General features: G+C 39.2%; 2 protein-coding genes across 8 annotated transcripts in view; both read right to left on the bottom strand.

Moving 5' to 3' along the window:
- Positions 1 to 18,042, bottom strand: part of ZYG11A (zyg-11 family member A, cell cycle regulator) — a 100,292-nt gene extending 82,250 nt beyond the window's left edge. For 6 of the 7 annotated variants that reach the window (XR_004623079.1, XR_004623080.1, XM_034652806.1 and 3 more), the window contains exons 1-2: positions 17,750 to 18,042; positions 2,598 to 2,763 (exon numbers count right to left, since the gene is read on the bottom strand). Coding sequence is in view for 4 of the 7 variants with exons in the window: in XM_034652806.1 (XP_034508697.1) it covers positions 2,598 to 2,763; positions 17,750 to 17,839 (256 nt within the window). In the remaining 3 variants the exon portion in view is untranslated. Of the gene's footprint in view, positions 1 to 2,597; positions 2,764 to 17,749 lie in introns of those variants that run through there. The other variant, XM_034652812.1, reaches the window with a different exon arrangement.
- A 9,423-nt stretch (positions 18,043 to 27,465) lies between these two features.
- ZYG11B (zyg-11 family member B, cell cycle regulator) lies at positions 27,466 to 109,487 on the bottom strand. The gene is made up of 14 exons (XM_011220388.3): positions 109,259 to 109,487; positions 85,732 to 85,897; positions 73,659 to 74,413; positions 64,213 to 64,353; positions 62,043 to 62,219; positions 60,631 to 60,695; positions 56,607 to 56,706; positions 56,076 to 56,126; positions 53,436 to 53,597; positions 53,281 to 53,328; positions 46,470 to 46,667; positions 46,285 to 46,337; positions 44,820 to 44,917; positions 27,466 to 32,406 (listed from the first exon to the last, which is right to left on the bottom strand). Exons 1-14 carry the CDS (start codon positions 109,286 to 109,288, stop codon positions 32,216 to 32,218), a joined length of 2,235 nt encoding a protein of 744 aa, XP_011218690.1. The 5' UTR covers positions 109,289 to 109,487; the 3' UTR covers positions 27,466 to 32,215.
- Positions 109,488 to 134,024: the final 24,537 nt, after the last annotated feature.

Genomic DNA, 134,024 nt, shown 5'->3' with positions numbered 1-134,024 from the left:
AAGATTTTATTTATTTATTTGACAGAGACAGCCAGCGAGAGAGGGAACACAAGCAGGGGGAATGGGAGAGGAAGAAGCAGGCTCACAGCAGAAGAGCCTGATGTGGGGCTCGATCCCACAACGCTGGGATCACGCCCTGAGCCAAAGGCAGACGCTTAACTGCTGTGCCACCCAGGCGCCCCTGGCAATGGATTTTTAGATAGGATACCAAAAGCATAAGTCTAAAAAAAAAAAACTCAATAACTGGGCTTCATCAGAGTCGAAGGACGCTATCAGCAAAGTGAAAAGAGAATTCATAGAATGGAAGAAAATAACTGCAAGCCAGTAACTGATCAGGGACTCGTACCTAGAATATTTAAAGAAAACAGACATGCAGACATAATGTATAGCATAGGGAATATAGTCAGAAATAGTGTAAAAGCTTTGTATGGTGACAGATGGTAGCTAGATTTACCACGCTGATCATTTTGTAACATATGCAATGAATCACTGTGTTGTACACCTAATGATGTCAAGTATACTTCAATTAAAAAAAAACAAAACCTCTTGGGGTGCCTGAGTGCCTCAGTTGGTTAAGCAACCGACTCCTGATTTTGGTTCAGGTCATGATCATGGAGTCATGGGATGGATCCCCATGATGGGCTCCACACCCAGCATGGAATCTGCTTGAGATTCTCTCTCTTCCTCTGCCCCTCCCCCCACTCACATTCTAAATAAATTTTAAAAATCTTAAAAAAAAAAAAAGCCCCTCTTACAACTCAATAATAGAGGACAACCTAATTAAGAAATGGGAAGGATATGAATAGACATTTCTCTAAAGAAGATATACAAATGGCCAAAAGCACATAAAAATATGCTCAACATGATTACTCATTAGGGAAATGCAAATGAAAACCACAATAAATACTTCACAACCATCATGATGGCTATAATCAAAAAGTCAAACAGCAACTTTTGGTGAGGTTGTGGAGAAATTAGAACTCTTGCATGCTGCTGAAGGAACATAAAATGGTGCAGCCACTTTGGGAAACAATTTGGAAACTCCTCAAAAAGTTAAACACAGAGTTGCTGTTTGACCCAGCAATTCTACTCCCAGGTATACATCCAAGAGAAATGGAAACGTATGTCCGTACAGAAATTTGTACACCAATGTTTATAAGCAGCATTATTCATAATAGCCAGAAAGTAGAAACAACTAAATGTCCATCAGTTGATAAATGAATAAAATGTGGTACAGTCACAAAATGGAATATTACACAGCCATAAGAATGAAGTAGTGACTGATGCTACAACATGGATGAACCTTGACAATAGTATGCTGAGTAAAAAAAGCCAGACATAATATGGTCACATATTGTATGATTTGATTTGTATTAAATGTTTAGAAAAGACAAACTCATAGAGACAGAAAGTAGATGAGTAGTTTTTTAGGGCTGGGGGGACAAGTTAGCAGTTTCTTTTTAAGATGATGAAAATGTTCTAAAATTGATTGTGATGATGGCTGCCCAAATCTGTGATTTAAAAAAAAAAAAAAACCCACTGAACTGTACACTTTAAATGCGTGAATTATATGGTACGTGAAATACATCTCAATAATTTGTTACAAAAAAACCTTCTTATTAAGAAAAAACTGTAGAGGAGCCTGGGTGGCTCAGTCAGTTAAGCATCATGTCTCGGAGTCCTGTGATGGAGTCCCGTGTCGGGCTCCCCATTCAGCAGGGAGTCTGCTTGTCCCTCTGCCCCTCTCCTGGCTCATGCTTGCTCACTTGCTCTCTCTCAAATAAATAAAATCTTAAGAAAAAAGAAAAAACTGTAACATGGTAAATTAAACATAGCCCTTGAAAGCCCAACTACAATGGGAAGTAAAGGAAAAAAATTTTAAGGTTTTTTTTTTTTTTAGATTTATTTATTTAACAGAGCAAGTGAGCACAAGAGAGAGGAGCAGAAGGAGAGGGAAAGAATCTCAAGTAGACTCCTCACCAAGTGCAGAGCCAGACAAGGGGCTTAATCCCACGACCCTGAGATCAGGACCTGAGCCGAAATCAAGAATCAGTTGCTTAACTGACTGGACCACCCAGGTGCCCCGGAAAACTTTTTTTGAAGTTTCATATTCAAAATGAAAAGAGTAAGAGGGGTACCTGGTTGGCTCAGTCAGAAAAGCATGTGACTCTTGATCTCAGGGTCATCAGTTAGATGCCCCATGTTGGGTGTAGAGATTACTTAGGTAAAACTTAAAAAAAAAAAAAAGAGTAGGAGACAAGACTACAGCAGCAGCATTTCAGAAGCTAAAGAGCAGATGGAGGAGTGGGAACTTCATTTAGTTCCCCACCGTTTTCACTCTGCTAAGCCAACAGGAAGATAAGCCTAGAAGCAAGATGAATTTCCATCAAGGGATCCCAAAAATACTCGGAGATTCAAATCTCCACACAAATAAAATGGGAATAATTTCCATATTTCCCACCCACTTGTTGTGAGGAGCAAAGGAATTGTACATGAAAGTGCTTTTCAAATAGTAAAGTGCTGTAAGTGTACAACATAAAGGAGACTTATTGAAAAAAAAATTAAATAAAATAAAAATAAAGGAGCTTTATCTTTACCTTGCCATGTCATTACCCCAAGGAATCGATCAGCTACTTCCTGAGGGAAACTCCAATGCTCCGGAAGACACAAGGTTCCGTCAGATCTTTCAGAACACAATTTCTCTAGGTTAGCGATCAGGACGTTCAGGCAGATGTTGACCAAAGAGTAGGGAGATGCCTCCTCCTAGAAAACAAACTTTGTTAGAATACATCTACAAAAATTCACCATAAAAGTGGTCACGCAGGGGCGCCTGGGTGGCGCAGTCGTTAAGCATCTGCCTTCGGCTCAGGGCGTGATCCCAGCATTCTCGGATAGCGCCCCACATCAGGCTCCTCCGCTATTAGCCTGCTTCTTCCTCTCCCACTCCCCCTGCTTGTGTTCCCTCTCTTGCTGGCTGTCTCTCTCTCTCTCTGTGTCAAATAAATAAATAAAATCTTAAAAAAAAAAAAAAAGTGGTCACACAAAATACATCAAACTACTTGATGAGGATATCTGAAGATCTTTACCCTAACAGTGTTTTATATGATTTATATGTAATGAAACCACCTTATTCCAACTGTTAACTGAATGGAAAATTTTATCTATTACACTTTCTGTTCTATCTTGAAAAAAATTAAGTTCTCTCAATCCTTCACTCATCACCTGTTCTGTTCCAGCCGCTGAAAATACAGGATGAGCAAAACACAGTTCTAATCCTTTTGGAGCTAACAGTTTATTGGGGAATAAAACCAAGAAATCTGACAATTTCAATAAAACACAAGGGACAACTCAAGCAGAGATCANAAAACACAAGGGACAACTCAAGCAGAGATCACATGGTCATTCAGTCAACAAATAGTTATTCAGTGATTATTATGTCCCAGAGGATAAGAAGGCCTGCCTATTGGGGCGCGTGGGTGGCACANTGAAAATACAGGATGAGCAAAACACAGTTCTAATCCTTTTGGAGCTAACAGTTTATTGGGGAATAAAACCAAGAAATCTGACAATTTCAATAAAACACAAGGGACAACTCAAGCAGAGATCACATGGTCATTCAGTCAACAAATAGTTATTCAGTGATTATTATGTCCCAGAGGATAAGAAGGCCTGCCTATTATTACCCTCAAGTGTTCACAATGTAAAAGGCTGCTATACCCAGGGTGCTGTAGAAGGATAAGAACCGAAAGAGAGGTGAGACTATAAAGGCATACTAAGAGACACTGGTATTTGTTCATTCAACAAACATTTGAAAGGCATGGCACTGTGTTAGACATGACTGTATTAAACATAGGCCAAACTGAGGTTGTACCTTTGTCAAAGGCTTCAACGTGGAATAATTCTTTGACCTCCAAGGTCCAAAGTTAAATTATTCCTTTGCAAATACCTCAACTGCTTGTTCCCTCTCCAGACAAAACCCCATTCCTGGAAGAACTTCACTATCCAGTTTTTTATAGCAACACGCAGCAGCTAATCGTCTACAGTGGGGGGAAAGACTCACATAACATAGTATGTGAGTCCTCAGTAGCTCTGAGACAGTAGCTCTGTCCACAAGATCTCTTCCAGAGAGGGTACTCTCCCAACATCAAGCAAGAATTATTCTTTGCCTTCCACTTGTTCCTCAAACACATGTTATGCTGTTAACAGACTCTGACTCACTGCACTGAGAAAAAGGAAGCCATCTCACCATTACACTAAGCTGGAAAACACACGTATCTTTTCTTTATTCTCCTCTTACATGGAGAACATGTACCTCCTTGAAAAGACCAACATTTCCCCATGTGCTGACTGGATTTCATCCCTCCTTGCCTTGGTCCCTCCTGACATTTCTTCATTCATACATACATCTTTCAAACTCTCCTCAAATGGATTATTCTTAACATATAATTTATGCTCTACTATATACCTTAAAAACAAAAAACCTTCTGTTGATTCCCATATTCTCTTCAGTTACTCCTCTTCATAACTACATTTCTCCAGTAAGTTGACATGCTATAGAGTAGTCCCCCCTTATCTGCAGAGGATATGTACTAAGACCCCAGTGAATGTCCTGAAACTGCCAACAGCACCAAACCCTATACACACTATTTTTCCCTATACATACATACAATAAAGTTTAATTTATAAATTAGGCACTGTAACGGATTAACATACTGTATTAAGCCTTATGAATGTGGTCTCTCTCAAAATATCTTACTGTACTATAACCCACCTTTCTTGTGATGATATGAAATGATAAATGCCTATGTGATGAGACCTCGTTAGGTAAATGACACTAAAGACCTTCTGACAATACATCAGGAGAAAGATCACCTGCTTCTGGACCACAGTTGATAGATACATGAAACCACAGAAAGTGAAACCTCAGATAAAGGGGGACTACTGTAATCACTTTCTTCCTATTTGTTTTTGTTTTTTTAAAGATTTTATTATTTATTCGACAGAGATAGAGACAGCCAGCGAGAGAGGGAACACAAGCAGGGGGAGTGGGAGAGGAAGAAGCAGGCTCATAGAGGAGGAGCCTGATGTGGGGCTCGATCCCACAACGCCGGGATCAAGCCCTGAGCCGAAGGCGGACGCTTAACCGCTGTGCCACCCAGGCGTTTTTGTTTTTTAAATTGAGGTGTAATTTACATCTAGCAAAAAAATTACTTTTTGTTGTATCCTTAGCTCTATAAGTTTTAACAAATGCAGTCTGTACCACCACCATAATAAAGATAGAGAACAGTTCTATCACCTAAAAATTCCCTACTGTCCCTCTGTAGATATTCCCTCCCACCATCCCCATACAACCAGTTATCTGTGTTCTGTCCCCAGAGTTTGGCCTTTTCCAAAATGTCATATAAATAGAACCATATAGTATGTAGGCCTTTTGAATCTGATTTCTTTCACTTCCCATAACGCATTCGAGATTCAGCCATGTTGTTGTGTTTTTGAAATTAGTTCCTCTTTATCGCTGAGAAGTATTACACTGCATGAATTTTCCACAGTTTTATTCACCAGCTTAAGAGCATTTGGATTGGGGCCTGTGGGTGGCTCAGTTGGTTAAGCGTCTGCCTTTGGCTCAAGTCTTGATCCTGGAGTACCAGGATCGAGCCCCACCTTGGGCTCCCTGCTCAGTAGGGAGTCTGCTTCTCCCTGTGCCCCTCACCCAGCTCATGCTCTCTCTCTCTCAAATAAATAAATAAAATCTTAAAAAAAAAAAGAGGATTTGGATTATTTAAAGCTTTAGATAAATATTCATGGAAAGGTTTCCAGGAACGTAGTTTTCATTTGTCTTGGGTAGTTACCTAGGAATGGGATTCCCGGGTCCCAGTAATTCCACACTTTCTACTCACGTATGTATTTAACTTTACAATAAGCAACTAATAACCTGTTCTTCCAAAGTGGATCTATCATTTTGCATTCCCAAAAGAATCTAATTTCAGTTGTTCCAAATCCCCATGCCGGAATTCATGTTCAAAAAGAAACAGGGAAGCAAAAAAAATTTCCTGAAACAGTCTCAGCAGACTTCTACTTAGGTCTCAAAAGCCTGAATTGGTTCACGTGCCCATGGGAAAATGGAGATTATACTTCATGTGGTTAATTTCTATAGATCTATCTTCCCAGTCACTATCTATTTAGTGGTGTTTAGTTCTTCCCAGTGTAACTGTATATGGCTCTTTTTTCATGTTTTACTTCATCTTTTATTTCTTTACTTTTAAATATAGTATTTAGAAATTCCATTTTCTGAAGTCTCCTGGTATATAACCCTTTTAGTCACTGATTCTTACTCATGGAGACTCATGCTTTATAAATAAAATTGTGAGTGCATCTTTAGTGGGATTTTATTTGTAGGACTCCCATGAGGCCTGGGTAGAATACATGTCACATCAGAGAGATTCTGCTAAACGCCATTTATCCCAGGGGCATTACCAGGGATCACTTTGATAATTTCTCAGGGACAGATTTCCTGAACCAAGCAAGAAATGTCATTTAAGACCCTGAATTTGTGTGAAGACAGGACTGCGATAGCAAATTTTTAGGAGATATGTTTCCACTCAAAATCCAAACCAAAACTGACAAGATTTCCCCATTTCCATTTCCCATAAGCAGATTTTTTTTAGATCACACTTCACTAAAGTAAAGCCAGCCTCTGTTAGCCCATATTAGTTATATTATATATATAGTTATAGTTTACAGTCTGCACTCAAATTCCCTACCTGGTTTTGACAAAAGCCTAGCCTCCAATCCCTGGTTATCAACATTGGTAAATGTCAAAGCTTCAGGGTCTGCTTACAGCTCTGTTTTCCAGTTTCTCTGAATTAGGCAGGAATGCTGGAGATTTCTCTTACTTTGAGAGTGTTTTATCCCGAATATTTAGTTTTAAGACTTTCTAACATTATTTGCCATATTAATGAACATGACAGCCCCATTTAAAAAATACCATAAAGACTAAATCCAAGTACAAGATACTAAACATTCAAATATAAAAATATAATAAAACGTAAAATATATTTTTATACTTTTATATTTACCCCATAGCTTAAACTGTATATACCAATATGTTTAGAGTCCCTTATTGTGTCCCTCCCTGATGCTATTTCCCATCCCTTCACCCAGAGGCTATCATTATTTTGAATACTGTTTAGTTTTCCATGTTTGTGAACTTTATGTAAACAGAATTATACTATAGTATTCTGCTACTGGTTTTTGTTTTATAAATCAGTATATGTTGTAGAAAAACATCCTATGCCATTCATTCTTCAAATCACTCTATCGGGTTTCCATCCCCCACCAAGACCAATAATGACTAATGCCTCCACCTCTGTATTATTTGACTACTGATTACATGACTCTAAATATTAATCTATAGGGGCACCTGGCTGGCTCAGTTAGTGGAACATGCAACTCCTGACCTCGGGGTCGTGAGTTTGAGCCCCATGTTGGAGTAGACTTTACTTTAAAATAGATAGATAGGGGGCGCCTGGGTGGCTCAGTCGTTAAGCGTCTGCCTTCAGCTCAGGGCGTGATCCCAGTGTTCTGGGATCAAGCCCCATATCAGGCTCCTCCGCTAAGAGCCTGCTTCTTCCTCTCCCTCTCCCCCTGCTTGTGTTCCCTCTCTCGCTGGCTGTCTCTATCTCTTTCAAATAAATAAATAAAATCTTTAAAAAAAATAGATAAATATTAATCTATAAACCCAATGAATTCCAGATTATCTCCAGCTCGTATCTCTCATTAAGCTAGTCTTAGGTACCCAGTTGCCTTCCTGACATGTCTACTTAACTGTCACAAATTCTTCAAATTCACCATGTAGAAAACTGAATTTCCCCAGTCTTCTATTGCTCAATAAAATGGCATCACATCTATTTAGCTGCTTAATCTTTACTGATACTTTCTTTTTTTTCCCTTGCTTAGGCTTTAATTTTTGATCAACAACAGCAGATATTTACTTACCAGTATCCCCTGTAATTTTATATTAAGAACCTCTTAGGGGCACCTGGGTAGCTCAGTCAGTCAAGCATCTAACTCTTGGTCTCAACTCAGGTCTTGATCTCAGGGTTGTAATTTCAAGCCCTGCACTGGGCTCCACGCTAGGCACGGAGCCTACTTTAAAAAGGGGGGGGGCACCTGGGTCGCTCAGTCGGTTAGGTACCTGCCTTTGGCTCAGGTCATGCTCTCAGGGTCCTAGGATTGAGCCCCATGTCGGGCTCTCTGCTCAGCAGGGAGTCTGCTTCTCCCTCTCACTCTCCCTCTGTGCTCACTCTCAAATAAATAAATAAAAACTTAAAAAAAATTAAAAAGAACCTCTTAAACTATTGCCATGGCTAATAATTTAGAAAATACATTAAAATGCTGAATCAAATAATAACCAAGTTGTCGGGCCATCATGCTGCAGCTCTACCTTTGGCATTTCACTTATGTAGGGCATTATAGTTTTGATCTCCACAATGTGTTGAGAGCACACAGGAAACAAGACCATTTCTTTAAAAAAGCATCATTTACCAAACCCTTTCTTACAATCAATTCTAAATCTTCCAAGTTAAGAGACAAGTAATATAAACTCACATTGCAACCTGGATCCATCTAGTTTTAATCACATCTCCCCTTTCTCTAGAAATTAGTGTGCTAAAAATAGCATGTTTTCAAATAAACTAACATAATGGCTAACTGTATTCCTTCTACTGTTTTGGATGGATATAAACTAACAAGAAAAATTTGCACTCAAAAACACTATTTTTAATTCCCTGAAATACAGATAGTAGAGAATTTTTAACAGTGTTTCTACAAGATACACCAATGTAAGATCAATAATTGTTTTTGTGGTTAACTCTATTTATCAGCTGTCATAAAGCATGTACTGGAACTAGTTGCTGTGCTCAACTACCATTTCTTGAAAACCAGAATATGAGAACAAATTCTGACCCCCCAACAGGCCATCAACGACCTTTCACTCAGATATTAAATTTCCCCAACCCTGAAATTAGAATAAAAAGCAACCACGTATTTATGCGACTTTTCCCCAGAGCAATAGTACAACTAGGGACACATAGCAGAGGCTCAATGAACATACATTAAAAGAATAAACAATAAAAATAATGTCAAGATTCAAGAGTTTACACTACCAAAAAGTAAGAAGTATTTGCAGACACTTTACTTTTGGCAACAGATCAAGCTGCAAAAAAAGTTACACATCTGGATCTTTATAAAATACTTCATTTCAGGACGCCTGGGTGGCTCAGTCTGTTAAGCGGCTGCCTTCCACTCGGGTCATGATCCTGGAGTCCTAGGATCGAGCCCCATGTCAAGCCCTGCATTGAGCTCCCTGCTCAGGGGGAGTCTGCTTTTCCTTCTGCCCTTCACCCCCTGCTCGTGCCCACTCTCTCTTTCTCTCTCTCTCTCAAATAAATAAATAAAATAAATTATTTCATTACCAATCTACCTAGTTATATGAATTGCTATCTGGATGACCTTGCACTACTGCATCCTATAAGGAAAAGTTTGGTGGCTTTTTGTTAGAATGTGAATAATTTCCTAATTTATCTATTTTGTAACTTTGATGATACTGGATTTGTTGTTGTTGTTTCCTCCTTTCTAAAAGTAGAATATGAAGATACCTCAAGTTCATTTTGGAAGTATGAAGAGGATAAATATAAATAACTAACAAGTGAAGTATCTGTACTTGCAAATGATTATTTTTAACCCCTCCTTTATACAGACATTTTGGGGAATGGAACAGTATTGAAAGAGGATTTTTCAGATCAATAACATAATTTGATAAAGAGTAGAACATCTAAACAGAACTGGGGAGAACAGGCAGCATCAACCTATCAAAATCCATTGTTCTCTATTTCTTTTGTTTTACATGACAGTGGTTTATATGGAAGGTACCCAGTAAATTCAAATTAATTTAAAACAAAATCCTATCCATATATACATTTTTTAAAGTTGGCTCTACGCCCAAGATGGGGCTTGAACTCATGACACCAAGATCAAGACTGCTCTACTGACTAAACCCAGGCGCCCCTCCTATCCACATATTCTAGTGTATGTGCTGCCAAAGCGAGCACTTCTATCCATATATTCTAAATACACAATTTTACAAAGTACTCTTGTGAATTTGGAACATACTCCTTGTAGTATGTGACTACTAGAAGATCACATCCAAAGCCCATGGTATGCCAATGGTGAATGTGAAATTCTATTTAAGCGTAAAATAGATTCCATTATTTCTCACTTTAAAGACCTATACTTTCCATTAGTAAGAATAAATCAATTCCCTGTCCAGGATAACCACCAAGTCAAACTCCACTGTCACAAACTTTTTCATTTAGAGTCAGCAGCTGTGTGACACATGAAGTTTTATATTGATGTGGATGGATTATCACTAACCTCCACAATTCCTAAAACAGAATTTTAATCTAAGGTTACAGAGGCAATGCACATACACTCTGTGTGCTAAGAGGTCTAGGTCCTTCTACTGACAGAGAAATTACTGATACTTTCGTGTTCTTAATCAACACCCCACACAAACACATATCCAATACATTAGCAAAATCCTACCAGTTTTACCTGTGTCAGGTAGCTTCAACTGGCCACCTACCTCCCACCCAGATTCATCCCCTTAATCTTCTCCACCCTGCTCTGTACTCCTGGAGGTAAAGTGGATCCCATGAATGGATGCCCTTGCCCTGCTATCAGTTTAGTTCTGACAACATGAAACTTTCAAAGATAGGAGGGAGGTGAATGATGTTACAACATGTATTCATATCCTAGTGTGGCTATACAGATTGCCACAAAAAATGGTATGGCTAAAAACAACAGAAATTTATTCTCTCACAGCTCTGGAGGACAGAAGTCCCAAAATCAAGTCCCTGTGAGCAGGGCCATTCTCCTCTGAACATACCAGGGAAAAACTGTTCCTTTATCAGCTTATGGTAGCTCCCGGCTTTCCCTGGCTGAGGGAAACTCTGATCTAGGTCTCCATCTTCCCATGACCTTGCTCCCTGTGTCTCTAGGTCTCAAATCTCCCTCCCTTTTCTCATAAAGATCCCACCAGTCACTGGATTTAGGTGGACCCTAAATCCAGATAATTTTTTTTTAAGATTTTATTTATTTATTTGACAGAGATAGAGACAGCCAGCGAGAGAGGGAACACAAGCAGGGGGAGTGGGAAAGGAAGAAGCAGGCTCATAGCAGAGGAGCCTGATGTGGGGCTCGATCCCATAACGCCGGGATCACGCCCTGAGCCGAAGGCAGACGCTTAACCGCTGTGCCATCCAGGCGCCCCTAAATCCAGATAATTTCAGCAAGATTCTCAACTTAGGAATGCCTGAGTGGCACAGTCAGTTGAATGTCCAACTCATGATTTCAGCTCAGGTTGTGATCTCAGGGTCATGGGATCCAGCTGTGTGGGGCTCCATCCTTGGTGCGGAGTCTGCTTGAGAGTCTCTCTCCCTCTCCCTCTCCCCTCCCGCTTGTGCTCTATCCCTCTTTAGGATAAATAAATCTTAAAAAAAAAAAAATTCTCAACTTAACTGCATTTGCAAAGACCCTATCTCCAAATAAGGTCAAATTTACAGGTTCCAGGAGTTAGGACTTGAACATGTTTTGGGGGACACAGTTCAACCCACTACAGATTATTTCCCCAGCTTTCTCTCTTTAAGGTTGCCTTGAGCTGGCTGTGTTCCCCCAATCACTGCTTTAAAGTTAACCCTCTCTCCTTGCTATAGACTGAATTTTCCTCGAAAATTCTTTATGTTGAAATCTAACTCCCAATGTGATGGTATTTGGAGGTAGGAGACTTTGGGAAGTGATTAGGTCATGAGTTCTCATGACTGGAATTAGTGCCCTTATAAAGAGGCTCCAGAAGGCTCCCTTCCCCTTTCTGCCATGTAAGAACACAGCAAATAGTGTCTATGAAGGAAGAAGTGGGTTCCCAGCAGATATGGACTTGATCTTGGACTTCCTAGCCTCCGAAACTATGAGAAAGAAATTTCTGTTGTGTATAAGTCACCTAGTCTATGGTATTTTTGTTATGGCAGCCTGAAGACTAAGACCCTCCTTCTGGGAGGTCATCTGGGCCTAAGGATGGCAATAGTTACTTAGTGGACATGGAGTAATACATTACCGTGCTTTTCCATAATTCACCCTTATTATCTTTGGAAACAGTCCTTTAATTAAATTCTCATTGAATTATCCCTATTCTGAGTGTATCATCTATTTCCTGCTGTGCATATGACTATTAAACCTCCCAAATAAATTTCTAGTCCATCCCCTTCTTTCTAGCTACACTACCAATTTCTAATTCAAGTTGCTACCATATCTTACCTAGAATGCTAAGAAATTACAAATTAATTTCTCTACTTTTGCTCCTAATCCTTTTCTAATCTATCTCTACCTGCAGTCTAGACTCATCATTTCTTTCTTTTTTTTTTTTTTAAAGATTTTATTTATCTATGTAACAGAGAGACAGACAGCGAGAGAGGGAACACAGCAGGGGAGAGGGAGAGGAAGAAGCAGGCTCCCAGCCAAGTAGCCGGACATGGGACTCGATCCCATGGGACTCAATCCCGGAACGCCGGGACCACGCCCTGAGCCGAAGGCAGACGCTTAATGGCTGCGCTACCCAGGTGCCCCTAGACTCATCATTTCTAAAATATAAACTGCAGCAAGTAACTCTCCTAATAAACATGTTTTATTTCTTAAGATTTTATTTATTTAGGGCGCCTGGGTGGCTTATCGTTAAGCATCTGCCTTCCGCTCAGGTCATGATCCCAGGGTCCTGGGATGGAGCCCTACATCGGGATCCCTTCTCAGTGGGGAGCCTGCTTCTCCCTCTCCCTCTCCCTGTGCCTGTGTTCTCTCTCTCGCTGTGTCTCTGTCAAATAAATAAAATTCTTTAAAAAAATTTTTTAAATTTATTTATTAGAGAAAGAGCATGAGCAAGCAGGGGGAGGAGCAGACGTAGAGGGACAAGCAGGCCTCAATCTCACAACCCTAAGATCATGACCTGGGCTGAAATCAAGAGTCAGACTGCTTAGCAGATTGAGCCACCCAGCGCCCTCCCCACCCCCCTTTTAAGAACAGTTTTTAAAAAAGAACAATTTTAAAAAATATTTTTAAAAGCAATTTTTTTTAAAGTTTAGTGATAACAGAACACTGTTTTACATTTTGCAAATTTCACTAGTGTGTAGCTTAAGAAAATGGAATCTAAGGGACACCTGGGTGGCTCAGTCGGTTAAGCCTCAGCCTTTGGCCCAGGGTCCAGAGATGGAATCCAGGATCAGGCTCCTTGCTCTGCAGGGAGCCAGCCTCTCCCTCTGCCTACCACACTCCCTGCTCGCAAATAAATAAAATCTTAAAAAAAAAAAAAAGTCAGGGAAGGAAGAAACAAAACAACAAACAACAGGACAAATAGAACACAAAGAGCAACATAGTAATCTTAAACCCAACAATTCTGAATAATTACATTTACTCTAATTTAAAAGGCACACACTGTCAGACTGGATAAAAAAGACCTTTGTTTACAAGAGATGTGCTTTAAACATAAACAACACAGGATTGTTAAACACTAATCATAAGAAAAATGGAGTTAACTAGATTAGTGTCAAAAGAAGAAGCCTTCAGGGCAAGAATATTATGAGAAATCATAAAAATAAAAGGATTACTTCATCAAGAAGACATAATCCCTAAATGTATATGCACTTACTAACAGCTTTAAAATTTATGAAGCAAAAACTGAAAGAATAAAAAAGAGAAATCCACAATTACAGGTAGAAAAGAACACTCATCTTCAGAATTGATAAAAAAAAATAAGTAGCTGGAAAATAAGCAAGAATATAGAAATTAATATTATCAACCAACTTGACCTGACATTCATAGAATATTATATCCTCATATATTCCTTAAGTGCACATGAACATGCACCAAGATAGATCATATCTGAGCCATAAAACAAATCTCAATAAATATAAATGGATTAAAATCAGAGTATGTTCTCTGACAACAATTATGTTAGAGGTCAATTAAAAAAATGTGAAATATCTCCAACTATTTGGTAATGAAGCAATATATTTCTTTTTTTTTTTTTTTAAAGATTTTATTTATTTATTCGACAGAGATAGAGACAGCTAGCGAGAGAGGGAACACAAGCAGGGGGAGTGGGAGAGGTAGAAGCAGGCTCATAGCGGAGGAGCTTGATGTGGGGCTCGATCCCCTGAGCCAAAGGCAGACGCTCAACCGCTGTGCCACCCAGGCGCCCCTGAAGCAATATATTTCTAAATATCCCATGGCTCAAATAAGATCTCGTAATGGAAATCAGAAAATATTTCTAACAATATATCAGAATTTTCGGTATTAACCAAAGCTGTGTTAAAGGAAATGTATAGCTCTAAATGTTTCTATTATAAACAAGAAAGATATAAAATTAATGACCTAAGTTCCCACCTTAAAAAGATTTAAAAAAGAGAGTAAGCTAAAACCAGAATAAACGTAAGAAATTATAAAGATAGGAGCAAAAATAAGAAAAAACAGATGTACAATGGATATAAGTCAAAGCCAAAAGTCAGTTCTTCAAAAAGACTAATAATATTACCAAATCCCTAAGTACAAAGACTAAGAGAAAGAAAAAAAAAAAAAGAAAACACCAATACCAGGAACAAAAAACTGAACGTCATGACTGATCCTACATGCATTAAAAGGATAATAAAGGAACTGTATGAACAATTTGGCCGATAAATTTGATAACTCAGATGAAATACAGAAATTACTAGAATAACAAACTACAAAAACTGACCATCTATTAGACAATTACATTTCTAAATGTGTGTGCACTTACTTCTTGACAAACTGACCCTTTTATAAACATGAAATAAAAGTATATGACTAACTCTCCCAAAGAAATTCAAGTCTCAATGGCTTCACTGGTGAGTTAGTTCTATTAAACACTGAAGGAAGAAATAATCTCGGGGTTTTAAGTTCAAGCCCCACAGTGGGGGTAGAGTTTACTTAAAAGAAATAAATAGGGGGTGCCTGGGTGGCGATGTCGGTTAAGCATCTGACTGTTGGTTTTGGTTCAGGTCATGATCTCGGGGTTCTGAGACTGAGCCCCACACTGGGCTCCAAGCTCAGCTCAGAGTCTGCTTAAGGCCCTCTCTCCCTTTGCCCCTCCACCTTGCTCTCTCTGACTCTCTCTCTCTCTCAAATAAAATCTTAAAAAAAAAAAAAGAATTAAAAATAAAAAATAAGAAATACTCCCAAACTTAAAAAAATTGAATAGGAAAAAGAATCTGAATAGGTGACATTTTTTTTTAATTTTTTTTTTAAAGATTTTTTAATTTATTTATTCGACAGAGATAGAGACAGCCAGCGTGAGAGGGAACACAAGAAGGGGGAGTGGGAGAGGAAGAAGCAGGCTCATAGAGGAAGAGCCTGATGTGGGGCTCGATCCCATAACGCCGGGACCACGCCCTGAGCCGAAGGCAGACGCTTAACCGCTGTGCCACCCAGGCGCCCCGGTGACATTTCCCAATTCATTTTTTGAGGCCAGCATTATCTCGATACTAAAACTGATAAAATATTTCTGGAGAGCAATTTTCCTCATAAACACAGACATAAAAATACTTAACAAAATATCAGCAAATAGAATCCTGCGATATATAAAAATATATGACCAGGTGGGGATTATTCCTAGAATGCAAAGTTAAATTCACAATAAAATCCACCACATTAACAGAATAAACAACAAAAATATATAGTCTTAAATGCTGAAGCATTTGACAAAATTCAACACACAGTCATAACTTAAAAAATACTCCTGGCAAACTAGGAATAGAAGAAAACTTCCTTAATTTGACAAAAGGCATCTGTGAAAAACCTATAGTCAGTATTATACTTAAAGGTGAAAGATCTAGAACACAAAGATGTCTACTCTCACCACTTCAACATTCTACAAAGGTCCTAGAAAGTGCAATTTAGAAAAAGGAAATAAAGGGGTGCCTCGTTGGCTCAGTCAGTTGCGCTTCTGCCTTCAGCTCAGATTATGATCTCTGAGTCCTGGGATGGAGCCCTACAACAGGCTCTCTGCTTGATGGGGAGTCTGCTTCTCTCACTGTCCCTCTGTGCTCTCCCCACACCCTCAAATAAATAAATAAAATCTTAAAAAAAACAAAGCTGAACTAAAAGGGAATAAAGTAAAGCTGTCTTTATTTGCAGATGACATGATTGTGAAGAAAATCTTAAGAAATCTTAAAAAAAAAAAGGCTAGAGAAAAGTGAATCTAGCAAGGTTGTAGAACACAAGATCAATAGCGGGGGAAAAATTGTATTTTTTTAAAAAATATTTACAGTATCGAAAAGAGGGATCAATTTAACAAAATATGTGAAAGACCTTTACATCAGAAACTACAACACATAAAGGCAACATATACAAATGGAGAAATAGATATAAGCAAAAATGTATTTGTGCACTGTAATTTTTAAAATAAAATCTTATAAATAAAACGAATGTATACCGTACACTATGTTATCATAGAGAAAATGGGCTGATCACTTTTCTAAGGAAATTTGTTTTAATTCCAGTCAGCGGCAACAAAAAATGTGCCTGAGATACTGTGCTAGTACATGCTTAAAAACCCAGCTTTTCCATTAGCTACAAACAAATTTACAAATTATATAGAAACATTTAAGAGTGAGTCCAGAGAGTACAGGAGCACAGGCCAGATCTTTTTGCAGGGCACAAAAGCCTTCCAACGAGGCGCTGTAAGTAAAACCTCAATGAATATTTCCTTCCCTCCATATTTTAGGTTCTCTAGAACCTTCTCTAGATATTGAGTTCTAAGAGGGTGGCCCTTGGGGCGTTGTAGAATGTGGAGTCCGACTTCAGAACACCTGATGTCAGGTTCAGGTTCTCGAGCAAACCAACTTTCAGAGCTCTCAACTTCTCCACACACACCAGTAAAACGGAGACTATCAATGCTTACAAAAGACGGGAGATAACCAAATTACTCTAAAAACGCGACACTTACAGAGTAAGCAGCAAATACACTCTTTTGGTTTGCATTTTGGTTAAGTTCATTTTAACAGGAATTCCGTGGGGGAGGAGGGAGAACACGTGAACTGAAGGAATTTCAGTCTTGGGGTTCCAGTTTCCCCCGCCGGGCTCAGGAGGGCTTCCAGTTAGAGTTGCCGGGCCCAAGGCCTCGGGTAGTAGGAACTGCTGGGTCACAGCCTCTGTGGGGTACCACGTCCACAACGCACATGGCAGTACGGTCGAGGTTTGGGGCATTGGGCTCCTTTTTGACAGTAATAAGCGCCACCGTCTACTGCCGGCCAAGCCTAGTGCCATGACCAGAGCTTTCGTCCGGACTTATCCCACGCTGCAAAATACCGGCCGCAAAGTCGGAGACTGGAGGAGAGGACTACCCCCTCCCCAAGGTCAGCCGGGGGGCGGGCGACACTCTCCCGCGCCGCGCCTTCAGACTGCCGCGCGAGGTCAGCGCGCTCTGCCCTGAGGCTGGGACGCCCCGGGCAGAAAACTCCCTTCCAGCAAGCACTTCCCCAGCGACAACCGGGCCCAGCCGCGGCTCAGCCCTTCAGACTTTACCCCCGCGTCGGCCAAACGAACCAGTAAGTGCCTCCGCACAGTTCCCGACGACTCCTCGACGAGCGTAGCGTCCCGCCTAGGTCCGCGTCCCCGCGCCCGTGCTCACCTGCACCACACAGCAACCCAGCGCATCCTTCTGTGCGTCAGGAGGGACGATGGTCCGGGGCGACAGGCCCGGGTGCAAGAAGTGAACCATGGCGACCCCCGCCGGTGGGGCGTCAGGTCTCCCGGGCGTGGAGCCGGGACCCGGATCCCGCGAGAGGAGGAGTCCACTCCAGCCGACAGACAGCTTGACCGTCGCCGGCTCCCAAGAAGCTCACGCAGCCCTCACGCCGCTCCGTCCGGGCCCCAGGAGTTTTGAAACGCCCGGCGTGGCGACGCGCACGCGCCCGCCGCAGCCTCGCCCCCTCCCGCGGAGGCCGGACCGCCGCAGACCCCGCCCCTAGGCTGGGCTCTCCCCTGGCCTATTCTCCCCTCTCCCCTCCAGCCGACCACTACCCCACCCTATCTGAGGCCAACAGTCTCGTTCTGGCGGCCTCATACCTGCTGTGCCACTCACCCAACTCCTACTCACCCCTCTGAGTCCATCTTCCCTCAAACCCACACCTCAGAGATTGACACCGCATTCCTCTCGCCCCTGTAGAGCCTGCCCACAGACCACTTCGATGAAGTTGGGAAATAGAATATTTATATATTTAGTTTTAGTAATCTCTGTACGCATCGTGGGGCTCGAACTCACGACCCAAGATCAAGCGTCACATGCTGTACCCACTGAGCCAGCCAGACACCTGTAGGATATATATATACATATATAATTAATATATAATACATATTTTTAATACTTAAAAATATATGTATTTTAAAGACCTTTCTCCTAAAACTCCGGCACAGGCACCTCTATTATATCAGCCTTCTCTGTTTCAACTTCTACTGACATTGGATGAATCAAATACCAAAACCACTTCTGACCTAGTAAGTCCACAAAATGAACTAGTCTGCTTTCTTCTAACCTACAACGTATCAAGAAGAGCCTTATAACCTGCTCCAAGAAAGAAACCCTCAAAGAGCAGTAAATTCATACACTTCAGCTAATTTAAGAAAAAATATGTCTTGGAAATGGTAGTTCTAAACGAGTATGAGCCTTGGATTTGAATCCTGGATTGAAATTCCTGCTCAGCCCTATCTACTAAATTGTAAACCTTGGGCAAGATTCTTAATTTCTCTGAAACTCAACATCCCCATCGGTAAAGTAGGATAAGAATGTGTTAGCATACAGGGTTGATATAAAGGTTAAACAAGATAATTTACATGAAAAACATAATTATGCTTGACACATAGCAAGTCCTTGATAAGTACATTCAAAAGTTAAAGTTATTTTTCAAGTACAAATACTTTGCAAAATGCCTTCCCTTCACAATTATTCTTTTATTTAATCCTCATACTAAAAAAAAAAAAAAATTCTTGTCAGTAGTTATCTCCATTTTACCCACAGAGAAACTGAACACCTGAGAGGTAGAATAGACAAATTAAATTGTACCCACCTGATGAGTGGAAAACCTAACAGTCAAAATCCAGTTTTCTAACTCCCAGTCCAGTCAATGTTTTGGGTTTTTTCCCAGTGGACTATTTCATAATTTCTCCTCTATGCTCAAACTTCCAACACCTCCTCCCCCAACCATATTCTCAGCTGCCTGTTTTACTGAAAAAAGAAAAGCAATTAAAGAAAAGAAAAAAAAAAAAAGAACGTCCCAAACTCCAGCCATCACATCTACTCACCTATCTCTATTGGCTCTCTGTCTTTGCCTTACCATCTATCACTATCAACTATTTTGCTTTTTCCTAAAGCCAACTGCTGCACTTGGACTTGTCCACTAGATCTCATCCCCTCTTGCTTACTCAAAGATACCATCCAGCAACGTCCTTTCCTTCTCCTGCATTATCATTTTTTCCCTCTTTTATGGCTCATTGCCACTAGCGTACAAACAAGCTGAGGGGTGCCTGGCTGGCTCTTGATCTCCGTTGCAAGTGCCAGTCCCACGTTGAGTGCAGAGACTGCTTTAAAATAAAATTTAAAAAAAAAAATTGGGGGGGCGCCTGGGTGGCTCAGTCGTTAAGCATCTGTCTTTGGCTCAGGGCATGAACCCAGAGTCCTGGGATCGAGCCCCCCATCAGGCTCCCTGCTCTGCTGGGAGCCTGCTTCTTCCTCTCCCACTCCGCCTGCTTGTGTTCCCTCTCTCACTGGTTGTTTCTCTAATAAATAAATAAAAATCTTAAAAAAAAAAAAACACCAAAAATTAAAAAAAAAATTGGGGCTCCTGGGTGGCTCAGTCAGTGAAAGCATCTGCCTTGGGCTCAGGTCATGATCCCAGGTTCCTGGGATGGAGCCCGCATTGGGCTCCCTGCTCAGCAGGGAGTCTGCTTCTCCCTCTGCCCCTCTCCCCACCCCTTCTTGTGCTCACTCTCTCTTTCTCTCTCAAATACATAAATATCTTCCAAAAATAAATAATAAGTCAAACTGATACTTTTCCTGTAATTAAAACCAAAAAATACTTCTTTTGACTTAATTTCTCTATTCAGGTTGTTAAAAAAAAAAAATGGAGACCACCCTTGAAAATTCCCTGAACAGAAAAAAAAAAAGTTTAATTTAGCTTATTTTGCAAAGCTAACTTAACCTGGGTCATTTCTTGTCTATACCTCTGAAAATCATAAGCAAAACTTAAAGTTGGGGCTCCTGGGTGGCTCAGTTGGTTAAGCATCTGTCTTCACCTCAGGTCGTGATTCCAGGGTCCTGGAATCGAGCCCTACATCGGGCTCCTTGCTCGGCGGGGAGTCTGCTTCTCCCTCTCCCTCTCCCTCTGCCACTCCCCCTGCTTGTGATCTCTCTCTCTCAGTCAAATAAATAAATAAAATCTTAGAAAGAAAAAAAAAACTGTTTCCCAGGTTTCCTATGTGATAACCACTGACCCATTCCCTATCATTTAAGAAAACCCAATATGGTAACCAACCACTGTGAAGGATACAATCACTGCTTTCTCACTATGTAAGCCACTTTATAACCCTTGAAACTCTATCCATATTTTGGTTTTCAGTGCTCTTGGTTTGCAAAGTTTTGGTGTGCACAATAAAATTTTAGTAATCACTACTTTGGTGATTGATTAGTTTTACTTCTATTATGTCTGAGCTTTGACGACGTATTACCCCCATATCTCTTCTATGCTTTACAGCAAAGCTTCTCCAAAGTATGGTCTTTATTCACTGTCTCCTACCATTTTCTTTCACCCTGGCCACTCCATTAAACAGTTCTTGTCAATTTCCAAGTTGCTAAATTCAGGGGTCACTTTTCATCCTTTGTCTTGACTGTTCAGCAGCATTTGACCCAAGTGATTTCTTCCCCTTTAAAATACTTGAATTTGGCTTCCAGAACACATCTCTTCCTCCTCCCCCACCCCTACCTCTTTCTTCTTTCTTTCTCTCTTCCTCCTACCTCATTGGCTGCTCCTTCTCATCCTCTTGATTCCACAGTTCTACATCCTTATGTATGCCCGGACTTGGTACTTGTATACCTCTCCTCTATCCATTCTCTTTCACTCTTGAGGATTTTATCTAGTTTCATAATTTTAAAAGCAATCTATATGCTGATGTATCCCTATTTTAATATGTCTACCCTATGCCTCACTTTTAAACTTCAGACTCATATTCAGCTATCTATTCAACATATCCACCTGGTTATGTAAACAGCCTTAATGTGTCCAAAAGTAAACTCTTGATATCCTTCCCTAACTTGCTTTTCTTGTCAGCCTTTCCTACTTCAGTAAAAGGCAATTTCTTCATTTCAGTTCCTTATAAAAACTTGGAAATCATTTTTAACCCCTCTTTTATTCTTTTTTTTTCTTAATTTTTAAAAAGAGTTTATTTATTTGTTTGAGAGAGAGAGCATGAGCAGTGGGAAGGGGCAGAGAGGGAGAGAGAAGCAGACTCATGCTGAGCAGGAAGCCTGATGTGGGACTCAATCCCAGGACCCTGGGATCATGACCTGAGCTGAAAGCAGACACTTAACCAACTGAGCCACCCAGGTGCCCCCCGCCTTTTTAAAATAGGTGCTATGCCCAACATGGGGCTTGAGCTCACAACTTCGAGATCAAGGGTGCCATGCTCTCCCAATTGAGCCAGCCAGGTACCCTGTCCTCTTTGATTCTTATATCCCCTATCCTATCTGTTAAGAAATTCTGTTGGTTCTATCTTTAAAATGTATCTAGAGACTGTCTATGTCTTCTCACCTCTTCCCTGGGCCAAGCGCCTGTCATTGCCTACTTGGATTTTTACAATATCCTCCTATCTGGTTTCCCAGCTTCCACCGTTGTTCCATTGAAGTCTACTCTTAGGGCACCTGGGTGGCTCAGTTGACTGAGAGACTGTCTTTGCCTCAGGTCATGATCCCAGGGGCCTGGGGTTGAGCCCGGCATTGGGCTCCCTGCTTGGCGGGGAGCTTGCTTCTCCCTCTCCCTCTGCCACTCCCCCTTTTTGTGCTCTCCTGCTCTCTGTCAAATAAATAAATAAATAAATAAAATCTTTAAAAAAAAATCTATTCTCAACATAGCTGCAGGAGCGATTATTTATTTATTTATTTATGAAAGAGAGCAAGAGAGCACGTGTGTACATGCATAAGGGAAAGTGGGGCAGAGGCAAAGGGAGAGACAGAATCTCAAGCAGACTCTGAGCTGAGCTCAGAGCCCAACTGGGGCTCAGTCTCAAGATCCTGAGATCACGACCTGAGCCGAAACCAAGAGTCAGATTCTTAACCGACTGAGCCACCCAGGTGCTCCTAGAGTGATCATTTTAAATGGTCATGTCACCCTTCTGCACAAAACTCTCTAGTAACTTCCTATATCAGGAAGAATAAAAAAATTATTAGGGATGGTGTTCTATAAGATTCTACATAGTCTTGTTCTTTTCATGCCCTTCTCTCCCTTCACCTTCCTGCCATGCTCCCCTGTGCTTATTCCACCCCAGGACTGTTGGACTTCTTGCTATTCTCATGGATGGCTCTCTTACCTCCAAGTTTTTGCTCAAATACTGCCTTATCAGTAAGGGCTTCCCTTACTGTGATACATTAAATAGCAATCCTCACAACAATCACCACACCATCCCCATACTGCTTATCCCTTTTGCTCTGCTTTCGTACTTAACATTATTTGTTGGGGCACCTGAGTGTCTCAGATGGTTGAGTGTCTGCTTTCAGCTCAGGTCATGATCTCCAGGTCCTGAGATTGAGTCCCATGTCGGGCTCCCCGCTCAGCAGGGAGTCTGCTTCTCCCTCTCCTCTCTGCCTCTCCCCCGTTTGTGCTCTCTCTCAAATGAATAAATAAAATCTTTAAAAAAAAAAAAACTCCACTATTTGTCATGCTATTTATTTTATTTCTTATAATTTTCTGACTGCTCCTCTCTAAGGACCAGTCTAAAAATGTAAGCTACTTGAGGACAAAGACTTTGTTTTGTTGTATCCCCAGGCCTAAAACGGTGCCTAACTTTTAAAAGGTGGTCAGTAATATTTGTTGAAAAAATACATGGCTTACCTGGAAAAAATGAATTGTAGCTCTAGAGGAAACTTTCCCTCTGAGATCAGAGACAAGTTTGCATCTATTTAAGGAGGGATAAATTTTGTGATAACCTGGTTCCTCTATCCCTTCCTCCCCTAATCTCCTCTATGCTGATCCCCCACCTATTTGTCAGTTGTCAGTTTTTCAATTCAGTTTAACCCGTTTTTCAAGATTTAGTCCATGATCCTAATTGATCTGTTACCAGACTTCTCCCTTCTAATTCTTCACCCACTTTCAGTGTGTGCTCTACCTAAAACATAAACCGATCACCTTTCTTCCCAGTTTAAAACACTTCCATGTCCCCTTTGTCCTCAGAATGAAATCCTAACTTCTTAGGATAGTTTTCAATGGCCCTTCATGATCGGGCTCCTGGTTACCTCTCTAGTTTAAACCATGAGTACTCTCATTATAACCTTTCCTTTGGCCATTGTGTACTGAAATTTTTTCACTTCCAGAAATGTGCTCTTGCACACGTGTTGTTGTCTGCTCTACCTCCCCTACTAATTCCTATTGATCCTTTAGATCTCACTTAGATGTCACTTCACCGACATACCCCACCCTCTTCCTACCAACTCTGAAGGAAGGGTGGGGAAAGGATAGTGAAGATGCAGACGAACTGAGTAGTTTAAAGAAATTAAACTTCTGAAATGAAATTAGAAAACCCTAGTCAAGATCTCTTTAAATTATGGTCGAATTTCTTTAAGAACTTTATAAAATCTCTTAAGCTTTGTTGCCCTGAAGCATAGGGAAAAGATCACGAGCTTTGATGTCAAAAAGGCCTGAATTCAAATTCCACTTCACTTCTCCTTTGGGCAGTTACTTAACCTATGAACTCCAGTTTCCTTTTCTGGAAAATGAGATTAATAATAATACCAAACTTGCAGAATTTAAAAAACTAATAGAACATCTACCCCATGTTTTATTTTTGGCTTCTCAAATAGAAAGGATGCTTTCTAAGGGAAAGGGTCATGTGATGCTCTATAACTTTGAGCAAGTCTTTGTGTCTTTCTGGGCATCAAAGAAACACATAAAAATGAGCTTTGGTTTATTTCTCCCATTGTAGTGATCAGCAACAAAACCTTTATTATGGAAAAAGCATGCCTAGGAAATAAAGAAAGGAATGGGAACCACAGAGGAGTACAAAGTGTCAGCAGCCCTGAACAGGAAAGGTTTAAATTGGATTTGAGATTGGCCTTAAGGGTTAAATTAGATTTTCCCTCTTCACAGCACAGTGATTAAGAGCATAGATTTCAGAGCCTGACAGACCTGAGTCTATGTGTGACTCTGACACCTAATAGCTTGTGCCTTCAGCAAAATTATTTAATACCTCGCAATTTCTGTATCTATAAAAGGGAAATAATTATCATCTTTACAAGGTTGTCGCAAGGCTTAGCTGAGAAAATAGACATTAAAAGCTTAGCATGGTGTTTGCCTTAATATACTTTCTGGTTATATTGGATTTCCAAGTTAACCATTGGAATCTATCAAATAACTAATAGTATTTGAAATTATAGACCCCCTACAATAGTACTTGCCACATAGTCCTAATTGATTGACCCCCAAATCCTAAACTATGGTTGATTTATTCCCACAGATCTTTAAAGGGGAAAAGTCTTTAAATCCATTGCTAATATCCACAAACAATGTGATTTATTTCATGAACTGTTTCAGAGGGCTTTTGATTATAATAATACCTTTGCCTTCACATTGAAAGACATCAGTACTAATATTTTACAAAGTAGCCAAGGTTCTACCAATAATGGGGACACTAGTGTCAAAACGGTGTCTAGGTTTAATTTACAAGTTCCTCTATGTACTGTCTTATGATTTGAGGCAAGTCATCTGACCTCTTTAGGCTTCCCTTCATCTGTAAGATAGGGGATAATTACCTTCTCTTACGTGATGTTTGAGGGTTAAACATAGTACTTGGCTCATTATTCATAATATCTGCAGTTTTGAAGTGTTTTGTTTAAGGCTGAATTGATGAGAGGGAGAATTGGGTAGAAAATGTGTTTGGTAACTCCTTAATTTCCATATTCAAATGTGACAATCACAATTTGTAGGTAATTGAAAATGGTTCCTTTTATAATGTGTATTAATGGGAAGTGACAGGAGATCTAAGATTTTTTTGTTTTAAATGATTTCTATGCCCCATGTAGGGCTCAAACCCTTTTATTTTTTAAGATTTTTGTTTGTTTGTTTATTTGACAGAGAGAGACAGCCAGCGAGAGAGGGAACACAAGCAGGGGGAGTGGGAGAGGAAGAAGCAGGCTCCTAGTGGAGAAGCCTGATGTGGGGCTCGATCCCAGAACACTGGAATCATGCCCTGACCCGAAAGCAGACGCTTAACAACTGCACCACCCAGGCGCCCAAAGTAGGGCTCAAACTCTTGATCAAGAGTCCCTTGCTCCACTGTCTGAGCCAGCCAGGCGCCTCAGCAAACGTTTCTTTCATTTTTGGCTCTTAGATTCACATCCCTATCTAGGAGGGATACTCACTAGAGATGGTCTTTGACTGAGTCAATACAAGATGATTTTAAACAGCTGTCCTACTGAATGCATGGGAAGAAGCCATTCATTTGCAGCATCTGGCTCCTACTGCCATTTCCCCAAACCCGTTCCAAAGACTTATTTCTGAAAGCTAAGAGCTCACTGTGGATACTCCTACCCTAGGATTTGCTCTTTCATAGGCTGGAGCCTGTGTAAAGGCTGAATTTTGAGACTGCATTAGAATGGAAAGTTATGAGACAAAAATGATTAATGTGAATGCTCACAGTTTCTACCATTCACCCCCCTCCTCTCAATTTGAGGAGTTAGGCAGTTAGATCAGTTCACTAGACTCCTAAAATACAGATTAAGAATGGAGAATGGGAGATGGAAGGGTAATGGGGTGGAAAGGAAGAATTTAGTCAAGAAAGATTGGGTCTATCTACATAATAAAAACTGTGACAAAGGGTGAGGGAGGAGGAAGAGTGGAGGACTTTTAAATTTTTCCTTTTTGGAGTGTTGGCTATACATCACAGCTCATCCACTTATTTGGTTAAATATTAGCCAAAAGTATTTCTTTTCCTCAATATGTATGGCCCATAGTGATACCATCTACTAATGAGTGAATTACTGGATAGATAACCAGTTAAAACTAGTAATTATTGGGGAGACTGGGTGGCGCAGTCGTTAAGCGTCTGCCTTCGGCTCAGGGTGTGATCCCAGCGTTCTGGGATCGAGCCCCACATCAGGCTCTTCTGCTGGGAGCCTGCTTCTTCCTCTCCCACTCCCCCTGCTTGTGTTCCCTCTCTTGCTGGCTGTCTCTCTCTGTTAAATAAATAAATAAAATCTTAAAAAAAAACAACTAGTAATTATTATAAAAATTATAGTAACACTTAAAAACAAACCCTGTCACCCTGACACAGCTAACCTCATGTTTGTGTATTAGTGAAGCAATACTGTTTGTAGTGACCGTTCATTAACAATTCTATAGCATTTAAACACTAATACTGCCTTAGAACACCTCAGGGACAATCTCCACTTCTCTGACCATTTGGTGTACATTGTTTTCAGTACCATTCATTTGATGCTTACTCACATAATGCCTAAGATCTAAGAAATCTCATGCTATTATGTAACAATATGGTAGGGAAGAGAGGCCCACAAGATTGGAAGTTGGAAATAAGAACTATAGGGCAGAGTCTGTCACTGACGTGCTGTGCGACAGACAAGCTCATTTTATCTAAGACTACATTTCTTCAACTACAAAATGAGTTTCTGGATTCTTCCTGGCTATGTGGTTCTTATACTTTGTTGTTTGGTAATCCCCCTCATTAAACGTACTTAATATACATAATATCAGTTAATTATCTCAATAGTTGTGTGAATGGATGTCAACCCAGATATTATGCTCTCTAGGAAGCTCTCTAGGAAGGCTGTGTAATGGGTGCCCACTCTGGATTAAGTGTGATCTCCCTGCCTCTATAACAAGCACTTTGGACTGGTCTGTGATACAATGTTAAATAATATTTATATGCTTAATATTTCTTCTCCAAAAAACTATAAGTCCCCTGAGGGACTTATAAATTACATAAGTTCCAACACTTTAACAATGAATGGAGTTCTAATACTAGAAACTCCTGCAGTAAAACCACTGGTAAGCAATTGTTACAAGTGAATAACCACTAAATCTTGAATTAAATTTAAGGCAAATGTCTAGAAATAAAGTAGACAAGGCACACTTTACATAAAATTTATAACATTTATTTAGGCAAAAAAAAAATTCCCAAAACAAAACTCTGTACACACACAACATTAATACCTAAGTGATGTCCTGATTTAAAATATAGCATGATTCATGTACAGAACACTCCCATTCATCTGGCCACAGTGAGAACAGTGCCTTCGTTCCAGATAACTGAGAGCCTTTGAAATGAACACATTACGCTTCCCAATGAATTTTTCATATCCTTTGAAAGGAGCTAAACTCTTCCATCAGAATCCAAGCAAAAGATAGCTTTTCTCTCACAAGTCCCCGGGAATCTGACAGTGGGAATTCTACAAAAGTCAAGGATTTAAAATTTTTATTCTTGCAGATTATCTGAGTATAAATCTTGACATTAACATCATCCCATTTTTAAAGAAAAAAATGCTCTCAAGAATTTCTTGCTTTTATGAAAGTGTATCTCAGCTTTCATTAGCTAAGCAGCTTGCTTTTAAACGGATTAAAATAATCTTAAAAGAACCCATTTGAACAGCTTTTCCAAAAGTAAGTTCAAAATTAAGCATATACTATTAATGAACTAGATTTATGATTTCCCAGAATAATTTTGATCAATGTGGATTTTCGAAATATTCTTAATAGCCATTCTATCTAGCTCTAAAGGTTGGTTGTGCCGAACAAACAAACTTTGCTTCATCCAGAGAAATGAGAAACAGCATTGATTTTCCCATAATTTCCCCCCAAAATTGGGTGATGGGAGAAACAGGCAGAGAAAGCTCTTTCTCAGACTACCAATCAGTTAACATAGAATGTCTTAGGTTAATTTGGAAACTAGGGGCGCCTGGGCGGCACAGCGGTTAAGCGTCTGCCTTTGGCTCAGGGCGTGATCCTGGCGTTCCGGGATCGAGCCCCACATCAGGCTTCTCTGCTATGAGCCTGCTTCTTCCTCTCCCACTCCCCCTGCTTGTGTTCCCTCTCTCGCTGGCTGTCTCTATCTCTGTCCAATAAATAAAATCTTAAAAAAAAAAAAAAGATTTGGAAACTAAAGAATGCATAATTAGGACTGTACCGTGTCATGCAAAGTCTGTGAGATACTAAAAAAGATGAAGCAATTACTCGTTTAAAGCACATTCAGCAAATTCCTATTATACTGCTATTCTCATCACTGGATGAAGGCTAGATTTGCATTATTACTCAAATAGTGCATGAGTTAACACTAAAAATGAAAAATGTGTCAATACAAAGCAAATGGTAAAGATTAAACATACAACATCCACACAATCATTTGAAACTGCTACAGTGGATTTGAGAGGGAAATCATAAGTTTTGCCAACTGCTCTGTAAGCTGTCTTGGTACACTACTCTGAAGCCCTGTCCATATAAAGTTCCCAAACGAGTAACATACAGATAAAACTGCCCACACCAGCTGATACTATGATACTGCCTTTAACGTAGACTTTCAGTTTAATAATACTGTTTATTCCATAATAAAAGTTGCACAATGACCAAATAGTGTAAACATACCAGTAGAGGGCAGAAGAGGGGTGGGTTTCAACATAAACAAAACTAAGTTTGTTTTCCCCGCCACTCATGACCTCTTTTCAACCTTGGGTAATGCTGCCTCACGTTGTTCTATGGGTGGTCATGCATTTTAAAACACTAAGCCAAAATCATCATTCATTAATCTAATCTATCATAATTTAGCACATGAAATATGTTTTCATGAAGATGTGCTCCAAAGGGCTAGAAGATGGCCCAATGCTCTCTTGACACATAGCATAATTAAAACATACAGCTAAATAAAAGTGACGAGGGAGAAAAAGGGCCAATTCAAAAGGTCTCAATAGTAAGAACAACTTTCTAGGCTGATGTTTTTAAACATGAATCTTTGATTCTTTGGAAGTTTGCAAACAAGAGCGATCATGAAATTAAAGCCCCGTAGCACCCTTTTATGGTGACTCACCTCCACTTTGGGTAATTAAGTTGACTATTGCTACCAAATGGCATTTCCGTCCAGGGCTAAAGAGCAGCAATATTTAAGGTCAATTCCTGGAACTGTGGGTCTGATAATTTTAAAAAGCCTCAACTAAGATCAGTAGCCACTAAGTCCTTGGCCAGAGGGTAAATTAACCCCTTATTATTACTTGATTTATGTTTCTTTTCAATAGCCAATGGGAAAAATGATTTTTTAGAATATAAAGACCACAAGCAAAACTTACTTGATGAAAAGAATGAGATATCTTATTTTTGCTTTAATTTCAGACCATTCTTGTTTTACTCAATGATACCAACATGCATCATTATACTCTAAAAAGTCTAATTCCATTTCCTTTGGTAGACCTAAAGCTTGCTGCTGCTTGTGGACTGTTGGAGTGACATTTTGCAATATCTGAGTGCACCAATGATTTAAGCAATGAGTGGTTCAACCCTAGTCTAAATTGTGCTTGAAACAGCACCTCTAAGCCACTGAAGAGGTAACCCTTGAAGGCACCAAGTACTGTTACATTCCAGTATACACATGTAAAAGGGAAGCCTACCAGATTCTAACTGTAGACACAGGCCAGTTATGCCTCATAATTTCAATATGTACATCTACTACATTTTAGCCAGATTCAAGACCTTACAGACACTTCTGTGCCTTAGTTAGATACACAATTTTAAGAACCATCCCAACCACGAAGGCACTACAATTTTTATATATGGGATGTGATCAATTATTTTGCTTTTAAGACTCAGAAATATCCCACCATTACCAATGCTCAAAGTAGTAAGTTTAGAATTAATTTTAAATATTTTTGAGTCTTCATCAATCAAGTTATTCTGAATAATGAAGGGAGTTATTGTTTTCTGTACATTTTTAGCTTTTCTGAAAACAATTTATAAAGATAAAAACCTAAGATTAGTCTATAAGGAACATGCACTTTTGTCTTGAACAAGACATAAGAGAAACTTGAAGCCAAACTTGTCAAACAGGCTTTCCCTTAACTATGCAAGCTAAGAGACCTGGAGATAGTCAACATAGATAGCAACTTTCAAGCCAGTGTAGGCCATCCTATTTTTTACATTTTGCCTTAGACATTAAAATCTGGGAAAAAGGGGGAAAGTTAAAAGAATTTTCCACTTCCTCTGAAATAGACAATCTGTGAAAATTTTTCTTGAGCCTATAAAAATTCCTTAAACCAATTAAGTCAGAAGTAACCCAGAATATAATATGGTTCTTAATAGTTCTAAATACCTATTTTCTTTTAAGTTTTCATCCCTGCGAAGGAGTCACAAAATAATTCAAGTATGATTTTTGTGATAGTGGTTTGAAATACATATGTCAAAAATGTTATCAGCATACTAATAAGCCAGCTCCTTTCTAAATAAAAATGCTTCTAAATAAATCACCATAATTTAAACATACCATTTAAATCTCTACTGAAAACATTTTGGCCATCTACAAAAACACAGTGACCTGAAATTGTCATTAACCTTATTCACAAACTAAAATTTAAAATGGAAATTAAGTTTCTTGGTGACTTGCTGCCTCCCAACTTTCATTACCGACATAATGATAACTGATTCTTTACTATGCTGTAACAGTATCATAAAGGAAAGGTAATTGTCTAAAAAATAAACCATCAAAAATATTTCCTTTTATGCACCACAACTAGAATCATTACATTTAATAATAGCCTAGTGCTTCTCATTAATTTTTGGCAGTGAAATGTGGACATCTTTCTCCAACATGAAAACATTAAGATACATGTATTTTGAAACAAATGAAAATTTAACTTATTGTGACAAAATTTACTGTTGTTAACTGTATTTTAACCAAGCAGGTAATACCATGTGTAGTCTCTATTTCATTGAACAAGATGACTTTGAAATAGAGGGAAAAGAACGGTCAGTTTTAACAAGAGACAATTTTATAAAAATTCACATTTTCACAACAGTATGACATATAGAGATTCAGAGAGTTAATCTTTAACACAGAATGCTGTAATGTATATCAATGTGATGCCTGGGGAAATATTCCTAGAGAGTAACCAGCAGTCTGTGTAGGGAGCAGCAGCCCATGCTCCCAGGAATAAATATGAACAACAAGCTACTGCTCACTGCCTCAGGAGAGATGGGTTCCAGAAGGATAGCTTGTTCCAGTTTAAAAACCGTACTATAAGAGTAGACCTTTCTCCAGTTCCTAATCTCTTTTCTCCTTTACTAGTTTTCTTTCTAATATACTTTTTCTGCCAACCACCCAGGCTCCAGTCAGTGAGTAGCTTTCCAAGAGGACTCGGATTTCCGTTCTTTCACACTAAGAAGGACATCTTATAAAAGGTACACAGACAGAGAATAAAGGCATTTTATACAGAAGCAGTATAAAACTTACAACTGAAGCAGTGCCAGAAATCAGGTTAACAGCTTATCTGAAGCTGCAAATTGATTGGAAGGGACTTTAAGATCAGAAAAGTCTGGCCTAAGGGTTCGTGCAAACTTTTTCATAAAACTGTAGAATTTCAAGCACAGGTAAGTTCAAACACAGAAAGATGTGGAAAATTTCCTAAAAGGCAATGATGAAGGAAGAGACCCTTCTTGCCTCAGAAGTTAAAAATCACAAGACAAATTAGAGACTGTTCACATGGGCAGTACTGTACACCATCAATCCCAAACTGATCTTATGACTCTCGTCATAGAAACCCCTAAAACATCACAGAGGATAAGATATTCCAAATGAACCTATCACAAAAAGGATTCCTGTGATTCAATTATCCAATTACCTATGGCTATCAATTCAGTCTAGCCTGCGGCTGCTTTTTACAGGGAGGTGGTCTGCCATGGCGCACAATGTGTTTTTCTAAGCTGTCCAAAATGGCCACCGCGATCTGTTGGACATGGGGATCAGTCTGCTCATGTTCTTTGATGTTGTATAAATGCTGCAATCCTCCTTCCTCAATCAGCATGCTGCAATACCTTGAGGCTGAAAAAGAAGAGAGCGAGCTTTTTGCACAACACTTGAAAATTATCCCACACACAAAAAAGTTCTTTTTTCACTAAATATTAGCTATTTTGTTATTGACCACTAACATATGCTACACCTTGATAAATACCTCAATGATGTTATGTTTACACTGCAAGGCCCCACAAATAATAATGATTCTCTCATATATATATATATATAAAATTCCCATATTCATATATATATGGTTCCCTTACCAAGGTTTCCATAGCTGGGGGGGGGGTCAGTGTTGTTCCCTCATATCCACCCTCTATTTGGAAAGAAGGGACAGCAGAAAACTGCTTAGAGGGATGTTTTAACCAATCCTACTCCTCCCTGTCCTTGTACAATAACTGGGATGGAAGATCAATGAAGGTATGTGGAAATTTTAAAAGTTATGTGGAAAAGCACAGACAATTACTTTAGACATGGTAAAAGAAACATCTGTATGTTCTTAAACTCAAGGTTTGATAAAAGTACCCTTCCATGGGGCAGGTTGTATGCGCTTTATCAGACATGTGATTTGCAAATATTTTGATCCAGTATGTGTATTGGCTTTTTATTCTCTTTAACAGTGCCTTTCAAAGAACAGAAGTCCTTAAGTTTGATCAAGTGCAATTTAGCAGTTTTTTCTTTTGTAGGTCATGCTTTTGTGCATTTTTAAGAAATTTGTGGGGCACCTGGCTGGTTCAGTTGGTAGAGTATGCAACTCTTGAAATCAGGGTTGTAATTTTAGCTCCATGTTGGATGTAAAGATTACTAAAAACATAAAATTTTAGGGAAGCCTGGGTGGCTCAGTCGGTTAAGTGTCTGCCTTCAGCTCAGGTCATGGTCCTGGGATCGAGTCCCACGTTGGGCTCCCTGCTCAATGGGGAGTGTGGTTCTCCCTCTCCCTCTGCCCTACCCAGCCATCCCCCTGCTCATGCTCTCTCTCTCTCTCAAAACAACAAAAACTTTAAAAAGATTTAAAATTTAAAATCTTTAAAAAGAGGGGCGCCTGGGTGGCACAGCGGTTAAGCGTCTGCCTTCGGCTCAGGGCGTGATCTCGGCGTTGTGATCGAGCCCCACGTCAGACTCCTCCGCTATGAGCCTGCTTCTTCCTCTCCCACTCCCCCTGCTTGTGTTCCCTCTCTCGCTGGCTGTCTCTGTCTCTGTCGAATAAATAAAATCTTTAAAAAAAAAAAAATCTTTAAAAAGAAACATCTTTTAAAAATTTTGCCTAACACAAGGTCTCAAAGATTTTCTACTGTCTTCTTCTAGAATTTTTTATTTATTTATTTATTTATTTATTTATTTATTTATTTATTTATTTATTTTTATTTGACAGAGACAGACACAGCGAGGGAGGGAACACAAGCAGGGGGAGTGGGAGAGGGAGAAGCAGGCTCATAGCGGAAGAGCCTGATGTGGGGCTCGATCCCATAACGCCGGGATCACGCCCTGAGCTGAAGGCAGACGCTTAACCGCTGTGCCACCCAGGCGCCCCTCTAGAATTTTTAAATCGTTTTTTGTTTTATATGTATGACCAATTAAGAGTTAATTTTTGGGGGTGCTTGGCTGGCTCCATTGGAAGAACATGCAACTCTTGATCTCAGAGTCATGAGTTCAAGTCCCATGTTGGATGTAGAGATCACAATCAACCAATCAATCAATAAGTAAATATGAGTTAATTTTTGTATGTTGTCCAAGGTATGAAAAAGGTCACTTTTAAAAGTAGGTTTTTCTTTTAATTTTTTTAGTAAGCTCTATACGCAATGTGGGACTTGGACTCATGACTCCAAGAACAAGAGCTGGTCTTCCGACTGAGCCAGCCAGGCACCCTGCACTTTTTAGCATACAGAGATCCAGTTGCTGTGGCACCATTTGTTGAAAAGATTATCATTTCTTTATTGCATTTGCTTTGAACTTATGTCAAAAATTAATCAGCCACATATGTATAGGTCTATTTTTGTATTTTCTATCCTGGTCCATTGAACCATCTTTGTCTATTTCTATGCCTGGACTTGCAATTGATGTCTAAAGTGACGACAGTCACTTTTTAAGGGACTGGCCCTTAACCTATGGGATCTGACACTCTCCAGGTAAATAATGTCAGAATTGAATTCAATTTGTAGAACACCCAGTCAGCGTCTGCTAAGAACTGGGGTGTAGAAAAAACACACATTAGAACTAGTGTCAGAAGTGGAATTTGTTATAATGGCCCTGGCTCATAAAAACATGTAGTTTGGGAAGAGAAAAGATGAAAGATGGGATGAAAAACCTGATTCCTGGGTGGCCAGGTATTCACCACGGTATAGAATAACAGCTGTGTGTTGCAATCAGTTACTAAAGATGTAAGTTGCCAAGAGAATTTAGAAATGGATCTAAACCTCACCAGCAATTGCTTGTGGCAATGGTTAGGCCAAATAATCAAGATAAAGATTCACAAAAGGGCCAGGGTTCCTTGGCATGATCCCTCACTGGGGACTCAAGTCTTGCAGGTAAGGCTGGGTAAATTGGCCAGGGAATGCAGAAGTTACCAAAACCGACTGGTGAAGCCCCGATATGGGCTATAATTAGACTGAGAGAAAATAAAAATGTAAGGGTTGATGGAATTATGAAAGTTGGAATGTTTAAACAGGCTTTACATAAAAAAGTTGTGTTCCCTTTACCTGAATGTTTTATGGGAATGAGTCTGGCTAGGGAACAATTCACCTACCTAGTAATATGAAATCAAAATCTGTGGATGAAGTCCTAACGGAGGCCACAGTTAAGAACAGAAGCATTAAAAAAGGGGGGACGGTAAGCATTGGTGGAATTAAACTAAAAGTTTGTAGGAGAACTGGTATGGTTAAACAGGCTTTATGTAAAGTGGTTGCATTTCTTTTACCTGACTGTATTATAAGGCTGGACAGTTTATTTGAACAGGGAATGTTTCTCCTACCTAACACTGTAAAACAGAAAGCATGCAAATCCTCCCTTTAAGCAATGTTAATTAGACATGCTTAATAGGTACCAGAAGATTGATAAAAACCTGTACAGTGTAGAATACAAGCTGAAGTGCTGGGAGGGACAATTTCTCTATGCCCTACATGAAGGACAGACTGGGACTTCTGGCAAAATCCTGTAAGTGCCTCCCAGGGATGACTACTGGGACTTTGGACTACAGAACTTCCATCTAAGGGGCATTTACTACCTTGCTATTTGACATTAATTGAAACTACCCTTATGACTGAAGAACAAAAAATGATCTTAAAACCTGAAATACGCCTGGGGTTCTGGGTGATGTCAGAGAAACACTCTAATGGGGACAGTAGTGCTAGGAGAGTGCTATAGTGAAATGGAAATGGTTTACATAGGATCATGCTACCTGGGGAATGCAAGGAGGATATTATCACGAGCCAGGAGCCTCTTTCTCCCTAGGACCAACTTTGAAACCGCACAAGGAGCTGCTGGATTCTATCATCATTTGGATAGTGCCCTATAGACATTTTCCACTAGCCAACAAAGAGCTGCTCAGTTTGTGAACAGTAGTTCCAAGGTGAAGAGATAACATCTTGTTTGAAAGGCCAGCACTCTGACTGAAAAAGGGAAAAAACAAATCAGCGCCGTGGGCTGAATTGCATGCTGTTTTCCCAGCAGTGATTAAAAAATTGGAAAAGTGATAAAAAGGCTGTCTGGGTTTTTACTGACTCAAGGTCAGTGGCCAGTGGCCTGGACATACAGTTGGACACAAGGGCAACAGAAACGGGACTATTAAAGGGACGCTCATATGGGACATGGCCCTATGAGAATCACTGTGGGAATCTGAGAAGTATATTAAAATAGGACATTTCTAACCCCATCAGAAGAACTCCCTTTCAGGTTCAGAAGACAGTTGGAATAGACAAGCAGATATCCCTGTGAACTTGCTCAGGGTAGCCATGTGGGTCCATGAAATAAATGGATATGGAGATACGACAACAATGCAGATATGGGCTGAATTTAGAAATATTCCCCTTGCAATCCCTGAGGCACACAATTGCCAGTAAGAGCTGTTCTATCTACCAGCAAAAGAGACAGAGACTGCAGTTGGCAATGTGGTAAATTCCCGGGGGCGGAGTGGCGGCTGGGGGGGTGGGGGCCCTGATCATAGCTGGCAAGTCAGACTAATGCTGGTAGCCCTGGGGGGGGGCAGGGAGCTATAAATGGGTCTTGACAGAAATAGATGTTGACTCTGGACTGGGCTTCGCTCAGCCAGTGATAGATGTTAACACTCAGAATGCTATAAAGGAACCAAAACATAAGATACTGCACCAATTTGGACAGCCAACTGTCATTTCTTCAGATCAAGGAACATGCTTTACAGTGTTTACTACTGATGATATTCAGGACACACTGCCCCAAAATATGGGCCCTTGGCATATTGACTATCTTAAGCTAAAATAGTTTGAGAAAACAGCAGAAGCAGGAGGGTCACTCTGACTTCCCTCCATCACCCTTCTTCCCTGAAACAGGTCATAAAACTACTCTGTGCCTCCCTGGTGCCTGGGTGGTGTACTTGGCTGAGTGTCTAACTCTTCATTTCAGCTCATGTTGTGATCTCAGGGTCGTGGGATCGAGCCCTGAGTAGGACTCTGAGCTCAGCGTGGAGTTTGCTTGAGAGTCTCTCTCCCTCTCCCTCTGCCCTCCTGCTTGTGCTCTCCCTAAAATAAATAAATAAATCTTAAAAAAAAAAAAAAGAAAGAAAAGAAAAAGAAAAAGTACGCTTCCTGTACTAGAAAGAAGGAAGATATTCTTACCACCAGAGACCCTGAATTCAGGGGCTAAGGAATCTGTACAAACAAACCTTGTTAAATAACCCTTCTTTAAGTCACTCTTCACCATTCACTACTCCTAGCCCAAACATCTGTCTTGTCAATTTTTCACAAATTCGTCTCTTTATCTAAAAGGTATAAAATCTTCCTGTTCTGTTCACTTCTGGGCTTCATTCTTTTTTGAAGATTCCCATATACATTTAAAGTTTTAATAAAATTGGGGCACCTGGGTGGCTCAGTAGGTTAAGCATCTCCCTTTGGCTGAGGTTGTGATCCCAGGGTCCTGAGATCGAGCCCTGAGTGGGACTCCCTGCTCAGTAGGGAGTCTGCTTCTCCCTCTGCCATTCCCCCTACCTCTGCTCTCTTTCTCTATCTCAAATAAATAAATAAAATCTTTAAAAAATAATAAAGTTTTAATAAAATGTGTATGCTAGGGGTGCCTGGGTGGCTCAGTCGGTTAAGCGTCCAACCCTTGATTACAACTCAGGTCATGCTCTCAGGATCCTGGGATCCAGCCCCACCTGGGCTCCACGCTCAGGGGGGAGTCTGCTTGAGATTCTCTCTCTCCCTCTGCCCCTCCTCCTGCTCACATCCTCTCTAAAATAAATCATCTTAAAAAAATTTTTTTTTAATGTGTACGCTTTTCTTTGTAAATTTGTCTTTGTCAGTTTAATTTTTTCTTTCTTTCTTTCTTTCAAGTGGGCCTTTTTTATTTATTTATTTATTTATTTATTTATTTATTTATTTATTTGACAGAGTGAGAGAGACAGTGAGAGAGGGAACACAAGCAGGGGGAGCTGGAGAGGGAGAAGCAGGCTCCCCATGAGGGGCTCAATCCCAGGATCCTGGGATCATCACCTGAGCCGAAGACAGATGCTTAACGATTGAGCCACCCAGGTGTTCCTGTCAGTTTAATTTTCAGACCCATGTGCTTCCTTGAGGTAGCCACCTGGGTCCATGAAATGAGTGGACCTGGGGTACTGCAGCAATGAAGAGACAGACTGAATCTAAACATATTCTTCTTGTAACCTCTGAGCCACAAATTGCCAGAGAGTTGAATAAAACTTTTCCCCCCTTCCAATGTCCAACAATGGGCAGAGAGAGATCTTCCTCAAGGTAACAGTTTCAAAGGATTGGAATGGGCAATTCATTATTGGTTGTTTTAAAAAGCAAGTGGGGGCAGAGGTGAGATATAGGCCTGAAGAGCTGGATTTCATGCCTTTGTGAGAGTATGCTCATGCTCAATATGAGTGGGGCTAAAGGAGTGTCCCCCCTAGATACTAGATATTCTTCTGTTTTTCTCATAGATCTAGAGAAGAGGCAGTGGAAAGGATGCCATAATGACTATGTAATTCTTGTTAAGGGAGGATACTGGTAAAATGACTATAGAATATATATATATATATACACATATATATATATTCCCCTTCTTCTTCTTCTTCCCATACCACTTAAACTTTAAAAAATTCCCAACCTGATGCAGTGGTCATAGGACCAGGGCTGCAACTACAAATGGTGGAAGCAGGAATGATTCCTAAGCAAGAAACTGTAACTATGTTTTAAAATATTTTTGTCAGAATTCCCCAGGGTGTAATGGGGATGGATGAGTTGTGCCTTCACTCCATCTGACAGAACTGGGATAAACAGTGAACGCAATTATACTGTCTGGAGGTAAAACCACCCACGAGTTCTGTACTTACATAACCTTACCTTCTCTGAATGAGAGCTGACTCAGTGGGAGACACGTGCTAGACTAGTATTACTGCTTGCAATCCAGCACAGTAGCCAAAACTTATGTCCCTTCCAGAGGTGGAAAAGTTTGGGTATAAATGAAGAGAAAGAGAAATAGTAGCTAAGGGCTGAAATGAACAAATGAGTCATGTCATGAGAAAAATCCAATATAACACTAACACTTTGAAAGAAGCTCAGAGCCAAGAGATATCTCTTAGCTCAATTTTAGCAGCTGCCTGATAACAATATATGGCTTCACCTTAAGACCACTTCTGCCTTTGGAAACTTACACGATCCAATGGAAGCCTGCAAACCTGACTGGCCTTGCCCTGGCAAAAATTTTCATATGATTTGAGTATTAATGACTGAATGGGACTCTCATAATGTACTAGTATCTGTTAACTGTTATGATTCTTTTGTTATAAAGGATCTGTGGTCAAAGATCGGGGTGGCCTGTGGTAGAATAAGAAATGTATTTGGTCTTTGTCTCAGGTTCGTGGCAGACCCCTCAAACCCCTGGAATTTCCCAATAGGAATATCTTGTCATTACCAGGAGTCCCTTTTGAGTACATGCTAATAAGTGACAGAGTAGAGTCCCTAGACAGCCTCAGAACAGAACTGGTCACCAGAAAGACCAAATGATTAGAGGGTTGGACCTTTTAGCCTCACCCTTGGATCCTAGGAAGGGTAAGTGGGAAGGGCACAGGTTAAGCTCTATAAAAACTCTTGAACAAGAAGATATGATAAACTCTCATGTTGGTGAATACATCCACATGCCTGGAGGATGGTGCACCCCAGTTCTGCGGAGACAGAAGCTCCTGTACTCAGGACACGGACCCCGCCCTATGTACTACTTCTTTTTTTTTTTTTAAGATTTTATTTATTTATGTGACAGAGAGACAGCCAGCGAGAGAGGGAACACAGCAGGGGAGTGGGAGAGGAAGAAGCAGGCTCATAGGCTATCAGAATCCTGGAGGAAACCCAGGCAGCAACCCAGGCTGTAGCAACTTCTCATTAGACGTGTCACTGGAGGCAAGGGAAACAAAAGCAAAAATGAACTACATCAAGATAAAAGCTTCCACACAACAAAGGAAACAGTCGACAAAACTAAAAGGCAGCCTATGGAATGGGAGAAGATATTTGCAAATGGTTATATTTGATGAAGGGTTAGTATCCAAAATCTGTAAAGAACTTATCAAACTAAACACCCAAAAACCAAATAATCCAGTTAAGCAATGGGCAGAAGACATGACTAGACATCAGGGAAATACAAATCAAAACCATGATGAGATAATACCTCACATCTGTCAGAATGGCTAAAATTAACAACACAGGAAGTAAGAGATGTTGAGAATGTGGAGAAAGAGGAGCCCTCTTACGCTATTGGTGAGAATGCAAACTGGTACAGCCACTCTAGAAAACAGTATTGAGGTTCCTCCAAAGGTTAAAAATAGAACTACCCTACTATGGAGCAATTGCACTACTAGGTATGTACCTGAAGGATACAAAAATACATTTCAAAGGGGTACATACACCCCAATGTTTACAGCAGCATTATTAACAATAGCCGAACTGTGGAAAGAGCCCAAGCGTCCATCAACTGATGAATGGATAAAGAAGATGCGATATATACATACAATGGAATGTTACTCAGCCATCCACAGAATGAAATCTTGCCATTTGCAACGATGTGGATGGAGCTACAGTGTATTATACTAGGCAAACTAAGAAAAGAAAAGAAAAAAGACAGGTGAAAGAGTGACCACCAAAGCTACTGAAATGTTTTAAGCAGCAACCTTCAAATGGGGGACCCCACACCCCTGAAGGTTCATGAAGACTTTCCAAGGGGATACAAAGCATGAGCAATTTCTACATCTCCCAACTTTTTTTTTAAAGATTTTATTTATTTATTCGACAGAGACAAAGACAGCCAGCGAGAGAGGGAACACAAGCAGGGGGAGTGGGAGAGGAAGAAGCAGGCTCATAGCGGAGGCCTGATGTGGGGCTCGATCCCACAACGCCGGGATCACGCCCTGAGCCGAAGGCAGACGCTTAACCGCTGTGCCACCCAGGCGCCCCAGAGTTATTTGCTATTTTAAATAACGGTGTGATGAATATCTCTCACTTAAACAAGTGTTTGGATATAATTTTAAAATTAAAACTTCTTAAATGTTCATCAATAGGGAAGTGGCTATATAAATTACTGTTAAGTTCATTTATTATTAAGTATAGAGGCATATATTAAGGGTTGAACTATGTCCCCCAAAAAGGTAGGTTAAAGCCCTAATCTCCAGTACTTCAGGATGTGACCCTTGTTCCTAATGTAGTTAAGATGAAGTTATTAGGGTGGACCTTCATCCAATATTACTGGTGTTCTATGATGAAAAGTGGAGATTTAGACATAGAAATAGATACACACAGAAAACAATATGAAAACACCCAAGGAGAAGGTGGTCATCTGACAGGAGTGATGCATCTACAAGCCAAGGAATGTCAAGGACTGGCAGCACACACCAGAAGCTAGAAGCAAGGAAAAATTCTCCCCTAGAGCTGTCAGAGAAAAGATGGCCCTAATGACACCTTGATTTTAGATTTCTAGTCTCCAGAACTGAGAGACAAACATTCCTATTTTTTTTTAAGATTTTATTTATTTTATTTGAGAGAGAGAGAGAGCGTGCACAAGCAGGCAGAGTGGGAGAGGGAGAAGCAGACTTCCTGTTGAGCAGGGAGCCCAATGTGGGGCTCAATCCCAAGACCCTGGGATCATGACCTGACCCAAAGGCAGATGTTTAACCGACTGAGCCACCCAGGCACCCCAAACATTCCTGTTGTTTTAAGTCACCCACACGTGGAACTTTGTTATGAGTACTAGGAAACTAATATGCCATACAATAAAGATTATGTGATGATTAAAAATCATGTTGTTAAACTTTCTAAAATATGGGGAAATGCTCATTATAATGTGTGAAATATTATTCCCATTTAACAAATGTGGAAACTAAGATCCCAGGCTTAATAATTTGCTCAAGCTGGCATACATAGTAAGTGCGGAACATGATTTGAATCCAGGTAGATTCATGTGTGCCCTTAACTACTTTGCCATACTATCTCTTAATTATTTAAAGCTGTAAGCAACATTAGAACTTTTAATGCAAACTGTGAAGTTAACTCCATTTAAACATAAACAAAATAGGCGTGGGAAGTAAGAATGCAGAAACCTGAACTACTTGAGTTGGAGATAAAATACCTAACATTCCCCAATTACAGTGCATTTTATTTATTGTCTTTTTTTTTTTTAAGTAATCCGTATACCCATTGGGGGGCTCAAACTCACAATCCCCAGATCAAGAGTCTCATGCTCTACTGACTGAGCCAGCCAGGTGCCCCTATAGTACATTTTATTTTCATTTCATTTCAGATTTTATTTTTAAGTAATCTCCATACCCATTGGGGGGCTCGAACTTCCAACCCCAAGATCAAAAGTTGCATCCTCTACCAACTAAGACAGCAAGGCACCCCCCAACCTACAGTGCATTTTCGAATAAATTTTTCAGGGTGGTCACTCCACAGAGTAAACTTAAAAGAACACCTACACCTAAAAGTAGTCCTTAGGGGCGCCTGGGTGGCACAGCGGTTAAGCATCTGCCTTCGGCTCAGGGCGTGATCCTGGCGTTCCGGGATCGAGCCCCACATCAGGCTCTTCTGCTATGAGCCTGCTTCTTCCTCTCCCACTCCCCCTGCTTGTGTTCCCTCTCTCGCTGGCTGTCTCTATCTCTGTTGAATAAATAAATTAAAAAAAAAAATCTAAAAAATAAAAAAAATAAAAAAAATAAAAGTAGTCATTAAAAAAAAACACACCTACATGAAAATACACTATTCTTTGTTACGCTTTATTTTCTCTTATAAAACCATGAAAAGCCCATTCCTTGAGTAATGAGGAAAGAAGCCTAGAGATTAGAGGTTGGGTATAACATAGGATAGGCTGTTAAGAAACTAATATTGTAGGGACAATAAAAAGAGGAAATTTTTGGATCAGAGGCAGCTTATGGTTATGAATAAACTGGGAATTTAGTAGGAAGGGTCTGAAAAGTTTCCAGGTAGAAATTTAGTTGGGTACAAGTTTTGTCTGTCACATCCCATTCCTTAAACCCTCCTCCCCTGACTATCTGACATAAAAGAGTTTTTGCCTTTTTGCAGTATGCACTGAGTTTTCATCAAAGAATAAGAAAGTATCTGATAAAAAGTTACTGCTATCTCCTATAAGACTATTGTTAAAAACAATGCTCACGTTTCCTATATGAGGCCAATTATAATATCACCCCTATTGAGGTCCTATAAAAGAAATTTAATTTGTAGTTAATTGCTCAGAAAAGCTTTCGCAATGAGGATATGGAACAGTTTTTCCTCCTTATATGGAAAAAGAATCATGTAGTTAATTATTTGCAGCCCTGTCACAAAAAGAACATGAATCACCATGTATAGTCTTTTATTTTCCCTACAGTCTTTAATTTCTTTTCAAATCATTTTTCCTTGATCCTGATTTCTAATTTCAAATATTCTCATTTATACTTAAAGTGTTTCTACTATTAAAGTGTTTCTTGTGTAATTTTTCAAATCATTTATGAAATGAGTTTTTATTAATAAATGAACAACAAAGAGTTATACCACAACCCTCAAAAAAGAGTAATACAGAATCTGATCTAAAGTCTTGCTTCTCCTTTGGGGTGCCTGGGTGGCTCAGTCATTAGGCGTCTGCCTTCGGCTCAGGGCGTGATCCCGGAGTCCTGGGATCGAGCCCCACATCAGGCTCCTCTGCTGGGAGCCTGCTTCTTCCTCTCCCACTCCCCCTGCCTGTGTTCCCTCTCTCGCTGGCTGCCTCTCTCTCCATCAAATCAATCAATCAATCAATCAATCAATCTAAAAAAATAAAAAAATAAAGTCTTGCTTCTCCAGAGACCATGGGTGCTAAGAGGAACTTCTTATTAAATAATGGAATTTTGGGGCACCTGTGTGGCTCAGTCGTTGGGCGTCTGCCTTTGGCTCAGGGCGTGATCCCAGCATTATGGGATCGAGCCCCACATCAGGCTCCTCTGCTATGAGCCTGCTTCTTCCTCTCCCACTCCCCCTGCTTGTGTTCCCTCGCTGGCTGTCTTTCTCTCTGTCAAATCAATAAATAAAATCTTAAAAAAAAAAATGGAATTTTGCGTGGATGAGGATTGGGCACTGGAATGAACAATAAACACTGGATTGCCTTAAAACTTTTGCTTTTTGCATATGGACTCACTGTAGGCTCCTAATCTTCATACTCCATGAGGTCAGAACAGTGCCTCCTTCACCACTATCATTCAGTATCTAGTATTAATATCATTAATACTAGTATTAATGTCATTAATATCTAGTATTACTAAGCTAATTCTGAAAGAATAAATTTGGTTTATAACCTAAGATTCTCTGTCACTCTCTCTCTCTTTTTTTTTTTTTAACGATTTTATTTATTTATTTGATAGAGATTGGGAGGGGCAGAGGGAGAGGGAGAAGCAGACTCCCTGCTAAGTGGGGAGCCTGATGCGGGCCTCAATCCCAGGACCCTGGGATGATAACCTGAGAGAAAGACAGATGCTTAATGGACTGAGCCACCCAGGAGTCCCTCTCTCTCTCTTTTTTTAAGTAATCTCTCTGTCCAGCGTGGGGCTTGAACTCATGATCCCGAGATCAAGAGTCATATGCTTTACCAACTGAGCCAGCCAGGCACTCCTAAAGATTCTTTTATACTGTATCGTTTAAAATCTGTGTCCTTAAAAAAATCACTTCAATGTACCATGTAGAAATGGCTTTCTTATCTGAGAATTTCACTGAAAAAAGAAAAACACAGTTCTTTTTGGTACGTACGATTCTTGCTGCAGACATGTTGCATGGCCCAAACTGCCCAGAGCTGGACTCCTGGTGTTGTAAAACAGCCAAGTAATGGGAAAAATGGATTAAAGGACCTAAAATTTCAAAAGAAAAGAGTAAAAGTTATATCCTATACTCAGTGTCACTTTCTAAAGCAATAGTTACTGAGCTTTTCATTCTAGAAATTTCATCTACTATTTTCAAACTAATGTAAGTGAACTATAGAACATCTTTTCTTTGTCTTAGCCATTTGTGAAAGGATTGTATTCGGATAAAAGTTTTGGTAGAAAAGATGGACGGTGAACAGAATAAGGTACCAACAGAGAGAAATATTTTTTTCAAAAGTATTCTTCTGGTGTTGAAGATAAACATTTGAAGAATAGCAGACTTTGGTTTGGAAACCTAGAAAAGGGGGAGTCAGTTGATAACTAACTGGTAGAACACCATGAAGGTCTAAAATTAGCCTTTCTGTTTCTATTGGTCTTCTGCCCCAAAATAGGTAGAACATAAATTGGAGGAATCAAAAATATTGGCAGTATCAGCATTTATGAAGTAGAGAACAAAAGTTAGATGCAATAATATCATTTATGCAGCAATATGGAGTATCAGGTAATTAGTAAATTAGCTATCAAGTCACCTAATTGTCATAAACAGTTAGGCATCCAACATGTACTTTAAGAAATTATTACAAACTGTTTCCCCGAACTAACCTGGTGCTACTTCTAGTTCTCCCAGTGTGTCATCTTGTCTTGGATCTCTTTGCGTTAATACATTACTTCTTCTTCCTAAAATCTTCTGCCCCTACTTAGTTATCTCTCAAAATTCAGCTCATAATCTACTTCCTCTGGAAGCTTTTTACCACTTTCCAGTGCATTTAAGTACTGTCATCTTTAATTTCATAGTGCTCTATTCATGTAACTAGCTAAACAGTGAATTATATCTGATTCACATTTTGTTGTCCCTCACTAGGTTGTAAGGTTTCTTTTTTTTTTCTTTTTTTTAAGGATTTATTTATTTTAGAGAGAGAGGGAGAGCATGAATGGGAGGGACAGAGGTAGAATGAGGGAGAACCTCAAGCAGACTCCATGCTGGCTCCACATGGCTCAGACTCACAATCCTGAGATCACAACCTGAGCCGAAACCAAGAGTTGGACACCCAACTGACTGTGCCCTCCAGGAACCCCAGCTTTAAGGTTCTTGTGTGTAGGCAACATGTCTTACTCATCTTTGAATTTCAAGAGCACAGAACAAGTCCTTGGCACTTGTCTTCAATAAATGTGGAATGAAGGAAGAATTGATGAATGACAGGTAGCAGAAAAAAGTAAAAATAGTTTGATCCTTTTAAAAGCCAGTGAAAAGATAGATGCCTGAGGGAAAATACATTATACATCTAGTAGGAATGATCTCTAAGCAAGCAAAATGACTAGGTTACTAGCTTAATATTAATTATCTTGCTAATTACCTGTATGCTACCATCTCACACTCTGGAGTTGGCCATTTCAAAATAGCTGAATGCTGCAAGACACAAGACACACAAGAAAGAACACAGTATTTATTTAGCACTGCATTATTGTATTACAAGACTCTGATAGTTTAACTACTATAAATGTTGTTTGTATGCTTCTAGAAAATACCAAATGACCCTACCAGATCATCCAGAAGAGAATTCCTCTGGCTACGGCTCAATGTCCAAGCTTGTTCACCTCTAGATATTAAATGGGCAATAATTCCAGCTGCGAAGTAACTGACTTCCACTTCAACACTATGTAGGAGGCTACTGATGTGGTCTATAAAATCCTTCCACATTAATTCAGAATGCAATTCTTGTACTTCAGCTATATTATTCTGGAAAAAAAGAAGATATAAAAATTAAAGTCTTATGAATAGTAAATGGCTAAATGACCCTTTGCATTCTAAGAAGTAACCCACTGTGCATAATAACAACAGTCTTCACCTTTTGTGCATATGCTAATATATGTTTAAATCATTGCAATCTCTGTTCCTTCTTAGAATGGCTTCCCTAGGCAGTATAAAAGAAGACCTCTGCTCACATGGGAAACAACTGAGGGGTTTCCAATTTAGACTATGGTTGATCTTCCAAAGGATCTAAGATCCAACTTACTACTCCGAAGATTAATCCTCATTCTAAAACTTCATTTGATCTATTACATAATAGCAATTTTCCCCCTAACACGTTGATTCCATTTCTTAGGAACCAAGACCCTGAACTTTTGATTGTTAAGAGACTATTCACTCCCTCACTTAAGTCATTCTATAATAAATGAAAGTGAAAGGCATCATGTCTAAACGTATACTTTGTAAGGATTAACAAGTTTTCTTCTTCGATATGAAAAAGAGTGAGGGTAGAGGAGACAAGTTTAACTATATACACTTTAGAATGTGTATAATCTATTTTCCACTGGCATCAATGATTAATCATCACCCCTCTCTAATCTCACACATTTAAATAAGAAAAGGCATTTCAGGGGCACCCGCGTGGCTCAGTCGTTAAGTGTCTGCCTTCAGGTCAGGTCACAATCCTAGGGTCCTGAGATCGGGCCCTTCACTGGGCTCCCTGCTCAGCAGGGAGTCGATTTTTCCCTCTCCCTCTGCCCCTCACCACTGCTCATGCTTTCTCTGTCTCAAATGAATAAATAAAATCTTTAAAAAAGAAAAGGCATTTCACATTCATTTTTCATATTCTCCCCATTTATATTTTTTACATAGCATTTTATAGTGACAAAAACAAGAAAAGAAAGAAAAAAAAAGAAAGTAAAGAAACATGACCCTCTGAGAAGGACAGACAGTATGCCAAAACAAAGTCCAAGACTCTTTAAAGAAAAACAATAAAATCCAGCAAAAATCAATATGAATTCCACAATTACCAGTATCCAGCCAAAAATTACCAGGCATACAAAGAGTCAGGAAAATATGATACAAAACTAAGAGAAAAATCAATCACTAAAATGGGCTCAGAAATGACAGGGATAATAGAATTAGCATACAAAGACTTAAAACAGTTACTATAAATGTTAAAAATATGACTCAGGATGAAAGGAAAACATAAACCTGAGGAGAGAAAATGAAGCTATAAAAAGATTTAAACATAACTTCTAGAAATAAAAAGTGTGTCTGTGTGTGTGTGTGTGTGTGTATCTGAAATGAAAAATATACCAGATGAAATTGGCAGCAGGTGAGATGTTGCAGGAAAAAACCCCTAGTGAACTAAAAAAACACAGCAATAGGAAACATTCAAGCGAAAGCACAGAAAAAAAGAAAAAAACAAAAACAAAAACAACAAACCTTGGGAGAAAAGGCAATAGATTACTCTGTGACCTATAAGATAATAGTAGGCAATCTCACATACTTATAACTGGAGTCCCAGAAAGAGATGAGAGAGGGTACCAAAAAAAATATATATGTATATAATAATAATAATAATAATAATAATAATAATACACATATATATTTGAAGATATAGTGGCCAAAATTTTTCCAAATTTGATGAAAATTATAAACCCAAAATCCAACAGAAAAAAATACCCATTTAAACTCAACACCCAGCAGAAATGTATCCTTTTTTTTTTTTTTTAGAAATGTATCTTTTGAAAGTAAAAGCAAGATTCTTTTACATACAAACAAAACCTAAGTGAAAATTCATTGCCAGGATATCTACACTAAAAGATATGTAAAGAGTAGTATGAGAAATATGTGGGTAAATATAAAAGACACATTTCTCCTTTTTAATTCTATTTGATGGAAGATTGATGAGGACACCTACTTCTGGCCAAGATGAAGTAAAAAGGGGCCAGAGTTACTCTCCTATCTGAAACAAATGAAACCGTTTGAGGGCAGGAAATGATAAAAATGATTAGAGAAAAGTTCCATAGCATTCACACAGGACCAAGAATAGTGCTTGTTTTCATCACCCAGTCTGGAAAAACTTCATTTTCAAGGCACTGGATAGAGGACTCAGGATGGTCTTGTCTCAGTAGTACAGAATAATTAGCCCTAACCCTAGCATTGCTCTGGACCTTCCTAATAAATCATAAAAGAAAGACCCAAAATAGTCAAATTGTTTAAAAGTAAGTTTATATCCCAGAACACAGTTCAAGAATATTTTATAGGAAAACAAAAAATATCCAGCACACAACAAGGTAAAAATCATAACTCCTGGCATTCAATCAAAAACTACTAGGCATGCAAAGTAGCAGGAAAACACAACTCAAAATGAGGAGAATAATCAATCATTTGAAATTGACCCAGAAGTGACACATGTTATAATTAGCAGAAAAGGACAGTAAAAGAGTTATTAAAAATATGTTTCATATGTTCAAAAGCTAAGTAGAAACATGGAAGATATAATAAAGACCAAAACTTCTAGAGAAGAAAATGATGATGTCTAAGATAAAGAGTGCACTGGATGGGATTAACAGCAGATTAGACACTGCAGAAGAAATGATTACTGAATTCAAAGGCATAGCAATGGAAACTATCCAAATTGGAACATACATAGAAAAATGAACAAAGAAAATTAAAAGAGCGCCAATGAGCTGTGGGACAATTTCAGGCAGTTTTAATAAATGAGAAACTGCAGTCTCCAAAGTCTCCAGTGGGTTGGGGGCAAGAAGAGCAGTACAAAAAAAATTTTTTTGAAGAAATAATGGCCAAAACTTTTTCAAACTTGATGAAAACTTTAAGCCTATAGATCAAGAAGCTCAATGAGTCCCAAACACAGGAACTACGATGTAAATTACATCAAGATACATCATCATCGTATCACTCAAAATAATTGCTAATCTCTTAAAAGTAGACACAGGAAAAATCATGTACACAGAGAAGAATAAAGATAATGATAACATCAGATTTTGCATTGGAAAATGCAAGGAAGAAAAAAGTTAGTCAACATCTTTAAAGTACTGTTAACCTAGAATTCTACATCTGGCAAAAACGTTTTCAAAAACAAAGGTTAAGTAAAGATATTTGCAAACGTATAAAAGCTGGAGCATTAATCAACAGTAGATGTGCACTACAAGAAATGTTAAAGGATGTCTCTCAGGCAGAAGGAAAATGATACCAGATAGAAATCTGGACCTACACAAAGGAAAGAAGAGTATCAGAAATAGTAACTATTTGGGTAAACACGTAAGTTTAATTATTTAAATATCCTTAAAAGATAACTGGCATTTTAAACAAAATTAATGTGTGTGGTTTATAACATATGTAAAAGTAAAATGCATGATAATAGCATCAAAGAAAGAAGAGTAAAAATGGAAGCCTACTATTATAAGATTCTTATATTATATATGAAATTGTATAAAATCACTTAAAGGAAGACTGTGATTAAGGATGTATACTACAGGGGCGCCTGGGTGGCACAGCAGTTAAGCGTCTGCCTTCGGCTCAGGGCGTGATCCCAGCGTTATGGGATCGAGCCCCACATCAGGCTCCTCTGCTATGAGCCTGCTTCTTCCTCTCCCACTCCCCCTGCTTATGTTCCCTCTCTCGCTAGCTGTCTCTATCTCTGTCAAATAAATAAATAAAATCTTTAAAAAAAAAAAAAAGGATGTATACTACAAACCCAATGCAATCATTAAAGTAACAAAGAATAATCACTAATAAATCAAGAGACGAGATCAAATGGAATCATAAAAAATACTTAAATCAAAAGGCAGAAAAAGAAGGGGAAAAAAAGAACAGATGGGACAAACAGAAAACAAATACCAAGTTAATGAACTCAAATCTAACCATGTTAATAATCACATTAAATGTAAATGATCCAAATAGCCCAAATAAAAAGCAGATTTTCAGACTGGATAAAAAAGCAAGATGCAAAGTACATAGCTGTCTACAAGAAACACACCTCATTTCTTTTTTTGAGAGAGAAAGAGAGTGTGTGCACAGGTGCGTGACAAGTGGGGGATGAGATGCGGGAAGGGGCAGAGGGAGAGAAAGAAGAGAGAGAGAATCTGAAGTAGGGTCCAAGCCCAGCACAGAGTCCAACAATATGGGACTCAATCTCACAACCCTGAGATCATGACCTGAGCTGAAATCAAAAGTTGGATGCTTAATTCTGAGCTACTCAGGTGCCCCAAGAAATAAACTTTAAAAACATATACATGTTAACAGTAAAAGGATGGAAAAAGGTAAACCACGTTAATATTAGTCAAAAGAAAGCTGGGATGACAAAGAAGATTTCATAAATGAGACAAAGGAGATTTCAAAGTAAAGAATATTGCAGAGATACGGAAGGTAATTTTATAATGGTAAGGGGTCACTTAATCAGGAGGGCATAACAATTTTAATAGCTTATGAACCTAATAACAGAGCTTCAAAATACATGAAGCAAAAACTGATACAACTGTAAGAAGAAATAGATAAACAATTATAGTTGAAGATTTCAAAACTCCTATCAATAATTGCTAGTACAAGTAGGCAGAAAATCAGTAAGGATACTTGAACAATAACAACCAATTAGACTGAGTGACATTTATAGGACATTATACCAAGGGCAGCAAAATACACATTCTTCTCAAGAGCACATGGAACATTTACCAAAACAGATCATATTCTAGGCTATACACAGGTCTCAATAAATTCGAAAGGACTCAAATCAAAGTATGTTCTCTGCTCACCAAACAATTGTTAGAATGAATATTTTAAAATAAATTACTGAAAAAAATTCAATCACAAAGTAATGGAGAAAGATATGGAAGTGTTGTATTAATATTAATATTGTGTTGTATTAATATTAATTACTTCATGGAAATCAAAATGACTGAAAGCTGGGGACAAAGTCTTAAGCTGTTTAAATGCACTTTTGTATTGTTTGGTTAGTTATAATAAACATGTTCTTTTTGAAATTTAAAAAAAAGCATTTTTAAAGCTCTACAAAAGCTCTCTAATATGTAAAATAAATTCCACTTTTCCTCTTATGGTGATGTGAACCAACTTCTGTAGATAATAATCCTATGAACCCTGAATAAAACAATCAAATACTATGATCTGTTTAATACTTCCCTATTTCTGGGCATTTGGTCTTTTTAACCAACTGAGCCACCCAGGTGCCCCTGCATTCGGGTCTTTTTACATTTTCCACCTTATATATAACTAAAGCTATAGTGAATAGATAGGTCTTTAAATGCTAGCCTTTAGCCTTCCCCAAAATCCATCTCTCATTGTTTAGTATCTCATACCCTTGCATCTGTAAAACAAACACTAATCTATATCTTTTTTTACTCACTCATCTATGTCTCCTATTATCTAACTTCTCAAGAGCAGAGGTCTGCTCTAAAATAGCTTTCACCACATAGGCACTTTTCCTGTTGAAGTGATTAAACATAATAAATATCTGCTCCTGGGGTGCCTGGGTAGCTCAGTCGTTAAGCGTCTGCCTTCAGCTCAGGGCATGATCCTGGAGTTCTGGGATCGAGCCCCACATCGGGCTCTTCTGCTGGGAGCCTGCTTCTTCCTCTCCCACTTCCCCAGCTTATGTTCCCTCTCTCGCTGGCTGTCTCTCTCTCTGTCAAATGAATAAATAAAATCTTTAAAAATAAATAAATAAATATCTGCTCCCTTACCTTTGCTTCAAAATCCTAGAAGGCTCACTTTAATCTATATCCAATATATTTATGGAATGTCTAATTTGTTAAGCAGTCTTTTAAGTACTGATTATTAATTAACAAACATAGCATGTAAGAACACTTACAGGTTAGTGACATTTTTTTGAAGATTTATTTACTTAACTTATTTATTTATTTAGAGAACAGGGTAAGGACCAGAGGGAGAGAGAGAATCCCAAGCAGACTCCTTGCCAACTGTGGAGCCAGACACAGGACTCAATCCCAAGACCCTGAAATCATGACCTGAACCAAAATCAAGAGTCTGATGCCTAACGAACTGAGCCACTCAGGTGCCCCAGTTAGTGCAATTTTTTCATGAGATTTTTTTTCTGATTATAAAAGTAAACTTACAGTGAAGCTTTGTACTATACCAAACAATATATAATAAAGTATGTAATTTATGTTTTTCCTTTTAATGTAGTGAAAATCTTAATATGTATACATTGTTTATAGCCGGCTTTTCTCACTTATTATATTGTATATATTTTCTGTCACCAGGTGCTTACAAATAGAGAAGCAACTTTTTTCTTTTTTTTTTTTTTTTTAAGATTTATTTATTTGAGAGGGAGGGAGAGTATGCTTGGGGGGGGCCATGAGGGGCAAAGGAAGAGGGAGAGAGAAATCCAAGCAGACTCTGTGCTGAGCATGGAGCCCCACATGAGGTTCAATCTCACAACCCTGAAATCACAATCTGAGCTGAAACCATGAAACTAAGAGTCAGTCACTTAACCAACTGCGCCACCCAGGCACCCTGAGAAGCAACTTTCAACATATTACCTCAGAAGGAAAATAATTAATTACAGCTTGGAATTTAGCAGGAAATGTTTATATCTTACCAAAAGTCCTAGGACTTTCTGTTGAATGGATGACTCAGTAGGGAAAGACTGTAAAAAGAAACAGAAACCTATAACTACCCGAAGAACCAAATATAATAAATGAATACATAAAAATCAATCAATGTCAAAACTATAGGCTAAATTCCCATTCTAACCTCCAGAACCCGCATGAAGAGTTCTAACCCTTGGTTTTCAATAAAATGTCTGCAAGTGGTTGGAGATTCATCTGTGAGGTTCCAAAGTGCACTCAGAGTAAACTTCAAAGTAGTGTCCACTGAATTTTGATTGGTTTTTTGCTTCACTATTTGAAGAAGTTGCTGAAAGAAGAAAAACAGAATGAATTTCTCATCACAAAATTGTTATTATAATTAGTGATGATCATCACAAGTCATAAAGATTGGTCTCATGGCTTAAAACATTTCTTGTAAAGGTTTTTATAAGTACAACAAATATCTTCTTGGATCAGATTTTTCCTTCAACAAGAAAAAAAGTATAGGATCTTCAGAAATACTTTATTATTCTGAGGATACTAATACCCTGTAAATAAAATAAAAAGCAAAATGATTAAAGCTTAGGAAAACTATCGTGCCCAATCAGTCACAACATATATTCATTTCAGATCCTGGGTTTAAAAAAGTGGATGGAGAAAGGGAACAAGAAGCTAACATTTATTAAGTATCAACAAATTATATCCTATATTATAGTATTGTTATGTCCATTTTTCAGGAGAGGAAATTGAATCTGAGAAATATTAAGTAATTTGATCATAGTCAACTTAGTAAGAGAAAATAAGAATTGGAAGACCTAATTTCAAGTTTTCCTCAAGAAAAAAAAGAATAAATTACATTCAATAGTAAAAGACTTAAAGTCTATATTGGATTTGAATAAGATAATAGCTTTGAAATTCCATTTGTAAATTATTTCTATCATAGCCTTAACCTAAGAAATTTAAGTCTGAAAGAAAAATGTTTGAGAACTAGATAAGGCACCCGTAATTCCAGTTTTAGATTATAATTATGGGGGAAATAGGCAGCTCTGCTCAAACAGATACAAGAAAACATTAATGAGTGCTATTACGTAAAGTTGCACACAATTCAGGAAAAAAAATTTTTAGTAATAAAAACATCTCAGTGCAATTATGTAACTTAATAGCATAGTGGCTAAGAGTGTGGCATTAGAATCTGGATCTGTGTAACCTGTTTGCTGATTTAATCCTTTGTTTCCTCATCTGTAAATTGTGGGTGATAATCAAGAGATTAAAAAAAAAGCTAGTGATCATCATCACTACTACTACTGCTGCTGCTACTAATTCCTGCTTAAACTAAGCTTAATTTCCCCCCAAAGCATATAAGTAGATTACTTCCTTAAAATCTTTGAATATATTTCCAACCAAAACTACTGGAACACATATATAACAATGAAAAGCCATATTTAAAACTAAAATGTCATCCCTGAAAATAGTAAAAAATAAATAAAATCAGCATCCTCTTCTACTTATCTAACATATATTGTTTTGTGCTAAGCACTTAGCATATATTACTTCAAATAATCTTTTTTTTAAGTAAGCTCTATGCCTAATGTGGGGCTTGAACTCCCGACCCAGAGATCAAGAGTCGCATGCTCTACCGACTGAGCCAGCCACGCGCCTCCCCTTCAATTAATCTTATTTTCCTTTTCATTTAATCTTCATAATAACTGTACAAAGTAGTTTATCACCCCTAAGTAAATCTATGTGACTGCCCAAGCTAGTAACTGATAGAATTGGGAATAAACCCAGATATGTCAACTCCAGAATTCCTACTCTTTGCATTATACCACCACAGCTTTCTCCTCTCTTTACATTACTCTTTTCATTGGTATTGCTATTATTATACGTACTAGACTGTATTACAACCATGTCTACATAGCTATCTTCTCTAGTACTTTTTATGGACAGAAATTATAGACATGACTCAATGTGAATCCCTAACATCAGGTAAGGTGCTAGGTACCTGATAAGTACTCTACAGATATTTATCAAAGGAATGACTTTCTCTATATACATAATATGTAAATCATAGAAAAAGAGAGTCTTTTGGGGTACCTGTCTGGCTCAATCGGTGGAGTGTGCAACTTTCGATCTCGGGGTTGTGGGTTCAAGCCCCGTGTTGGGTGTAGAGATTACTTAAAAATAAAATCTTAAAAAGAAAAAAAGAGGAAGAATCTTTCATTTGACTTTTCCATCTATCATTATTGTTTAAATACCACATGTCAGGATTATAACAAGAAAGTCTGAAGTGGACTTTTTCCTTTAGTCCTCCCTAGGACATTGTTTGTATTTATAAAAGCTCTTTAAAGCTTTTTAACTTTTTACTGTTCATTGTATCACCTCCTTAACTGAGTGTAAGCAAGCAAAATCATCTGTCAGTTATTTAAATTATCTTTTTCTCCAAAGCATCTAGCACAATTTTATGTCTACAATAGTCTCTACATTTTCTTCACAAATAACAAAATAACAGACTTTTAGGTCTAGATGGGATCTTAAGGCTTATTTAGGCTCCAATCATTCACATAATTTGCTTAAATTCACAAACTGAGTTTACAGTTAGATCCTAGGTCATCTGACTCCTAGTTCAGGGCTCTTTCCATCTCTGTTAAGGAATAAAGCTACCTCTATGAAAATAAATGAATACATCCAAGTCAGAAGTAATGAAAATTACATTTTGAAATATAAAATGTCAGAAGATACACAACACTGCCTGAAAACAATGAAAATGAAAACTGTCTAGTGGTCTGCACAGAGATGACAGACTTACCCTGACAATGAAGAGCTCAGCACCAAGCTGTGCAGTTTGTTCTGTAGAAAGCTGCAAGCAAGCAGAAGACAAAGTAAACATCCAAAAACTCACCAGTGTGAGTTTAATATCATTCACTGCCAACAGACTCCAAACGTCAGACTAAAATCTCTGATCAACATGGAATTCTACAATATTGAATGGAGCTTGAATAAACAGGCTGGCGAAGAGACTTACCAACTTTTCTGGCACAAAGATTTTGGGGAAAACAGTAACTGTAACGGGAAATAGCCACCTACAGAAAATTGTTCAATAGGGGCACCTGGGTGGCACAGTGGTTAAGCGTCTGCCTTCGGCTCAGGGTGTGATCCCAGCGTTATGGGATCGAGCCCCGCATCAGGCTCCTCTGCTATGAGCCTGCTTCTTCCTCTCCCACTCCCCCTGCTTTATGTTCCCTCTCTCGCTGGCTGTCTCTATCTCTGTCAAATAAATAAATAAAAATCTTTAAAAAAAAAAAAAAAGAAAATTGTTCAATAATAGGAGTTCAGATACCTTGGCAGCCAGGATGGAAATGATAGCAACTGCCATCCTTTGCATGTTTTGATCCTCATGGTTGCAGAGCCACTGCATGACAAGCTTGGCTGCTTCAAACCTGAAAACACACAAAGGGTTTCCATGAATGAATCCTGGAGTCAGCAGGCAGTTTCAGAGCTCTAGCTGGGAACTGATGCTACAGTTTAGATAGGTGAGAAAGAACAGGAAAATTCCTCTTAACTGATAACAGAATAACAATTACACTTGAGTGTTTTGGAGATAGTGTCTTGTTGTTAATTCTGACAACACTTTGTAAAGAAACAAGAGTTTGGGAAATATGATCAAAACTATCTGGCATTTATCTTCTAGAATTATAACATATTTCTATCCTGTAGTAATTTCTATGTTGTATTAGAGTATTTTCTGGGTCCTTATAGTACCTAGCACAACAAAAATATTCATTTATTCATTCACAAACATATATTGAGCCCCTGATTTGTGCCAGATACTGTTCCTAGTGTTGGAGACAGAGGAGTGAACAAAATAGAAAAATCTCTCTACTCTCACAGAGCTTACACTGTAGTGTGGAAGACAGATAACAAATCAAACAAGTAAGTAAAATATGTGGTATGTGCTATAAAGAAAAAAAATTGAGCAGGTAAAGAGAGGATATGAAATGTTGAATTTTAGGTAAGGTTACTAGAAAAGGTCTCACAGAAACTTTTGAGGAAATAAGAGAGCTTGCTGTGTGGATATCTAGGGGAAAAGCATTCTAAGCAGAGGGTGGGAGACAGAACAACCCTGAATTGGGAGTATGCCAGGAGGTTTTGAGAAATAACATGGAAGCCAGTGAGACCCAGAGCAGAGAGAACAAGTGTAGTACTAAGAGATGAGGTCAGAGGAAACAGGGGAGCCAGATCCTAGGGTCTTTGTTTAAAATTAGCTTTTACTCGGAGATGTAAAGTCATAGAAAAATTCTGAGCAACGATATAACATGAACTGACTTATATTTTTAATAGGATTATTCTGGTAGCTTTGTTTAAAATAAACTTCAAGAAGGCAAAGAAAGAAACAGAGCAGTTCGAGGCTGCCACAATAATTCAGGAGAGAAATCACTTTTAGTCTAGTCCAAGTGGTAGAAATGGAAGTGAAGAGAAATGGTTGAATTCATGGTATATTTGGAAGATAGCTGGATTTGTCAAAGGACTGAATGTGGGGTGTGAGAAAAGAAGAGAAATCAGGACGACACCAAGGAATATATCCATAATTTCATCTTTTCAAGACTTGGCTCAAATATCACTTCCTCTGAGAAGCTTTCCTTGACAAGTTTATCACTGCTTTCCCACTGCTCCTGAGCATTTGTTTGTAACTCTGTCAGAGTGATTATCTGTAGCCACACCACTGGCCCTCGAGTTCTTGAGGTAAAGGACCGTATCCTATTCAGCCCTTTATACCAAGAACCCATTACAGAGCTTTACACATGGATAGTGTTTAGAACATGTTGGCTGAACTACAGAGATATAAATTACTCTTCTGCAAATTCCCTCAAATTTACTGTTACCTCTATTCCCAAGGCCATCTCAGATTCTTTTACAGATTTCTAATGAGCCATTGTGCCTCCATTGTTTTTCCTTCAATTTGTGTCTACACATTGAGAATACATAAATCTGTCAGAGAATTTTGGTATGATGTCATTCCTGTACTCACAGTATTTTCGGACTCTAACAATGGGCCCGTACTTTCAAATCTTTTTTCCTGCCTACCCTATGCTTACTGCAAAGTGCACTGCTCATTAGTCCCCAAGCATGCCCACAATTATTATTAAGATAGCCTTATAGTTAAGAGCACAGATTCTGAAGCTCCTTGTATTTTGGGGTTTAAATTCTACTTCTACCTAATGCTGCTGATAATAATCATAAAATACATTATTTTATCACATGAAGCAATGCAGGAAAGTAATTAAGAACATCACACATTCTGGAGTCAGCCCGGTTTCAAGTATCACTTCTACCACTTACTAACTTTGGGAACCTGGGGCAATTTCCTTAATCTCTCTGAACTTCAATTTTCTCATCTGTAAAATAATAAGATCTATTCAATAGGATTGTTGTGAGGATTAAATAATATTACACATAAAACTTAAGACTTAGTACAGAACTTAGCACATAACCAGCTTTTAATAAAGGTTATTTTTTTCTAGTATTAACTTCCTCTGTACCTGTATTTGTGCAGTTCCCACAACATAAAACAATCAATTCAACCAGCTCTCATCTTCAATGGAATACAGCATGGATGTAAAAAGAAGAGGTTTTGGAGTCATTCTGGATTTAAATCTAAATTCTGCTACTTGCTATCTTATCACCTTGAGAAAGTTACTAAACCTTTCCATGCCTTTGTTTCTTCATCTACAAAATGAATATTATAAGAATAACAATTTCACAGGACTCTTGTATGGACTGAATAAGCATATGTAAAACACTTGGCACAGTGCTTGGCAATAGGAAGTGCTTTATACAGGTTAGTTGTTATCTTTATTATCTCAAATGCCATCACTAACATGAAATCTTTAATGATCACCAATCAGATGAAATCTTTCCCTCCTCGTTTGGGGGCCCAATGCATTCTGTCATCCTCTTCTATGAAAAATTCTGTCTTCTGTCATACTCATTTTTCATTCATTCATCCATCAAACATCCACTTAAGCACTAGAGACAAAGAGATTAACCAGTAACAGTCTCTGACCACAAAGAAGCTCACATCTAGCAGAATGTATTGGCTAGATCAGAGGTGAGTAAACTATAGCCTACATATAGTGATTTTACAGCTGTGGGTCCAGCTGTCTGTTTCCTAAAGTTTTACTGGAATGTAGTAAAACCATTTGTTTATGTATCATCTTCAACTGCTTTGGAGGTACAATGGCAGAGTTAAGTAGTTGCAACAGAGACCCTATGGCTAGTAAGTCCAAAATATTATTAGCTAGCCCTTTAAAAGAAGTTTGTCAACCCCTGGGTGTTGACAATTTTCTTTAGGAAAGTGACTATGTCTTTCCTACATATGACTTCATGTAATCAGTACAGATGCTCAGTATTTACAAAATAAAATTAGTAATCTACATGAGATATATGTACTTATATTTTTATCCAAACTGTTTATTTGAAATAGTAAATGGAACATCTCATTCCTCAGCTATGCCAGATAACAGTGTACTGTTACCCAAATAAATCACAGTAAAACTGCTGCTTAAGAAATATACTTCATTAAATCATAAGTATATTTTCTTTTTCAATACCATCATTAAAAATTATATTTTAAAATAGTAAGATGACAAAAAAATCCTTTTTAGCTCTCAAATCACATCTTAGAAAACAAGGGAAGAACACTTCATAGTTACTTGAATCCATCTATATAACCTCCCTTAACCTCTATTTAAAAAGTTTCTTCTATAATTCAGTATTAAATAACAATAATAAGAGGTATGATACAGAGAAAAGAACACTGGACCTAGAACTAGAAGACTTGAGTCTTTCTAATTTTGCAGTTACTAGACACAAAACCATGAGCAATACACTGAATCTATATGCCTCAGTTTCTTCGGCCTACAATATCGTATGGATATTCTAAAAACCCTGATATAAATTTTTAAAAAATATTTTATTTATTTATTTGACACAGAGAGAGTACAAGCAGGGGGAGCTGCAGGGAGAGGGAGAAGCAGGCTCCCACCAAGCGGACAGCTTGACGTGGGGCTCGATCCCAGAACCCTGGGATCATGACCTGAGCCAAACGCTCAACCCACTGAGCCACCCAGGCATCCCCATAATATAAATTTTTAAGCAAAGGGCTATGAAAACAGGGGCCAATCTGTTAACAGGAATGTTGCACTAAATTAAAGAAAGTGGAGTTAGCATTCTATAAGGTAGTGCAGAATTCTGTCCACTAGATTAACTATACTCCAAGGATATGCCAACCGGTAAGAAATGGCCCAAGACAGAATTCTAAAATTCCATTTTGGCCCATTTTAAGTTCTAGGACTAACACTTGCCTGTTGAATGGAACATCCTGAAGTATCCGGTCACTGCAAAGTGAAAGGAGGCAATTCTTCTGTAACTAAAGAACCAAAGGGAGAAAAAAATTCCTGAATAAAATATTGCTTTGTTAAACTAGGTGTAGCCTCTATAAAAAAAGGAAGATCTCTGATGAAACACCAATGACTTCTTACAACTTTTGTTCTACCTCCCTATTGTTGAAAGACTGACTTCCACTGGACCCATGTGAGCTTACTGGTGCATATTCTTTGTCTTTTCCATTAGATAAGATAGGATAATAAATACAATTAATATCAGCTAATCTCCCTCCCTTCTGGTGGCCTTTGGGTGGGTTCTGCTTTGTCCTCTATCCACCTGGCTTCCAGAGGCCATAAAAACCAAAGCCCAGGGGCCCGTAGGTGGCTCAGCAGGTTAAGTGGCCAGCTCTTGATTTCAGCTCAAGTCAAGATCTCAGAGTCCTGGGGTTGAGCCCCGCAACAGGCTCCATTCTCGGTGGTTGTCTGCTTGAGGATTCTCTCCCTCTCCCCACACTTGCATGCACACATGCTCACTCTCTCTTTCTAAAACAAATAAATCTTAAAAACAAAAAAAAAACAAACACAAAAAAACAAAGATCAAAGCTCATCCAATTTGGCAGCTACCCTTAATGAGGGAAGCTTGTTTTAATGTTCCAATCACCAATCTGGATTGCCATTTTTTTAAAAGATTTTATTTATTTGAGAGAGAGAGAGAGACAGCAAGCACGAACAGGGGGAGGGGTAGAGGGAGAGTGAAAAGTAGACTCCCCGCCAAGCAGAGACCCCGACGTGGGGCTCCACCCCTGGACTCCGGGATCATGACCTGAGCCAAAGGCAGATGCTTAACCGACTGACCCATCCAGGCACCCCTGTATTGCCATTTTTACTTGGTTTTTGGCTTTTGAGTATTTTTTATTAGATTGCCAACTGGCTGCTAAATTTTAAGAATTAAAAATATAATTTTTATATTTTCAGTTTTTATCCTGAGGATAGGACAGGTTATGTAGCCTACCATATGGCTAGAAGTAGAAAACCCACGTCTTATTCATTTCTGTATGCCAGTACTTGATAGTGCCTGGCCCAGAACAGATGTGCTATGGCTATTTGCTAAAATTATCACAAAGTCAAGACTGAGGTGGAAAACGAGTTTTTTATGGTTTGCACGATTTCCCTCAACATTTGGATTTAAATACTTTTATGCAGGGAATGTACTCTTTAGTTTTCTACTTCTCTGTTTTCCTACATTCAATCATACCATAAATTTATTACTTTATAGCCTGCAAAGGCATTTGAATTTCCAGTCTTGGTCTACTAAACTGAACTCTAAGGAGGTAAGAGATGGGTAGGGGACACTAAAAGGGCTATTTGAATAGGAATTCCCAAATGCTTACCTGCTGGTGATTGGGAAAATGTTCCATGGCTTTGAGCAGCAAATGGGTCACATCGGCCAGGAGTCGGACAGGCATTCCTGCAGCAAGATCCTGCTTAGTTAAGTTAAACACACAGGCACTTGCAGCAAGTTGTACTGGCAAATTCATAGGGTGGTTTCTCATCCCAGTAACCACAAGCTGGAAAAAAATTAATTCTCTTTACTCACATTATTAATACAAGTCCTCTTAACATAGCAACATTACTTGGTTGATCTATAACAACTTCTAAGATGTCTTAAGTTTCTTTTTTATCCTCATGGGCAAAGAGCTTAGGGCATAGCAGTCACTTATCAACACGTAGTTCCTGTCCACCTGGTCCAAGAAGGTATCAAGTTGTTCATGTCCAGGGATTTTTCTGTAGGGCTAATGAATCTTTTCTATTCAGATAACTCATCTTTGTATTTCCCAGACCTAGTACAGTGCCTGTTATATGCTAAGCACTAAATAAATTCTTACTGACTTTAGAGTAAACCAGTGGCAAACTTTTCACTTTCAAATACCAACTTTCAGTTTCTTGAGAACACTGCTAAGGTTATAGTACAATAAAATCCATCTGCTTCCCTCTGGCCTAGATAACTATTTCTCATTTTTCCTCTTACCTCAAATCCCAACAAATCCTCCCAATCCTCACTATCAGCTAAAGAACCTTGCTTCTAATTACATGAGAAAATTGAAACATTCAAAAAAGAACTTAAGATTCTCACTACCACATGTATCCCCCTTACCAGTACATACACATGCATATGCTGCTTTCCTATTACCATAAATGATCTTTTTGGGTTCCTCTCGGAAGGTAATCCCCCCACTTACATGCTACATCTTTTGCTTCTTGTCTGTTCAAGGACATTGCTTCAGCTGTTCTTCTATATCAACTTTTATTCTACACTGGATCATTCATATCAGCATACAAAAAAGCTATTTTTTCCTCCCATCTTAAAAAAAAAAAAAACCAGTTCCTCAGCCAACTACCATCTTTTTCCTTTGTTCTCCTTTGCAACTAAATCCCTCAAAAGAATTTTCTATTTCTGTTTCTCTGTACCATTCTCTCAATGAATGAATGAATGAGTAAATATTTCAGATCAGGACTAGAGGTCCTTTGTTGCTCAGGTTCATAGTAACCAAACCCAAAACAAGATAACTCATATACCAAGTGCCAATATCCTCTGGTATATATGGAGGGGTGACTGGTATTGGGGATAACATCAGAGTGACTGAAATGTTATTGGTTCCTATCGAAGCACCGCATCCTCAAAATTTAAGATAACAGGGTGGTTAAGTAATTTCTGGCTCTGCCACTAACTTACTGTTACTTAACCTCACAGACCTTGAGTTACACAATCTGTAAAATAAAAGATAAAACTTATCTATTGGGATTGCTGTGCCCACTAAATGAGGCATCTAATATAATATAGTCCTACACTCATTGGTTTCAAATGTGCATTAGGATTATCTTGGGGGATTATTAAAATGCAGATTCTTGTACCTCATCCAGCCCTACTGAATCTAAATTTCCTAGAGCGGGGTTCGCAAATATGCTTTAAAAATAAATAACATTCCAGACTTCTGGTGGACAAAGGACCATAATCTGATAAATACGGCCCTAAGCAATCAATAAAAATTAAGAATCTTCCCTTCTTGCCCTTCAAAAGCTGTCTTGGTTAAAAGATTTTAATTGGGAAATACCATGAATTAATTATGAAAGCACAGATGGTTCAAAAGTGGCACAGGAAGGTGCCTTATGGAATTCCAATATTATATTTCTTTTAAAAGTGTATATGGAAGCAATACAATGCAGCGTTGTGACTCCAGTCACATACTTTCATTTTCTACTGTAGATGGTGAAAAAAATATCACTCTGGTCACTGGTTTTAGGTAGTTAAATATGAAGTGGAAGGCATTTATACTGCTTACGGAGACCACTAGAAAACTTCAATAACTCTATGCAACTATCTTCTCTCTTTTTCATTTATGGCTAACAACTGAAGTCATACATCATCCATCCCATTACCACCAGCACCAACAACAAAAATCAAAGACTAAATGCAAATTTTTACCAATTTTCTTCACAAAGCCATCATCTGTATCCAGGGAGATAATCTGAAAATTTTCGTATCCAGTTTCTCATTCTTACCTTTAAAATTTCTGGCTTTGTTTTTTCCATCACATGAGTCAGGCTAAAAAGGTGAAATAGAGCTTCCCGGACAAAGAATGCCCGTTCACTGTACCGCTTCAATGCTTCTGCAATCTGAGTTTCATTGGCTTCTCCAGACACCTTTGAACATAGCCATAAGATTAGCTTTTAGGATTTCTTCAACCCTCTAGCTTTCTCTAGCCAAACATCACTTGTAGAGATGGCATCTAGGATATCCATGTCAGTCTTGAAACAAATGCGAACGACTGTTTTCCAACCCACCCAGAATAGTCATCCTATGAAGGTGTATATATGCTGAAGAGATGTATGATGGATAGGCTTACCCTACTATAAGCCTATGGGTAACATTTTCTATACTGCAGCTAAAGTAAATCTCAAGATATTTAACACTATTTATAAAGTCTTACCACGTGATTAGTCTCTTATCCGACTTTTAAGGTAACTCCTTAATTCCCTTTAATTCATGTTAAAGCTACACTGGTCTTTTCCCCCTGGTTTTTCATAAGCCAAGCTCTTTCCCAGCAAAAGGCCATTATATATAATACCCTCTCTGACTGAAATCTTGCTCTTTTTCTTTGACTAATTTCTACTCATCCTTCCCAATTCAAGTTAAATGACACTTCTTTGGAGAGGCCTTCCCTGACCCACCAATCTAAAACAGGTCCCTCTGAAACGTCCCCTTCATAACCATTATCATAATCCCCCCCCTCAACTGACCCATTCATCACTGTACCCCAATAATTAGCATTATGTGTGGCTCAGAATAAGTGCTCAATAAGTATTCATCAAATAACTGTGTTAATTAATTAATTCTCCCAGATTTATCTAGCTCCCATTCAGCATCAAGAAATTCTGTTCAGAGGTGCCTGGCTGGCTCAGTTGGTTGTGAGTTTAAGTCCCACATTGGGTGTAGTGTTTACTTTTTTTTTTTTAATTTTATTTATTTATTTGAGAGAGAGAGCATGTACATGAGGGGGGTGGAGAGGTAGAGGGAGAGGGAGAAGCAGACTCCCCATTGAGCCCAAAGCCCCATGAGAGGCTTAATCCCAGGACTCTGGGACAAGGCAGACGCTTAACAATTGATCCACCCAGGCGCCCCTGGGTGTAGTATTTACTTAAAAACTAACTAACTAACTAAGTAAATAAATAAATAAATAAAGAGATTCTACTCAAAATTAGGTCTAAGGAACGTCCCATTTATATAGATTCACACATTTATCTTTAACTGTGGTTCACAAAGTACTGAGTAACCAAATGTTTATAATGGGAAGTGACTTTTTATAAAAGTAATCCAACTAAAAAAGTAAAAAATAAATTACTAGAATATTACTACTGATCCCCAGTGAATTAATGGAACTAGTATTAACAACCACTAACATCACAGAAAAAAACCACCATATATTATGCACTTCCTTAGTGAAAGAGCACAACACCCAAGAGTCCTGCCAAAGGGATCAAACATGAGTCTGATTAATCCTCCACATCTAGCTACGAATTTGCAGAGAATACAGACACAGAAATATGCACAATGAAATACAATCAGGAATATCCAGGGGCCCCTGGCTGGCTCAGTTGGTAGAGCATGTGACTCTTGATCTTGGGGTTGTAAGTTCAAGCTCCACAATGGGTGTAGAGATTTCTTAAAAAAATAAAGAAGAAGAATAAAAAAGAATATTCAGACTAAGACAAAGTCTATAAGTCAAAGAGGCTGGATCCTTTAATGGACAAATTGTAAGGAAAAGAAGGGAACAAAGAGGGAATCTGTAAAAAGACATATAATTTTGGGGTTTTTTTGTTTTTTTAAATTTTTTTTAAGATTTTATTTATTTGTCAGGGTGGGAGAGAGAGAGGGAGGGAGGGAGAGAGAGAAAGAGCAAGCACAAGCAGGGGGAGTGGCAGGCAGAGGGAGAAGCAGGCTCCCTGCTGAGCAAGGAGCCTAATGTGGGACTTGATCCCACGACCTGAGCTGAAGGCAGACACTTAACCGACTGAGCCACCCAGGCATTCCTCAAAAGACATACAATTTTGAAAAATGAGCAAGATTAACTAAATGCCTAGAGATAAAGAGATGGGTCATAAAACTACTTAAAAAATAAGGACATGATTATTATTATTAAAGACAGAACAGAGGTTACTTTTGTGGAGAAGGAGAGAGCAGTGATCAAGATGGGGCACATGGAAGAACTTCGGGGTAGCTGAAAGTTCTGTCTACTAATCTGAGCAATGGCCTCAAGTGTGTTTGCTTTATTTGCATTTCTTTTTTTGAGGCGGGGGGGAACAGAGGGAGAGGAAGAGACAGTCTTAAGCAGGCTCCACACCCGAATAGAGCGTGACAAGGAACTCATCTCGCAACCCTGAGATCATAACCTGAGCAGAAATCAAGTCAGGTATTTAAGCAACTAGGCCATCCAGGCACTCCCTCATCTCCCTATTTGCACTTCAATCTATCTATCTATCTATCTATCTATCTATCTATCTATCTATCATCTATCAATCTATGGGGGAGAGAGAGAATGCATGAGCAGAAGCAGGGGCAGCAGCAGAGAGAGAGGGAGAAGCAGGCTCCTCGCTGAGCAGGGAGACTGATGCGGGGCTCGATCCTAGGACCCTGGGACCACGACCCAAGCGAAAGGCAGATGCCCAACTGACTGAGCCACCCAGGTACCCCTGAATTTCTTAAGCTACACATTTGTTGTTTATGATCTTGGCATCTATCTTATTTATAAGAAGGTTAAAAAAAAAAAAGCCAAAAATAACCCCCAATGACATTCAGAGAGATATAGTCTCTTTAAATAGCCTCTTTAAATTGGAAGACTCAGACAGTACAGATGTGTGCCAACAGACACAAGAGCACGTATTAAGTAAGCATTTGTAAGACTGTTGAAATAACAATGGAAGTTTCTTTTTTAAAAATAAATATGTATTTTTAAACAACCTGTGACCATTCTTGTGTTTCTCCTCACTCAAACAGCAAACACACGCCACACTTGTAACAGCTGCAGGAGCTGAGTTGGGCAAAGGTAGTGCTGGCTGTATGGCTGCCCAAGGACCAGGTCTGTCCATCTACTATGAAGACAACTCTGTGCTCAGGGAAGCCAACCCTGAAATGCTGTGCCCTCAGGCAGATACCCCACAACCGAGACTAGATGACAGTTACTCTTATGTTCACACATTACATTAAGTGGGTGCTGTCTGTTGTGAGAAAAACAATAGCTGTCACTTGGACTGCAAAGCACCTTCTCTCCCTGAAGGCAGAACAATGGAAGTTTATTTACAAATGCTTTTTAAACTATGTGAAGTAGGGGTGCCTGGGTGTTTCAGTCAGTCAAGCATCTGACTCTTGGTTTCAGCTCAGGTCATGATCTCAAGGTTGTGAGACTGAGCCCCATGGGGGGCTCCTTGCTCAGCACAGAGTCTTGAGAGTCCTTCCCCTTCCCTCCCCCTCTGCTCCTCCACCTGCTCTCACTCTAAAATAAATAAATAAAATCTTAAAAAAAAAGACTACATGAAATATACATACATACATATTGGTCTGGATTATGTATTCACATATATAAGTGGTTACTGAATAATAAAAATTTTCCAAGTGTTCAGTTCTTTTTTAATTATCCTGAACTTTTTCTTAGACTTTCTTACATTTGTAAAGACACTGAAATACTATGTGAAGTAAGAAAGATTGTAAGAGGAAAAATGTTTAACAATGATCTCAGTTAAGGGGCGCCTGGTTGGCTCAGTCATTAAGCGTCTGCCTTCAGCTCAGAGCGTGATCCTGACGTTATGGGATCGAGCCCCACATCAGGCTCCTCTGCTATGAGCCTGCTTCTTCCTCTCCCCCTCCCCCCTTGTGTTCCCTCTCTCTCTGGCTGTCTCTATCTCTGTCAAATAAATAAATACAATCTTAAAAAAAAAAAAACACACACAATGATCTCAGCTAAGACTTCATTTACCCATATTTGGTTGATTCAACTGTTTTATAATATCTATATGAAATACAGCCTCATGTTATTTTTGAACGTAAAATTAAAGAACTTTTGTTACTAGAATGTTAAATATTCTAAACGAATTTCATTGCATGTATGTTTTATTCAGTGATCAACAGCCAGCGATAAATCCTCAAGTCAAGTAGTCTGACTCCTCAAGCTACTGGCATCTTCAATTCAACCAATTTCATATGCTAGATGATAAAGAAAACAAGTACCTGTATGTACCAGTTTCTGCAAACAATTTAAAACAGAGATGGGGCGCCTGGGTGGCCCAGTCAGTTAAGAGTCCCACTCATGGTCTCGGTTTACATCATGATCTCAGGGTCATGAGATCAAGCCCTGTGTCAGGCTTCATGCTCAGTGCGGAGTCTGCTTAAGACTCTCTCTCCCTCTCCTTCTGTCCCTCCCCCCATTCTTTCTTTCTCTCAAATAAATAAAATCTTTAAAAAATAAAACAGAGGGGCACCTGGGTAGCTCAGTCAGTTAAGTGTCTACCTTCAGCTCAATCATGATCCCAGGGTCCTGGGATGCAGCCCCACATCGGGCTCCCTGCTTAGTGGGGAGCCTGCTTCTCCCTCTTCCTCTGCCTGCCACTCTGCCTGCTCGTGCCTGCTCTCTCTCTCTGTCAAATAAATAAATAAAATCTTTTAAAAAATAAATAAAACAGAAAATGTCCATAACCACTAAATTAAGCCTTGTTAATATTTAATACACTGAATAAAACTAAAATTTATATTCTAAGGAAAAATTTTCTTATAGCATTCTGTATATAACTCTATTAAAGCACCTCTCACACTAAATTAAATCGATTTTTAAATTTATCTGTCTCCTCTCTACTAGACTAGAATTCCTTGAGAGCAGGGGCACTAACTCAGATGTCTTTAAAAAGTACTTAGTAAATGTTTTTTGAAATGGATCAACTCTTCTGCCTAAAATCTTACATGGATCTTCACTGGGTATTGATTACTGCGGTTCAGTATAGGAGTCTTAGTTCAAGGGAGAAGTCTAGCATATAGATCTAAGGACCAAGAAATGGAAACCTCCAATATTTAGAGACCTGGGAAATGAGGAAGAACCAACAAAGGAAATTAAGCATGGCAGTCAGAAAAGTTTGAAAAAAAGACAAGGGTGATAGCTAGGAAGCTAAGTAAAAATGAGAACTAATATTTCTAGCACATTTCTAGTGATTCTAGGAACTGGGAACCACAGCTTAGTAGATAACCCCACAGTCTGGGAATGAGATAGCCAACGAACCCTAGTTCTGGGAAAATGGAAGGTTCAGAAAATTGATGGTGACAGAAGAGCAAACTGGATGGGGAAACAATGACAGAAATTCTATGGTAAGAAAACCTTCTGTGTTGGGACTAGAAATTAAGGGGAAAGTAAAGAACTAAGATTCTCAAACAAAGACAATGAGATGTAGTGGAAAGGACACACGATTTGGAATCAAATAGTCCACGATACAAAGGCAGACTCCAATATCGGCTGGTTGTCACCCTTAAAGCCATTCCCTCTCACTGAGGACAATAATACCTCTCTCATAGAGTCAAGAGACCGAACTAAGTAATACACATGAAAGTGCAAAAAACAAACCACTTGTCCTTATAACCACCCATTCAGAGTATCATATTATGCCTTATAAGGAATACTGACTGGGTAGTCACAGTGTCTCTACTTCTTGCATTCCTTTGTGTGGCTTAAAAAACCAAGGCCTGTAAAGCCAAAAACCCAACCTCAACTAATTTATTGTTTCTAAAGAGTTATTTATTTATTTATTTGGATTTTGGGGTGGGGTGCACAGAGGGAGAGGGAAAGAGAAACCTAAGCAGCCTCTGCACTGACCACAGAACCCGACATGGAGGTTGGGGGGGGTGATCTCAACCCTGAGATCACGACCTGAGCCAAAACCAAGAGTCAGATGCTTAACTGTGCCACCCAGGTGCCCCCTCAACTAACTCAAAGCATCACAATACTAAGACAATCATTTCAGACAAGTTTTTCAACAACTGTGCTAAACTGGACAATTTTTAAAAAGGAGATGTGGCAATCTCAGCTCTCCTCCCTTAACATGACTTATTATTTTTCAGTTCTCAAATCAGTGGTTAAATAATTTAAAAGGAACATCAAATTTTGTATATAGTTGAACAAAGGGGAAAGTTCCAATGATCTCTTTTTAAGTTTGTGTTTTGTTTTGAGTAATCTCTATACCTTACATGGGGTTTGACCTCACACCCCAAGATCAAGAGTAGCATGGTCTTCCAACTGAGCCAGTAAGGTACCCCTCAATGATCTCTTTTTTTTAAAAAAATTACTTTAAAACAATGATTCTCAACTTTCGCTGAATATTGCAATCAGAGCTAAGGAGCTTTATAAAATACTGATGTCTTTCTGAGTCCTACCTCCCTGTGGTTCTGATTTAATTGTTCAAGCTCCGCAAGTGGTTTCTTTAAATTAAAAAAAATTTTTACAGGGGTGTGTGGCTGGCTCAGTTGGTAGAGCGTGTGACTCTTTTTTGGGGGGGAGGGGCAGAAGGGGGGAGGGGTAGAGAGAGAATCCCAAGCAGGCTTCATGCCCAGTGGAGAGCCCCACGTAAGGCTCGATCCAACAATCCAGAGATCATGACCTGAGCTGAAATCAAGAGTTGGAGGCTTAGCTACTAAGCCACCCAGGTGCCCCTAGAGCATGTGACTCTTGATCTTGGGGTCATGAGTTTGAGCCCCATGTTGAATATATAGATTACCCAAAAATAAAATATTTTAAAAATAAATAAATAAATAGTTCCCCCAGCTTTATCAAGATATAATTGACATATGTCATTGTGTAAGTTAAAGGTGTACACATGATGATCTGAAACAGGTATATATTGGGAAATGATTACCATGATAAGGTTGGTTAACATATCCATCATTTCACATAATTACACTCCAGGTGATTTTAATTGAAGTTCAGGTTGAGAATCACTTTAATGTTTACAGAGGAGGAAACTAGAAAATGATACCAAATAAAGTAGGTGTTTCATATGGTCAAGATTTCAAAGTAATAACGGCTCCATTTGTGAAATCAAACTTGTTTCACAGAGGTACTGTGGAATGCAGATGTCCTACTAGGCTCAATTTTATAACTTAGGCTAATTCACTGGAGGGTCTGTTGGTTATAAGAAGAAATCAGCAAAAACTGTACTGCTCTGGGATCATACCTATTATAGGATCTTTGCCTTGAGAATATTATTTAGCTTAATACACCAGGGACACATTACTTTCATCCTTTAGGATGTCTAGCTCACCTCTTCTGGGAAATTCTCCCTCAACTCCCAGGACACAGGGATTTCTTCCCCTTTTAATTTTTAGAACTCTTTACTATTAGACCAATTTGTTAGGCAGTTAAGTAACATTACAATAGTAATTTACATTTTTATATTTCCTTCATCAACAAGCCCTGTACTAAAAATCTGTCTTGTTCCATAACAAGCTGTTAAGTAAGATCCTCACATTTCTTGTTGCTCTGCACCTGGCTTATGTGACCTTTCCAAGTCTGGCCCTGGTGCCTACTTTTCCAGCCTCATCTCATTGCTCTTTGACTTTCTACTGTTGAGCTCTAGCCACAGTGGCCTTTCTTTCAGTTCCTTGGATGTACCACGCCTCTTCTTACCACACATATTTTGCATACATTTTTCTCTCTGTCTGCAATGTTCTCTACCAAGCTACTCACCCTTAAGATCTCCACTCATTCATTAATTCTTTAGAGAAGATTTAAATTAAGTCAAGTCTCTCTGTTAGGGGTGTCTGGGTGGCCCAGTCTGCCTTCGGGTCAGGTCATGATGCCAGGGTCCTGGAATCAAGCCCCACACTGGACTCCCTGCTCAGCGGGAAGCCTGCTTCTCCCTCTCCCACTCCCCCTGCTTGTGTTCCCTCTCTTACTGTCTCTGTCAAATAAATAAAATCTTTAAAAAAAAGTCTCTCTGTTAAACATTCTCATATATAATATTGCATATCTTCGAGATTTTAGCACAATATAGTTTAAAGCATGTATACCAGTATGTCTATATAATATACATAAATATATATGTATGTGATATATATATATTTAAATGTATGTGTGTGTGTATATTTAAACCACACACATACTGTTGGCATACAGTATTTGATTGCTTGACTCCCTCACTAAATTACAAGCTCCATGAGGGCACAATCATGCCTGTTTGGCCTCACCATCAAATCCCCATGCCCAGCATAATGCCCAGTGCATACATGCACTTGATAAAATACTGAATGAATAAAAAAGAGTAACTGAAAATCACTTTCTACATTCTATTTTTTAAGGTCTAAATTTACAAATAACCTGAGAACTGAGATGTTTTTAAGATATTTACAACTAACCTTTTCTTCTCCTTTTTCAAGTCTGTCATGATTACTCAAAAAAGATACCTTGCCTTTTGGGTCACAATATCCACTTCTAAGCCATCCCTGACTCTGCTTCAGGTAGGATCAAAGGATGCTTTTGCTTAAGTAGTGTAGGTAGTAGGGGGAAAAAAATGGGGCCCTGAAATTAGATGTAAATCCAAATGTTGGTTCTAACTAACTGTAAATCATATAATTTCTGAGTCTACGTTTCTCATCTTTAAAATGGGGTTAATACTTATCAATATAAGGCATCTAGAGGATACAGTGTATATTAGGAAAATATTGGTTTTCCTTAAACTTGTCACAATTCTATTCTTCAAGGTCTGACTCAGAGACCATCTTTTCCACCAAGCCCCAAATTCTCCAGCTGAGAGAAATTTCTCCTACTCTCCTATAGTGATGACACTGATCTTTGGCTTTATCATTATTTATGATTGTATCATCACCAAGACTAAGCTCCTTGGAGACAGATCCGATTATCTTTTTCATCTTTGAATCCCAAGTACCAAGCAGATGAATTTAAACCATTAGGCATGAAAAACCTTAAGAAAAGCAAAATTACACCATTTCTACAGTAAACATCTCCTTGGAGAACTTGACTTCCCGATGGATATCAATTCAACAAGGAGTATCCTCAGTTTTTTAAAGTGACCAATTAGAAATGGTATGTTACAGTGGTTCAAAATATCTAAATATTACCATTATGAGAACTATCATTTATCCAAGGCCTACTATGTGACTTGCACTTTACATATACAATTATTAATCTTTAGAAGAATTCTGTTAGAGAGAATATCTGTTTTATAAATAAAGAAGTGGAAACCCAAAGAGTTACTCATATCTTGGGTCTGAAGCATGCAAGCTAGGATTTTAATTGGGACTCTAACTCTAAAGCAAGGCCTTTCCGTTATACAATGCTGTCTTTCACAGACATGTTCCATATATTGTTAGACATTCATCTTAATGGAGCCTTACACAGCTAAGACAAAATAATACATAATAATTGTCAGCCTGACAAAATAATACATTTTTAAAGTCTAACCTTCAAATGTCCTTCACCGGTGAGGAATTCAGAGTAACCTGCATCAGTGGCCAGCAAACCTACAAACTGCATGCTGGGCCGTTGCTGTATAAAGGCTTCAACAGCTTTATCTGTCACATGCTTTCTCCCAGAAACATCTAGGGAGACAAGGTTGGGTAGGATGTCCTTTTGTTCTAGTAAGCGAAGAGCTATGTCTGATGTAAACTGTTTATCATCTGAAATATCAAGATGATTCAGATATTTTAGTTCCCGAACAACATCCAGTATCTGGGTAGTTGTCATTTTTAAACATTTTAAGTGGTGCATGGTTAGAGACTTGAGTCGGTCTTTGCAGGCCAGCAAAGCTGTGATGTCTGTGATTGAGGTGTTAGAAATATCCAGGCTCTCTAATCTTGGCAATGAAGCAACTTCAGCCAGGTCTTCATTGTAAAAGAGAACATTGGTGATGCTTAATGCTCGAAGGCCGGAAAGCCGGCTGAAGCACCGCTCATAAGGATCTTCGAGGGAGAGAGTTAATGAGTTCAGCACTAGGCACTGGAGATTCTGCTGGATCCATTTGTTACTGCCAAGCCCACTGATGATGTCTGTAATCGTGATGTCTGCATTCACACCTGTAGCATCAAGTTCCACTAACTTGTGATGGCAGAAGGCTTTCCGGAAAGCAACAGCAGAGATCTTGGCTTTGCGAATGCAAGCACGCTTTAAGCGCATCTGGTTGCCCCTGAATATACCTACAGTACCATCATTCAGTAGACCTGGAAAAAAACAAGCAGCACTTTAATTTCAAAAAATAATTAAAGAATAGCTAAAATTTCCAGCATACTTTACATTTCCAAAGCACACCCATGTAACAATATTTCATTTAATATACGTAACAATTCCATGAGGTAAGAATATTATTATTACAACTTATAGATGAGTAAACTAGGGCTGAGAAAAGTCGCTTTCCAAGATCACAGAGCTAGCAAGTGACTTGTTGATATTACAGATTACAGGTAGATATTACAGATATTCACTAACATCTGGTTCTACTTGCCTTCCTGGACATGCAGACAGCTACATTTCCCAACCCATCCTTGGAGTTAGATGGGGCCATGTGCTTAGTTCTAACCAATGGCCTATAGACTGAAGCACCTGAAAGCCAGTGTATGATTTCCTACGCTATCTTTTCCTGCTATGACAAATGAGGAGTCTTCCAAGTTCCAGACAGTATGGATTTCTGAGAGTTGAGCCTCTATCAGCTTGGATCCAAGAGTGACCATGGAACAGAAACCTCCATGGACTTGCAGCATTTATGTAGCATGAGTGAGGTATAAACAAACTTTATGTTAAGCTATTGAATCTGGGGAATTAATTTGTTTCCAATACATTACTAGTCTATCCTTTAATTTCACTATATACGTTATTATACACACAAACACATATATGCACACATATATTTAGCACATGCTTATCTACAATTCATTACACCACTGGCTAGATCTGAAATCTTATTAAAAGGATCTAGAGGTTATAGTCCCTTTCTGTCAGATAAATTCAAATAAAGTAGATACAGTAACCTCTTAAAGTCCCTTAGAGATCTACCTGACTAGCAATTAATAGTGCCAGAAGTACATGATGCTTTGGAACCACATCAATCTCAGCCATATCACCTATCAATTAAACATTTCCTGTGAAAGTAACAGCCATGCCAATAAAAGATAGCCTAAGAACAGTCTAGGGTGAGTCGACAGTTGGGACCAGGTAAATAAATAACCTGGAGTCAAGGGGAGAACTGTAAGTGGCACTCAGTAGACTCATACTAAAGATACAGCTTGGGCTGCCAGCCGGTCACCCTAATATTAGAACTAAAGTTTTTTTGTTTGTTTGTTTGTTTTTTTAAGGGAACACTGCTTTCTAGTGGATTTTGCAGACTTACTCATGGGTAAAGAGTCAAAATCAAGAAAAACTGTCACAGTGGACAAAAATGACTATATATTAAGAGCTCCATTATTCTGGAGCTATACTGTCCAAGCCAGTAGCCACTAGCCCACACAGCTATTGAGCACTCGAAATGCAGATAGTCCAAACTAAGGTATGCTGTAAGTATAAAATATACATCAGATTTTGAAGATTTAGTACAAAAAAATGTAAAATATCTCATTAATAACTTTCATATTGACTACACGTTAAAATGGTATGTTGGATATATTGGGTTGAATAAAATTATGAATTAGTTTCACCTGTTTCTACTTTTTTTTTTTTTTAAGATTTTACTTTTTTATTTGACAGAGAGATAGCCAGCGAGAGAAGGGAATACAAGCAGGGGGAGTGGGAGAGGAAGAAGCAGGCTCCTAGTGGAGGAGCCCGACGTGGAGCTCGATCCCAGAACGCTGGGATCACGCCCTGAGCTGAAGGCAGACGCTTAACGACTGAGCCACCCAGGCGCCCCTCACCTGTTTCTACTTTTAAACTGTGGCCACTAGTAAGTTAAAAATTATGTATGTGGGGGTGCCTGGGTGGCTCAGTCAGTTAAGCATCTGCCTTCAGCTCAGGTCATGATCCCAGGGTTCTGGGATAGAGCCCTACATCCGGCTCCCTGCTCAGTGGGGGGGGGGGCCTGCTTCTCCCTCTCCTGCCCCCCCTGCTTGTGCTATCTCTCTCCCTCTCTCTGTCAAATAAATAAATAAAATCTTTAAAAAAATATAAAATAAAATTACATATGTGCCTCACATTTGTGGCTCATGTTATATTTCTATTGGGAGGTGCGGTTCTAGAGATAGTCCTTTAAACTACCTGAATTCTATTTCAGGGGAGTAAGTTTCATGGTAAGTTTCCAGCCACTGAACAGTTACTAAACAATTACTATATGTCAAACACTACCAAATGTGTATACAAAGAAAATTAAGATATGCTCCCATACTCAAAGAATTCAAACTTCCATGGAGTAAAAGTCTCAAACAACGTAACAAAATGAGAACTATGGTATAGCAGAGTTAAGTACAAAGTACCATGGAAACAAAGAAAAAGAAGCAACCCATCTTTCATGAAGGTCTAGAAATAGTCAACAGAAGAGGTGATCTTTAAGTAAGTCCTTCAAAGATGAAGGAAAAATTTAAGGATGGAGAAAGGCGGCGAGGGGTATTAAAGGAAGAATAAATAGCATAAACAAAGCCTTAGCATACATCCATCAAATCATGTCGTACACCCTGAAACTAATATGTTATATGTCAATTTTATCTCAATTTAAAAATATCGCCCCTCCAAAAGGCCTCAGAGATATAAAAGCACAACACATGGTTAGAAAATGGCAAGTAGTTCTACATTGCTTGAACATAAGAACACGTAGAGCTATAAGATGTTTCCCTGATAAAGAGGGGAAGAACATTATTAGTAAAGACCCAGATATGACTGAGAACATGGTGCTATCCCAGAGATTTAAGCATGCAAGTGGGGAGAGGCAAGAAATGAGGTGGGAAGTTAAGTTGGGGTTAGATAAAGCTGAAAGATAAAGAGAAGAAAAGCAGATCAGCTAGGGACCTTGGGACCCAAAAAATGATGTGGTGAGGTTCCTGAGTTTTTTTCTTGCTCCATATATCCCAGACTTAAAGTTAGAGAAGTTGGTAACCCAGAAATGCTGACAAGCAGAGACAAAAAAGAAAAAAAAAAAGCTCCCAAAAAATATGCTCATTCTAGCTAAAGAACCAGGAAGAAAGCAGTTTAGCAAGACAGAAAACTTTCAGACAAGAACTACTTTACTTCAGCCGAACACCACAGAAAAGACTGTGGTCTCACCCTCCCCCGCACCAGTAAATCCCAAGAAGGGAGCCTGGACTTTTACCCTTGCTAGCAAAGTAGTTGTTCCAATCTCCCACAGGGAGGTTCGAGGGAAGGCTGAGTAGGGAGTCAGGACTTTCATCCCCATTGGGTGGTAAGAACCACTGTTTCCCCTGTGATGGCAATGGATACCATGTGGGGAGCCTGGACTTCACATTCATCTGGCAGTAATGAGGTGCTCCTCCTCCTCACTACGGTGGTCTCGAACAAAGCCTGATGAAGAGTCAAGACTTTCACTACTGCCCAAGAGTAATGAGGCCACCTCACCCCAACATGGTGTCAGTAGAGGCCAAATGGGGAAAGAAATGAGATACACCCTTCTCAGCTAGGGAGATATCAGTAGAATCCTAGTGGGGAACCAGAATGCCATCCCCTGCATAACAGTAACGAGAAACCCCATGTCTTGGGTGTCATCAGAAGTCAAGTGGAAACCAGAACATTTACCCCAATCTGGCAATAACAAGGCAGTGCCTCTACCTTCCCCTGATGGAGTGGTGTCAGAGACGCAAACTAAAACAGGAAAGTTTCATAATACCCTAAATGTCCAGATTTCAATCAAAAATTATTTGTCGTACCAAGGACCAGTAAGATCTCAAAATGAAAAAAAGACAATCTATAGATGTCAACACTGAGATAACAGAAATGTTAAAATTATCTGACAGATTTTAAAAAAGCCATCATAAAAATGCATGTGAGCAATTACAAACATGCTCAAAAGAAATGAAAAATAGAAAGCCTCGGCAAAGAAACAGAAAATATAAAGAACCGAATGGGGCTTCTGGTTGGCTCAGTCGGCTAAGTGTCTGCCTTCAGCTCAGGTCATGATCTTGGGGTCCTGGGATTGAGCCCTGCATTGGGCTCCCTGCTCAGCAGTAAGTCTGCTTGTCCCCTTCCCTCTGCCCCTTCCCACCCCCACTCATACTCTCTCTCTCAAGTAAATACATAAAAACTTAAAAAAAAAAAAAAAAAAAAGAACCAAATGGAAATCTTAGAACTGAAAAACAAAATAATGGTTGGGCTCAACAACAGAATGGAAGGAACAATAGAATCAGTGAACTAAAAGATAAAACAAAAGAAATTACCCAAATCTACATAACAGGAAAGAAAAATAAACCAAAAAACCCCAAAAAACAAAACAAAAAACCCCCCACAAAACCTGAACAGAGCTATTTGTGTCACTGAAGTCCCAGAAGAAGAGAAAGAGGGCAAGACTGAAAAAATACTTGAAGAAATAATGGCTACCTATCAGAATGACTCAAAAAACAGTAATAACAGCAAATGCTGGCAAGTTTGTGGAGAAACTGGATCAGTCATATATTGCTGATAGAAATATAAAATGGGACTGTGACTGTGGAAAACAGTTTGGCAATTTCTTAAAACCTAAACATGCAACTACCATACAACCCTGCAATAGCATTCCTGGGAATTTATCCCAGAGAAATGAAGACATATGTTCACACAAAAACTGCAAATGTGTGATTACAGCAATATAATATTCATAATATATTATATGCACAATAGGTAAAAACTGGAAACGCAGATGTCCTTCAGTGGATAAATGTTTATATAAACTGATGTACTCTGAAACACGGACTATGCAGCAATAAAAAAGACTGGACTGATAAACACAACAATCTGGATGAATCTCCTCAGAATTATATGGAGTCAAAAAGGCCAATCCCAAAAGGTTACATACTGAATGATTCCATTTATGTAATATTCTTCAAATGGCAAAATTACAAAAATGTTTACCAGGGATTATGGAGGGGGAAGGGGCAGGAGAGAAGTGAATGTGGCTATAAAAAGACAACACAAAGGATCTTTGTGGAGATGGAAATCTTGACCATATCAATGTCAACATCCTGGCTGTACTGTGGTTTTTGTTTGTTTGTTTTTTTAAGATTTTATTTATTTATTTGACGGAGAGAGAGACAGCCAGCGAGATAGGGAACACAAGCAGGGGGAGTGGGAAAGGAAGAAGCAGGCCTCCCAGCGGAGCCAGGAGCCTGATGCGGGGCTCGATTCCAGAATGCTGGGATCATGCCCCAAGCCTAAGGCAGACGCTTAACAACTGAGCCACCCAGGCGCCCCTGTACTGTGGTTTTATAAGACACTATCACTGGACAAAGAGGACCTCACCTAAATTATTTATTACAACTCCATGTGAATCAACAATTATCTAAAAATACAAAGTTTAGTAGGACACCTGCCTGACTCAGTTGGTAGGCATGTGACTTCTGATCATGAGGTCATGAGTTTGAGCCCCACGTTGGGCACAGAGATTACTTGAAACAAACAAAAACCTTTGGAGGCACCTGGTGACTCTTCATCTCGGGGTTGTAAGTTCCAGTCCCACGCTGGGTATGGATTACTTAAAATTAAAATCTTGGGGTGCCTGACTGGTTCAGACAATGGAGCATGAAGCTCTTGATTCTTGATCTCTGGTTCATGAGTCAGGCCCCAGGTTGGGTTTGAAGATTGCTTAAAAAAAAAAAAATCTTGGGGCGCTTGGGTGGCTCAGTTGGTTAAGGGTCTGCCTTCAGCTCAGGTCATGATCCCAGGGTCCTGGGATGCAGCCCTGTGTCAGGCTCCCTGTTCATTGGGGAGCCTGCTTCTCCTTCTTCTCCCCACTCTTGCTCTCTCTATCTCTGTCTCTCTCTCTCACACATGGATGGATAAAATCTTTTAAAAAAATCTTCAGGGGTGCCTGGGTGGCTCATTGGTTAAGAGTCCAACTCTGATCTCGGCTCAGGTCTTGATCTCAGGGTCCTGAGTTCAAGCCCCGCACTGGGCTTCATGCTGGGCATGGAGCCTACTTTAAAAAAAAAAAATCTTCAAAAACAAACGAACAGATACATAAAACCAAGTTTAATTTTNATCTCAGGGTCCTGAGTTCAAGCCCCGCACTGGGCTTCATGCTGGGCATGGAGCCTACTTTAAAAAAAAAAATCTTCAAAAACAAACGAACAGATACATAAAACCAAGTTTAATTTAAAAAAAAAGATCACTCTGAGGAAAACTGAAGGCATGCTGACATGGAGTTAAGGGAATTCCATCTGATGACTTCAATTTTCTTGCTTAGAGTAAATGGTAGAAAGTATGAGAAGAGCAAAGAACATCTGAAACAATTGTTGAGCACTGAGTAGCTGATCAGGAAAATACCCAACTTCTGGGCAGTGCTGAGAGGCCCCATTTTTACATTACTGACTTGCCTCTTCACAATGCAGATCTCAGCCTAGTTACTGCCTCCCCAGAGAAGCTGTCTCTGACCATGCGATCTAAACTAGATGCCTTCTCTTTCTATTCTCCATGAGAGAACTGTGTTCTTTTTCCCTCAGAGAACTGATCACAAGTTATAATTCCATATATGTTTGTTTGCTCCTTAACTACAGTTAAGAAAGTAAGTCCCACTGAATTATATGATCCATGACAGCAAGATTTCTGTGTTCAATATTGTACACTCAGTACCTAACAGTGCCTGGCACACAACAGGTGTTTAATAATTTTCTTCTCTGGATCTTCCTTCCCACACATTTTACTTCTATTGAGCCTCTTCTGAACCCAGTAATAACTCCTTTCACACATACATTAAGGATCTTCTGCTAAGGACTCTTATACAAACCAAAAATGGAAACAGATCCTGAGTTAGGATCAATGTTTTCCTGTTTACACCACAAAATATATTTACAAAAAATTTTTTAAAGATTTTATTTGTTTGACAAAGAGAGAGAGAGACAGCACACAAGCAGAGGGAGCAGCAGGGAGAGGGAGAAGCAGACTCCCTGCTGAACAGGGAGCCTGACGTGGAACTGGATCCCAGGACCCTGGGATCATGACCTGAGCCAAAGGCAAACACCCGGGCACCCTTATTTACACATATATTTTTTTTAAAGATTTTATTTATGTATTTGACAGAGATAGAGACAGCCAGAGAGAGAGGGAACACAAGCAGGGGAAGTGGGAGAGGAAGAAGCAGGCCCATAGCAGAAGAGCCTGATGTGGGGCTCGATCCCATAACGCTGGGATCACGCCCTGAGCCGAAGGCAGACGCCTAACCGCTGTGCCACCCAGGCGCCCCTACACATATTTTTTAATGTTAGTTTTGTCTTTTACAGATGAAACTTTAGACTCTTCAGTTAATTAAGACTGATTTTAACCTTATAGTGACTATCATAGTGCATTACAAAATTTGCTCTCAAATTCTGATATCATACACATATATGTAGTAAAATAGGTCACTCCTGGCCTCTCTGGGTCAATCTACATTAAGTAAAATTTTCTAGTAACTAAGTTTAAGTTTCTACATTTAAGAGTAATAGAATTAAAAGAGCAAAGAATTTTAAAAGGAGCATGAGATCTAGAAATCAGTCCTATGTTTAAATCCTGGTTCCAACATTTTTTTGCTATTTGACACTATACAAATTATTACACAAGTCTAAGATTCCTTATCTGTAAAAGGAAGACTCCTTATCTGTAAAAGATAAGATTCTTTATCTGTTGTGTGACAGGCACTATGTTAGGTAGTGAATAATCAGATTTCCCTCACAGGGACTTCTGTGAAGATTAAATAAGACAATCTATATAAAAATCATTTTGCAAACTAAAAGCACTACACAAATGTCATTATTATATCTGAAGGAAATCTTTCTAGATTATCTTCCCCTTCTTTCAAAAATAAACATACTGAGGAATCACCTATCTTTTTTCCATGACCAGTAATTGTCCTTGCTACAATGTACTTAAGCTAAATCTTCCTTTACTGTCATACTATCCACTTGGGTTGTTAGTCAGCAGCCTGTCCCCTTCAGATTATTAATTCTTAATTTGTTATGGTTAAAAAACCAAGGTAATTAGAAGCACGTACATTTAAGAATATGCTGTAGGTTATCTACACCGATGTAGGTGTTATCTAGATGTATCTGTGGGACAAGGTGAGCTTAGGATCCTCCTACTCTGTCTCAGTACTCCCATTCAAGAATATGCTCTAAATGAGGGTTCCTCAAGGGCTGCTGCTGCTGCTTCTTTTTTTAAATTAACTTGAGAGAGAGAGCAAGACAGAGATAAAGCATGAGCAGGGAGCATAGGGAGAGGGAGAAGCAGACTCCCTGCTGAGGTGGGAGCCAGATGCGGGGCTTGATCCCAGGACCCCGTGATCATGACCTGAGCCGAAGGCAGACCCTTAACCGACTGAGTCACCCCGGCAGCCCAAAGGGCTTCTTTCAAGGACTAAAGTATAGAAGTCTAAATGCAAGGATTTTTTTGTTGCAAGCATTTTTTGTTTCTTTCTGGTTTAGGCTACAGACAGCTGAGATTACCAGCAATGTGACCTCCAGAGAAGTGGGGTACTACTCAGAGAATATAAGCCCTCAGTCACCTAGAAAGTCTAGCTGACTGTTCAAGGATGCAATCCACAATGTTTCAAAAGGTATTACTTTTTTTTTCCCCAAAAGGCATTACTCTTTTCAATTTACTCCCAAAACAGAAGGCTGAACATGTCAAGGTGTATCAATTTAGATGAGGTACACAATATAACACAGAGGTATTATCATTAGATGGCAAAAATCTTATTCTGATTCCTAGCTCTTTTTTTTTTTTTTTAAGATTTTATTTATTTATTTGACAGAGAGAGAGACAGCCAGTGAGAGAGGGAACACAAGCAGGGGGAATGGGAGAGGAAGAAGCAGGCTCCCAGCAGAGCATGGAGCCCAATGCGGGGCTCGATCCCAGGACCCTGGGATCATGCCCTGAGCCGAAGGCAGACCTTTAACAACTGAGCCACCCAGGTGCCCCTGATTCCTAGCTCTTAAACACACATTTCCTGGAAAAATTTTAGCACCATGACACAGAATAAGCAACGACTGTGACAAGAGAATCAAAGATCCCAGTAAGTAAAACTCTTTAACATCAGGCTTATTTTAATAAAAACTCCTACCAGTATCATTACTCCTTTGAACTGGGCAAATAAGAAAAAAATGTGAATGTAAAGTTAAGATTTTCTAAAATCATTATGCTATTAGAAAAAACATATTATAAATTCTAAAAGTATTCATAGAACTTTTTTCCATTTTATTATGTAAATGTTCAAATACACAGAAAAATTGATGAAACAGCTTTTTAAAATTGTGACAAGAATTGGCAGTATGTTCTTCTGCATATTGTCAGTAGTATCTACTCTTTTTTTTCAGTTTTTTATATTTTAATTATTATCTATCTTAATCTACATCCGACAAATTCCTAAGTTGAACTGTAAACTTGTCATGTAATATACAACGCAGCCTAGAATTACTGTAAGGCTTTTTTTTCACAGATTGCTTTTTTATTAATTTATTTTTTATTTTTATTTTTTAAAGATTTGATTTATTTATTTGACAGAGAAACAGCCAAGTGAGAGAGGGAACACAAGCAGGGGGAGTGGGAGAGGAAGAAGCAGGCTCCCAGCAGAGGAGCCTGAAGTGGGGCTCCATCCCACAACACCGGGATCACGCCCTGAGCCAAAGGCAGACGCCTAATAACTGAGCCACCCAGGCGCCCCCACAGATTGCTTTTTTTTAATTTTTATTTTTACTACTGAAGTATAGTTGACATACAATGTTATATTAGTTTCAGGTAAGTACTATCTACTCTTGTCTCTTTTGCGAAGAGATTAATTCAGAAATTTTTTGGTGAATGAGGCAGGAAGACTTGGGTAACACAAATGGGGACAGCAAGTTACTTCTCTGACTCTCAGTTTCTTCATCTGAAGGCAGCTTGAAAAGAAGAGGTAGAAAACACATTCTGATGACACTACTCTGGAGGATAATTATTTAGTTACACTTATTTAAAAATTACTCCCATTATTTTACCCAAATAAACCATTTGCCACAATGCTTGTATATAATAACAAGTATTCAATAAATGTTAGCTGCTATTATTAGCTATCAGTAGTTACATTTCAAAAAGAATCTTGCAAAGTTAAGACTTTAGTTAACACTTATTCTTTTGATTTACAAGATTAGTTATATGTATATATATTTAAATTGAATATGTTAAGCATAATCATTAGATTGAGACCAGAAAGAAATGAAAGCACTAGCATAATATCTTAAATTGTTGTGCAGCTTTGTAAGGGACCTTTAACTTTATCGTATATAGTACCTATTGATAAAACCCAGTTCTTTTGGCAGGCTGAATTCAAAGAGGCTACAGACTTGAGCAACTTAGTGAAAACCAAGGAGTACAAATGTCTTCTTTCCAAAATTATTCTAAAATCCCTCAATTATATCCTTATATCTTCCACCCTTCCTTGGAATGCATTATCTGGATTCATACTTTATATATATGTATATATATAAAGCCACAGCAAAAGTGTACAGCATGATCTGGCATCTAGGAACAGGGATATCTCTAATGTGGATGCGGGAAGATTGTGTGGCAGTGAAAGCAGCACAGATTTGAAATCAGACAGACTTTCATTTGAATTAAGACTCTACCATTTACTAGCATTATGAACTTGTGACAAGTTACTTCTCTGAATCAGTTTCCTTATCTGTATATATACAGATGGGATAATAATGGTTATTTTATAGGGTTTTTGAGAAAATTCAAGGAAAACATAAAATGCCTGGCACATAACAGACAATCAGTAAATGATAGTTACTATTATTGCCACATTTTCATTCTATTTTATAGTTGTGGACAAATTATATTTCCTACTTGAAAGAGTTTATAAACCAGAAATAAAAAAGGCATTATCTATTTCAACTTAAAACTTAAGCAGAAAAATCAAAAATCCTCTATGTAAACAGAATTCCACAGATAAGACTTTCTCAATTTATTTTCAAAATTTGTTTTTGAAAACAGAAGTACTAAATTAGCTATGCTTTCCCAATTCAAAGGTCAAAAACAGAAACTTGCTTTTCCATAATAGTATTTATTTATTTTTCCCACTGCCAAATGACGATGTAAGGTATATTATTCCAGCAAACTTCTAGACGGGTATTTTGAAAGATAAGTTATTTTTGCCATGAGAAAAGAAAAAAAAAAGAAGAAGAAGAAAAAGAAAGAAAAAAAGCAATTTTCCTAAATTAGAAAAGAAAAATGCTTATTCCAAATTACATAGTAAGTAGCAGGATAGGCAAAAATAAATTAATTCCTTTTCCTGGAATCAGACTCATCTGGCCTTTTCTAAGAAAATAATTAAATGGCCACAGCAGCACTTCAAAACCCAATGCCAATTAACAGCACATAATTCTTATTTTCTCTGCTTATTTTTTTTTACCATGAAAAGCCATGGTCTGAAGCAGTCGATCAGCCACCTCCTGTGGGAATACTCCAGGTTCCTGCAGACACAATGTTCCATCTTGTCTTGCTGAACAGAACTTCTCAAGGTGAGTAGTCAGGAAATTCAAGCAGATATCAAGTAAGGAATAGGGAGATGCTTCCTCCTTGGAGCCCAGGAAAAAACATAAAAGGAACACAAAAGCCAACAAGTTAGTTTCCAGAAAAGCAGAAAACAAAACAGTCATTTACTCATTCAACAAGTATTTTTACTCAGTGTCTACCACATGTTAGATACCGTGGTAGGCAGTGGGAATACAATAGGTGACCCGTGTTCTCAAGAAGAAGAGAAATGTTCAAACAAGTGTTTACATAAAGTACATTACATACTATATTAGAGGACATACTGGGTAGTATGTAAGTACAAGCAGGGTGCCCTAATCAGTCAGGGAAGACCTCAGAGGTATAGCAGATTAATCTTCCTAAATTACTACCCACGACCCTCCCCTGCTCAAACCTTCCACGGACTTTCATGGACCTGAAGACAAAAAATAAAATTCTTAGATTGTTAGACTGATGCCTGACTCCTTCCAAAATCTAAACCAAATTTACTCTCAAATTTTATCTTCCACAAAATCCCCATCCCAATCTGATAATTTAAATATGATGAATTTATCTGGGTAAAAGATTTTGCTATAAGCATTAACATCCTCAAAATAGAAAAAGGTTAACCCAGTTATTCCAGTCTGAGGAATAAAGAACTAATCAAATAAGCACAAAGATTTATTTTAACTATAGAAATTAACACTGTAAATGTCACCAATATTAATAATATAATTAAAATATAATTATAGTAGCTATCAACCATTAGGTGCTTTCTTTATGACTGTTCTGAGTATCTTACATGAATTATTCATTATTTTATTTATTCTTTCGCCCCATTTTTAAAAAGTGGTCAAGCATTATCTTCATGTTTAAATTTTTTTTTTTTTTAAGATTTTACTTATTTATTTGACAGAGAGAGAGCACAAGCAGGGGAACTGGGAGAGGGAGAAGCAGGCTTGCCACCAAGAAGGGAGCCTGATGCGGGGCTTGATCCCAGGACTCTGGGACCATGACCTGAGCTGAAGGCAGACGGCCAACCAATTGTGCCACCCAGGCACTCCCATTTTTAAAGTTTTAATTGAAAACTGGCTCAGAAAAGTAACATCTTTCTCAACATTCAGCACACAGTCAGTGATAAAGTATAGCTTCAAATTAAAAACTGACTCAGGAGCACAACTCTTAACAACATCATATTATACATGTGACATTTCTAACGGCAGCCATTAAAAATTAAATTTCAAAGATATAGGAGTGCCTGGGTGGCTCAGTAGGTTTAGCATGTGACTTCAGCTCAGGTCCTGCGATGGAGCCCCAGATCGTATTCCCTGCTCAGTGGGGAACCTGCTTCTCCCTCTCCCTCTGCCCCACCACTCCTGCAATCTCTCTCACTCACACTCCTTCACTCTCTCTCTCTCAAAAAAAATCTTTAAAAAAAAAGAAAGAAAGAAAATGCCAAGAAATTGACAAAAAAACCTATCAGAACTAAAAAAAAAACCAAAAAAACAAAAAACCAAGTTCAGCAAGGTTGTAGAATATAAGATCTACTTTATTTACAATATATAATATCAATTATATCTATACACTTATACTGAACAATCTGAAAGTGAAATTAAGAAAACAATTCCATTTACAATAGCATCAAAGAGAATAAAAAATTTAGAAATAAATTTAAAAGAAGAGTAAAATTAAAAAATTAAAGAAAACTTTTATAGAAAGACATCCATTTTCATAGATCAGAAGACTTAATATTGTTAATTGATCTACAGTTTCAATACAGGGAGTCGGCTTCTCCCTCTGCCCCTCCCCCAGCTGAAGCGTCAGGGGTGCGCGCTCTCTCTCTCGAATAAAATCTTAAAAAAAGGGAAACTTTTGTACTTCAAAGATCATCATCAAGACAATGAAAAGAAAGTCCACAGAATGGGAGAAACTATTTGCAAATCATGTTATCTACTAAGAGATCTGAATCTAGAATATATAAATAACTCTGGGTGGGGAATGGGCTAATTGGGTGATGTGATGAGCACTGGGTGTTATATGCAACTGATAATTTATTGAACACTACAACTGAAACTAACAATGTACTATATGTTGGCTAATTGAATTTAAATTAAAAAAGAAAACTTGTATTTAAAAAAAACAAAAAAATAGGGGCACCTGGGTGGCACAGCGGTTAAGCGTCTGCCTTCGGCTCAGGGCGTGATCCCAGCGTTATGGGATCGAGCCCCACATCAGGCTTCTCTGCTATGAGCCTGCTTCTTCCTCTCCCACTCCCCCTGCTGTGTTCCCTCTCTCGCTGGCTGTCTCTATCTCTGTCGAATAAATAAATAAAATCTTTAAAAAAAAAATAAAATAAAATAAACAAATAAAATAAAAAAACAAAAAAATAGAATATATAAATAACTCTTACGACTCAACAATAAAAAGCCAACTGAATTAAAAACAGGCAAAGGTCTGAATGGACATTTCTCCAAAGTATAAATGACCAATAATCAAATGAAAAAGAAAAAAAAAAAGGAAAAAATCAAATAAAAAATGCTCAAAATCATTAATGATCAGGGAAATGCAAATCAAAATCATAACAAAATAACACCTCATACCCATTAGGGTGGTTAAAATCAGGGAGTCAGATAATAAGTGTTGGTAAAGATGTAGAGAAACTGGAACTCTCATACATTGCTGGTAGGAATATAAAATGATCCAGACACTTCGGAAAACAGTCTACCAGTTACCATATGACCTAGTAATTCTACCCCTGGGTATTTACCTAAGAGAAATGAAAAACTTGTACATGAATGTTTATAGAAGCATTATTCATAATAGCTAGAAAGTAGAAACACTACAAATATCCACCAACTGATGAATGGATAAACAAAATATAGCTTATCTACAAAATGGAATACCAGTTAGCAAAAAAAGGAATCCTGATATACCACACAACATGGATGGACCTTGAAAATAGTATGCTAAGTGGGGTACCTGGCTGGCTCAGTTGGAGGAGCATGCTACTCTTAATCAAGGGTCTTGAGTTCAAGCCCCATGTTGGGTAGAGAGATTACTTAAAATAAATAAATAAATAAATAAATAAATAAATAAATAAATAAATAACTTTTTACAAAAAGATTTTACTTATTTATTTTGAGAGAGAGAGAGAAAGCGAGAGCAAGTGAGCAGGAGCAAGGGGGAGGAGCAGAGGCAGATAAGGAGCTCCATCCCAGGACCCTGGGATCATGACCCCAGCCAAAGGCTCAACCAACTGAGCCACTCAGGTGCCCCAATAAATAAATAACTTAAAAAAAATAGTATGCTGGGGCGCCTGGGTGGCACAGCGGTTAAGCGTCTGCCTTCGGCTCAGGGCGTGATCCCACGTTATGGGTTCGAGCCCCACATCAGGCTTCTGCTATGAGCCTGCTTCTTCCTCTCCCACTCCCCCTGCTTGTGTTCCCTCTCTCGCTAGCTGTCTCTATCTCTGTCAAATAAATAAATAAAATCTTTAAAAAAAAAAAAATAGTATGCTAAGTGAAAAAAGCCAGTCACAAAAGATCACATATTGTATGATTCTATTTATATAAAATGTCCAAAATAGGCAAATCTATAGAGACAGAAAGTAGATTACTGGATGCTAGGACTGGGTGGAAGAGGAGTTGAAAGAAAATGGGAATAGAATGCTAATGGCTACGGGGCTTCTTCTTGGGGTGATGAAAATGTTCTAAAATTCACCGTGGTTATAGCTGTACAACTCTATGAACATATTAAAACCCACTAAATTGGGATACACTTTAAATGGGTGAACTGCATGCTATGTGAATTACATCTCAAAAAAAGTTATCAAAAAAAATATTTATAGGGGCGCCTGACCAGCTCAGTCAGTAGAGCATGCGACTCTTGATCTCAGGGTCGTGAGTTCAAGTCACATGTTGGGCATGGAGCGTACTTTTAAAAAAAGCAATTTATAAAACTGTAAGTAAATATAAGACTAGAAATAAATACGTCAAAACGTTAACCAGCAGTTAACCAGTAGTTAACTTTTGGTGATATGCTATCAGTTCCTTCCCCGAAAAAAAAAATCAAACTTTCTATATAGAATAGATTTCTATAATCAAAAAACATTAAAATATTTATATACTATTTTACAGTTTAGAGTGCTTTCACATTCACACATTTGATACTGTAATAACTGAGTAAAGTGGGTAACAAAGACATTATTTTATAAATGAAGAAACAGACTTCATAAAAGCTAAATGGTTGGCCCAGTGTGATATAGACTATTGGCTGCACAACCCTATTATCTGTTCTCTTTTTCTTTCTTTTTTTAAGATTTTATTTATTTATTTAACAGAGATAGAGACAGCCAGCGAGAGAGGGAACACAAGCAGGGGGAGTGGGAGAGGAAGAAGCAGACTCCCAGCGGAGGAGCCAGATGTGGGGCTCTATCCCAGAATGCTGGGATCATGCCCTGAGCTGAACGCAGGCGCTTAAGGACTGCGCTACCCAGGCGCCCCTGTTCTTTTTCTACATTAATAAAATATTTTATTTTTATCTGAACACACAACCATCTGTAATAAAGATTACATATCTCAGGTTCCTCTGCAGTTAGATGTGTAAGGAGACATTAGAAAAATTTCAAAGGAAATAATTCATCAAATTCAACTTCTGCCACACAGAACTTCGCTTATTCTATCTTATTTCCTGAGTTGTAACAATGAATTCTTCCTGCTTTTTCTATTCTTTATTGTACCATCTTCCTAAACGCTTAAAATTCATCAGCCAGATGAAACAAGCTACACTTTCACCTCATTTGGTAAATACCAAAATAATCTATTTATTTTGCAGAAGAGAAAAGAAATGAAAGTTGTGTAATTGTCAGAGGGAAGATATAGAAACCTTTTGAGAATATACTTTTTGCAAGACACAGCAGAACAAACCCAGGAAGTAATATATGAACACTTAAGATACTTAAGTACTCATCCTTTTTTTTTAGGAGATTTTTGTTTATTTATTTCACACACACACACACACACACACACACACACACACAGAGCACACAAACAGGGGGAGCAGCAGACAGAGGGAAAGAGAGAAGCTTTGCAGGGAGCCCGATGTGGGACTCGATCCCAGGACCCTGGGATCATGACATGAGCCAAAGGCAGATGCTCAACCGACTGAGCCACCCAGGGGTCCCTAAGTAATCATTCTTTACCAGTTAGTAAAATATGTTCAACAAGGAGGTTTTGGACCCCACACATTTTCTGTTTTCAAGGAAACTCCATTTTATCTTAATTCCTATTGATGCCAAAGAATTTTCTATCTGCTCTTCTGTTGGGAAGTGCATCTGCCTAAGAGTTAATAAGCCTGGCTTTGGAGCTAGAGTGCACATTCCAACTTTTCACTTGCTAACTGTGGCATTATACACAATACCTAACCTTTTGTTCCTCAAATTTCTCACTTATAACAGGGATAAGCATAACATCTATATCGCATGAAGTTGTTGTGAGGATCAGATGAGATAAAGCAGGAACCAGAGAACTTAGAATAATGGCAGTGTGTCTGGAAACACAGCGTGTAAGGAGCAGAGCCAGAATTGAAACCCAGGAAATGTGGCTCCAGAGAGTATGCCCTTATCTACCGCAATATTCTACCTTTTCAACTTTACATACCAGTTTTGAATATAGTATCTCACCTGATACTCAAAGCAGGCCTGTGATGTGAACAAGGATAATCACCACCATTTAAAAATGAAGAACAGAAAGGTTATGTATCAAGCCAGTGACATAACTAGAACTGTACTTAGGTTATCTAAGATCTACTCCAAAACCTAAACTGCCATGATTCCCCAAATCCTAGTAATTTAAGCTAACACAAAAGTATTGAGAGATCAGTGCTCCTACTTTATTTTTAAACAAATAGCAGCACAGGAAGACTAAAAAAAGAAACGATAAAGCAGAAGCTGGAACTCAGTGTCTAAACAATTCATCTCTTGGAAATTCCTGCTCAGAGAGATTTTCCCCTTTACCAATTAGACACACTATAGTCAGAGTATGAACACAGCTCCTACTAAAATAGCAGGAGAGAGAGAAAGGAGGTCAAGTCTGACTTCATTTGGATCATAAGTAATCTACACAGTTCAAAGATTAAACAATTTCTAGGAAGAACAAACAGGGAAGTTCTTTTTAATTAACTGAAATGGATTCTACTCAATCTGGCCTAACCCAGGTCTTCAATACACAGCTCTTACTGGTACGCTAAACTGTGTTACTTAATGCAACCTACTACTTAACATGGTTCCTTAAGCAATGTAACAGGCACTTTGACACCTCTGAGCCTTTTTTTAGATTAGTACTTCTGTGTGGCAAAATCTCACACGTCCTTCAAAATTCAGTCAAACATCACTACTTCTGTGATGCCTTTGTTAATTTCCAAGGCAGAATTTTACTCTTAGCGCCTGACAAATTAAATTGCACATAACAACAGCTATTAGGTATTGAATGACAGCTATGTGGTACTAGGCACTAATCTAGCTTCTTTATATACGCTTGCAATCTTCAAAAGTTTGTTTGAACAAGGGTGCCTGGGTGGCTCACTCAGTTAAGCGTCTGCCTTCGGCTTGGGTCATCATCCCAGGGTCCTGGGATGGAGCCCCACATTGGGATCCCTGCTCATCGGGGAGCCTGCTTCTGGTTCCCCCTCTCCTTCCGCCACTCACACTGCTTGTGCTCTCTCGCTCTGTCAAATAAATAAATAAAATCTGGCGTACCTGGGTGGCTCAGTTGGTTGAGCATCTGCTTTCGGCTCAGGTCACGATCTGGGGTCCTGGAATCAAGCCCCAGATCATATTCCCTGCTCAGGGGGGGCCTGCTTCTCCCTCTCCCTCTGCCAGCTGTGCTCTCTCCCTCTCCCAGCTGTGCTCTCTCTCTCTCTCTTTCAAATAAATAAATAACATCTTTAAAAAAATAAACAAAATCTTAAAAACAAAACAAAACTGAGGCTCAGAAAAATTAATTTACATGTCAAAGATAAAACAGCCAGCAGATGGCAGAGCAAGAATAAAAATTAAAACAGCTACTTTTCATGAAACACTAATCCTCAGGTCCTGGTTCAGAGTTCTTTAGATATAGGAGTTCTTTCCATTTCTACCTCTTATGAATCAAGCACCATTACAATACACATTTTAAAAATGAGGAAACTGAGGTTTACATTAAATATCTTCCTTATATTTACATGGCCTACATGTTGTTAAACTGGGACTCCCAAAACAAGAGTGAGGCCACAGCCTGTATTTTTAAGCTTTAAACCACTACGCTATCATAATATTATAACCATAATTGATGAGCGCATACTACTTGTTAATATATGCTATATGCTATAAACTATGTTAAACACTTCACATACATAATTTCATTTACTTCTCATAAAAATTCTATAAATTAAACTCTTTCAGTATCCCCATTCTACAAAGATGAGGATACTGAGGCTTTGGGGGGTTAAGTAATTTACCTATGATGATACAACTAAGAAGTGGCAGAGCCAAAATTAGACCCCAGGCAATCTGACTGTAGAATTCAGTTTGTGCTTTAATAAATCACTACTGATATCTGCCACTGATATCTGCCTCCAAATCTATGTTTCAGTTTGTGCTTTAATAAATCACTACTGATATCTGCCACTGATATCTGCCTCCAAATCTATGTTTCTTTTACAATCCCATGTTAACCACAGTTTATGACTGTATGTCTCCCCAACTAGACCATGATGTTCTTCAAGTTCAAGAACCTATTAACATTTCCTTTATATCCTAGTACCCAGCACAGTCCCTGACATTTGCCAGTTAAAAAAAAAAAAAAGGAGTTCAAATTAGAAAACAGTAGGACTTGCCCTGTGTCACAATATTTCTAAGAAGTGGGGCCAAGGGGCGCCTGGGTGGCTCAGTCAGTTAAGCGTCTGCCTTCAGCTCATGGCGTGATCTTGAGGTACTGGGATCGAGCCCCGCATCAGGCTTCCTGCTCACCAGGGAGTCCGTTTCTCCCTCCCCCCCATCCCTGCTCATGTTCTCTCTCAAATAAATAAAATCTTTAAACTTTTTTGAGGGGGATTTTATTTATTTATTTGACAGAGAGAGAGCACAAGCAGGGGGAGCAGCATGCAGAGGGAGAAGCAGGCTCCCCACTGAACAGGGACCCTGATGTAGGACTCCATCCCAGGGCCCTAAGATCATAACCTGAGCCAAAGGCAGATGCTTAACTGACTGAGCAACCCAGGTGTCCCAATAAATAAAATCTTAAAAAAAAAAGAAAAAAAAAAAAAAAAGCGGGGCCGAGACACAACCCAGATCTGTTGATAATGAAGTCCATACCTTTTCCACTATACCATACCACCTCTCAAAACAATTATTAGTTAGATACTGATATAAATTCCAAAAAACAGGGGCGCCTGGGTGGCATAGCAGTTAAGCGTCTGCCTTCGGCTCAGGGCGTGATCCCAGCGTTCTGGGATCGAGCCCCACATCAGGCTCCTCCGCTGTGAGCCTGCTTCTTCCTCTCCCACTCCCCCTGCTTGTGTTCTCTCTCTTGCTGGCTGTCTCTATCTCTGTCAAATAAATAAATAAAATCTTTAAAAAAAAAAATCCAAAAAACAATTTGGGGACCAGTTGGTTGTTACAATGGCTCAGACATGAGGTGATGATGCTGTGGATTAGAGTAGAGGCAAGGAAAATGGGAAAAAAAATCAAAAGTAAAAAATAATTTGAGGGAAGACTTAACAACATGAAGTAAGCATTTCTGAATCCCCAGTACCTAGCACAATGCCTGGCACTTCCACTAAACAGGCAAATGTTATTTGAAGGGTTAACCAACATTCATACAGCATGCTTTTGACATATACTATCTCATTTAGCCCTCACAACACTCTTGTGGAGCTGGTATGGTAGACACCATTTTGTATAGGAGAATACCGGAGCTCAGAAAGAATAACAGACCCAAATTCATCCAGTTAGAATGTGGCAAGATTGAGCCAAGGTATCAAGGTACTTAATTCCAAGCATCACACCCTTTTCCTCATTTCATATAGTACCCTCTGGTGAGAGAGAAAGGGAGATGGAGGAAGGGAAGCTGAGATTAAAAAATAAATATATAAATAACTCCAAGATTTAAAGTAGGAGTTAACCAGGATAACCAGGGAGGAAAAAAAAAAGTGTGTGTGTGTGTGTGTGTGTGTGTGTGTGTGTGTAGCAAGAGAAGAGCATGATAAAGCACATGGAATAATATGCTAAACGTTTAGGCAATTTTGGTGACCACTCTGTGAGAATTCTTTGTATTATTTTTGTAACTTTTTATTTTTTTTTATTTTTTATTTTTTATTTTTTTAAGATTTTATTTGTTTATTCGACAGAGATAGAGACAGCCAGCGAGAGAGGGAACACAAGCAGGGGAAGTGGGAGAGGAAGAAGCAGGCTCCCAGCAGAGCCGAAGGCAGACGCTTAACCGCTGTGCCACCCAGGCGCCCCTATTTTTGTAACTTTTTATAAGTCTGAAATTGTCAAAATAAAAAGTTAAAAAAATAAAAATAAAAAACAAAATAGTGGCTATGGAATACTTCCATAATCTCACTGACAAAACTGATAAGAAAACTAGGCAGGGCACATGGGTGGCTCAGTCAGTTAAGCGTCTGCCTTTGGCTCAGGTCATGATTTTGGTGCCCTGGGATTGAGCCCCACATCCTGCTCCCTGCTCAGTGGAGAGTCTGCTCCTCCCTCTCCCTCTGCTGTTTGTGCTTTCTCACTCTCTCTCTGTCAAATAAATGCATTTAGAAAAAGAAGAAGACTAGGCAAAGGATTATTTCTTCAGAGAAATTTGTTGTAGTCATAGACTCGGTCTGCTCAGGCAAGGACAGAAAAGGAACTAATAAGGCTCTGGTAAAGAACTGAGCTGAATACGCAGATTTAAATAGCATCCCCTAGTGGTGAGAGCTGAATGGTAAGAATAGATAAATTCTCAGAGGAAGTAATCAGGAGAGATAACTAAGCCCTGTAATTAACTATCAGGAGTACAGCGGGTAGAATGACGTGGTCCCTGAACAATGGCTGAAAAAAATACCCTGCGGCAAATAGGAAAAACAATTCCAGTAGAAACAACAGTGCAGCTCTTTTTAAATTGTTTTTAGTTAATGTGATATTTTCTGGAACAGGATATAATCCTGACATACTGAATTATTCAAATAAAGTTTGCCCAGATTGGTCCTCTCAAAATACTAATGGTCAGAGTGTAAAGTGGCACAATTTTTCTGGATATGAAAGATTTAATAATAATAAAAACACCCACACTCTTGACCTAGTATCTCTTCATTTGGTAGAATTTACCTAAAAAATGGTAAATAATCAGAGATACTAACGAAGGTATTAACATAAAGGGATTGATCACAGTTTTTCTGACAAAAAAACATCCACACATACAAATGTCTAAAATAGGAGGGAATGGTAAGCAAATCACGGTATATCAATTCTATATAATATTACACAACAATATTTATGTTTCTGAATAACTTTTAATGAAATGGCAAAATGCTAAGTAAAATATTATTAAGCTAAATAAAAACTGTACGTAGCAGGATTTCAATTGAACATCCATACAGCCATAGGAAATTATTTCAGAAGATTAGAAAGCTACCTCTAAACTAAATACGTTGTGGTGTATCTATAGAGAAGAACAAGGGAAAGAGATGAAATAAAAAAGGATAGAGGGTGATATATGCTATCAAGGGTAGGGGGATGTGCCATAGAGGAACACACAGGGGAAAAAAATGGCAGTGGTCATGTTCTATTTCTTAAGTTGGGATGCCAGGTTTTCAGGTATTTGTTTATTGTTTCATGACTTACATAAATGTTTCATATGGCTTTCTGAATATATCAAATTATTAAAAATGGAAAAAAGACAAAAATGCAAATTAGTGGAAATGAAAAAAAGCTGTTTCTGCTTTTTTTTTTTTTAAAGACTTTATTTATTTATTTGACATGAGGGGGAGGAGCAAGCACAAGCAGGGGGAGCAGCAGGCAGAGGGAGAAGCAGGCCACCCGCTGAGCAAGGAGCCTGATGTGGGGCTTGATCTCAGGACCCTGGGATCATGACCGGAGCCAAAGGCAGCCAGCCACTTAACCGACTGAGCCACCCATGTGCCCGTTCCTGCTTTTCAAATATTATAAGATAACCAAGAAACTGTCATTTTATCAAAGATGATATTTTTCAATATGTGTATTCAAACTAAAATAGACATTTTTATTAGACTAACATTTTAATTTTGAATGAAAACATTTACGTATATACACACACATACATGTGCACATTTATTATTCCTAAATTGGCCATAATGTAACTTTCACCACTGCTCTCACCCTTCCCCTACATAGTCTTACATTCCCCAGAGGTTTTAGCATCTGATAATGATGGACTGAGTTGCAAAGGAGTCTTGGGAGGATTTTCAGAGGAAAGGCAGAGGAGCAGCTATGATGTATAAGGGAAGCAGACAAGAAATAAAAAGATATTTTTGAGAAGCATATCTGCGAACCCTGTTCTACTTTACAATGTTCCAAAATTTGCAAATAGAGACTTAAGAGTTATTTCGAAATGACTTTTTGGCTGCAGAGGATTATGTTCCATGGATTATGACACTGCTGAGACTAGATACATAAGTCACAACTTAAACAGTTATACATAAGCAATTAAAGAATTTCTCCTACTAGTAAAGGTAGGTTTATACACATATCTTCTCTTCTGCTCCTGCCTTTAGACATCACAGAGCAAGGCCGTGAAGGAACAAAACAGGGGAAAAGGATGACTAAAATGAAAGGAGGTCAGAAGAGGTCTTGATATGACATTACCTAGGGGAGACACAGAAGGCTCCCAGATGTTGAAAAAAAGAGAGAGAGAGAGAGAGAGAAAATAGTAGGAATTTTCATCAATATACATCTGTCTGGCACTTCAGTTTATAAAGCCTTTTCAAAACAATCATGACGACTCTGTGAGTTATGGAGAATAGAAATTATTTCTGTTAGGAACCTGAGGTTCAGAGGAATGTTTACCAGTGGTACCCATTCTCCCTTTCTTTATATACGCCATTCCCTCTTCCTAGGATGCCCTTCTGCATTTGTCCATGTACCAAATTCCTATTCATACTACAAGAGCCAGTATCTATGTCTACTCTTCTATGATGTCCTTCATATACCAAAACACAGGCAGATATAATCAAACTACACTTTGTATAGAGTTCTATTACAGTTAATCCACTTTTGCTTACATGGCTGACTCCCCCTCTAGACTATGAGTCAAGAAAAGTAGTTCTCAAAATTTTTTTTTTCCTGTGGCCCACTTAGGTGGGGCAAAAAACTTCATAGCCTATCCATCCCTCTGGTTCCCAAGTTCCAGCTGGAAAGGGTGTTAACAATGAAGTATCATTACAAAGGAATTTTACAAATATCTGGTTTAACAACAAGAAAATGAATATTTCCTATTTCATTAACAACACTGTCAAAGTCTAAATTTGGAAAGTTTTTTGTCAAAAATATTATTAATGCAAATATACATCACCACACACTAGATTAACAAAATAAAACAAAACAAATGATATCAATAATAAAGTTAAATTAATGACAATTCATAATTAAGATACAAAACTAGCAACCATAAAAAAAAAACTACCAACTCAAGACAACGCTGCTGATGCACTGATTACAAAGCTCTCTTCCAAGAAATTACAGGAATTCCAAAAAGCTACATTTGTACACATGTAGTAGGAGCTTTGTAACACTTTCAAGTGTCAGACTTCTTCATTAAAGACTAGAGCCTTCAATAAACTCATAATCTGCTAACTTTAGCTTTCTGATTTACTAAATTGTAGTAATTCTTAGTAACTAAGTAGTTCTCTAGTATGGAGCCTTTAGTTTACAAAAATTAACGCCTGAGGAACTACATCATTTACCAGCCCCTAGGAGTTAGGAAAGGAGTTTTAGAACAGTTCATCATCTATCAGAAGGAGCTCAATGTCTCAAATACTGAAAATGACTGGGGTTGAGACCCACGCCCTATCCATTTTTGTGTCCCCTACTCTGGTACAGAGCAAATGATCGGTGTCTACTGAGTATGTGACTAAATGAACTACCTATAAGCAGGTTCCCTGCTTTTATACTCGGAACTGAAGCCCCAAAAAATGTACCCAATAAATTATTTCTTGAATGAGTTAGTAAATTACTAGATTGTAACTTGTCTCAAAATTCATTTTATTTCTCCTATTGACACTACTTTAGGAAATATCTGATATAAAACGTATTAAAATTGCCTTAATTCCTCAAGATAGACCTTGTGGGTTTCAGGATCACTGAATATTGAGGTCTCTCTTCTGGTTAATTATAGGGAAAAATATACTTCATGGATGATGCTGGTAACAATGTCTTATAGTAAACAAAGCAAGCTCATATCCTTTATTTCATTTGATACAATAATCTTACAAAATTAAAGGAGAACTATTACAAATTTCATTTTACAGATAAGGAAGCTGAGCCACAAAAATAAAGTGCTTTTTCCAGAGGCACTGTGGTTAATAGGAAGAATACTGTACCTAGATTTGAATTCTACGTGTTACTACACTACAAATTATCTAGCTTTTCTGACCCTCAGTTCTGTCCTCAGTAGAATAGGGATAATACTGCTACTTATTTCATGATGCTATTGTCGGGATGAAGTGAGAAAGTATGTTTAAAACCTGATCAGCACAATGCCTGATAGGGTAATAACTCAGTAAATATTCCCTTCCTACTAGCAATGACCTCACACAAGTAATATAAATTTAAGTTTCAGACACATAAGACAGCAGGTTCATGGTTGTAAATTCTCAAGGGAGGCTATTCCCATCCAGAGTCCATATCAGGACAATTAAGCTTGTCTCCCTACACCTCCAGGGTGTAGGCATTTTAGGATCCTGGCTTTTTGTAGTTGGCTCAGTTCTAACTCATGTGAATCAGACTCAAAATCTCATTTCCTACCTGAAATATTCCTAAACCTGACAAATCCTCCAAAAGAAGACAAATGGCTCTGATAGTGCCTCCCCCCTTTTTTTGGTACACCCGGATGATTTCTTTTCTTAAGACTGGGCCAGAAACCAGTGACAACAAAGATTACAAACTTGATAATTTTATGATTAAAAATAGTTTATTGACATCTCTCTGGAGGATTGTGTAATACTGTTCTGAAAAGTGGTGGTTTGGGAGGCACCTGGGTGGCTCAGTCGTTAAGCGTCTGCCTTCAGCTCAGGTCATGATCCCAGAGTCCTGGGATCGAGCCTGTGGGGAAACTGCTTCTCCCTCTCACACTCCCCCTGCTTGTGTTCCCTCTCTTGCTGTCTCTCTCTGTCCAATAAATAAATAAAATGTTAAAAAAAAAAAAAGGAGAAGAAGAAAAGTGGTGGTTTGGGAGTCAGCCTGCTTAAAGTGCCAGCTCTACGACTTACAAAATGATATACTCTTAGGCAGAGTACCTAATCTCCCTGCACCTCAGTTTTATGATCTACAAAATGCAGACAATAACAGTATTTACATCATAAGATTATTGTCAGAATTAAATAAATTCTAAGCGTAAGCCACTTAGAACAGTGACTGATGTCACAACCTCTTATTATAGAATATAAACTCTATAGAACAAAACTGTGTTTTGTTCACTGATATATTCCCAGAGCCTAAAATAATACGTACTACATAGTGGGCACTAAATGTTTATTGAACGAACAGAAGGACATTCAGGCACAAATTTATTGTTAGGTGTAGTTAAAATACTTTTGCGCCTAGATAAAAAGACTATCTATCCATAAAGAAATATCAAGTCCTAAGGCTAGCCCTGAAATTAAAGCATGGAAATGAAAGGCAGACAAGTGCCATGAGTTCATGGGTATAAGAAACTTCAGATATTGGACAATCTTTGACTCCTCATTTTAGTAGTACTCCATGGGAAACCTCTTCTAAGTTTATTAGTTTTGGGTTTTTTGGTTTTTGTATTTTCTACTACTGATTCAACCAAGTCAGACTTCTAGCAATAAACATCTAAGATAACCTTAGATATGATCTAAACCCTTCATCTTCTCCTTCCCCAAACATTATCATTTTACAAATGAAGAAGAAGGTCAAGAAGGTAATACCAAGGGCACAGATATACTGTGTTCAAGGGTACAGTTATATCAAACTATTTGGAATGGACTAGGGGGACTTAACTTTTCTTTTTTAAAAACCATCAACTACTCCTTAAAGATCCCTAGATGCCAGATAAAAATGCAGATAAGGCAAGCTTCTTGCATGTATCACTGCAAGGCCTGGTCAGTGTCGTAAACAGCTATATGCTAAAGGGCAAGGAGCTAGAGTTCTATCTAAAAAAGATCAAGGTAAATAAATCTCCTTCCTTTCCACCTTAACTCATGTAATAAAACAACCTAAGAAACAAAACAAAAACTCAGGTCAGTAATCACTGTACATATGAGCAGATCATAGGAATCGTGAACTCAAAGAGATACTTCAGCATTATTTTTCTCTTAACTACTAGCATGAGTTTTGAAATATAATATGGTAAACAGTGAAGCCAGGTTAATAATGGAAAGAACACTGGGCTTGCAGTCAGTGCTGGCTCTGCTACTTACTAGCTGTGTGATCTTAGGAAAATAAATTAACTTCTCAGTTTTCTTATCTGTAAAATTAATGCTAAACTTCTATGTTGACTACTTTACAAAATGGTGATGAAGAATAAATGAGATGTGTATATGAAAATGCCTTTAAAATACTAAAGTACTATGCAAGTATTACCATAACCAAAATTTTTTGGTGTGAAAAGCTGGGTAATATATTCACGGACGTAAGAGTTCATGTGCCCTGATCCCACAGTACCATAGCTAATAGAATATATCTACTATAATAATTTACCTTTAACTTCCTAGAATCTTAAGAGGTGGAAGGGATCACAGAGAAGATTCAATACAACTTTTTCATTTTAGGGATTTTTAAATGGAGGCATAGAGAGGTGAAATGATTTGCCAAAGGTTACAAGTTCTACAAAAAGAAAAAAACTGATATTATATAACCAAGAACATTCAAACTTTAAAAATGTCCTTAGAAAAGGAGCATATGACATTGCACAGGCAGTAAGATGCTGGAGAGCTAAGAAAAATGTTTGCACAAGGGAGAATTAGAGATAGGAAAAAAGAAAAAAACAGAAGATCTTTATACAGAGCTAACAAAATGTCTAAATAATTAACCACCCCTCTAGATTTACAAGTAACTCATTCTTTACTATCTGTGTTTAAATGTCCTATTCTCTGGAAGGACATCTCCACAAATTATAGACAAATAATTTGAACATGTTTATACAATGTTAAGACATTGCTTAACAATCCATCGTGAAATCATTTGGCTTCCTCCCCAATTCTTCCTGCTGAACTGTTCTAGACAAAAACACAGATATATTCCAGGTCAAAAGTATCACTTGGGCTAGGAAGAGAAAAACTATCTGATCCAACACTTCTTCCCCACCAAAACTCTTTCCCCTCAGGACACCTACACAGAGTATTCATCTTTTTTCCCATCTTTCATAACTCACATCTAACACTACCTTATCATGTTCTCTACAAAGTGCACAGACTCTTTTACTGAACAAATATTTATCTACTTACTATGTCTCACGCATTATGCTAAGTGCTTAAAACATGAAGTCGAAAAAACACAGTACTGTCCTTGTCCTCAGAGAGCTCACAATCTGGAAAGACAGCCACCTTCCTTAACCAACAATGTCAAGTACAGGAGAGAGAAAAGAGTAAGCCAAGGCTGCCTGGAGGTAAGTGAAGGCTTCACAAAGGAGATAGGCCTTAAGGGGATGCTGAAGGCTTAAAAGTCACCAAGTCAAGAAGGGAGACAGCATCCTAAACAAAAGGATCAGTGTAAGCAAAACTTAGAGCCACAAAAAACTTATAATGTGTGCTCAGTATTACTGAGCATAAAATGCAAAGACTTTTCTCATAAAATGATCAGATCATTGGATTAAAAAGGTCCTAGTATACTATGCAAAACACATTCATTTAGCAACTGTTTGCTGAGCCCCTACTATGTGCTAGACACTGCCAACTACATACAATATAGATCTTTGTAGACCCATTGTTGTCCACATATATGGTTACCACCTCAGTTATGCAGTACAACCTGTGTGCCCCTAGCAACCCTATAAGACCACTATAAACTAGCGGGATCCTAACTGCAGATTCCTTAAGTATGGTAGAGTCCACAAATTCACACAAGTATGCTCTGTATACAATAAAATTTTGAAATATACACTATTTTCAATGCTGTTACAATTAAAAGTGCAGTATCATTTTAAAAGTTAAAAATAGAACTACCCTGTGATCTGGCTATCACACTACTGAGTATTTACCCAAAGAACACAAAAACACTAATTCAAAGGGATACATGCACCCCACATTTATAGCAGCATTATTTACAATAGCCAAGACACGGAAGCAGCCCAAGTGCCCATCAATTGATGAATGGATAAGGTAAGATGTGATATATATACATGCACACGCACACGCACACACACCAGAATACTATTCATCCATAAAAAAGGAACAAAATCTTGCCATTTACAACGACATGGAGAGAGCTACAGAGTATAATGCTAAGTGAAATAAGTGAGACAGAGAAAGATGAGTATCAAATGATTTCACTCATGTGAAATTTAAGAAACAAAACAAAAAAGCAAAGGAAAAAAACAAGAGAGAGAGAGTCAAAGCAAGAAACAGACTTTTAATTACAGAGAACAATCTGATGATTACCAGAGGGGAGGGGATGGGGGTATGGGTTAAATAGGTGATGGAAATTAAGGAGTGCACTTGGTGTGATGAGCACCAGGTGATACACGGGAATTGTTGAATCGCTATATTGTACACCTAAAATTAACCTAACACTGTATATTAACTAACTGGAATTAAAATAAAAATCTAAAAACAAAACAAAAAAACTACAAAGAAATGCAGTGATAGTTATACCCAATTTGACTTTTCATTTATTGGAAATGAACTATCTATACTTCCAGTATTTTATTTGTGGAGACAGGCTTGCAAGTAGCAGCATGAAACCATTCCTTTTGTCACTTAAAAATAAAACAGAACAATTAAAAAACTTTTTGATTTTTAAGGTACAAAAATGCAAGAGTTCCAAATTTAAGGTTAAAAAGTCAGTTCTTATCTATTTTGATGCCGTAAACATGATTTCAATCTACACTGTAATATATACTCATTTGAAAATAGGACAAATAATGCTTTATCTTACGTTAATGTGTCATTTGTTGTTGTTTTTTTTTTTAAAGATTTTATTTATTTATTCGACAGAGATAGAGACAGCCAGCGAGAGAGGGAACACAAGCAGGGGAGTGGGAGAGGAAGAAGCAGGCTCATAGCCGAGGAGCCTGATGTGGGGCTCCATCCCAGAACGCCGGGATCACGCCCTGAGCCGAAGGCAGACGCTTAACCGCTGTGCCACCCAGGCGCCCCTAATGTGTCATTTGTTAAACAGGAAAAGGCTGAAATTTGTTTTAATATATTTCGTTCACTATATTATTAAATAATTTAAAAATAAAGTACATTTTACTTAAAATTATTCCCTATACCACACAAAATCTATTAAAAAAAATAAGATTGGGAAGTGCTGATTCTTTCTACATGACCTAATATATGGCCTTTGGGAGACCTACTATTTGTAAATAAAGGACTTTGGTACGTAAATTTACTTTTATATTCTCATAAATCCCTAACAGCAACATATATGAAAACTGAGTCCCAGTGAGCAAAATTGCAGAGCTATTAGAGATTCTGTGCTGCTTCTACAACTCTACAGTAATGCCTCCATAGAAAATTCATTTACCCAAAGACTGGTGTACTCTGGCACCACTCTAACTTTGTATTTTACTTCTTTATATTCTCCTTCCTCCAGTTTAAATCACCACCACCATAACAAGCTTAGGGGGAAAATTCACACACTTATTTTCACCTAGACTAGTGCAATAGCTCTTTCCACACCAAAACATGTTTCATACTGATTTAGAGTGATAATCTTCAAAATCTCTTAATTATGATATTCCTTCACACAAGAAAACCTTTCAAGGTACTCTGGGTCTTTACAGTGAGGCCAAAACTCCTAAGCCTATAACTCAAGGTCCTCCACAATCTGACCCTAGGCTCACCTAGTCTCATCTTCTCCTGCATCCTCAATACTAGAGCCACCCATTTCCCAGAATACATCATGCCTGCTTAGGTCCCACTTTTTATGCTCAAGCTGGTCCCTTTGCCAAGAATGGCCTTCCTTCCCAAACTCTTATCCAATAAAACCCCACTTGTTAAAACACCCAATTCAAATGTCCCTTTTTCAACAATCCCTCCCTGAATTTCTGATCATCCCCAAAGTCATTTATTCATTTAACAATTATTTATTGAGCACTTACAATGCACCAGGAGGCTGTATGTAGTGTTAAAGATACAATGGTGAGCCAAACAAACATGGTTTCTACCTTCACAGAGCTAATATTTTTCTCATTGGGTTACTATGAGGATTAAATGAGATAAAATATATAAAGCATTTAAAACAGCACTTAAAATTCACAGTCATGTTCAATAAATATTAGCCTAACATACTATCTAAACTAGTTGCCACACAGTCATATACCTTTGACCCTTAAACAACACAGGTCTGAATTGTGTGGGTCTACTTATACACAGATTTTTAGAGTATGGTACTGTAAATGTATTTTCTCTTCCTTATGATTTTCTTAGCAACATTTTTTTCTCTATCTTATTATATGAATACAGTTCATAACACATACAACATACAAAGTATGCATTAATTATTTATATTTTTGGTAAGGCTTCAGGTCAACCGTAGGCTATTAGTAGTTAAGTTTTTGGGGAGATAAGTTATACTGTGATTTTTTTTTTTTTTTTACATTTTGTTTTATTTATTTGACTGAGAAAGAGAGCCAGCCAGCGAGAGAGGGAACACAAGCAGGGGGAGTGGGAGAGGAAGAAGCAGGCTCCCAGCGGAGAAACGCGATATGGGGCTTGATCCTAGGACTCCACGATCACACCCCTAGCTGAAGGCAGACGCTCAACGACTGAGCCACCCAGGCGCCCCTATACTGGGATTTTTGACTGCACAGAGGTTGATGCCCTTAACCCTGGCAATGTTCAAGGGTTAATTATACAATGTCACTTTATACTTTACCTGATTTCTTTTTAGCATTTATGACTGCTTCTCATTATAATTACAATTGATATGTATTCTATGAAAGAGGGTTACATAATAGAGTGGGTGTGACTTAGGGTTTTTTTTTAAGGGGTAAGCAAGGCAGATGAGGTTTCTCTGAGTTCCTTGAGCTGAGACCTTCAGGATATGCAGTGTTAAGCAGGCAAGAGAAAAGTACCACCATGGGTCAGTCTTCCTATCTGGTTTTCCACAATACAACTCCTATAATTTAATCTTTCAGTTTTCTTCCTAAAAATAAAATTCTGAGAAGCCAGCCCTGACTATCCCATACCATGATCCCACAACTTTTCCTTTCTTAGCATGCTTTGCATTTAAAATTACTCTTTTTGCTGGATGTCTAGATTGTCCACACACACGATATACAAAAAGTCAGGGACCATTATCTGTATTATTTGTAATATCCCCAGTGCCAACACAGTCAGTGGCATTCAAAAAAATTAAGAATAAAAAGTAAGAACTAGGGGCGCCTGGGTGGCTCAGTCGGTTGAGCATCAGACTCGCTTTAGGCTCAAGTCATGATGTCGTGGTTGTGGGATTGAGCTCGGCGTCGGGCTCTGAGCTCAGTGTGGAGTCTGCTTCAGTTTCTCTCTCTCTCTCTCTCTCCTTCCCGTTCACTCTCTCTCTCTCAAATAAATAAATAAAATTTTTTAAAAAATAAAAACTACATCTTAAACCTATGGTTCTCAAAGTACTGGTCACAGCACAGGGAGATCAGAATGACATGAGTACTTGTTAGAAATGCAAACTATGAGGCCCTACTCCAACCTAATAAACTCAGGAAGTGGTGGCACAAATCTTCCAGCTGATTCTGATTTATGGTAAAGTCTGAGAACCCTTGTTTTAGACATCTTAACTATTCACAAGACAACAATGAAAATTTTGAAAAATATAAAATACAAAGCTTTATAATAATATTTAACTCTATTTGTGGAGTGCCTACTACATATATTGTACAAGGAAATAGACTAGCCTCTACAGGTAATTCTTAGCTCATAATAAGCTAATATTTTCCATTCTCTTCACTTCTCACAGACATACACTCTTACTCTGCATGTGTGTTTTACCAAGTAAAGAAAATCAAGTTAGCTGCAGGCAAAGTCAAAATTATACTCATGCCTAATATATCTTTCTAGTCACATTTCCTACTATACATTCTCATTTCCTCATCTCTCCATGCTAAATAAAGGTAATCTACCTACAATACATCCTAATTACTTTCTACTCACATTCACAACAAAGCATTCTTTGCCTTCCCAAAATGATCTATATAAATCATATTCATTTTCAGTCCCAGGTCAAATGACACCGTTAGGTCCTAAATACTCAGAAAGAGCTTAAATCTTCTCCCTTTGTACTCATACTTTCATTCTCAGTGAGAGGGCCAATGCTTCCAAAAACCTAGAAATCTGGTGTCTTACGCAGGACAGCTTACTTTATTCTAAAGAGATCATTGCATCTTACTAAATTTATGTTTTTGCACCAAAAATAAAATTCTCCTGAACTCACTCCTTCTATGTAGTCCTCTAGTTGTCTCAAATCTCAGTTTAAGATCATACTTGTCTGATAGGAAAATGAGACCACAAAGTGAATCATTCAAGCACGCATATGGCCTGGGCACTGGGAATAATAGGAATAAGCAGGCACAGCTTCTGCTGCCTAGAAAAACCCCACATTTCAGGGGGAGAAACAGGTTACCACACAAAGGTGGTGTGATGGTTTGGGTATGTGAAGGGTTGTTGTGTCGGTAGACACAGAAGAACCACCTAAAGATGCAGTGAGTTAGGGAAAGTTCACAAATTAAATGATTTTATAATAAGCCACTTTCCTAAAAAATGAATGGGGTAAAAACAAAAACTGACTAACCTCCTAGAGCATGATTACCAGGACTTAGTATTGACTAGAGTATCTTATTCCTCCCAGAGACCAAAATTTACATTGCTGATATGATCAGCAATGTGTTTATTAAATGTACTGCAAACCATGTGTAACCCAACTCAATGAAAAACCAACTGAAGCCTCAACTTATTTTGAAACAGGAAGGAGAAAATTTGCAAATATTAAGGATCTCTCAACTAAAGGCAGAGAGGACAAAACAAACGACGGTATTATAAGGTACTAAAGAGACTGGCATAATCTGATGGCCAACCTGATTTTCAGTCTTCAGATGCCCTGGTCTCTGCCTCCAAACAAAAACAAACCGTTTGTTCTGAGTAATAGCTAAGCCTGCAAACAAATATTTTTAAATTTCCCAAGCTATATGTACCTCCACATTAAAAGACACTCAAAATAAAAATACGTTTCAAAACATGTGTAATTATTTGTCAAAGGCTAGATATCTCAAAAGGTCATAGGACGGATACTGGCTGTTACCCCAAGCCTCACTCCAAAACACACTATCACCCAGGTTTTGCAATAACACTAGGCAATAAGGAGTCCAGGCTCTCGCCAATACTCCCCATCTCCCCCTTCCCCTCTACAAAACAGAAAAAGAAGAAAGCCTACAAATCCCTATCTGCCCGCCCCACTGTTCCTGGGAAGCAATCGCCCTCAAATTGTTCCTGCATAGACCCCTGAAGCCTTAGAAGGAAATGGGGACAGCTGTGAGAGCGGGGGAGAAAGGACATCCGATTAAGGGGGAGAGGAAATGTGACTGGTAGAGGACGAAGGGGAGAAAGGATACGGAGAGGAAGGGACTAGTGGAGATAAAATGATGAAAGGGTTAAAGAAACGAGAGCAAAGAGCAGGAGCGAAAAATAGGGAGGAAGAAGAGAGGAACAAAAATCCCAAAAGAGAAAAAAGCAAAATGGTAGAAGAGAAAAGGAAGGTCGGGTTAAAGGACGAGGAGGGGGCGGCAAAGGGGGACACGAAAGAAGCTGTCACTGGGGGTGATAAAAAAGGGTGTCACCGGGAAGGAGAGCTAGGGGGTAGGGATGTCACACCAGTAGGTGGACGGGGAACGTGGGAAAGGAGAAGCCTGGAGTCGAGAGGGAGTAACAAGAGGGTGAGATAAAGGCAGGGGGCAGAGGGGGCACCGAGCTAGGGAGGGGCAGGCCGCGGGGGCTAGGGTGGCGTGTGGCTGCGGCTCAGGCAGGCCTCGTTTCCTCACCATGGCTGCGCCGGCCTGGTCCTCGGGCATGCAGCCTCTGTCCTGGGTTCGGCGGCGGGCCGGGCCTGAGCCCGCCCCCAGGCTGAGCCGGCGCGGGGGCTCCAGGAGGCTCCGGGAAGCGGCGGCTCCGGGCTTGGCCCAGGCCTCGGCCTCCTTCCCTCAGAAGCTGGAAATGCAGCAGCCGCAGCCGCAGCCGCAGCCCGATCCGGAGTGCAGACTCCGCCCCCGCGGGGCCCCTCCCCTCACTGGCGAGCGGCGTTTGGACCCGCCTCCACCCTCACTGCGCAGACTCAGTCGAGGAGTTGCGACCGCGCGCCTGACCTCTGGGTTCTGCCCCTTGCCAGGCCCTTAAAGGAGCCACACCCCCTCAAATCCTAGTTTCCCTCTAAAAATAAAAGCTTTAGATATTACATCATAACAGGAGATTGGAGCACTCACTCGTTTCAGTAATTTATAGACCCTTGCGTTTCCGGTTCATTGTCATTCCGTTACCATTGTCATAATTCTTGGTGATTTCCATTCTCTTAGATAATTTCTTTCAATGTCCTCAAATCTCAGGTTCCTCTCCACTAGGGATCACCCTTGCCTCAGCCTCTCATTTCCATGCTCGTATCTTAGATCTCATTACCAGTAATTGTAACCCCTGTATAATCTCAATTTTAATCATCCAACTCTCCCATCACAACCCCTTTCATTTCTAGCTGTCTTTCTCTAATACCCTAATTCAAAACTTCTTCAACTCCTCCAAGACTCAAAATCCACTGATCCTACTAACTTTTCACTGTTTCTTACATGGCCTTTATATCCTCACCTCCGAACTTGACCGTCCTTGAGTTTAGATTCTGTTGTCCATCATGAAAACCATTCCTAGGTATTAGCTTTCATTTCTCCAATCCTGCTCTCCTTTCCTTGTGCTCACTTGATGAAACTAATCCTAAACCTGCTGCAAAACTGAGGAGAGTAGAGAAAAATCCAGAATCATACTGATCGGCTCTCTTTAAATCTGATAATCTGTTATCCTCAAATAGGCCCCTAATGCTTACCTACATTTCTCCAGTTCTACACCACTGTCCCACCGTACTAAATGACTATTTCATATCTCTTCCTTTTTTTATATCTCTTTTCAAACTTTCCTCTCTTGTCCTCACTTTACTGATGATTTTGCCACTAATGCACTGAGAAAATGAAGCCAAAAAGAGAGAGAGAGAGAAAGAGAGAGAACATTCACAAGTTCCTCGCCAGCCACCATGACTTCCAGCCTGCCTCTAACTGCTCTGCCTGTAATTCTGCTCCTATACTCTGCCTTCCTTTTCTTAGTAGGCATGAACCATTTGGTTTTTTTCTTTTTTTAAGGATTTTATTTATTTGAGAGAGAGAGAAACAGGCGGGGGGGGGGGGGGGGGNGCGGGGAAGCAGGCTCCTCGCTTAGCTGCAAGCCCGATGTGGGGCTTGATCCCAGGACCCTGGGATCATGACCTGAGCTGAAGGCAGACGCTTGACCAACTGAGCCATCCAGGCGCCCTGAACCGTTTGACTTTTAACTGAGGTCAAACTCTCCTTCTCAAACTACCTGTGCTAAAAGACTTTTTTTTTTCTCTGATCTCAAACCTAATTTTTGTGAAATGCGGTAAAAATTAATTACTAAAACAAATTAAATTTTAAAACAAACATACCAAATGCAAGCCCAGATCATTTTTTTACCATCTTCACCATTTTTAAATATGCAGTTCAATTACATTAAGTACATTCACATTGTTGTGCTACCACCAACCACCATTCAGCTCCTGAACTATTTTCTTGCAAAACTGGAACCCTGTACCCATTAAACAATCACCCCTTATTCTCTCCTCCTCCAGCCCCTCACAACCACCATTCTACTTTCTGTATCTATGAATTTGACAACTCTAGGTCAGACTTTTTGTTATTAAATTCCACAGACAAAATTTTTCTGTTAAATTGCTATAAAAACTTCTAGGGGCACCTGGGTAGCTCATTCGGTTAAGTGTCTGACTCTTGGCTTTGGCTCAGGTCGTGATCTCAGGGTCATGAGGTTGAGTGCCACATCGGACTCCATGGTCAGCAGGGAGTCCGCTTGAGATTTTCTCTCTCCCTCTCCTCCTGCCCCTCCCCCCACCCACGCGCGCGCGCGCACACACACACGCACCGCTCTCTCTCTCTCTCTCAAATAAAATCTTTTTTAAAAAAGCTTCTAAATATTTACTTTTAATTTCTACCATAAACTGGTAACAAGCTGTTCACAGACCATCCATCTCTAGTCCACAAATCACACTTTTGGTAGCAAAATGCTAAGTTCCACATGGTTTCATTTCCTCAAAGGCATCTATGTAGCAATTCTTCCTACCTTCTACATCAGCATTTTGTTTTTCTCTCCCGTTGACATATCTATATGGTCTTATTTCTTCCATCTCAAAAACACAAAACCAGAAACATCCCTCTTGACCCAGCTTGACTTTGCAGCTCTCAGCCTGACTCTCCAGCCTGCACCATTTCTCTGCCCTTCTTTGCATTTCTCATAAAGATGGTTTATACTGTGCTCCTAATATCTTGTCTTCCTTTTCCCATATTCTATGGACCCATCCTCTATTACTCCACTGAAATGCTCTTATTAAGGTCACCAGTGACATAATTTATTAACATCAATTTTCACTCTTACTTGACCTACCATGAGCACTAGACACAGCTCATCATTTCTTCCTCCTTGGCTACCATGGCATTCCACTCCCCTGGATCTTCTATCTCACTGGCTGCTCCTGGCTTCTCCACATTTCTCTGACCTCTAAACACTGCCCACTCAATATTTGACCTTTTATATTTTCCATATTCATTCCTTGATGAACTTAACCCATCATATTACTTTAAATATGATCTATGTAGGGTTAATACCCAAATTACACCTCCATTCCAGACCTCTGCTCTGAATTTCAGATTTATATATCCAACTACCAACTACACACCTCCTCTTGTAAGTCTAATAGGTTTCTATTATTCATAGTAGCCACCCAGTAGACTTCCCCTCAAGTCCTATAGGCCATGAATGAACCAACAAATAGCAAAGGGAATAAGATACCAATATAAGTTTCGCCAGTCATGATTTAGTCTCTACGTCTGATCCGGGAGTCACCTTACCTGAGGACCTGGTGGTAGTGGAGGAAAATCACCATTAAAAAAAAAGTTAGGGTTCTGCCATCAAGAAAGAATGGAGGGGGGCGCCTGGGTGGCACAGCGGTTAAGCGTCTGCCTTCGGCTCAGGGCGTGATCCCGGCGTTACGGGATCGAGCCCCACATCAGGCTCCTCTGCTATGAGCCTGCTTTCTTCCTCTCCCACTCCCCCTGCGTGTGTTCCCTCTCTCGCTAGCTGTCTCTATCTCTGTCAAATAAATAAATAAAATCTTTTAAAAAAAAAGAAAGAATGGAGGGGCACCTGGGTGGCACAGTCGTTAAGCGTCTGCCTTAGGCTCAGATCGTGATCCCAGTGTTCTGGGATCGAGCCCCATGTCAGGCTCTTCCACTGCGAGCCTGCTTCTTCCTCTCCCACTCCCCCTGCTTGTGCTCCCTCTCTCGCTGGCTGTCTCTCTCTGTCAAATAAATAAATAAAATCTTTAAAAAAAAAAAAAAGAAAGAATGGAGCCATAGTTGATCTGTAATCACTGGCACAGAATAGAAAGTCTGAAAATATATCCAAATATTCATGGGGATTTAGTGTGATAAAGGTAAAATTTTAGGCCAGTAAAAAATAAATAAAAAATTTAGGCCAGTAAAAAATAAATAAATAAATAACTCAGAAATTCCACTTCTAACAAGCTTTGTTTATAATAACAAAAAATTGGGAAAAACCTTAATTTTTTATTAATAAACTGGTTAAATAACGGTGTATTCCTACAATACATACTATGCCATCACAAAGCAAGCTCTTTATGTAGTGATATAGAGTGATTTTCAAGATCTATTAAGTGAAAAAGTAAGGTCTTACTGTATATTGCATACTGTCATTTCTGTAAGAAGTGATAGTAGTAATATTTTTACATCATTGCTTATACATGCAGAAAATATCCTTGGAAGAATTTAAAGGAAACTCATAGTATCAACTGTCCTATAGCGGCTGGAAAGGACAACTGGATGGCAGGAGACAGGAAGGAGACTTTTCATAATATAACCTATTGTATGTTTTGATTTTTTTTTAGGCTTTTTTTTTAAAGATTTTATTTATTTATTTGATGGAGAGAGAGACAGCCAGCAAGAGAGGGAACACAAGCAGGGGGAGTGGGAGAGGAAGAAGCAGGCTCCCAGCAGAGCAGGGAGCCTAATGCGGGCAATCCCAGGACCCTGGGATCATGCCCTGAGCTGAAGGCAGACACTTAACGACTGAGCCACCCAGGTGCCCCTAAGCTTTTTTTTTTTTTTTTAAGTTTTATTTATTTATTTATTTATTTATTTATTTATTTATTTATTTATTTAAGTAGTCTGTACACCCAACATGGGACTCGAACTCACAACCCTGAGACCAAGAGCAGCACACTCTGCCAACTGAGCCAGCCAGGTACCCCCTGTATCTTTTGATTTTTTTAATCATGAGGCTGTATTATTTATTCTAAAAGTAAATAAGATTTGAAAGATAATCATTTGGAGACACTTATTTATTTTATAAGTAAAAATAATTTTTTAACAGTAAGGAATGACTTTATTGATGTTCCCAATTTTAAGAGCCCGGCTGTCTTTTATTCTTGTTAAGTTAATGAGAACTAGATCAGTAGTTACTCATCATAAGTTTGGTGAATATCATAAGTTTGGTGAATCAACCTCCTTTGGCAAACAGTGTATAACTTTAAATGAACAAATACCATTTTCTACAACAAACATTCTAACAAATGTAGTTTCCTATAGCAATTCATAATCTCAAGGTCACAAATTGAGATTCTTTGAAACTATTAAAATAAACATTTTGATATTATTGGGAAGCTCTGTTCCTTTTGATAAACAAGGAAACTCAACTTTATGAGGAAAGATTAAGTATAGCTTTAACTTAAATTCAAAGACAAATGGGACATAATTGTACACTATTCTTTTGTCTTACCTGTGTAAACAGAAGTTAATGGTTAATTCACTGTTTTGCCCCCTAAAAAACACTTGTACCCTTTCAAAATTCCTGCTTTGAGCTCGTGGCCTTTGGTCTTAATCTAAGTATAATCAAGGCCTTGTGATTATTTCTTTATCCAGAAAGTAATTGTTTACAGAACAGGGACAATTTCTTCATATTCTTGAATGTTAGCTACTATTATTATTACAAACAGAATATCAATTTGTTCCATTTTGCTTTAGAAGGTAGAGCTAGAGGCAAAGGGGATGGGAAGCTATAGGAAGGTAGATTTCAGTTCAACAATGGGAAGAACATTCTAAGATCAAGAACTGTCCCACATGGAATGGGCTACTTGTGAGGTAATAAATTCCTAGTCACCAGAGATGTGAAAAAGGGGGCCAACTGACAGAATGTTAGGGATGGACAGACAGGAGTTCCATGATTAGTTTAAAAATGAACTTGATGATTGTTCAGATTCCTTCTAATTCTAAAAGTGATTCAAAAAGTTAAATGGGGGCGGGGTGCCTGGGTGGCACAGTGGTTAAGCTTCTGCCTTTGGCTCAGGGCGTGATCCCGGCGTTCTGGGATCGAGCCCCACATCAGGCTCCTCCGCTATGAGCCTGCTTCTTCCTCTCCCACTCCCCCTGCTTGTGTTCCCTCTCTCGCTGGCTGTCTCTATCTCTGTCGAATAAATAAATAAAATCTTAAAAAAAAAAAAAAGTTAAATGGGAAAAGGGAAAAGCAAAGGATTCGTAATTTCAATACAACTCACTGATTTCAGAGGCAAGATTTCTTGTCACTTTTAATATTCAGTGCCCTCAATCTTTAAGGGAGGCGACCATTCTAAAGGTCTTCTGTCTTTTGCGTTACCCTGCTGGATAATGAAAAAGACTCCCTGTTAAAAATAAACAAGTTTCTCCTTAATAAAGGAGAAAATAAACACTGAATATGATGAAATTGCAATGGGCTACTTCTGAGTATGAGGGGCTGAACTGCATTCCAACCACTCAGAACCCAAGATTCAGGGCAGAAGTTCCCAATAAGCATCATCTGTTAGGAAAAGTCCACCCTGGTTGGTGGATGGCTACTCTTTGTGTAGAATTAGGCAGTATCAAAGGGATGTTTTCAGGGCTGAATGTTGCAATCAGATACCGATTCTAGCAATCCCTCACAAAGTCATAACGGGCAGTTTTTAGAAAGCAGTTTATCAGCCAGCCTCACATTTAATCCTCATAACAATCCCCTGGAGCTGATAGAAAGGGTTCATTACCTCATTTAACAGATGGGAAAACACAGGCTCAGAGATAGGAAACCCCACGAGTCAGCCATGAAAGAGCTAAATCTGAGCCCAGAACTCATTCCACCACCTCACAGCCCTTGGAGAGGATTGGAATTTCGCTCTAGGATAGAAAGGACCATGGGAACAAGAGGTCTTTCTAGTGAGGAATTAATTTGTTGCTATAAGGTTTCTTAAACTTTAGTGTCTATTATAATCATCTACAGCACTTGTTAAAGCAGTTTGCTAGGTCCCTCCCCCAGAGTTTTTGATCCATAATGTCTGGATTGGGGCTCAAGATTTTGCATTACTATCACATTCCCAGGGGATGCCGATGACGCTGGTCCAGGGAGACACTGAGAGAACCACTCTTACTCTATCCTTCCTTTCTACTGTCTTCTGTCAAATGCCAGAAGGCAAATGAGGAAGATTTGAGCAGAAAAACAGAAGGGTTTTATACCTCTCCTGGCTGCTGCTGAGAGACAAGTGTGTTATCTCAGGATGAGACTGAGGAGCTGCCTGGAGTCAGAAGAGTTGAATGCTCGGCCCTGGCTAGGCCCTGACATTGGGGAGGTGGGATTTAATACCTTTAAGACCACTTGGATGGGGCGCCTTGGTGGCTCAGTTGGTTAAGCGTCTGACTCTTGGTTTAGGCTTAGGTCTTGCTCTCACGTTTGTGGGAGAACTGATGCAGGGCCCTGCATCGGGCCCCGTACTCAGTGTGGAGTCTGCTTCAGATTCTCTCTCCCTCTCCCTCACTCTCTCCCTCTCTCACAAATATATAAGTAAAATTTTTAAAAATTTAAACAAAGACCACTTGGAACCCTGGGATGCTGAGGCCTTGGGCAAATCTTTCTTCTCTCTTGGGAGTCAGTTGATCTTCTGTAACATGCCCTATGGGGATGAGTGGTCAGGAGGGGTAACCTCCAAGGTCTCTGCCAGTTCGAACATTCTGGTCTAGCTAGAATCATGATTTCTCTAGGTGCCTATGCCTCCAGGGTGGACAGAGAGTAGCTAATATTTAACATAGGCCACAGGAACTCTGAGAAATCCGAGTGTGCATGGGAAATCCTCTTCATATGATGGCTCTGAGACCTCACGGGGGAGCTGGTGAGAACTCTGGACTACGAAATCAGAAATTCTGTCTCCAGAGAAGAGGACTGTGGGTTAAAAATAAATTAAATATCTTCTTGTTCTGTCTTAATTAAAAAGGAACAATGAACAGAGGGTTTTGTACAGAAAGGAAACAAACTCCTCAGACCTATAAGTATAGTGATGTAAAATGAGCCTTCCCATATAACTAATCAGGCTAAGGCAGAGGTCTCCAGTAAGATTACATTTTACCATGCTCTGTCTTTTAATGTAAGTTACAAGTCTTTCCTGTATTTTCCTGACCTTTTTTTTTCTTCTAAAGATATATTTATCTATTTGAGATAGAGAGCGGGTGCGGGGGTGGTGGGCAGAAGGAGAGGGAGAGAAATTCTTAAGCAGACTCCACACTGAGCACAGAGCCCTATCTGGGGCACAATGTCAGGGCCCTGAGAGCAGGACCTGAGCAGAAACCAAGAGTCTGACACTTAACCAACTGCACCGCCCAGGTGCCCCTGTATTTTCCTGACTTTTTTTTTTTTTTTAAGATTTTTATTTATTTATTTATTTGACAGAGAGACAGCCAGCAAGAGAGAGAACACAAGCAGCGGGAGTGGGAGAGGAAGAAGCAGGCTCCCAGCGTAGGAGCCTGATGTGGGGCTCGATCCCAGAACACCAGGATCACGCCCTGAGCCGAAGGCAGACATTCCACGACAGCCACCCAGGCGCCCCATTTTCCTGACTTTTAATGTAAATAGGTAAGGTTAACTCCTAAAGCTTGTAAAATATGTTTCAGAGAGTTACATAAAGGCATCAAACATGTTTATTGTGAGAAAGAGCATTAGTTTGAGAAATATGCTTATTATTCACTTAATCTATAAATGACCTCTCTAGTGTTTTCTTTTTCCTTTTCCTTTCTTCATTCCCCAACACATAGTGAAACCTCTAGGAACAGAAAGCAGTTTGGCAGTTCAGTCTTCTTTTCCCCCCACCAAAGTTGCTGGTTTTAGAATAAAGGTTATCTTTAGCTATTTCTAATTCAAACATCAGGGTGAAATGTATTCCATAGAACAAGGAATCAAAGCCCTAGAATGCAGAGCTTAAGGAGGGGAGATGAAAGCTGCAAAAACTTCTGCTACAGAGGGTAGGGAGAAGTATGTACCCAAGGTAGACAAAGAAGTGACCATCAGATGAAGTGTCCAAGTGCCAGGGGCACACTCCAAATCAACTCTTCAGAGTTGGTATCTCTCTTCCATTGTTCTCATCAGCTAAACACATTCATAGAAGAACTTCGCATCTGATGCAGTCTTCACTCTACTGTAGTAATCGTCAGTGTAGTCACCAAACCACTAGTATCAGCATCACCCGGGGAACTTGATAAAAATGCAAATTCTCAGGCCACCAAAACCAACAAAATCAGAAACTCTGGGTGTGGGGCCCAGAAATATGAATTTTAACAATGGATTCTGATCCACACTAAAGTCTGAGAGCCCCCAGGCTATGCCAATCCTATAATAACGTGGTTGACTTCGATATTCAGCTCAATGACCATCCAGCTATCTGGCCTCTTGCTCCTTGAACTCCTCAATTCTAATGACTCTCCCTTCCACTTCAGCCACCCACTCCCATGGTTGCAACCTGGACCCTGTCAGACTCAAAATTCCTTCATGTCTAAAGTCTGAAAACATCCTATACGCACATCACAATCCTTTTATCTTTGTACAGTTTGTGCTTTCCTTGAATGGTAACAAATTCCCTGATGGCTTCATGTAGACAGGGAGAGATCAGCCCTATATTCTTCTTCTCCTGGATCTTTCTCCCAAGCTTCAGACCTCCACACCCAATGCCCAATGCAGACTTCACCTGGATGTCCCACTGGTGTCTCATAGCAGCAGGTCCAAAAATTAACTCTTCATCTCTCCCCTAAACTTGTCCCCCTCTTATGCTCCCTATCTCAGGAGCAGATGCCCACAGATGAGTTTTGAAGGGCGACCCAGGAGTCATCCTTGACACCTTCCTCTCCTTCACCCCTTACAGCCAAAAAGTCACCCATATCCCACCAATTTTACCTCTTGGGGGTCACAAGTTATTTATCTGTTCTTCAACAAATACTGAGGCTTGCAAAGCCCTTTCCAGACCAGAAATCCTATGGGTGATTTCCTCAAATCTGTTCTTCCCTTCTCCTCCATATCCCTAGCACCAGTGCCTATGCTTTAGCCGCAATATTCCTTCTCTGGCCTGTGGTTCTCAATCCTGACTTCACATTACAATAACCTGATAAGCTTTCAAAACTATAAGGCCTTGGCCCAGTATCCAAATAATCTAATTTAATGGGACTGGGCTGGGCTCCAGAAACAGAATTTGTTTGTTTGTTTGCTTGCTTGCCTTAAGGGAAGTTTTAGATTTATAGCAAAATTGAGTGGGAAGTACAGAGATTTCTAGAATACTCCTTACCTCCACACATGCATAGCTTCCCCCGTTATCAAAATTGCACACCAGATGTACCAGAGTGGTACACCTGTCACACCTGATGAACCTACATTGACACATTATAATCACCTAAAGTCCATAGTTTCTGTTAGAGTTCTCTCTTGGTGTTATTCATTGTATGGGTTTGGACAAATTTATAATGACATGTATGCACCATTATATTATCATACAGAGTAGTTTCCCTGCCCTAAAAATCCTCTGTGCTTCATCTATTCATCACTCCCTCCCCTGAAGCCCCTGACAAACACGGATCTTTTTACTGTTCCCATAGTTTTGCCTTTTCCAGTATGTCATACAGTTGGAATTATACAGTATGTGGCATTTTCAGGTTGGCTTCTTTCACTTGGTAGAAGTTTATATGCATTTAAGATTTCTCCATGTCTGGGGCACCTGGGTGGCTCAGTTGTTAAGCGTCTGCCTTCGGCTCGCGTCATGATCCCAGGGTCCTGGGATTGAGCCCCATGTTGGGCTTCCTGCTCAGTGGGGAGTCTGTTTCTCCCACTCCCTCTGCCCCTGCTTGTGTTCCCTCTGTCGCTGTGTCTCTCTCTGTCAAATAAATAAAATCTTAAAAAAGAAAAAAGATTTCTCCATGTCTTTTCATGGTTTGACAGATCATTTCTTTTTAGTGCTGAATAATATTCCACTGTCTGGGTTTATCACAAAACCTGGAAGGTTTTTTTTTTTAAAGATTTTATTTATTTATTTTGGACAGAGAGACAGAGAGAAAGTATGGGGAGGAAGGGCAGAAGGAGAAGAAAATCTCAAGTAGACTCCATGCTGAGCACAGAGCCCAATGCAGGGCTTGATCCCAGGACCCTGAGATCACAACCTGAGCCAAAACCAAGAGTCTGATATACCCCCAAAACCTGGAGTTTTTAATTTTAAGCACCCTGAGTGATTCTAAGGTAAAGCCAATTGTCAACTCTATCCTCTGGTACCCTCTAGAAGAATTGTTTTTTAAGATTGATTTATTTATTCTAGAGAGAGAGACACACACAGACAGGCAGAGAGGATGGGAGGGAGGGGCAGAGGGAGAAGAGAATCTCAAGCAGACTCCACCCGACGCAGGGTTTGATCCCAGGACCCTGAGATTACGACCTGAGCTGAGAGTCCTACGCTTGGCTGACTGAGGCACCGAGGAGCCCCCTTCTAGAAGATCTTTGAGAAACTATGGTTCTCTTTACACATTTTAAATTTGACATCTATATTTTTATTATCAGTTTAACAATTCCCTCCTGAGCACTCTCGATTTGCTTTCCTGGGACTCTCCCTCAGAAGCCCTGAATATTCAAATCAATGAGTTTTTAAGGGTGACTTAGGAGTCATCCTTGACACCTTCCTCTTCTTCACCCCTTACAGCCAAGAAATCATCCAAATCACACCAATTTTACCTCTTAGGGGATCATACGTTGGCCCTCTAGACATTTTTATCCCCAGGGCAATACTCTTATAGTAATATTCAGGATAGGTGAGAGGTGTATCTTCCCTTTAAAGTGAGAGAAACATTGTGAAAGAGAAGAAATAAAAGGCACATTATCAGGCAGATTAATTTTAGGGAAGAGTGCACACATAAAAGTTGGGGGATGTTGGGGCACCTGGGTGGCACAGCGGTTGGGCGTCTGCCTTTGGCTCAGGGCGTAATCCCGGCGTTTTGGGATGGAGCCCCACATCAGGCTTCTGCGCTGTGGGCCTGCTTCTTCCTCTCCCACTCCCCCTGCTTGTGTTCCCTCTCTTGCTGGCTGTCTCTATCTCTGTCGAATAAATAAATAAAATCTTTAAAAAAAAAAAAAAGTTGGGAGATGTAGAAATTGCTCATGCTTTGTATCCCCTTGGAAAGTCTTCATGAACCTCCAGGGGTGTGGGGTCCCCTATTTGAAGGTTGCTGCTTAAAACGTTTCAGTAGCCTTGGTGGTCACTCTTTCACCTGTCTTTTTTCTTTTCTTTTCTTTTCTTTTTCTATTTTTGGATATATAATTCACACACCATAAAACTCACCCTTTAAAATGTACAATTCAGGGGCACCTGGCTAGCTTAGTCAGAAGAGCATGCAACTCTTGATCTCGGGGTCATGGCTTTGAGCCCCGTGTTGGGTGTAGAGATTACTAAAAACAATAAATAAATTTAAATAAATCAGTAAAGTGTACAATTCAGTGGTTTTTTAATAAATTCATAAAATTGCAACCATCACCACTAATTACAGAGACCTGTACTCATGGCAGTCATTTCCCATTTCTTCTTTCCCCCAGGCCCCCAAAACCACTCATCTCTGTTCTATCTCTATGGATTTGGCTGTTCTGGGCATTTCATATAAATGGTGTCACATACTATATGGCCTTCTGTACCTGGCTTCTTCTACTTAACATTATATTCTCAAGGCTCATGTACATTGTAGCATGTATCAAGAGCTCATTCCTTTTCATGGCTGAATAATATTCCATGCTATGGATGAAGCATAATTTGCTTTTCCATTCATGAGCTGATGGAAGCTTGAGTTATTTTCATTTTTTTTTTGGCTATAATGACAAATGATGTTATGAACATGCATGTAAAAGATTTTATGTGAATGCATGTCCTCATTTCTCTTGGGTATATACCTAGGAGTAGAGTTGCTGCCTCATATGGTACCTCTATGTATAACTTTGATGAACGGCCAAACTGTTTTCCAAAGCAGCTGCACCATTTTACATGACCACCAGGAACGTTTGAGAGTTCCAATTTCTCCACATTCTCACCAACACTTGTTAGTGTTCAGCTTTTTTATTATAGGCATCCTCGTAGGGGTGAAATAATATCTCATTGTGATATGAATTTGCATTTCCCTAATGAATAATGAGGTTGAACATCTTTTCATCCACTTAAAGGCTGTCTTCAGTCTTAAATCTCTAATTCGACCCCCTTTTGCTACAAAATTATTTCTAAACCATATTGCTCCTGTTTGGAGCTTTTTAATGGGTCTGCATGTCCTACAGGGTGAGAGTGAAGCCTCTTAATTTGACAACTGAGGCACTTTCCTACCTGGCCTCTGTCCATGCCTTGGGCAACAACACTTCCATTCTGCATCTCCTAGCTCTGTTCTAGCCATATTGAACTGCTCATGATTCTTGGAATATATATAGTGCTATTTTTTCAAGCCCCTGTGCATTTACTCATAGGACTTGCTCTGCCAAGAAACCCTTCCCTGGGGTGCCTGGGTGGCGCAGTCATTAAGCGTCTGCCTTTGGCTCAGGGCATGATCCCAGCGTTCTGGGTAGGAGCCTGCTTCTTCCTCTCCCACTCCCCCTGCTTGTGCTCCCTCTCTCGCTGGCTGTCTCTCTATGTCAAATAAATAAATAAATAAATAAATCTTAAAGAAAAAAAAAAGAAACCCTTCCCTGGTTTCTTCAAATATGTCTCCCACTTGTTCTTTGATACTAGACTTACATGTCTCTTCCTCTGGAAGGCCTTTCCTGATCAATCCCTCCATAATTAAGTTAGCTATTCCTTATGAGTTTCCCTCTATAGCAGTACTGTATCAGAGTTGTCTCTGCTTGTATGCTCCACTGGGCTGTGAGCTTCTTGGGAGTGTTGACTGGATTCAATTTACCTCTGTTTTCAGGACCCAGAACATGGCATGATTGGAGGAATTAATTTCATGGGCTCCGCATGTCCCTCAAATGCCCTCTGGCTGGAGTGCTAAGAACTTGTTCCAGCTCCTCAGGGGAAGGCGAAGCCAGCTTACCTTTAGGGCAACTTAAAATAGCCCTGACTACTCAGACACAAAACCTTCTTCCAGTTGCAGGAGTATGTACTAGTTGAAAGATGAATAATATTTTTTTAAAGATTTTATTTATTTATTTGACAGAGAGAGAGAGAAGAGCAGGCAGAGTGGCAGGCAGGGGGAGAGGGAGAAGCAGACTCCATGCTGAACAAGGAGGCAAACGTGGGGCTGAATCACAGGACCCTGGGATCATCACCTGAGGTGAAGGCAGATGCTTAACTGACTGAGCCACCCATGTACCTCTAAAATGAGTAATATTAATAATGGATTAATATTAATCTATTTGGGCCATCTCATCAACTACAGATATTAGATTATTTTTTGTATTTGTCAATATTTGTCATGCACTGCTAGGAGCCAGACACCTTCACGCTCATACAATTATCTTATTAAAGAGACAACATAGAACATAGAACTTGTTAAGAGCAGAGACTCTGGATTTCTGCCTAGGTTTCACTCTTAGCTCCATAATTGCTAGCTGTATGATCCTGGAAAAGTTGAGTGACATTTCTGTGTCTCTGTTTCTTTAACTATAAATTTGTACTTACCTGATAGAATTCTAGTGAGGATTAATTGAGTTTCTCTCTCTCTCTCTAGTCCTGTCTTAGAACAGGATTTGGCAGGATATAAGTGTCATGTATGTAGTAACTATTGTTATAAAATCCTCCTGACAATCCTAAGAGCTAGATATTATTATCCCTATTTTACAGATGAGGAAATTGAAGTTTATAGAGAGGTTATAGAATTAACTTGATTCCCAGGCCTGGTAACTGACCAAGGTCTCATATTTTGTGTGCACATTTTCTTGTCTTTAACCCTTCTGCCACGCTTTCTCAGGGTGGTGGAGAAAGGAAGAAGTGGCAGCTAGTTTGGAACAATCACCCCAATCAGACTACTGGGGCCTTGTCTCCAGGGTACCTTTCTGTAAAGGGTCATTTGCCTATTTCCTCCAAATCATGCATACGCCATGGACTGGGCAGGGGGTGGTGTGTGTGTGTGTGTGTGTGTGAAATTCCACTTCCCTAGGCATCCTTGCTTGTCATCTACTATTCAGTGTCCTAGCTCTTTTCTAGGAGATCATATGCATGTAAATAATTTATTCTTCAATAAATATTAAATGAAGATTTGCAAAGCCCTTCTTAAACCTGGAATTCTATGGATGGCAAATTCCCTGACTAATGATAATTCTTTTACTATACATTCTTTCCACTGGCTCATGTGCCCAATAAATAGCCCCTCCTTTGTGTCATGCCCTATGCTGGACATTGAGGACAAATGAATAAGACTCAGTGCCTGCCATCAAGGTGCTCAAGTCTTGTGGGCGAAAAGATAGACAACAGCAAAATATGATCAGCATTCAGAAAAGCAGGGTGCCTCCCAGAGCATAGAGGAGGCATCCAGCCCAGTTGACCTGGGCTTTGAAAGGCAAATATGAATTACCTAAATTAAGAGGGGAAGAAAGGGAACCACGTGTGTGAAGGCACTGGAGGATGAAACCACAATGACGTGTTTAGGCTCTACAAATAGTTTTGGATGAGGCACAAAGAGTGTATATATGGCAAGGGAAGAGACAAAGCTGGAGAGGCAGGCTGGGGCAGATTAGAGCAGGACTTGTGTGCAAAGGTAAGGAGCTTGTAATTCAACTTGAAAGTTATGTGACATTTGGTTATGGCCCTCTTCCTGCACAACTGCTTTTTTTTCTGGCGGTCAGCATTCAGTTAATTTAGAAGCCCAGATTAATTTACCCATTTATTCATTTATTTGATCATCAACATGTACTGAGGGCCTGTCAGTTTTTATATAGGGACAGAAAGCCTCAGGAATAGACTTTTGGGATCACAGCTTGAAATCTTGTGAGCTTTTATAGAAGACACTAAATCTCAGCTCAGGCTTGAGATGATTTACCCTGAAACCCTATCCCTTCCCTACTCTTGGTGTTGGGTTGTTTGGACTTCTCTGAGCATGCTGCATGAACCAGGTCCGGGACACATTATGGGAACGGCTACAATCACAACAGCTGAACCAGTCAGTCTGGGGGGTGAATCTGTGCCCACTGTACTCAGGCATAGGGCACCTCATGAGTGAGACGGAGAAAGAAGAGAATATCAAGTCCTCGCTCTCTGAGAATTCACAGTCTCAATATGCAAAAAGTTAGACCCGGAAGACACATTACAAATCATTAGTCACAGGAGATAAACAGGCTCTTACAAAGTGCCTGATTCTGTGTGGGGACCCGAGACCCAGTTCCTATCCTTAAGGAACTCACAGTCTGGTAAAACAGGTAATGTAAAAACAGGTTATGACCATAGTGCTTCAGGAGGTGGAGGAGATAACTGGCTAACCACAGCCCGCTGTCAACCAGTAAAGCTTAGGAAGGTGTCCTAAACAAGGATGGGGGGGTATAGTCTGAGCTGTGGCTGGAAAGAAGTGGGAAGAGCGGCCCACAGAGAGAAAACAGCCTGAGGACAGAGAAGAGTAGTAGGTGAGAGTGACTGGCTTGTCTAGAATAGGTGGGGAAGTATCAAGTAGAGGGTGAGAAGGGGCCAGATGACAGGGCCTTGAATGCTGAGCTAGGCACATGGTAAGTCATTGGTTTCCAACATGGAGGTGACATGGTTAGATCTGCCTTTTAGAAAGACAAGTCCCTTTCATTGCTGGGCTCCAGGGTACTCATCTGTAAAATGAGGGAGTCAAAGAGATCTTCAAAATCTTTTCAGGGTACGTGCCTATGAGTCTGATTTAAAGCAGCGCTTCTCAAATTTTATTGTGTATACAAATGACCCGGGGATCTTGTTAAAATGAAGATTCTGGTTTAGCAGGTCTAAGTGGGGTCCTGGACCCCAAGAGTCTGCATTTCTACCAAGATCTCAAATGCTGCCAATGCTTCAAATCACACATTCAGTAGGAAGGATTTAGAATCCAACCTATAAATTCTGTAAATTGTAAATTATATGATTAGACATAGTATCTTATTTAAATTTTACATTGTTTTAAGGTTTGCAAAGAGATGCACTTACATTATCTCCTTTTATTGCTTTCAGCAATTCTTCCTGAAAGGTAAGAAGATAAGGAGACAACACATTTGTGGTTGAAACTTCAGTATTGCACCATCAAAAAAAAAAAAAGAAAAAGAAAGAAAGAAGTCTTGCCATTTGCAACTATGTGGATGGAACTAGAGGGTATTATGCTAAGTGAAATAAGTCAGAGAAAGACAATTATATGATATCACTCACATGTGGAATTTAAGAAACAAAACAGAGGATCTTAGGGAAAGGGAGGGAAAGGTAAAGCAAGATGAAATCAGAGAGGGAGACAAACTATAAGAGACTCTTAATCATAGGAAACAAACTGAGGGCTGCTGGAGGGGATGGGGTGGGGGATGGGGTAACTGGGTGATGGGCATTAAGGAGGGCACTTGATATAATGAGCATTGGGTGTTATATACAACTGATGAATCGCTGAACTAAAATTAATAATACACTATATGTTAATTAATTAAATTTAAATTTAAAAAACCAGTGAGGTTTGGGAAAAAAAAAACAACTTCAGAATTACAGTCGGTGTGTCTCCTACCAGGGTCACACTGGAGTCAGGATTGTGAGTCTCATTTTACGGATGAGGAGACGGAAGGTCTGAAAAGAAAATGGACTGAACCGAGGCCCAATGCTGTAGCAGTGGCAGTACAGGAATTAGAATGGAAGCCTCTAGATCCCTATTTCAGTGCATCCATTCATTCCCTCAGCACAAATTTATTACACACCGACTATATTTCAGCCCCATCACAACATGCGAATGTGACTAGAAAGAGTGAAATATATAAATGTAGGGGGAGAAGGCTTAGTGGAGTGTGTGGCTTATTGCTGAGCTGTCAGCTCTAAAGGTGGATTACATAGGAAAGCCATTCATTCAGGGAAGAGAGATATCAACATTACTCTCTGACTTTTGTATGTACATTCATCACATATTGACTAAGCCCTAATCTGCACCAGGCCTTACGTTAGATTCTGATGACAGAGACATGACTCAGACAAGTTTCAGAGAAATCACAGCCTCATCTAATATTGCATTTCACTGTTTACAAGCCCTTTCCCCATCATTACTGATAGTTGTCATTTGCTGAGTGCTTAATACGTGCAGTGTTGTATTAAGCTTTAAACGCCTTTAGCATAGATATCTTAATCCTCAAAAGTCTCGTTAGAATGTATACCCCATGAGGCCAGGGACTTTTGTCTATTTTGTCTCCTGATGTATCCCTAGAACCTAGAAGAGTCATTGTCACATAATGCCACTCAAAAAAAATTGTGTTAAGTAAATGAATAAACAATCTTGTTATGTAAATATAACTATTAGTCCCACTTCACAGATGAGTAAACTAAGGAGCAGGTGGGGAAAATCCTTTGCTTAAGGCCTCCCAAATACTAAAAGGCAGAACTAAGACACTTTTAGAAGAACTCAGAATTGTCTGACCCAAACCCAGTGGTTTTACCCACTGACTGAATACCAGTGGTTGTCAAACTGTGGCATGCATCAGATCACCTGTAGACTTTGTTAAAACACAGATCACCGGGCCTCCAAGTTTCTGACTCGAGATGTGGGGCGAGGTCAGAGAATATTCATTTCTCTTTTTTTTCTTTTAAGATTTTATTTATTTATTTGAGAGAGGGATAGTGAGAGAGAAGAGCATGAGCAGGGGGAGAGGGAGAAGCAGGCTCCCAGCTAAGCAGGGAGCTCGATGTGAGTGAGGCTTGATCACAGGACCCTGGGATCACTTGAGCTGAAGGCAGATGGTCTACTGACTGAGCCACCCAGGCCGCCCCAGAGAGTATTCATTTTTAACAAATTCTCAGGTGATGCTGATGCTGCTGGTCCAGGGACCATATTTGGAAAACCACTGCTCTATACTAAACTGCCTCCCAATTCCTTATTTATTCTTATCAGTTAAATAGAGTAGAGGTTCATATCCAACAACAGAGGAGGAAAACAAGGCCAGAAAAGTAACACAACTTGTCCAAGTTCCCACAGCAAGTGTGGGATTCCAAGGTAGTGTGATTCCAAAGTCCTTATCATTCTTGATAAACCTTGCTACCTCAGATGATGAAACATAAGCAAGAAACAGAGAGGAACCCTGACGCAGGGAGGAGAGAGGGCATTTGTCAGGAGGAGAAGATAAAGTTGGAAAGGTTACCATCCAATTTGCTTCCCTGAAGAAAGAGTCCATGGCTCTGTTATTAACTTGCTCTGTGCCCCGGGCCAAGCCCCTTCCACTCTCTGGTCCCCAGTCCTCTTCTGTATAAAGCAAGCAGGAGCCTTTCCAGTTTGAGCCCCAGCTACTGCACCTTAAAGACAAATGGGCGCCTGGGTGGCTCTGTCGTTCAGTATCTGCCTTCCGGCTCAGAGTGTGATCCCAGGGTCCTGGGATTGAGGCCCTCATCAGACTCCCTGCTCTGCTATGAGCCTGCTTCTCCCTCTCCCACGCCCCCTGCTTGTATTCCCTCTCTCACTGGCCGTCTCTCTCTCCCTGTCAAATAAATAAATAAAATATTAAAAAAAAAAAAGACAGGCAGGGAAGTAGAGGTTGCATTGAATCCTATTTCTTTTCTCTTCTTTTTTAAGATTTATTTATTTATTTATTTATTTGAGAGAGAGAGTGTGTGTGTTTGTGCACAAGTAGAGGGAGCAGCAGGCAGAGGGAGAGGGAGAAGCAGGCTCCCTGCTCAGCAGGGAGTCCGAGACGCAGGGCTCCTAGACCCCTGGGATCATGACCTGAGCTGAAGGCAGACACTTAACTGACTGAGCCACCCAGGCGCCCCTTGAATTCTATTTCTGATTGCATTGTGCTGGCTCAAGGCCATGCAGGTCAGGCGAGGACTAGGTGATATGCAAACACCGCTGCTGAAACTGGAGTCTGAGCAGGGCTGGCACCTCTCATGTCTTCTTCCTGATTTCGGTGGGAGGGATGCAGGAAGGGAGTGCTGTGGGCTATGCGGGGCCAGTCTTGGGGGGATTGACTGGCCACAGCAGGAAGGGCAAGACCCCTCCACAGCTAACCCAGCCAATGCTAAGGGTCCTCAGGGAACCTGTAGAGGACAGAGAACTGTGCCGCAGAGTAACCCGGGGAAAGCCTAATCCTCCTGAGTCCCTAGCCTCCTGCCACCTGCAGCTGCACCTGCCCATGAAGAACAACTGGCTCAGCATGAACTAATGAGGGCCTACCCCAGGCCTTGAAAGTGACCTCACAGCAAACGTGATTGGCCTGGTCTTTCTGCCCTGGGGGGATCCTGTCAGCTCACAGATGCCTCATCTTTGGGGAAGTCTGGGTGGGTTGTGTGACCTTGAAGAAATTACTCTACTTCTCTGAACCTCGTTCATAACATGGATATATAGTACTTATCCCGAAATGACCCATAAGACTGTGAACATGTCTAGGGAACACATCAAGTCTTTTAAAAATGCTTTTATTATTTTGTTTGCTTGCAAAAGTAATATATCATTATTATAAAAATAAAGACGGGATACAAACACTGGAAGTTCCCTGTAGGCTATTTCCTTCATCCTTTCCAGCTCATAGTTAACTATTAAAGTTCAGGGTATTTTCCCTCAGGGTTGTTTTTTTTTTTTTCCTATGAACATACAAAAGGTTATTTCTTAAACAAAAAATTGTTATACTATAGAATTTTTTGGTTTTTGCTTAACAAAGCATTTGAACATCTTTCAATGTTCACATGAATGAATAGACCTATTTCATTCTTTTTAATGTCTACATTGAATTCAAATCCCCTATTCTTGGATATTTGTTATTTCCATTGTAACAACAGCAACAGCAACAATAAGATCTGCAACAAATATTTATCTGTTTGTGTAAGAATTTCTGTAGGATACAACCTTGGAAGTTCAATTTCTAGGTCAAAATGTAAGCACAGGCAACAAAAACAAAAATAAATGTCGGATTATATTAAACTAAAAATTGTCTGCATTGGGGTGCTTGGCTGGCTCTGTCCATAGAGCATGTGATTCTTGATCTCAGAGTTGTGAGTTCAAGCCCACACTGGGCATAGAAATTACTTAAAATAAATCTAAAAAATAAAAAATATCTGCACTGCAAAGAAAACAATCAACAGAATGAAAAAGTAACCTATGGAATGGGAGGGAATGTTTGCAAACCAGATATTTGATAAGGGGTTAATCACGGGGGTATATGGGAAACTCCTACAACTTAATAGCAAGAAACTAATAGCCCGGTTAAAAACTGAGCTAGGGATTCAAGTGGACATTTCTCCAAAGATGTAGAAATGGCTGACAGGTATATGAAAAGATGCTCAAAGTAATAAACGTCAGGAAAACGCAAATCAGAACCACAATGAGGTATCGCCTTACCCCTGTCAGGATGACTGTTATCAAAAAAGCAAGACAAGAAGTGTTGTTGAGGATATGGAGAAATTGGGACTCATAAAAAAAGAGAGAGAGAGAGGCAAACCAAGGAACAGACTCTTAGCTATAGAGAACAAACTGATGGTTTCTAGGGGGGAGGTGGGAGAGGAGATGGGTTAAATAGGGGATGGAGATTAAAGGGTTCACTGTGATGAGCACCTTTCTATAAGGGTGATGTAAGGAAGTGTTGAATCACTAAATTGTATACCTGAAACTAATATTACGATGTGTGTTAACAAACTGGGATTTAAATAAAAACTTTTTAAAAAAGAAATTGGAACACTTGTACACTGTTGATAGGAATGCAAAATGGTGCAGCCACTATGGAAAACAGTTTGGAGGTTCCTCAAAAAATTAAAAATAGAATTGCCATATGATCCAGCAATCCCACTTCTTGCTATTTATCCAAAAGAATTGAAATCAGCATCTTGAAGAGATATTAGCATCCTCATGCTCATTGCAGCACTATTCACAGTAACCAAGATGTGGAAACAACCTAAATGTCTTTGACAGGTGAACAGATAAACAAAATGTAGAAGATATACGCACTAGAATACTATCCAGACTTTAAAAAGAAAGAAATTCTGCAATATGCTACAACATGGATAAAACTTGAGGACAGGGGCTCCTGGGTAGCTCAGTTGGTTAAGCATCCCTCTTGATCTCAGCTCAGGTCTTGATCTCAGGGTCGTGAATTCAAGTCCTGAGTTGGGCTCCCTGCTGGGCATGGAGCCTACTTAAAAAAAACCAAACAACTTGAGGACATTATCCTAAGTGAAATGACACAGTCACAGAAAGACAAGTACTGCGTAATAGACAAGTACGTCTATGAGTTATCTAAAACAGTCAAATTCTTAGACTCAAATTGTGGAATGATGGTTGCCAGGGCTAGGGAGAAGGGGAAATGGGGAATTACTAATCAGGGGCATACAGTTTCAGTTGTATTACTATACATTGTACCTACAGTTGACAATAATACATTGTACCTACAGTTGACAATAATATATTGTACACTTAAAAATTTGTTAAGAGGGTAATCTCATGTTAAGTGTGCTTACAACACTTATTTTACAACAATAAAATAAAATGCAAGCAAGCAAACAAATAAAAATATGAAGTGGCTACAGCGTTTTGCATTCCAACCAGATATGTATAGAAGGGTTCCAGTTTTTTATTATTCTCATCAACACATGGTATTGTTTGTCTTGTTGATTATAGCCATTCTAGTAGTTGTGTAGTGATATCACAGTGTGGATTTTTATTTGCATTTCCGCATGCTGGGTGTCCTTTTGTGTGCTTGTCGCCCATCCATATGTCTTTGGTGAAACACCTACTCAAATATTTTGCCCATTTTTTAAAACATTGTCTTCTCATTGCTGAGTTGTAGGAATTCTCTGTATGTTCAGGATACAAGTCCATTGTGGGATAGTTTTGAAAATTTTTCTCCCACCCCCCAAAATACATCAAAACACATTTAAATGTTAATAAATATTACCAAATTGCTCGCCAAAGAGGAGGCATCAATTTACCTTCCCACCATTAATATATTGGAAAGCCAATTTCTCAGCATTCTTTCAAACACGGGATGCCAATCTTTGTTGACCTAAGAGATGAAAAATGGTTTTAGGGGCGCCTGGGTGGCACAGCAGTTAAGCGTCTGCCTTCGGCTCAGGGCGTGATCCCGGCGTTATGGGATCAAGCCCCACGTCAGGCTCCTCCGCTGTGAGCCTGCTTCTTCCTTTCCCACTCCCCCTGCTTGTGTTCCCTCTCTCGCTGGCTGTCTCTATCTCTGTCGAATAAATAAATAAAATCTTAAAAAAAAAAAAAGAAAAGAAAAGAAAAATGGTTTTATACTGGTTCTAGTTTGCCTTCCTTTGATCATTAGGAGGAGCATCTCATCATATGTTTATTGACCAGTGCTTTTCCTCTTCCAAGAGTTGCATGTTCTTGTTGAAATCTTGCATTTTTCAGTTTGGCATCCCTTAAGCTCTAGCCATTTTTAAGCATCCAGGGTATGTTTGTGGAATGAATGAAGAATAAATGAGATAATGAACCTAAAGTACTAAACTCATAATTAGTGATCATGTAATAATAGTTGAATCTAAGTCCGGAGCCAGGAGTTGAGTGCCATAATGCTCTTCAATTCTTCCCTCGAGGACCCAGTATGGTTATTGTGAACTCTAGGATTCTAAGAGGGCTGGTTTCTCCTCCTAGTCCTCTAGCTATGTGTTTTAGAGTAAATCATTTAACTTCTCTGACCTTTGATTTCTCTGCAACAGTCTAAACAGTGTCTACAAACCATATCATGCTTAACGAAAAGGAATATTAGGTGAAAAACATGTGATTAATTCACAATAAGCATGTATTCATGTATTACTTGAATAAATAAGCTTAAAAAGTAAATGTGAACATTTATAAGGTGGAATAAATCTACAGAGATAAGGACAGGACTAAAAACAGAAGCTGGCAGCCTTCTTGATGGCATTAAATTTCCTTTTAAGTATGTGACTTNTGATTAATTCACAATAAGCATGTATTCATGTATTACTTGAATAATTAAATAAGTTTAAAAAGTAAATGTGAACATTTATAAGAATAAGGTGGAATAAATCTACAGAGTTAAGGACAGGACTAAAAACAGAAGCTGGCAGCCTTCTTGATGGCATTAAATTTCCTTTTAAGTATGTGACTTCATACTTGGCCCAGCCTATCTTCCATCTTTTCCTTAACTCTCTATCACCCCCTACTGCTCAGGTGGGCTCATTTTAATGTAGTTCAACTCAGTAAATAAGATTATGGGAAAAGTATCATTCGTGGCCTGTCCCTGACCTTAGCTGTCTACATCACCCTCACCAAGCTTTGCTCTATTCGTGACCCTGTGACTGGCAAAGGGACATAGAGTTCACAGTATCACGGAGGACACAGACTTTCATGCCATTATGGGCATGACAAGAAACATTTCTGGAATAGGAATGACTCTGAGCCAGACTCTGCTAAGCACACTGCATACATGAACTTTCAGGCCTACCGACAGCCACAACGGATTTTCATTTACAGAAGAGGTATCAAGGTCATAAATGTAATTGGTTCAAGGTCACAATTTAGTAAACATGGGACATGGATTCTGATTAAGATCTGTCTGTCCACCAAAGCCAGTCCTTTCCTACTGTATTATAACAGAATAAACCAAGTAGTGTGGAACACTGAAATGGAAGTGTTTAAAGATTAATCTATTTGAGAGAGGGAGGGGGAGGGGCAGAGGAAGAGAGAATCTCAAGCAGACTCCCCGCTGAGTGTGGACCTGACTCCCTGCTGCTCGATCTCACCACCCTGAGATCATGACCTGAGCCAAAATCAAGAGTCAGATGCTTAACTGACTGAGCCACCCAGGGAACCCTGGAGTGGGAACATTTAAAACCACTTTGGAGGTGTGTGGCTGTTGCACCTGGGAAGACTCTACAGAGGAGAGAATATCTGATTTGGTCAGAGAAGGGGGGTTCAGGCTTTAAGAGCAGCAGGAAATAGGGACACAAGCCTGTGACCTATTCAGAGATCAGAAGATTGAGAGGGGTATGGGGGAAGAGAAGCATGATATGAGGCTAGAATCAGATTATACAGGGCCTTGAAGGCC

This window comes from Ailuropoda melanoleuca, chromosome 2, assembly GCF_002007445.2.
Source record: "Ailuropoda melanoleuca isolate Jingjing chromosome 2, ASM200744v2, whole genome shotgun sequence".
NCBI lineage: Eukaryota > Metazoa > Chordata > Mammalia > Carnivora > Ursidae > Ailuropoda > Ailuropoda melanoleuca.
Note: the sequence above shows the minus strand (reverse complement) of the source record. Positions and strands in the feature narration are given on the sequence as shown.

Coding starts and splice junctions, on each gene's coding strand:
- ZYG11B (XM_011220388.3), bottom strand. CDS start 109,288: ATGCCCGAGGACCAGGCCGGCGCAGCCATG. Junction 64,354..73,658: donor CCGGTGAAGGACATTTGAAG/GTTAGACTTTAA, acceptor CTATGTTCAAAG/GTGTCTGGAGAAGCCAATGA. Junction 46,338..46,469: donor ATTCTCTTCTGGATGATCTG/GTAGGGTCATTT, acceptor TGTGTCTTGCAG/CATTCAGCTATTTTGAAATG.